Source organism: Caloenas nicobarica, chromosome 15 (genome assembly GCF_036013445.1).
Source record: "Caloenas nicobarica isolate bCalNic1 chromosome 15, bCalNic1.hap1, whole genome shotgun sequence".
NCBI lineage: Eukaryota > Metazoa > Chordata > Aves > Columbiformes > Columbidae > Caloenas > Caloenas nicobarica.
Window position 1 is genome coordinate 2,688,431 of NC_088259.1, and position 142,894 is coordinate 2,831,324.

At 46.8% G+C, this 142,894-nt stretch overlaps 3 protein-coding genes across 7 annotated transcripts in view; 2 read left to right on the forward strand and 1 right to left on the reverse strand.

Annotated features, from left to right (window-relative positions):
- The first annotated feature begins 17,810 nt into the window (after positions 1-17,810).
- NDRG3 (NDRG family member 3) lies at positions 17,811-80,629 on the forward strand. Of its 2 annotated transcripts, none has more exons than XM_065645482.1 (16): positions 17,811-17,889; positions 45,462-45,564; positions 49,280-49,315; positions 67,540-67,645; positions 68,337-68,457; positions 69,019-69,081; positions 69,412-69,472; positions 71,046-71,132; positions 71,676-71,732; positions 72,873-72,976; positions 73,371-73,436; positions 74,730-74,781; positions 75,970-76,017; positions 76,639-76,674; positions 76,767-76,818; positions 79,126-80,629. In XM_065645482.1, exons 2-16 carry the CDS (start codon positions 45,508-45,510, stop codon positions 79,302-79,304), a joined length of 1,125 nt encoding a protein of 374 aa, XP_065501554.1. In that variant the 5' UTR covers positions 17,811-17,889; positions 45,462-45,507; the 3' UTR covers positions 79,305-80,629. The 2 variants fall into 2 exon arrangements, with proteins under 2 accessions (XP_065501554.1, XP_065501555.1); XM_065645483.1 differs by having other exon boundaries at positions 68,373-68,457.
- A 4,323-nt stretch (positions 80,630-84,952) lies between these two features.
- Positions 84,953-87,638, forward strand: SLA2 (Src like adaptor 2). The gene is made up of 7 exons (XM_065645486.1): positions 84,953-85,040; positions 85,155-85,254; positions 85,377-85,463; positions 85,770-85,873; positions 86,522-86,671; positions 86,835-86,961; positions 87,062-87,638. The coding sequence occupies exons 1-7, from the start codon at positions 84,953-84,955 to the stop codon at positions 87,204-87,206; spliced, it is 801 nt and encodes a 266-aa protein (XP_065501558.1). The 3' UTR covers positions 87,207-87,638.
- Positions 87,639-92,063: 4,425 nt separating this feature from the next.
- PHF20 (PHD finger protein 20) overlaps positions 92,064-142,894 on the reverse strand; it is a 68,885-nt gene continuing 18,054 nt past the window's right edge. For 2 of the 4 annotated variants that reach the window (XM_065645457.1, XM_065645458.1), the window contains exons 7-20: positions 139,536-139,923; positions 139,014-139,121; positions 138,051-138,227; positions 137,213-137,386; positions 126,656-126,934; positions 117,097-117,270; positions 113,687-113,785; positions 111,695-111,856; positions 109,642-109,811; positions 104,368-104,467; positions 100,859-101,054; positions 97,501-97,900; positions 95,900-96,083; positions 92,064-94,367 (exon numbers count right to left, since the gene is read on the reverse strand). In XM_065645457.1, coding sequence (XP_065501529.1) covers positions 94,225-94,367; positions 95,900-96,083; positions 97,501-97,900; positions 100,859-101,054; positions 104,368-104,467; positions 109,642-109,811; positions 111,695-111,856; positions 113,687-113,785; positions 117,097-117,270; positions 126,656-126,934; positions 137,213-137,386; positions 138,051-138,227; positions 139,014-139,121; positions 139,536-139,923 — 2,754 coding nt within the window. In that variant the 3' untranslated portion in view covers positions 92,064-94,224. The remainder of the gene's footprint in view (positions 94,368-95,899; positions 96,084-97,500; positions 97,901-100,858; positions 101,055-104,367; positions 104,468-109,641; positions 109,812-111,694; positions 111,857-113,686; positions 113,786-117,096; positions 117,271-126,655; positions 126,935-137,212; positions 137,387-138,050; positions 138,228-139,013; positions 139,122-139,535; positions 139,924-142,894) is intronic. The other 2 variants (XM_065645459.1, XM_065645460.1) reach the window with 2 other exon arrangements.

Genomic DNA, 142,894 nt, shown 5'->3' on the forward strand with positions numbered 1-142,894 from the left:
TCTTCAGTCAACAAAGAAGTTTTGTCCCTGTGGCCACAAGTGCTCCAGGGATTTCTGCACACAGCCACAAAACCACCAAGAAACAAATGTGCAGTGGCCCAAGGCTGCTTGAACGCTCAGTGTCTCAAAGCTCTCAGGAATGATTTTGGTCTCCTTCGGCTTCTTAGACCCACATACACGAGCACCAGATCAACACTGGAAACAGCCATGAAAGGAAACATTAACGCTGCCCAGGGAAGAGGGAAGGTGAGGAAAACTGGAAAAGAGACACAAAAAAGCTCATAATGACTCTGCACAGTAGCCCAAGAGGATAACAGTGACTCCATCAGGGGAAAGACCTGACTTTGAGAGAGGCTGATTAATCCCCCCCCAGAATGAAATTTAGGACTAAGTTAATGTTCCTCCTGAACAGTTAGACCAGTTGGATTCTGGGGAGATAATGGTCAGTGAATGTCGGGTAAAGGAGCAGAGTTGGCAAGTGCATCGATTGAGCCAGTGACCTTTTATAAAATCTGAAGAACAAGAGTCATTGCTCAAGGAGGGTGGGGGAAGCCTCCGAGCAACCCTGCAATACAAATGTCAAGTAGCCAACTCGGAAAGCACAGCCCAAGAGAGACCTGAGCGGGACGGTGAAGGCAAAGGTACTTTCTGAAACTTCTAGCGACTCAGCTCAAGAGTCACAGGACGGCCAACTCGGACGTTCTAACAGGTTTTACATCAGTGTGTTGGCAGTTGCACATCCCCCTCTCAGAACTAGGGCCTTCAATGAGGCGGCTAATGGCTCTCTTTGTGGAGACCCAGAGTCAGTGGACATGGTTGTTGTCAGCAGAGGAAGGGCCAAGAGTGCCCACAGCCCAGAGAAGCTGAGAAGCTTCTGGAATGCCCGCAGCCAGATCTGAACAGACTATAAATGGGGTTCCCGCTGGAGACCCCCTTTGTGTGGTCTTCTTGGAGCTGCGGGTCTGCCATGCTGCCGGAGTCCCTCTCCTTAGACGGAGAAGACATCTAAGGTAACCTCCCGAGATGGGGAGCGCCTCACCTCCGTGTGTGGGTGAGTGATAAATTACTGAATATATGCTTTAATAAGTCCTTGCCTGGTAGGCGAGTCTAAATTCCTTGTCTGGGACAGACGAGTGTAAAGTCCTTGCCTAGCAGGCAAGCGTAACTCTTGGCCACAATAGGCTGGTGTTTCTCTCTTATGAGCAAAATGGGGCAGAGAGGGCCCTGGTTTTGTTTTCTTGTGAGTGTGTGTATGCACGCTGTGGATCCTCATTATTCTTATTTCACTACACCCCAAATAATCTCCTAATCTAATATCCGAACCTGTATCTTATGTTATTGGAGTGCTAACTAATTGTATAAACCCTGTTTCTAATTGGTTTATTTGTGGTACTTTTCTGGCCAGAATAAAGTTTGTTCTGGACCTTGTTGTCCGCCTAAACTTGTTTTGGGGTGCCTCCATGACAATCAGAAAGGTGGTACAAAAACTAAACAGCCAGTAGCAGTTACCGCAGACAGTACCCAACATGGATCTCTATTCCCCAGGCTGGGCTGTTGCCTTCCTCAAGCATTTGGAAACCACGTTTACAGGGATGTGGTCCCAGCTCTGCACTCACCTCAGTTATATCCTTTATCAGCTTTTGCAGGGAAAGGTTCTCCTCTTTGGCACTTTTACTCCACGAAGCTTCATGTTCTGTCTCTAACCGACTGGCTTCCTGAGAACAGAAGGAGGAAAGGGTGGGCAGGGAAGAGCTGCTCCCCTCTGCAGCTTTCCCATCCTCAGCGGCACTACCGTGCCCAGAAGCCTCAGCCCTCGTGACTCCAGTAGATTCCTTCCCACATCTATTCCATTTCTTCCTCGCTACAACTAAGAAGAGAACGACCAACAGCTTGTTTTCATAGACTGCTAGGAAGCTGTCAGTGCCAAGAACTTTGGCCCCAGGCACAACAGCCTTGGTGCAACCCCCTGAGGAAGACACCGGAGTTGTCTGCAGCTCCCCTGCCGCTGCTGCACCTGGACTGACTCCACCTGTGCCAAACACACAAGGAACATTCTGGCAATGTCCCTGCTGTTCCCCTACAGTTGGCATCTCTACCACTCCTTCTGCGGAGGAAACCACACCTCTGTGTGCTACGGCTGGGGAGCAGACACTGGGCTGTCTCCCAGATCAAGGGAAAACATACCAGAATCTCCACAGTGTCGTCAGGTGTTTCCATGGGCTTCTCCTTCTCCTCGTTCTGCTTCTGGGACCGCACAAGCAAGGCCGAGAGCTCCATCACCCTGAGAAGAGAAGGTCCACGTGCCACTCCAAAAGGACAGCACACCATCGCCTGGGAAAGAGCTAAGCAGCTCCCAGAAGCACAGCAGAGAAAGTTCAACCCAGAAAATACAGCAAAGGCAGCGTCCAGCTCTACAGGCTAATGAGCTTGAGGGTGCAAAATGGCACTTCTTGCCCCAAAGGTCTTCTGCACTCAGTCTTGCAGGGAACCGTCACACCAACTATTTACTTCCCAGCTGGGGAATTTTTTTGCTGAAGCAGGGAAGGAGGGAAGGAGGGAAGGAGGGATGGAAGGAAGGAAGGAAGGAAGGAAGGAAGGAAGGAAGGAAGGAAGGAAGGAAGGAAGGAAGGAAGGAAGGAAGGAAGGAAACCCTCGCTCCTCGTGGACGGGCCCGCCGGGCTGCGGTGCTGCTCTGGCAGCGCTTTGCTCCAGCGAGTCCTGCGCAGGGACCGGTAACGGCCCCGGAGAACGTTGCGGGCGGCACGCGCTGCCGGGGGAGCCTGGGAGAGAAGGAGCCGAGGAGACGGTCCCGAGAGCAGAGTGTGGGCTGTGGGGACACTGGGGCAGGGAGGGGGGACCGCAGGGACAGCACAAAAGCTCCGTGGCCCAGGGGAGCCGACCGAGCAGCCGGAGCTTTCTGCTAAAGCTCAGCCTTGAGCCCGGGACTGGCCCTGCCGCAGGAGTTCCAGCCTGGGGCGGAAACCAAACGCACACGGGTGGCATTTGGGAACCTTTTCCTCTCTGTTTTGCAGCATGAACGGGGCAGACTGCAAGCAGCTAGAGAAGAGCCTGGATGGGAGAGAAAACTGCCAATTCACAGCACCACGTACTCTCTGAACTAAACTTCAGGACCTCATGAAGAAATACAAGAACCAAACAAGACACACGGGGCTCAGTCCCCTTGGCCAGACTAGTCTGTTGCACGAATTCACTTATTCACCCCTCGGGTCAGGAGCTTTCCTAACTTAGAACCCCTGACACTTAATTCGTGCACTCACAAGGGTGGCACCCGCGGGCACACGCAGGGCCGTGGGGGTACCCAGAGGCAGCAAAGGGCTCAGGCTGGGCACCCAAAGGCACACGGAGGGCTCTGGTCCACACCAAAGGGCAAACGGAGTGTCCTAGGAAGCACAAGAAGAGAAACGGAGGCCCTCGGGAGCCACCGAAAGGCTGTTTGGTGGCCCCTCGGTTGCCTCAAAAAGCCCATCCCTGGGGGACATGGAAAGGCAAACAGAGACGGCTTGAGGAGACGAGAGGAGGAGTCCCCTGGGAAAGATGAAAAGCCGAAGGCCGGTCCCTTGGCGGGACAGCGAAAGGCCCAGCGAGGGCCCTGGGTGGGAAACCAAAGGGTCCTCAGGAGACTTGGGGGGCCGAGAGAATAAATGCCCAGAACAAGGTGCAGCCTTCAACAGCACCAACATGTGGGACTGTCCTAAGGCACAAGCACGGCTTTACAGAGCTGGACCTGCCCCTCCAACAGCCTGGCCGCAAAGCTTTCTAAACAAGGCAAAAGCCTGGGCTGCTTTTCTCTTCCCCACTTAAGATTCCCTGTAGAACTGGGTCTTAGCCTGAGCGAGGCTGTAGGAGGGAGGAAGAGGCAGGAAAACATTGCAGGGAAAATGCCCAGACACAGCAGGACCTGGCATGAATCACTGCAGGCGCGAGCAAGGCCTTGGAAACAAGTCTTTATTGTCTGCGTGGGGGAACTGCCCGGGGGCTCTGTGGCCGTGAAGCCGCACAGCTCCTCAGCACATTGTCCACAAGGCTCCGAGCTGCCACCCTCTTCAACGCCTTGGGCTCCACGGGCTCCTCGTGGACAAGCCTGAGATGCGCTGGGCTGCACCTCCCTCCTGCCTGGGGAGGGGGCTTGGGACCCGCTGGAGGCCTGGGCTGGAAAGGAACCTGCCGGCCCGTGAAGGGGAGGCTGCCTGCAGTGCTCCCTGCCCGGGGCATGCGCAGAGTTTCCCACTTGGGCACTGCAGACCTCGCTGTGGCTCTGGAGGTGCCATCCCGGGGCTTCTGGAGGCCGCCTGTTGGCCGGCGAGCGTCTTGCCCAGCGCTTCGCTCAGCGCCTCGGGGGAGAGGCGGGAGGACAATCCGTGAGCTCTTCTTGAATTTTCCTGCTTCCTCCGAAGGTGGGACTGGTGGTGGGAGGCAGAGAGGTGGCAAGAGCTTCCTTGAGTGAAGCTTCTCTGATGTTTGCTCAGACTTCGTTTCTTGCTCTAACTTCTTCTTCGCGGTTTCCAGAACTTCAAAGACAACGGTTCTGGCGTACTCAATCAGTTCTGCATCCAGCTGCTGAACTCTGGAGATGGCTTTTTGGATGCTCTCCTCGGCAAGCTCATGACACGCTAGTGAGACATCTGCAGTGTTTTGCAGTGGTGGCAACTTGACTGTCTTGCTCGCCTCTGGGATGTGCTGTTCTGATGCTCTGGGTGATCCTTGTCCTTCTGTCACACCCTGAAGCTTCAGAACCTCAAAAAACTGACAGCAAAAGTCCTGTTCAAACTGAGCAGCTACAAAGGATGACAAGGTGGAGCTAACACTTTTAACAGCCTTTGTGGCCGTTTGGTCCAGAGCAGACTGCAAAGATGCTGTATCAGAAGCTGACAGTTCTGCCTCCCTCCATCTCTCTTCTCCAGATTTGCCCGCTTGGGCGGCTCCTCCGGTGATGAGCTCCGACGGCTTCTGCCTCGGTGCCGGCCCTGGCTCAGCTCCACCAGACGTGCTGGGTCCCACGTGCTCCTCAATGCTCTCCAACACGATGTCCAAGATCTCTTGAGCCACCCGTCTGATTTCGTCCTGGCGATGTGCAGGAGAAGCGCCCAAAGGCTCTGCCCCTCTGGCACTGGCAAACAACTGCCCGCTGACCTCAGGCGGAGCCCTCCTTAAGACGTGGACGGACTGATCCAGTGCCTTCACCCGCTCCAGCACCTCCTGGATCACAGTCTCAGCCTTTTCTTCAAGCTCCTTGTCTTCTGCCAAGATAGCCCGCAGCAGCGAAGCCTGTCTGCTGGGAGGCGTTTCTTCTCTGGCATCCCCGGGAGACTAAAATGAGGAGCAGTTAGTAAGGGAATATCTTCCTTCCCCTCAGTTTGCCTCCCTGTTCCTCCCCACAAGAGCCCTGCCCAGACGAGTCCCTGGCACTGGAGTTGGAAACCTCTGGTTTCTCTGTAGGTCCCCTGGCACACGGAGGTTTCTGGCCGCTGATGGTGCCCAGAGGACAGGCCCCAGGGCACAGCGGGCCCCAGGGGCTGGGACTTGCAGAGTCTTTCAACCAGAAGCGAATCCAGTGGCCCCTGCATCCACCCGGCTCCTACTCACCGGCCTCCCTCCCAGAGCGGACTGTTCAGAGCCGCTCGGGGTGTCTGTCTGTCTCCTCTTGCCTGGCTGCTGCTGCTGCAGTCGGCACGCGCCTTGCTGGAGGAGGCATAGCTCTTTTTCAAGAGCCTCCAGCCTTTCAACCCGCTTCTCAATCACCCTGAGATGCCTGTCAAGGGAAAGGAAGGCAGCTGAGAAGGGGCTGCTCTGTCCATCTCGCCCAGGCCATTTTCTGCTCAGCTGCTCCCGTTGTTCTGCTCTGGGTGCTTTGCTCCAGTGGTCCCCGCAGCAGCTTCCAGCCGCCTGCGCGAGGCTGCAAACACAGACTGCGCCAACGTGCTGGCAGCGACACCGGCTCCTTCCACCGCTGGCCTTGGTTTGTTTCCTGGAACATGAGGCTCCAGCACTTCTGCCAGGGAGCACAGGCCCCTTCTAGAGCAAGTGCCACTTGGCCTTTTTGTTACCTCTGCCTCCTCTTCCTCTCTCCACCTGGCAAACTCTTGCTCTGCTCCTGCAGCAGCCACTCTCGCAGGCAAGAAGTGTCGATCACCCCCGTCAGTTTGGGAGCGTCCTCTAATTTGGCCAGGTGTTCCCGAAGCTTCTCCTGCAAGGTGACAGCAGGTGTGTCCCGCTGTGGCCTGGACAAGCGCTCACGGCCCTGCGTGCTGAGGCGTCCCGCGGGCCCAGGACAGGGCTCTGCTCCAGCCCCGCGACGAGGGCAGAAGGGAAGGGCTTCCCTCGGGACTGCGTGTCTGTGAACACCCCGCTTCGCTGACCTGCTCTCGGATGAACGCTTTCTCGGCCTCCAGCTTGCGTGTGGCCAGGTACTGCCTGTACTCGTTGAACTCCTTCAGCGAGCAAACCACCTGTGGAGAGACGAGGCCGCCAGGCCTCGCACCGGCTGCCTCCTCAACACTCAGGCAGCGCGAGGCAGCCTGAGAAGAGCAGGAGTGGGAATGGCCAGGGGGACGCTGGTGCTTCTGCTCCTGGGGAAACCAGCCCCACAGCCCCGTGCCCTCCGACAGCAACAGGCGGCTGAGCAAGCGCCCGGGGAGCACGCCTGATGAGGGCTGTTTTGACCAGCCCAACATCCAAACCTACATTGCTGTCACTGGCAATGAAACCCTCTCTCTTCAGCCTCCGCAGGTTGTCCTTGCGTTGGTGGTAGGCCTGCAGATGCGGGTCATGCAGGCTGTTGTACTCGGTGCTCAGCAGGCGGCAGAGGGGATCCCCAAGGTCAAACAAGCAGGAAGGCCGGTGAAGCTGTGAGAGATGTTCCAGAGTATGAACGGGGCAGGAGAGAGCAACAGCAAAGAGGTGAAAAGCTGGACTTGTGAAAAGGCAGTCTGAAGACCAACACTCTTCTCCATCCTTCCGAAGGCACAGAGGTCACCACAGCCACACTGCAGGGCCGGGCTGGGCTGGGTTGGGGGACAGAAGACAAACCCCACCACCAAAGCAGGCATCTTAGGCCACTGGGAAGAACTGCAGACCTTGCCACAACAGCAATGAAACTTCAGAGTGACAAGTTCAAGCCCCGCAGTTCAAATGCAGCAAATGAACAACGCACTGCACACAGTCTGCTCAGGGTTAGGCTGGCCCAAGGGCTGTCTCAACTAATGCTGCCTCCAGGAAGCCTCTGCCTTGGGAAAAACGCACCACAGGCTGCAGGAGGAGGACACTGTGTGCATTCCCTGAGCTTCAAGAGAAGCCCCAGCTTTTCCCAATAGGCCAAAAAGGCAAGCAGGAGAAGGCTGGACTCTCCCTCCAGAGCGCCCCAGAGCCTGGCTCAACATGGCAGGATGAGCCGAAGGGCACGTTGCCCCAGCACCCAAACATGCTGCCACTGGCTGCAGGCAGAGCCCAGCCGTACACCTGCGCAGTGCCAGAAACCAGTCCAGAAAACAGACAAGTCCTCCTTTTTGCCTCCGCACTGGGGAGCCAGAAGCTTCACTCAACTCCCCAGCCCTGGCGAACTGAGGGGCTGCAGCTCCTACTGTAGAGCAGGTGGCCACGAGGACTTCTCGGGATGACGGGGACCCCATAAAAGAGGAGAGCCCTCCTACCCCTTTCTTCTGCCTTTACCTTTTCCCCCAGCTTTCCCCTGCTGAACACGGGCTTGGAGCCGGGTGTCACGGGGATCTTGACTCCAAGGGTGAGGTCCAGCAGCTCAGGGTCCATTAGGCGAGTAGCTCCTTCTCCCAGGTGCTGTCTTCTGTGCCCGAGCTAGGAAGACACAGACCCTCAGGCACAGCTCAATGAACCTGCCCAGCGGCTGCAAGAAAGGGCACGTCCCAATGCCCCCAAGCAGCCCCGCCATGTCCCAGGCTCCCCAGCTGAGCCCTCTCCATCGCCCCGCTGCTCACCTCTGGCCTGTTTGCCAGTGCACTCAGCACCGCGTCTGCCTTTGGGACAGCAGCGGTGAGACTGCGCTGCACAGCTCCTGCACTCAGCATCGCGTCTGCCTTTGGGACAGCAGCAGTGAGACGGCGCTGCACAGCTCCTGCACTCAGCACTGTGTCTGCCTTTGGGACAGCAGCAGTGAGACGGTGCTGCACAGCTCCTGCACTCAGCACCGCGTCTGCCTTTGGGACAGCAGCAGTGAGACGGCGCTGCACAGCTCCTGCACTCAGCACCGCGTCTGTCTTTGAGACAGCAGCAGTGAGATGGCGCTGCACAGCTCCTGCACTCAACACCGCGTCTGCCTTTGGGACAGCAGCAGTGAGACTGCGCTGCACAGCTCCTGCACTCAGCACCGCGTCTGCCTTTGGGACAGCAGCGGTGAGACTGCACTGCACAGCTCCTGCACTCAGCACCGCGTCTGCCTTTGGGACAGCAGCAGTCACACTGTGCTCCACGGCTCCTCCAAGAGCTCTCCTAGAGCTGCGGTCCTCCGCTGGCTCCTGTCGCTCCAGAGGCACCCGGCAGCAGATTTATAGAGCACTCGGCATTGTGGCATCATGGCGTTGCCACGTTGTCACAACACTGCGTTGCCATGCTGCTGTACCGTTGTATGGCTGTGTTGCTGTTGCCGTCCCACCACCCGGCTGCTCTGCACTGGCCCGTGTGTCAGCTCGGCCACACTGACTGATTTTTGATTGCCCCCTCTCAACTTGCATTGGTTTCTGTTTTTCAGTTTTGGTCTATCGTTTGGTATCGCTTGCAAATTAAAGCTCATTTATGCTAATTATTTCCTTGCAGTCACTTTGAGGAGCCTCCCTCCAATGGAGACAGACTGATCCAGCGCCTTCCCCTGCTCCAGCACTTCCCGAGCATGGTCTCTGGCATCTCTGAGCTCCTGCTCTCCTGCCAGCACAGCCCGCAGCAGCGCAGGCTGTCTGCTGCTGGGCGCTGCTCCTCTGGCAGCTGCAGGGACTGACATGAGGAGTGAATGTGTTCTTTCACCTCCGTTTGCTTTCCTCTTGCTCCTCACAAGACCCTGCCCCAGCAAGTCCCTGCCGGTGCAGACTGGAAAACCCCGGTCTGTCCGTAGCACACGCAGGTCTCCGGTCGCCCGCGGCCAGGACACAAGTGCTGCGCGCCCTGCTCAGAATCAGGCCGGTTGTTGTGGGAGCAAAAGGCGCTGCAGCCCCTGGTCCTCAATGTGTTCAAAGCAACGTGTGTCCCTCGGTGCCCTCTGCCAGGCGCAGCATGGCCGGGCATTGCAGGAGACATCGACAGCCCTTGGTTGGCACCTTCCTGTCCCAGCTCAGGCTGGGAATGCTGATTGATTTGGGGTTGCCCACCTGCCACCCCTCTTGCATTGGTTTCTGTCACTTAGTTTTGGTTGCAAATTAACATTGGTTTAAACTTACTATTTGTTTGGAGTTGTTTTGCGGTGCCTCCATGACAGCTCCCCATGAGGGGCAGGGACCCAGGCATCTAGCGCCCCACATCCTGCCCCACAGCAGTGCTGAGCACCCAGGGATCTGCCCCGCCACTTCTCAGCTCCCTGCCCCCCAGTGCTGCAGGGGACCCAGGTGTCCGGCCCCCGTGTGCCCCACAGCCCCCTAAGTTGCTGGTGAGGTGTGGCTGAAAATGGGGTTTTTCAGATCTGTGAAGCCCTTAACGGCTCTTAGGAGGGGCTGAAGGGGTCCCCATTTCACACAAAGCCCGCCCCCCACCACCACAGGTCCTGGGGAAAGGAAATGATCCTTTTTCTTGTGCCACCTGGCCGTTGTCTGCCATCCCAAGCAAATGCCTTTGGGACAGGAGGAATCTGAAAGTCCACAGCGGACTGCCTGTCCCGAAACCGCCCGGACGCGGCGGGAGGGGAGCTGCTCTTCTACACACCCTCCCCTGCGCTCGGGGAACCCGCTCGGATGGAACCATTTTTATCAGCCTGACAATGTCCAAACCTACATTGCCGAGAAGACAAACCCCACCACCAAAATAGGCATCTTAGGCCACCGGGAAGAACTACAGACCTTGCCACAACAGCAATGACCCTTCAGAGTGACAAATTTGAGCCCAGTGGTTCAAAGGCAGCAAATGGACAACGCACTGCACACAGTCTGCTCAGGGTTAGGCCGGCCCAAGGGCTGTCTCAACTAACTCTGCCTCCAGGCAGCCTCTGCCTTGGGAAAAACGCACCGCAGGCTGCAGGAGGCACCGCGTTGTTCTATCGTCGCGTTTCCACGCTGCCGCCCGGGGCCGCCTGGAGCCCGTCTGGTCACGCGTGGCCACCCGCTCTGGCTGACCCTGCTCTGAGCAGGGGCCTCCACTGGCGCCGCCCTGCTGCCCCTGCTCCCTCCTGGGCCTGTTGTTCCCAGCGCTGGCCGTGCCATGGCCGGGCTGGAGCTGCTGCTGCACGGGCTGTGGGAGACAATTTCTGGACCCTTTTTAGACCGTTTCTCTGTCATGGGCAAAGCAGCCTCTGCTCAGGGAATTGCCCTGACATGGCCCCCAGGCCCAAACCACCAGTGGTGCCCCCCCGTGCCTCCCCCAGCTTTCACCTGCAGAGGACAGGCTGGGAGGCCACGGCAGCCGGTCTTGAGGGGAAAAGAGGAGAAAAGGAGCTCCCAGGGCAGAGAGAAACGCAGAGCCTGGCACCCAGGGCACACGGAGCACCATGCTGGGTACCCACAGGCAGCTGTACAGAAATTCATTTCACTAGAGCTCCATGTTCAGAAAAAGAGACAGAGGAGTCAAACCAAAAGAAAAACTTTACTCAAATAAAGGGAAGAGTCCACTGGGCATATCCCTGTGGGGTCTCTTCCAAAACGCGGGGGACGCAGCCCCCACTTACCCCAGTTCCCCAGCCCTAGCTCCCGGCCGCAACGATCCCTCCTCCTTTCCCCATGGGCTGAGGTACTCGGAGGGTACAACCTTTCCGATCCGCCTGCTCCCCATCTCCCCACCCAGCCCGCGGCAGCTGCCCGGTTCAACCGCACTGCCCTCATTGCAGCATCAGGCTGTTGCAGCCCGTGTTTGTAAAGACCCGGGACAGCTGCTCCTGTCCCAGGCAAAGGGCTCTGCTGGGCACCCAAAGGCGCACGCAGGCTCGGGGCTGCACCCAGCGACACACACAGGGCCCCAGGAGAGGCTGAGCTGGGCTCATTCGTGCGAGCGCTCCAGAAACTTCTCTCAACGGAGGCGTTTCATTGGTCAAGGGCCCTGTCTGTCCAGCAAGGGCGGGTACATGACCATAGTGGTCTCTTGGGCCAGAAGCTTCTGGTGCTTTGGGGCCGGGGGGAAGCGAATCTGCCCCCTTGGCAAGGGAGAAACAGCAGAGAGGTCGCTCAACAGCTGCTGCCCACAAGCAGCAGCCCCGGGATTTCCCAGCTCCCTCAACACTTGGCTTTGTTGTCACACTGAGAGGCAGGAAAAGTGCTTCTTGGCATTAACTAAGGTCTCTCTGAGATGGCCGCCTCCACTGCTTCTCCTGGCTTTAAGCTTTCCATTTCTGTCCACAGGTTCGGGTCTCCCTCTTCAACTCTGATGGTGCCCACAGTGACTGTCTTGCCTCCCCGTCGTGCTGGCTGATCACTGCATCACCACCTTTCTCTAGCACTGTCCTGAGCCCTCACCAACTGAACTCTGGAGCACCTGAGGCTGGAAAGGGACCTTTGGAGCTCACCCGGAACAACCCCCCAATATAATGAATTTGCCATGTAGACCACCAGGTTTTACGTTGGTTGATACGCAGGGCTGGCGCTTTAGCAGGGTGATTTGTCTGTCATCTCAGTCTCCGTTGAGGGCATTTTGTGAGAGCATCTCCACAAGTTTTCCTGCCCAGGGGCCAGCCCTTGCTCTGGGCAGCACAATGCAGTGCTTCTGTACCTGTGTGACCTAATCTTTGATGTAGCCATTCTCCCAAACAATACCATGCAAGATTTTTAAAGTTCCCTATTGTTATTTTGCTCATTTTAGTCGACTCATCTCCCTTGTGGTTCCAATTTGTTGTCAGTCTTTGTCTTTACCTTGAAGTGAAGCAGCTTGTTTTCATTAAACAGCCTTTCGCTTAGCTGCAGAAGTGGTGGAGTTTTTTACTTCGGGGGAAACCCTGTAAGACCCTAAAGACCACAGTGGCGGGGGTATAAGGCACTCTGTGCTATCCTCTTTCTGCTTCACATGTTCCCTCCAGTTAAGGATATTTTAATTGATTCCTCCCAGAGCTGGAGCACCTTTCTGCCGAGGGTCATACCAAGTACCTGCACCAGGGCAGCGAGCACAAGTCCAGGGCAGGTGGTAGAGGCCACCACCATGCTCGCTACAGAGTGGTGGGCCCCATTGTGGCACTTACATGACCTGCTATATATATATTTGTATATACAAACCTATCCCTACATGTGCAACGCTGTACAAATATGTATGAATATATTATATGGATACAGAAGTACTTTTATTTTTTTACATTTGCAAAACATAAATATATATAAAAGTGTATCCATGAGAAGATTGTTTAATAAGAGGTGAACTTAATAGTTAAAGCTTAAATGCAAACAGAAAGAAATGAAACAAGGAGAAGAGGCAAGCCTAGGGACCACAGTTGGCAGGTCTGCTGGGCAGTCCCGACCCTGTGGGGAGCAAACAATCCGCACACGGCTGGGGCTCGGGCCCAGGCCTGTGGGGTGACCTGTCATGGTTGAGACAGACAAGTGGCGGTGACCCACAGCACCCACCCCACCCCAGCCGTGCAAAGGAGAGACCAAGCCTGTCTCAAGCCAGCTGGGCGACTGGCCACTGCTACTGGGGCAGCTTTTGGTGTCTGTGCTGTGCAAAACACAGGCACATGGCCCACAGAAATGGAAAGCCAGAACTAAACGCCACATTCCAAGGAGCACGTGTGTGGGGACAATAACTCCAAAGGGATTCTGGGGAAAGACCACGTGTGCTAGGAGAAAAGAGAGCTGGGCCAGGGCACTAGAAACAGAAAGCTGGAGTCAGTGTGAGGTGGGGATTCTCTTGGCCCATAGCTGTCAGTTCAGCTTGAAACCACTTGTAATCACAGCTCTGCAGGACCACTTTGTGCTAGCTGTGTTTGTCCCGTCCTTTGAGGATTTTATGGTCTGCTTTCAAAACACAAGCCTGGCTGACTAGGTAGAAGACAGGGGCACTCAGCAGACTCACCCACTCATGGAACCACAGCTCTCCAAGAAAGGACAATGTCAGAGAAAGGCCATTGGCATTCAAAGAACGAAAACAAAAGGCTTGTTTTAAATTTAAGGCCTTCTTGCATGCTAGAGAATGTCATCCATCCGCTAATTGGGCTATTAACTCTGGTCTGCTAAATACATTCTCTGAGAAGCCCTGTTGTGGTTTATCTTGCAGACAGTGGTAACTGGGATGCGATATTATTACACTTAAACTGAACTGAGAATGGAGAAGTAATGATGCCATTTTCAACTCTTTCTCCAAAAATCTCCTTGTAAAATTCATGGCCCATTTTCAAATCTCATCTGAGATGGTTTGGTCTGGAGTCACTGGTTTCTCCCCACCCAGCGAGCTGCAGGCAGAGGGCATCGCCCTGTGCACCCCGACTAAACCGCTCGTGCTTCTCCCCAGCAGCACGGCCAGGACACCCTGGGGTGCTGCCACCCATGGCCCTGGCGAGGCGGGTGCTGAGCAGAGCTGGCGGGAGCAGCAGCGTGGCCGGGGGGGGACACAGGGCTCAGCTCTGTCTGCTGGGACCCGACTGGACCCCTGCTCTCACTCGCTGGCACCTCCGGCCTCTCTGCCACACCACTGAAGCACTTTCCCCTCTAGAAAATCATCATGACTCACCCCTATTTTACCATATTTTTTCCGTATTTCTATCAGTTACATTCTTTGGTATAGCTTCCATACATTTACCTGATAGAGACACTAAACTTGATCAATGGTCTGTAGTTCCCCAAATAAATTTAAAAAGTGGAATCATATTTGCCATGTCCCATTCCTCTTATATCCAGGACATTTCGTTTTATGGTTTCGTAAGCAGGTAGATGACTAATTTCTTGTTTAGTCTACAACACAGAAGCGAGTATGATCTAGTGCTAGCGATTTCTTCTTATGAGCAATTTATCCTGAATTTTCTTCTACTTACTTCAGTTTGAAACAGATTTTCTGGCTGACTCATTCCCAGTAAAGAAAAATCTCATTCAGGGAATAGCCTGAAGCTGTTCTGTTGTAAAAACCAATGCAAAGGCTTCAGCTGGCTTCTCAAAAACCTTTCCAGTTTTCCCTTGGTGTGAACCTCCGTGCATTTAGACAGTGAACAGAGATGGGGGTCATCTTGACCTTGGGCCTCACAGAGAAGTTTGTCACCACACAGTTTGTCACCACCAGCTACTCCTCCCAGGGTCTGCCTCTGCCCCTGCTACTGCTGGCACCCGGCTGGGCAGAATGCCTGGGAGCATCATCCCACCCCTCCTGGGAGCATCATCACCCCACTTGGGGGTCCTGGGGGACAGCAGGGTGACCATGAGCCAGCACTGGGCCCTTGTGGCCAGGAAGGCCAGTGGTACCTGGGGGGGATTAGAAGGGGGGTGGTCAGTAGGTCAGAGAGGTTCTCCTGCCCCTCTACTCTGCCCTGGTGAGACCTCATCTGGAATATTGTGTCCAGTTCTGGGCCCCTCAGCTCCAGCAGGACAGGGAACTGCTGGAGAGAGTCCAGCGCAGCCATGAAGATGCTGAAGGGAGTGGAGCATCTCCCGTGTGAGGAAAGGCTGAGGAGCTGGGGCTCTGGAGCTGGAGAAGAGGAGACTGAGGGGTGACCTCATTCATGGGGATCAATATGGAAAGGAGGAGTGTCAGGAGGATGGAGCCAGGCTCTTCTGGGTGACAACCAGTGATAGGACAAGGGGTAATGGGTACAAACTAGAACATAAGAGGTTCCACTTAAATTTGTGAAGAAACTTCTTCTCAGTGAGGGTAACAGAACACTGGCCCAGGCTGCCCAGGGAGGTTGTGGAGTCTCCTTCTCTGCAGACGTTCCAACCCGCCTGGACACCTTCCTGTGTAACCTCATCTGGGTGTTCCTGCTCCGGCGGGGGGATTGCACTGGATGATCTTTCGAGGTTCCTTCCCATCCCTGGCATTCTGTGATTCTGTGATCATCCCACCCAGCCTGGGAGCATCATCACCCCACCCTGCGTGCCCAGAAAGCCACCGCTGCTCACAGCTGCCAGTGCCAGCGCCAGTTCCAGCCTGGGAAGCACCAGGATGGCTGCTGCCTGGCTGGGTTAGACATGGGGTCTGTCACGCAGGTGTCCTGTAGACAAGCAAGTGTTGTGCTGGGACCGAGTGGCACTAGTGTTTGAGCTTCAGGAGCTCAAATACAGGCTCTGTTTTATAAGCATTTAATCAGTTCCTTATTACACTGCACCATGCATTTTCTTACAGGCTTTTCTTCTATCGCTCATGTTTAAATTCACTGATTATTTTACACACATCGAGCATATTTCCAGTCCAAAGCTCCAGCCCAAACTACTCAGGCTCCAGGACCACACATTCAGTTAATTAACTATCCATATTACATCAGTTCACTATATATCATACATATGATATGTAAGTAATATATCATTTATATATCATATATGACATTCCTATAATCATAACCATTGATTTATGTACCTATACATATATACGTATAGCTTTATTCTGGATTTTTTGGCTACTTCCTCAGCCTGCTCTTCTGCATCGAGACAACATCCCAGGTGTCTTGGGAAGATTTTCTTCCATCCTTCATTGTAGCCCTAGTGGTATTGTCCTACTTCGAGATTTTTCAGAAGCTTTCTTATGGGAGAGATGGTCCCTGCACCCCTGAATTTCAGTCTATAGCCCTGGCAAAACCAGGTAATGGTGCACCATAAATACTGGGTGTGTTGGGAGGGTTGTGCCGATCTTGGCGGCCAAAATGGAGCGTTGCTGGCCTCCAGGCTTGAGCGAGTGTGTAACAGTGCCTGATGTGGTGCTGAGCTGCATCTGACTCTCAGGAAGCAGACTTGACTTGGTGTTCAGCACTGTGACCCACAATGAGGTGGATCACCCAGATCTGCAAGATGATCTCCAAAGACCTGAGCCTCAGGACTGTGTCCACTCCAGCACCAGGAGCCTAAGAGACAACCAATGTACTCCACGTTGCTCTCAACACCTGGAAGCATCATGTAGCTAACAAGGCCAAAGAGTTGTATTTGTCCGCCTGCTTACAGGGTGCAATTTACTTAAAAGGTCTCCCTGTGTGTTCCTTGTGTTGCCCCACTGGATCTTGGTGGCAGGAGGTCAGACTGCAGCTGCCTGCAACTGCGTGAGTGGAGGTTTCCCACATACTGTCCCAGGTCTGCCTCCCCTCCTTCGTCGCTATTCATTAACAGCCTTTAATTATTTAAGAACAGAGTTAGAAGCGGAGTGTAGGACCATTAGGTGGCACCAGAAACCAGAGTATGGACTAAGTTTGGGCAATACCTTGTTTCTAGAGGTTTGGGATAGTGCCCACCCAGGGTAAAGTGAGAAGTGCTGGGGGTGTCACACTGTCCTGGGAAGCAAGAGTTTCCACTTGGAGAGGCTCCTGATGAGGGGGGAAAAGGCCGCAGGAGGCAGAGGATGGCACAGGCAGTCCAGAGGGTGCTGCGTGGGGTTTGCTGTGCGTTTTGTGGGCCCCTCAGTTCAAGCAGGACAGGGAACTGCTGGAGAGAGTCCAGCGCAGCCACGAAGATGCTGAAGGGAGTGGAGCATCTCCCGTGTGAGGAAAGGCTGAGGAGCTGGGGCTCTTGAGCTGGAGAAGAGGAGACTGAGGGGTGACTCATTCATGGGGATCAATATGGAAAGGGGGAGTGTCAGGAGGATGGAGCCAGGCTCTTCTCGGTGACAACCAGTGATAGGACAAGGGGCAATGGGTGCAAACTGGAACACAGGAGGTTCCACTTAGATATGAGAAGAAACTTCTTCATGTTGAGGGTGCCAGAGCCTGGCCCAGGCTGCCCAGGGAGGTTGTGGAGTCTCCTTCTCTGCAGACATTCCAACCCACCTGGACACCTTCTGTGTAACCTCATCTGGGTGTTCCTGCTCCGGCGGGGGGATTGCACTGGATGAGCTTTCGAGGTCCCTTCCAACCCCTGACATGCAGTCACTCTGTGGTTCTGTATGGCTGCCCGCATGGCCACGGAGTCAGGCAGTGGCGACAGAGACACAGGTATAACCTTGACCTTGGGGAGGGCTCCCCCAGCATTCACACTTGCACATTGCCAGAACCTCAAGCGGGCAAAAAAAAAAGCACATTTGTCTGGCCTGTTGAGAATTTAACTTGCGGAGGGGGGGAGAAAAAACCCCAACCAACCAACACCACAAAACCAACAACAACAAAACCACACGAGAGGTGTTTCAGGCTCCAAGGACAGTGCCAGCACGTTGTGTGAGCCGCACTTCGCCAGTCTCTGGGCCCGGTGAGCCCGGTCTCAGCGCCCCGGGTGGCGTTACTGCCCCGAGCTCGCTATGGCTGGGCGTGTGGTCGGGGCTTTGCTGCCAGCGCGTTCGCTCCCGCTCGGAGCTTTCCAGTGATCGCTGTCAGAGCGAGAGGGGAGAGAGGGCGCAGGGCAGAGCTGTGCCCGCACGCGTTTCGCGCCAGAGCCGTGCGGAGCCCGCCCCGCTGAGGGTGCTGCAGGCGGCAGGGCCAGGGCCGGCCCAGCCCTCCGGACGGGACGCGGTGCCACAAGAACAACCCCCAAGATGGCGCTCGCCCCGCCATCTTGTTTGTAGTCCCGACCCCAGAGCGGCCCGTGCGCAGGCGCGGTCCCGCGGCGCGGCGCGCACGCGCAGGGTGCCGCACATGCCGCGGCGGCCGGAGCTGCTGAGGTACCTGCGGTCCAGGTGAGCCCCGCCGCGGCCCGCGGGCACCCACGGACACCCTTGGGCGCCCCCGGGCCGGCCCCGCGCGTCCTCCGCGGCCACCGGGCGCCGCCGCGGCGGCACCGAGGCGCTCGGCTGCCGTTCGGCGGCAGGTGCCACACGGCGGCTCTGCGGGAGTCCGTGCGGCGGCCGCGCCCGCGGGCACCGTCTGTCCCGCCGAGCGCAGCGCCCCGCGGCCGCTGCCGCCGCTCCCGGGGGCGGTTGCCCCGCGGGGTTCCCGGCGCGGGGGCCGCTCCCGGGCGGGTCCCGCCGAGGCGGTCGCTGCCCAGAGGACGGGACCGTTCCCTCGGGGCTGGGTGAGGGAAATAATCCCTCGTCATGCCGGGCTGCGCTGGGGAAAAACAGAAATGCCGCGAAACTGCCCGTGGGTTTATTGCAGAGATGGTGTTTTTCATGTATATAAGGGACCGGAGGGCTCTGGGCTTTCTGCTCGATTGTAGCTTTTCTTTCTGGTATTCAGATCTCGGAATTCTCAGTTGTATTCTTTACTTTGGACAAGGAAAATTATGTTTTTCTTTAATTTGGTACAGTCTTGTTACTATGTGGGTGGGAAAGGAATAGCTTGTAAAAATTTCTTTTTTTTTTTTACTTGCATCATCACTTTAGGTCAGCACCTGCTGCTTTTTTGTATTTCATGTAAGTCACAAGGAGTAATTCAAAACACTGTAGCAAAGTCAGATGCTTTTACTGTCTTAAAAATGATCATTATGAAGTGTGTCGCAGAAACGCGGCGTTCCAGGAGAAGTGCCGGGCTGTGGTGGCTCCCGGGAAGGGCCAGGGCTGGCTCCGCGCTCGGCCTGGGGCCGCGGCGCTGCCGGGGGGGCCTGGGGTCGCAGCCCCTGTTTGGTTCCTCTCAAGGCCAAAGAATCTGGAACCGGTGTGTGATCAGGTTGTGACACGGTGAGGTCACAGCATGTGGGTCGCGGTCAAAGTTTGTAGCAGAACTGGGGCGGCTCGGCCAGGCCTGTGTTTGCTCCAATCCAGTGGGAGTGGAGCGTCTCCCGTGTGAGGAAAGGCTGAGGAGCTGGGGCTCTGGAGCTGGAGAAGAGGAGACTGAGGGGTGACCTCATTCATGGGGATCAATATGGAAAGGGGCAGTGTCAGGAGGATGGAGCCAGGCTCTTCTCGGTGACAACCGATGACAGGACAAGGGGCAATGGGTATAAACAGGAACACAGGAGGTTCCACTTAAATATGAGAAGAAACTTCTTCATGGTGAGGGTGCCAGAGCCTGGCCCAGGCTGCCCAGGGAGGTTGTGGAGTCTCCTTCTCTGCAGACATTCCAACCCGCCTGGACACCTTCTGTGTAACCTCATCTGGGTGTTCCTGCTCCGGCGGGGGGATTGCACTGGATGAGCTTTCGAGGTCCCTTCCAATCCCTGACATTCTGGGATTATCTGTTCGCTCTGCAGAATAGGAAAGGTCTGACAAGTGTCAGGCTGTTGCATCTGGGAAACCCAGAAGAGTTTCTGTGCTTGAATACTGGGGTGATGAGAAGATGGGAGTTACAAATAGAGAAGAATCCCCTTGTGCTTCCTGTGTCAGGCATGCTTGTGAGTCTCCCATGTTCAGGCAGGAGGACTTGGGGGCTTGTTACTTTAGCTTCTGCCTTTCCTTTTCTGTAGAAACAGGAGGACAACAGTCTTCCAAATCCTGGAGTGTGTCAAACCGTGTTTAGCACCGGTGTATCAGTCTGTGGTGAAAAGTAAAAAGGTAACCTAAATTCTAAGAGCTGAGTTTAAAATCAGTGTGGAGCTTCTCTAGCACAATGATTTTCTTGGACTAGGGGAGCGGAGCTTCCCGACCGTGTGTCTCACTGAACTGGGAACAGACTCCTGAAGAAAGGTAGTCACTAGGGTTCACGTGGATTATTGGCCAGTGGATGGGGATTGTGGAGAGGGCTCAGGACTGGCAAAGACTGTTCCAATTTCATTTATTTGTTTGGGATTTTGAAACATGGTTTATGTGGCACATGAGGCACTGAAATTTGTCTTGAGTGCAGAAACTTAGTGTGGACTATACTTGGCTTGTATCGAGATGTTTGCAAATGTAAAAGCTGGAAATGTTCTAAAATGAAAATTATACAACTGCTGGAAGCAGCATTATTGGAGGCTGTAGTTGTATTCCTAGCTACTCATTTTGTATCCAAGGTTAAAAACTAATTGAAATTAACAAACCTGTTTAATTTGCGTTTTCATAATCTCAGATCACCTTCAGAAATCTTTGTCATGGTTTAACCAGTACAGTCCTCCAGTGCTTCTGTTTGCAGCTCATAGTTCACATTGGTCATACATGACAGGATCTTAAGTGTTTTTCATTGGAAAACATAAGTGTAGTGGTACATTTAGATTTCAGAGGCTTTATTACATACAACATATATTTTGGTTCCTTAAAGATATATTAGGAAATTTTCTTAAAAATGCTTCTAGGACAATTTTCTTAAACATTACTGTGTTGCGTGCTCAAGGTAGATGTTAGAGCAAAGTAGTAACATATAGGTACGGTATGTTTTGTAAGAAGCTCAAAAAAATGTGGTCATAATATAGTCTAAGCACATAAATTAAAAAAAAAAAATAGGAGAAAGCAAGTCAGCTTTAAATTTTTGGGGGGCTTGGGTTTTCATGTGTAACAGAATAGGGATTTTAATTTTTAATTATTTAATTATCATTCTCACAAACAATAGCTCAGCTGAATTACCACCACTGCTGCTTCCTGGAAAAAGGTAAAGCCAAACGCACAGTGAGTTCTATTTCTGTAGCATAACCCTCCATTATTGGGGTTTATCTTGGGCTCATCGTCTGTCAGCTGGGTCTGGGATACAAATAAACGTGTCTCTGCTGTGCACGACTCTTAAGCTCCATGTTGGACAGTTGCACAGTACTGGTTAAGACTATTTGTGTCCGTAATTATTACAGCCTGGCTTAATCCACAATAGCTAAAGGAGAACAGAGGAGCGTTTTGCTGCTGTTTCTCTGTGCAGTGTTGAAGAAAGTGTTCCTGATATTTGTCTTGCTGCATCTCAGTGGTCTCATTTTAAAGTAAATGTGGTTTGGGGGGAATAATAAAATTCTGTATTGCTTTTCTCAGGGAATTTTCAGTATTCTGACCAGATTAGGTCAGCTATTAAGCAGAGCAGTTGTAATTTGGTCCTGACGTGGGATGGACTGGGTGATTGTGCCTTCTACTGTGCAAATCGGAGTTGATGAGAAATTTTAATAATCTCGCTTGGTCTTCTGTTCTCATAAATTCTGAATTGTAAATGGGACTTGCTAGATATTTAATAGTATATTCTTACTGATCATTCACCTTTTTGTGTCTGGTCATATCCTCTTGGCTTCTGTGACTATGTAGTACAATTTAATGTAGTAATCAAATTGATGCCATGGGAAGGAATAGCTTTGTTTTCATTTGGCTGTCGTTCTCACCAGACTTGGATGCATTTCTGTATTTACAACGGGTTTTAGTTTGCTGAAGGGGTGTTCCTTACTTTATATAGTATAGATATAGTAGAGGTTATAAATGCGATGTTTAATTTTAAAGTAACCTTTACTATTCAGTCGTGTATAAACCAGACTGTCTTTATAATTACCAGATGGATTAAAAATGTGAAACTGGCCCTTTTTTTTTCCCACTAGAGCTGGAATTGTAGCTTTTTGCTCTGTGTTTGAACAGAGGATATAGGCAATATGCTGATTCTTTTTTGTCTGTATTCTGTGATGAAGCTGTGTATTACATCTTAGATTGATCTGGCTGGCATGCAAAAGGGCTCATCCTATTCTTGCCCTGTTTTCTACCATCTCTAGCATTAACTGGGCATTCTCCTGACCAGTTCAGTTTGCTAAATAAGCAGGGCACTAATCCAGCCCCTCTGTGTCCCCATCTCCCCAGACAGTCGGCGTTTGCCAGGTGAGCAAGTTGCGTGAGTTCGAAGAAGGGCTGAGGAGTACTGGAGACAGAATTGATTTTTGTGGTGTAAGAACAGCCATAAAATCGGGTGGAACCATCTAGTCTGCTGTTCTTTCCTGACAGTGACCAAAAAGAGAGGAGCCTAAGGTCAGGGCAAATTATATAAACCTTTATCTGATCGCCTTCTTGTCTCTCCTCAGCTGTAGGATGTCAAGAGGTAGATGTTATTTGCTTTTATTTTGTTCACGGTTAGTGTATTTTTCTTCTATGAACTTGCCCGTGTCTCCAGTCCATTTAAATGTAGAGCACTGACACATCCCAGGGGAGACCTTCCAGAGCACAAAATAATGTTGTAGGTGCTGACTACCTCTGCTTGTTTTCTTTTGAACTTGACAGCTGCTAGCTTCATTTTATGTCTCGTAGCTTTTGTATTGTTCAGAAACAATGAACAACTGATCCCTGTTTACCTTCTCCATGCAACGATGATTTTATAGGCTTCTGTGATATGCCACTGCAGTAATCTCTGTTTCCAGGCAGAAGAACCCTAGCCTAATTGATTATTCCTCATTATTCATCTTTTCAAATCTTCTTTCCTTTTAAAAAATATTTTTCCCTTCCATTATGTCCTCTTGAAATGAAGGAACAGGTGCTGCATCCAGGATTTAAGCTGCAGACATTCTGAAGCTTTATATGGTTGTTTAATTACTAATCATTTCCTGACTTTATGTTTTTCTTTCTATGTTGAATGGCTGTGAGCTGGTGCTTTTATCAGTCTGTCATGACTCCAGCAAGACTTTCTGAATATTAATGATGAGTTTGGAGCACATCACACTATATGTGAAATTAGGATCGTTTTTCTTCAAACTGCTGCTTTATTTGCTCTGAATTTCATCTGTTATTTTATTTCCCGATGATTCAGTCTCACAAAGTTTTTCTGCGGGTCTTCAGTCAGCCCTTCTTGTTACTGTCAGAAGAGCCTATATACTCGGGAGGCTTTCACTCCTCGCCCGTTTGCCCAGGTTGTTTGTGAGCACAGCGGATAGCAGAGCACTGCAAAAGGCTCCTGGCCGTCTCCCTCCCTCTGTCATCAGTTTTCAGCTGGTTATTAGTCCAGGTGAGGGCTTTCCCATTTATCCTTCAGCTGCAGAGCCGCCAAAGTTCATAGAATCGTTTCAGTTGGCAGAGACTCTCAGGATCATCGAGTCCAACCATAACCTAATCGAACTCTAGCACTAAACTATGTCCCTGAGAACCTCATCTAAACACCTTTTAAACCTCTCCAGGGATGGTGACTCCACCACTGCCCTGGGCAGCCTGTTCCAGCAGCCCTTTCCGGGAAGAATTTTTTCCTGTGTCCAACCTCAACCTCCCCTGGTGCAACTTGAGGCTGTTTCCTCTTGTCCTATCACTTGCTGCTTGGGAGCAGTTGGGAGCCCCTGAGCGTTCTGGTGTTGGTGTCCCCGCTGTACCCGTGGATGTCCCCGCTGTCCTCACAGCCCTGTCCTGTGCCCCTTCAGCGCTGCTGCTGCACAGGGACTCCAGGCTGCAAACAGACCTGCCTGGAAACGAGCCCAACAAATTACAAATTAACGCTGATTTAGCGTCGCTGCACTCCTGGTACACCAACGTGTGGATGTCCTCAGCACCAGTTCAGTGAGATCAGTCTGTATTTCTGTGCTTGCTGGTTGAAATTGTGACATTCCAGGCTGAGCTGTAGTGCAGACAGAGGCCATGTGTCTGTGCACAGCCCTGCGCTTCTTACTGCAAACTGGCATCAAAATTTGATCCTGTAGTTAGATTAGTATCACTTGGTGTGTGAACTGCACCCAGGTACTAATTCGATTGATTTTGTGCCTGCTTCTTGGATGTTTTCACTGTACGGAGGCAGAAGAACAATCTGACTGTGGGTTAATATCTGGAATTACCTAAACAAGGTGAATAAGGAGGAGTTTTTTAGTGCATTTATGTAAATTAATAGCAATCTAGTAATACTTTTTATCCTATATGTGGACTTTAATTTATTAGGAACAATTGCATCATAAATATTTTAAAAACATGTAACTGGAAATTCACAAATTTTGCTATGGATGCCCTGTAGCATTTTGTAAATGCTGTAGTTATTTGGGATTTAGGTACGTTTAAATTTCCTAAATACAAAGAATATAGGTCTTTAATGAAATTTCTGTTCACAAAATAGGCTTTTCAAGTGTGTTCTTGAAAATTCGTATCCAGATTCACCAGTTCTGTTGTCATACATAATAACAATTTTCTGCAGAGAGGTTTTTTGGGTTGTCTTTGTGTGGAGTGCTGAAGTTTGATGCTTCTGTTTTTAACAGTTTCTTTTGGCTGTGGTAGATCTGAAATGTATTGCTTAGCCAATAAGGTCTGTTTTTTTCAGTTTGTGTAGGCGTTTCTACCTTTGCATAAGCAAAAAGAAAAACTTGATTTACATAAATATATGGCTATATGACTTGGATTCATGTATTTCCTTGCAGAAAAGGAGGGCTCGTATGTGGCTTTGTGCTTTATTTTCCAGATGGTATAAGATGGGGGCTTGGGGAGTGGTTTAATCTGCTTTTCTGTGCTGCCAGTTCAGGTCCTGCATGGTTTGGCTCTGCCATGGCTGGAGAATTAACATGACAGTGTTCGGACTGTCAAGCAAGCACACGCTCATCAGTTGATAAAGAAGCATTTTTAACCGTTGTATGATACTCTACCTTTCCTATTTTGTTCATGTAGTTCCTTCTGACATGGTTTTCATCAAAGAAATAGCCCTTGTTACAAATTCAACGTCTTTTTCTCTTCAGCTTGGATGAAAAGGTTACCCAATATATTTCTTACAGTCCTCAGGAAAGCCGGGGAAGATTTTTTTTTCTCGTCTTACAGTGCAGTTGAGCTTTATCCATGGGCTGACAGAAAGGCACAGAGCTTAGTGAAGATCTGCACATGGGTAGCTCAGCCATAGAATGAAATTACACTTTCATGACGTTTTTAAGAAAAATAGTTAATTGGAAACATTCATTATTGGAAAAAAAAAAGTCAGTAGGAGAGCTTGTATGCCCTAAATGTTTTTGGTTGCTTCTAGCAGTAAATGGATGGAACACCCAGTAGGTATTGCATCCAATCAAATAATTTGCCAGATCCCCTGGCAGCGAGTGGCCTCTCAGTTCTGTCCCCACCAAGGTGAGCGCGGTTGTGCTGCTCTGGAGAAAACCTGGGAGCTGCAGCAGGGATATCGCTTCAGAAGGATGTGTGTTATTCTTCAGCATTTTAAACACTATAATACCTATTTAAATTAAATGCTGTAGCTGCTGCTATGGTGTTGGAAGAAACGAATGGGAGGAGGAGTTGTTCAGAAGGTTGTCCATGAAGATGTTTCCTTGCTGAGACCTTGAGCTCGCCTGTGTCAGTCTGTGAGTGCTGGGTCCTCATCTTGTCTCTCTGGCTACAGCTGCCACATTTGTCACTTTGTGGTGTTTGGTACCATACTCATTCCTACTGCTGTGTCATATCATTGAATGATTATGACCGAGGAGCCAGCATAGAGTAATCTAGGACTGTCAGCTGCAATATTTCAGTTACTGGTCTGTCATCGTGAAGATTTCAACACAAAGTTCTAAATTGCAAAAAGGGCTGGAATTTTCCAGCAGGATTGAATGGAAAAGCGGAGGAGGGTTGTGGCTCTGTACAAAAGAGTTAATGAAGAAGTTCCAGTTGTCTCTGCCTCCAAGAAAAAATTCAAGCAATTTGGGGTTTTGGAGGGCTGTGGTTTTTTTTTTTTGTTTTTTTTTTTTTTTTCCAGTGGCATATTAAAAAAAATAGTAGTAGTAGCGAGGCCTCCATCTGCAGGGAGGAATAGAGATCTAGTCTGTGTGCTGCAGTGACTCATTGTACCCCAGCCTGGGAACGTGGCAGTATGTGGGTTCTTCCTGTAAGAGAGTGAAGGTTTGAAAAATTCTTTTGACCACACTGAGCAGAACCAGTGTGCCAGCTGGGCCACACCAAGGTGTTCGGCACCTTTTGGACACTCAATTTGCACATTTGTAACTGGTTTTAAATGGTCTTGGAGCTCATGGCTGCTCTGCTCCTGGATGAGGTCATGGGGCAAGTTGACTGTGATTCCAGGGGATCACGAAGTTTTTCTAAACTTGGACTAAAATGCCACAAACAACCCAGTTCAAGTGCTGCTCCCAGTGGGGCTTCAGGAAACACCCAGTGCTTGCGTGATCTCTCTTGCTCACAAAAGCGTCTCTCTGATCTCTTCAGCAGCATTCCAAATCTTAGAAAATATAAACCGTTGGCATTTCTCCTGGTTTCTACACCCAAAAGGGCTACTTATGTGCAATTGCTGATTGTGATGCTTGCAGCTGGAGAACACTCCTTAAAAAGGGAGCTAATGGGGCTTAAAGCCAGGTCGATTTTGTTGTCCTTTAGCTCAGGTTATTCATTGTATTTGAATATATGCTTGTCTGGATGTATCACACGTGGTATGAGGATATGTGTCCAGACTGCTTTGTGCCAGTAGTTGCTGATTTTTCTGTGGACATGTGATTCCTGCTCAGAGGTGTTACTGACTCGTCTGCAGCCTCCCTGTCAGACAGCCACTGTTCCAGGTTTCCACCCCAAACCTGCAGGGAAGTCAGAGGCCTTTGCTGACCTCTGATTTCTTTGGGCAGTATCTGGTTCTTCTGAACTTCTGTGGTGGCATGCTGGAGAGTGGAGGTGGTGATGTGAGGATAAGGAGCACCATTCCCCCCCAAAATGTCTTACCTTCTGAAATAACTATACTTTGGCTGGTGAATGCAATTTTTTAATTATTTTTTAAATTATTTTTAGTGAAGGTGACCTGACTGGGTATGGATGCACGCAGGCTTTCTGGCCCCTCTCCAGCCTGAGACATTGATGGAGACATCTTGCTCCCTTCTTACTAAATGTTTTTTGCTGGGTTTGGTTTGGTTTTGGGGTTTTTTTCATTTCATGCACACTGAATATGAATCGATACATTTTGTGTGATGTGTACTCCCATGTAGTCTTCATGAATTCATTGCAGATGCACAGCAGTGTTGGCAATGACTCTCCCATTTTGGGTAGCCTGGCAGGTGCCGTTCCAGAGGATTACTGGCTTCACAGCTCCTGTATCCAGGTGTTTCAGCCCTTTGCCTTCGCGAGGCCACAGCTCCGGCACTGACTGACCGGTCACTGGAGCAGTGAGACCATCAGGCTCTTCTGACAGTCATTCCACTTACACTGGGAGAAATGGCTTTTATTGTTATGCCTGGTAGTGATTGCCTAAAAGAAGCGTTTTCAAGGGTAATTTTAGGCCACTGTAATTATATGTATGCTGCTAAGCTCACCAGTATAAAAATGTCTTTAAAACAATTTGCAGAGGTCACTAGTTGGTTACTCAGTAGGGGGGTCCTGTGCCTGTTCCACATGAATGCGTTCCATTTTCGGTGGTGCTCTTAGGTGTTAGGGAATGATGTTTCCTCACCAGTCACAGTTTTTCTTGGCAATGCAGCGACCCTTAAAGACTTCTTAGAAATCTGTCATCCTGGTGGCGTTTTTTTATTAGCTGTGACATCCCAAAGGGAGAAGAACTCCTGGTGGTGCCGAAGGGTGAGTGTGTGTGGGGCTGTGAGGTGGAGCAGAAGGTGCCTGTGAAGGGACGGGGCTCTGGGTGCTCGTGTTGCGCGTGGCCAAGCTGCAAACAGCATCCTCGGCTTCCCATCCTGGGAAGCTGCTTTGGTTTGGAAAAAAACTAAATTTTTTTTTTTTCCTCGTTAAAAAAAGGTGTTTTATTGAGGTTGCAAAACAAGCACAGGAGAGCTGTCAAACACCAGCTTTTAAAATTGTATTGCTCAGGATATCACAGACAGATGAAGAAGGCCTTCACTGAGCGTTAGATTTTTTTTTTTTTTTTTTTTTTTTTTTTTTTTTTTAGGTCAGTAGTAGAAGAATAGTGGAGGTTTTTCCTTTGGCTTTTCACAAGATAATTACTGCTTTTTCCACTCCTCCCCGACTTTAATTGCTTATTCTTCTTCAATAAAGACAGCAATTTCTTAACAATGAAAACAACAAGACAGCCAGAGGAGCTTGTGGTCTCTTAAAAAAAAAAGAAAATATATATAGTTAATTGTGTGCTAAAGTAACCTTTGAAGAAATTAATAGTAGAATAGGAATATGAATTAAAAACTTTACATTAAGACAGGAGAAATACCGTCAGTACTTCATTTTTATAAAATAAGAACTGTTTAGGCAGAAATTTTACTCAGCCTGTTATGGAGGTCACCAGAATATAAATCTCTGTACTTGCTGTGATTGGTAGGTAATAATCATTGGGGGGAAAAGGATTGAAATGGCTTGAAACATATGCACCAGAAAGCTTAATTTGTGACCTAGGCATTAATGCCTGAACTGAGAAGTGTTGTAATGTAGGTATCTTGCTTTCCGTAGTTTGAGTTCTTTGATGTGATGTATTAATGTTTTCTCAGATCAAATGTCAAATGCCTTCAAACATCATTCTGCGCTGTGGATTGATTGTAAACACGACACTTCTGCTGCTATTTTTACCATGTCTCTGTGTTGAAATGAACCGGTTATGTGGGCGCCATCATCAGTCACCTTGTTGGCCCAAAAATGATTTAACTGAGTATAGTCTTACTGTTGTCAAAACTTTCAATAAGGAAAAGCTCATAGAGTTTAAATCCTGATCTCAAAACATTTCCTTCAGTGAAGTCTGAAATATTTTTATCCTATCCTAAATCACTAGACTCCTCAAATTTTCTTTTGCATTTTTAAGAGAACCCCAGCTTTCCCAGCAGCAGTGACTACCAATTGCTTCTCATCATCTGGGCCCTCAGCTTTCGCGACCGGCACTCACCTGTCCGTAAATCAAGGGACTTGTTCTGTGCCCCTGGCCTCTGCATCCCTGCAGCACATCGAACACCCGTGTGAATGAAGGGCTGGCGAAAGCTGGCTGGGGAGCGGGGGTAGGAAACCATCACCTTTCCAATAGAATAGGCCCAGGCAAGATCTCTCAGCAAAGCAGATTTTATTAACAATTTTGCAAGACCAGGTGTTCTACCTAAAGGTAGGCACATTGAATACGACAAAAAGCCCCTGCTTATATCCCCGACCAGTCCTCGCCACAAATTCCCTCCCCTGTTCCCCGTTGGTTGGTACTGCAGGGTCTACAGACCACCCGCTGCTGCCTCAGTTTACCTGTCTCATTCATCTAACAACCCCTTTCTCCTTATCGATTTATTTAAGATATGGATTCCTGGCTCTTTGGCTACACTTCCCCCTGGATTAACTTTTTTAAATCCAGGAATCAGTTTGCATTCTGGGGTTAGTTCGGAGAGACTTTGTTTTACATTAAGGATTCGTAGTCTGATGCCTCTCAGTCATTCTGCCCTGCTGGGGTCAGGTGTCAGGTCCTCAATTTTGTACCAACAACATTCCTTCATTAATGGCTCCTTACCTGGGGGGCTGTGGGGAATGGGGTGTTGTGGGGGGCTGTGGGGAATGGGGGCTGTGCTCCCCAGGCTGAGTGGGGGCTCAGGTGCCTCCGGGTCCCCAAGTGCAGCGGGAGGGGGGATCTCTTTCTCTTATCTGGCCAAACAGACGAGGACTGCAGTGATTTCTGTGCAGCAATTTTACTGGCACACCTGTACACTCATTGTTTTTAAGCAGTCACATCTCCAAAATGCCAGCTGCTGCCTCTTCCTCTGAGCACCTGCAGTAACACAGTTTGGTGATCATCGTCACCACTGGCCTCACAAGGAGCTTGGCTGCGCAATGCTGTGCTGTCTGTCTCGTGCAATGGCTGGATGAAGAGCAACACCTTTTATTACTGGTGACTGGGTGATAAAAGATAGAAAACAGCTTTCAATCTGTCTGTAGGGCAGCGGTGGTGAGGGGACATTCTCTGTTTCAGTCCAGTCTGGCTGCAAAGTCACGGCAGGGCAGGTGGCCATGGAGCTCTTACCTCTTTCCCTGTTTCTGCCCTGATTGCAGCTTCATTTGAAGAAAAACCGAAACATTTATAAACTCGACCTGAGGTAAATATTTAACAGGAGGAGTGTATCAGATGCCAGAGTATCAGGCTGCAATGCAAAGTGTTGGTTGCTTCATTAAACGGAAAGTTACTCAGTGCTGACTCAGAAGATCCCAAGAGAAATGGCATCGCTCAGTCGCAGCGTGCATGGCTTGGTGAAGGAATTATAGAGAGGGACATTCGTTATCCTGTGCCAGGCAGCGGGGTCAGACAGATGAATGAAACCCATCTCTTCTGACTTTACTATGTTGAATAATATCAACATAAATAGCATTACCTGAAGGGTCCAAGAAAACCAAGAGTACAGCCTAAAAAGATTAGGATGAACTACTGAAAATAAATCAGATTAACATGTTGTTTTGAAAAGAAATGAATGCCTGAGCCTGTAATGATTCCTCGTGCATCCTTCTTGTGATGGACGCTCTTGAACAAGCGGAGGAGCACAGGACTTCCCTGCTGCAGTGGCTGGACACTTTTCTCTGCAGCTACCCAGCACTAACCTAGTGTAGCTCATACACTAATGCAGAAAGGTACATAGAAGGGCTAATTAAAAAAAAATTGAGGTCAACTTGAGGTCAAGTGGGTAGTATATGAGCAGCTTAGATTTAAAATGATGTAATTAAAAATTGTTTTTAACAAAATCCCAAATTGTGGGATTGGTGGGGGAAGCAGGGCATTGCATAGAAGGTTTTTGTGAAGGTATGTGGCAGTACTGAATGCACATTTCTAAAAAGGAACTCTCATATATGTCCCTGAGGAAGCGTGAAAAATGGTCCTACAGAGCAGTAAAACTTAGACATAATCTACACTGGAGCTCATTATCAGCATAATTATTCTGGCAAATTATTTGAGTATAAGAGAACTAGGAAACAGAGAGAAAGGTGACAAGAGAGTGCAAAGGTGTGGAATGAGAAGAAGAGGAAACATTAAACAGTTTGGGACTTTGCACCTTCGAAAGGAGCCACTTGGAGGTGAAAAAGAAAGTAATGAAGCTTTATGAAAGCATGACTGGCACAGATGTTGAGTAAAGAAAAACCAGGAGGAAGATTTATTTTATACAGTGTTTTCACAGTGTTAGCCATTGCCAGAGAATGATCTGGAGGCCAAAAGCACAGAGAAGTCAAAGTTACAAAAATAGATGGACGAAAGGTGACAATGTTTGTTTGTTGATTAAAAATAATAAATTTATGCTAGTAAATAGAAGAATTAGCTTTGAGGAAACATGGAAAAATCCTATGGCACTGAGTGATGAAATAGCATTTTAAATTCAGTGTAGTGAAGTAATGCACCTGGAGAAGAGCCCCCACTGTATGGATGGGGATGTGCTCTGCATGGGCTTTCCAGTCAGAGATGAAACTTGGGGGTTATAATGGGCAGTTCTAGCAAAATATTATCTGAGTGTTTGGAAATGCAAACTGAAGGTTTGATGCTTGTGGAAAAATAATAGTGATCGAAGCAGGAAACATGCTGCAGTGTAAACCCGTAGTGCATCCATGTGCGAATGCCGCATGAGAATTGGTCTCGTCGCTCTTACAGACCCAGCGAAACTGGGAGAGATCCTGAAAAGGTTGACAAGAATGATCAAAGGTGTGAAATGAAGTCCTTGTGAAGAATGATAAACAGATCAAAACTCTGCAGTCTCAAAAAGATCTCTTTGAAGAGGATATGATGGGAGCGTATGAGGCCTTAGCAGCATGGAGTGTATATGATCCCATTATTCACCGTCTCTTCTGATGAAAGGGCTAAGACCACCAAATGAAAGTAGCAGGTGTCAGGATCGAAACTAAGTGAGATATTTATAAAGCGGGAGCAGGACCCCCTCCTTTCTCTTTGGCACTGAGGTTTTAATCTGTTGGAACAATTCCCTGGATTTAGGCTGATTTATTCTGCAGTTAACACTTCATCAGAACACTGTCACAGGGCTTTGAAAGCTTAGCTCTAGAGCTCTGCTCATAAGAGAAATCCTTCTGAATGTTGGAGTAAGGACATGAAGCCTGGCAGGCCGAAACAGCCCCTCTGGTCATTTTTCATTGGGCAAAATCAGTGCAACTCCTCAACGAAGTGTTTTGGTGGAATTACCTGGTAAAGGGACATACAGCTGGTACAGATCGCAACATACAGCTGAGCCTTGTGGCTGGTATTTTGGGATTGTTATTGGAGTAGTAAAACTTCTGTGACAGCAAGAGCTAATGTACCCTCTTGGTCTGACAGTGAGTTGGGGTGGTGGCACATTCTTACAGGTGGAGTAGGTAGGTCCAGCTTCAGCTACCACAGAAATAATAGAACAATAAAATCCCAGCCAGTGGCACTAGTGTTATTTTGGGATTGCTCCACAGGATTTAGAAAAGCACAGAGTGAAGGAGAGGGGTTTGGATTCACAGAAACTGGACATGGTTCCAATGTGCAAGTGCTACGTGTGTGGTTTGTTACCTGTGGTTTGTTGTGTTCACATATGCATTGCTAAAATTAATTTCTTGCCATTTTACGCCATTTCAGAGCACCTTGCTAAACATTACTTAATTGTAAAGAGAGTTATCACGTAACTCACAGACTGCTCTGGTGAACTGTGCTTTGCGTTTCAGTTTAACGTCTGTTCCTGGCCTGGAGAAGGGCTTCTGGTCACAAAAGCTTGTCGTTATTTCCAGCTAGTTCAATAAAAGATACCACTCAATCTGCAAATCTTTGAGCTATGTGGAGGTTGAAGGAGTAGGGAGAGGAGCGATGGGCTCTGTCGGTGTTGCCCGCTAACGCTCCACGGGACCCGCTGTCCGTGTGCCGAGCCGGAGCAGCCACGGGGACCGAGCTGCCCAGGGGCCGTGCCCAAGGGGGAATGCTGGTGCGGTGGGTTATCACTGTTTTACTTGTAAAGTATTATCCGGAGTAATTGCATTACTGGGGTTTAACAGAGAACGAATTGTGTTGTGCTCTGTGGGTGCTCTTAGAGCTCCCCATCAGTCAGCTAAAACTCATTAGCTTAAATTGCTGTGGAGGAGGCTCAAAAGAGAATCTGCATTTTGTTTCCATGATGGTGGCTTAAACTAATATGATATTCTTTGCAGTTGGGTTTGGCACCTGTTAGTATTACAGTTCACCTGACAGTATTACAGTTCACCTGACTAATACTGTCTTAATGACATCTTAAGGTATGACTACCCTTCTTCAGAACATTTCAAATCTCTTTTGAGGGTTTATTTAGAATTCATGGCTGTGATGTTGCAGTACTGGACATGGGGTAGGTAAACATATCTGCCATTTCCCAAAAGGATAAGGCAATGAAGCTTGGAGAGGGAGGGGAAAAAAAAGTAATATTGGAGTGAATAATCAATCCAGAACTAACTAGGGCACTCATTCCATTTCTGAGATTACTGCATCAGCAGTGTCTTTAAACAAAATTCTGCTTAAGGGTTAATATGTGAGAAATCTGCATGTAACGTTGCAGGAAGGAAATACTAAAACCAGGCAAAGGCATTTGATGATTTCTCTCAGCTGGCTTTAGAGAAGGCGTTATCAGCCTTGCCTTGGGTCAGGGCTGGTGTCCTGACACTCGCTGGCTGCGAAGGGCCTTGTGTTGGGAACGTCCTTCTCTGGACAACACTCCCTGACTTCTGGGAAGTTGTGGCTGCTCAGAACTGTTGGAAAGAGTCTTTGATTTAGCTTCAAGTCAGGGAAGGAGAGAGGCACGAAACTGGATGCCATGGGTAAGGCTGCCTTACCAGTTTTTCTGCAGCACAAAGCCTGAGAATAAATAACCTTGTGTGTTCGGAAAGAACAACAGCATTTCAGTGCACTGGAGAAGAAGCCTCTACAGGACCTGAGAGAGGCTGACGCTCGTCTGAAGTGTGTGTGATGTATGAGCAGAGAGGAGGTGTCACTGGGTGCTGTTCTTTTGCTGTTGCCTTGGTGTTCACTCTTGAGCTGTATCAGACCAGATCTTGCATTACACAGATCCTGTGCAGTTCTTCATGTGTTCTTATTCCAGAAAGTATTGGACATTTTTCAGGGGCGGGGATCAATTTAATATTAAACGTGTTATTTTGACATATTAACATCTGCCCTGAAAAATCTACCAGGAGATTAATTTCTGCTCCATCTACACCTTTAATGCGAAGTATCTGACTTGATTCCTTATTTATTATTAAACAGGTTTAGAAAGGGAATTTTTAAATAGGGCTGATGTGTGGCTGTAACAATCACTACTTTTGAATTTTCGTTTTTCTTTTTATTCTGGTCTGTGATATTTTCAGGTTAAAAATCGCATTGTTTACGCATCAGTCTTCCACTTGCAGCAAGGGAAATTCCCACTGGATAAAACGAAACCCTTTTTGTGATGAGAATGGTGTACAATGCTGGAATCTGCATCCTTGGAGATTTTCAAATCTGTAAGGCCCTGAGCAACTGGATCCATCTTTGAAATTACTCCTGCCTGGAGTGGAAGGTTGTGCTAAATGACCCCCAGAGATCCGTTTCAGCCTGTGTTGTTCTGCGATTGCATTCAGGTCCCGTAAACAGAAACCTTGGAATGTTTCTGCCATGCCATCTTCACCTGCAGAAAAGGCTGTGAACAGACTTCTGAGAAACTTTCTCTTAGTACTTCTTACTTGAGGAATTAATTTTAGACTTGGTGTAGTCAGCTTTATCCTTCACTGTCACCTTGGTGTGGTATGTCCTCCTCATCTCTCGCTGGTTTCTAGGGAATGAAATCAGGAATTAATCTGTTGTAACCAAGGCTTTCTAAACGTGGAGGAGTTAAATGTGACATCTGTGTGATGGTTCAGCTTCATTCAGAACTAGAGTATTGAAACTAAATCACTTGTGTTGAGATCTTCAGCTGCTTCTGAAACTAAAGTCTTTGTGTTTCAACATCTTCAGGGCTTTGTTTACAATAACTACACCTCCTAGTCGGTGTGTCTGTGGTACCATGGATTTCCACTCTACGATGCGTGATGTGAAGCTCTTTTAAGCTTGTGAATGTTTTTCCGTATCCCAAGTATATGAAACCAAATTTCACTTTATAGGAATCACCTTACTTAAAATATTTAGTTTCCATTTCTTAATGGAAGACTAAATGGAAACTAAACTCCTAGTTGGTCTACACGATGGACTTTGGTTTAGAGAAGTTTGGGTGAGGAAGAAAAGAAAATATGACTTTTACCTGAGAGAGATTGCGGCGAAAACATGCAGATTCAACCTACCTTTGTAAAACCTGTTATTTTCTTGGTATAAGTTGTTTACCTACTCCAGTTCGCTCACTAGGTAGCTTCAGCTTCTAACTTTGACCACACAAATTCTAACATCAATCAGAGTGGAGATGAATGAGGAAAGGGAGCAGAAGAAGGGTGGAGAGAACCCTCAACTGATATCCAAACTCTCCTCAACTGATACCCAAACCTGTATTTTATGTTGTTGGAGTGCTAACTAATTGTATAAACCCTGTTTCTGGTTGGTTTATTGGCTGCACTTGTCCGGCCAGAATAAAGTGTGTTTTGGAACTTGTCTGCCTAAAACTGACTTTGAGGTGCCTCTGTGACACGCTCTGTAGCTGATGTCCCGCTTGTGACACGTATGAGTAACATGGTTCGCAGGTAAACAAGTAGGACAAACTATCAGTTTGAGCATCCTCTGCCAAGAGACCATTTGAATTCTTTCTTTCTTTTTGTTTCCTCTTTGCATTTGGTTTGCTGTGGTTTATGGGGTTTCCTGTTTCGCTCATCTGGATGAAGTTCCCACTTCTTTTCGATCCCAGCCATTTCCAGGACAGCCTCCTTAAGCTTCCTACTGAGTCCTGCAGGGCTGGTATATAAGGTGGCTCTGTCTCTGTGCTTGCATAGCGGTCACCTGGGCTTCCCATACGGCATTTTTAGCAGTCTCGTGTCCTTCTTTTTGTTGCTTTTTCTATTTGATAAGTTGCCTTTTTTTTAAATATCATTCCTTTTCTTGAAATAGAGTGTCTATGAGCCAGATTTGGTGGCTTTCTGTCACACTACAGCATTCACCCTAATTGGCTTGTGTTTTCTATTGAAAAGCAGATCTTCAACTAGTATCCTTCAAAGAATCATTCCAGTGTAACCTATTCTACAGGATGATGCTTCCTAGAGGCAGAACTGTAATGGGCTGTTTTTCGGTTTGCTTCTGAGAAGCATGTCCCTGGGGCCCTGGTGTGCCCAGTGTCACCTGAGGAAGGGCCAGGGTCTGACTCAAGCACGTCCCGGTGCAGCCCGTGGAGCTGACGTCTGAGCGGGGCAGAGGTGCCGTGCAGGGAGCTCACAGCCTTGGGCACACCGAGCAGTCTCTTGATTCACTGCTGAAGCAGTTGGCGATTTCCATCCTTTCTCTGTTGTGTTCATGCAGGAGTTTACAAACTGCTCCTGTAACTCATAAGGGAGGGTGCTCACGAGGGCTGGAATAAGACGTGGGCAGTTCCTGCATGCCATCTCTGCTTCCACCCTCTCTGAAATAAGACATTGTTACCCGTTTTATGAAAAGGCTTCTATCTGTTTCAGAAACTTATAACACGAATGCCCATGCTGATGTGTTAATGATCATGTTAATTTATAGCCCTGGTTACTTGTATCCAGGGAGCACCATGAAGACGGTAGTGAGTTAACTACTTTATTTGTATATTTGCCTACGTTCTATGTTGTAAGTGATCCACAACTCACACTGCAGGATTTGGATCTCACTCCAGAGCTCGTTGCATGAACCGGTCCTGATGTTCTTGTGATTGTCTGATAGGCTCGTTCAGTTCACTAGAACAGCAGAAAGCTGGCCTGGCAAAAAGCATTAAATCTGCTCACGTTGCAGCCAAGCATGCCAGACACTGCCTAAGGCAGGGCCTGGGCCGTGGCTGCGGGGCTGTGGAGGAGCAGAGAGCTGGAGGGGCTGATGTTCCTTTTCAGGGGCTGCGAGGTGAAACCTGAGAGCCTCTGTGTCCTGAAATAACACCCTACAACAAGGCAACTCAGATTAGCAAACTGGGTTCTGTCTTACATTCTATATACGCTTTATCTCAATTGATTAGATTTGGTGTATCTTGAAGCTAAGTGCAGGCCCCTGCAAATCATCTGTCGGTGTTGTGAGCACATGCTGTATCCTCTCAACTGAAGAGCTAACGCTACCCAAAAAAACCTGATTTCTTACAATCACATCTCAAAGCAAGGTCTTTATACCTGACCGATTTAGAAAAAAGGTGGTACACAAGGAGCTGGAAGAGCCTTTTCATCAGTCAGTTCACTGATCCCAGTGAAAACTAGTCCTGGAAAAACCAACGGAGGAGGCAGTGAGCAGATCTGACTCGCGGCGTTACTTCATAAGCATTGACCTGCTGCAAGGGCAGGAGAGGAGGGAATTTCTGGCTGGCACAGAGAGGGAGGACAGGAACATCCCTTTTGGCAGCAACCCACAATTATATTAAATGAATAATGAAATCACATCCTGAATTGATTCTGAGTGGCTCTATATCCGTTGCTGGTTTTAACTGTGTTAATTTGAGTTGCCTCTCCTGCGTTGGCCAGCTGCCTGAGAAGGGGAATGAAACTCAGCCTGATACACACCAGGGTGTTTTCTGCTTGGAGGGCAGTTCCCAGGCTGGAAAGGATGACAGGGACAGCAGAAGAGCAGTTGGGATGGCTGTGCGGTAATGACACTGACACTTGGGCAGAGGTTGTCCTTCAGATGATGCAGGATGGGCAATAAGCCAAACTGAGAGAGCTTGTTCTGGGAAGCTCCCAGGACCAGTGCTAAGTGGGTAAGGGAAAGATGCATTTAATTAATGAGGAAGAAGGGAGGAAAAGCATATAATAAAAATATAATTTTAGCAATATATGTATTTTCTTAAAATTTACATCAGTCAGGTGAATGCAGCTTTTGCAAGCAGTCTGCAGTTAGTGCAGGTTAAAATAACGAAACTGCATCCCGAGAGTTAAATGTCTTCTGTGTACATCTGTATTTTAATATTCACTAGACATAATTATTTAATACCAAACAATATGTATTTGCTGTGATAAAACTTAAAATGTTTCTTCCCTGTCTTGTGGATAACTTGGATTTGCTGCCATTGAAATGTTTGATCAACTTTTGCATGCAAGTATACTATTTTCTGATAGCCAAAATCCATTTATTCAAGTTTGAATGAAGTAAGAAGAAAAGTTTGGTTTTGCTCTGCAAAGATGTTGGTAGAAGCGATTTACATGTATATCCATATACAGCACAATGAAAAGGTTTCAGTTACCTGAATGAGCTGATACCAGAATCCGTTGTGTTGTCTTAGCTACTGAGGAGCAGAATATATTAGTTCTCCCTGAGCTTTGCACACGTCTGCGATGGTTTCTGGACCCACATTAAGCTGGGTTTATCCAGGCTGCACTACTTACACTGCACATGCCAAGAGATTGTGACCAAAACTACTTGGTGCGATTCCGTCGCTGCTGGATATGTTATTACATCAGGTTGGGTTGTACAATTTATGTGTATGAGTGAATACAGGAAGTTTAAGGTAGCTTTAGTTTTAAAAGAAAGGTGACTCTGCAAACTTTCCGTGTGCATTTGGTCTGAATGTTTTTCTTCCAGCGCAATAGCACTTCACACAAATGAGTTTAAAAAGATCAATCACAATTGCATTACAAAATATGAAAACTGAGGTCTGACTTAAGTGTTGCTTTATCTACACCATAACTTACATAGTCAATCCTCCCACCCAGCAAGAGGGCTCAGCTGGGTATAAGGGTTATATTAGTGCAATTTAATGTGTGGTAGCCAGGGAAAATGCAACTTTTACAATAATATAAATAAAATGCAAAATCAGCGTTAAATTTCAGTAAATTGAAATGTGCTGCATGATAATAAAAATCATTGTTAAAATCCCATTTAAATAAATTCCAATCTGTCTTGCTCTGATACACCTAATTTTGCTCAATAGGATACATATTCACATCCGATTAATTTTTTTCACTTAAAATGGAAAAACACCCCGTCAATTAGTAGGAAGCATAGTTGAAACAAAGCAGAAACAAGCTGGAAAATAAAGCTGCAGGGGGGACTGAAGGATCTGGTGGAAAGCAGTCAGATTTAATTATAAGCTGCTTAAGAGGAAGTTTCTGCCAAAGAGGCCGGTTTCCCGCATGCCCCGCACCGGGTCGGGGTGTGATGGACTCCGGAGATCAACTGTGGTGCTGCTGCTGCAAGGGTGAGAGCCCGAGGGTCTTCTCATGGGCCGGAGAGGGGGGATGTTGTGGGGAGCGTCACAGAAGCACCCCAAAAATCCATTTAGGCAGGCGATAAACTCCAAACAGGCTTTATTCTAACCAGAACTGTGTAGCGGAGAACCAACCAGAAGCGCAGTTTATCCAGAATTATTCAGCGCTCTGGTGACATTGTAAAACACAGATTGCGACACCAGTTAGGAATTCACACAGCTGATTCAGACTCAAGGGATCCCAAAACTCCAGAATGATGATTTGAAATGCGTATCTTCCCACTCATGCCAAGTGAGGGCTCTGAAGAGTACCCAGAAGATCACTTACCAGGTTGACAAGGTGTCTCGGGGCTTGAGGAGGTTTCCTCGGGTGGTGTCCTGGTCTAAGGAGGAGAGTCTTGAACTGCAGACCCACTGCTCCAGGAGACCGACTCAAAGGGGGTCTCCTGTGGGGTCTGTTTATACCCTAGTTGAATCTAAGCTGGCAGTCATTATGATAGTGCTCCAGAAACTTAACCAAGGCGTTTAATTGTCAAGGGCCCTGTTGACCAAGCGCCATGAGCATGACTATGCTGGTCCATCAGCCTAGAAGTTTCTGGTGTTTTTGGTGGGGAGGGGAGGAAGGTGCATCTGCCATGGGGCGAAGCTGCGGTGGACACAGTGTTGGTGGACAGTGCTGATCAAGAGCTCCGAATGTTTCGGTTGGGGCAAATGGCCAAGTGAAGCCTTTAAAAGCCCTCACCCATGCCTGAGTGTGACGTCCTGAACTGCAGGGCGGGTGGAAGCAGGTGGCTCACTAGAAGGGAAGGCGTCTTGGAACAGATCTGTTTGAACGTGTCCTTCACCAGAAAGCTGGTAAAAATGGGTCTGTGTTTTGGTTTGAGCTGTGTGAGCCGGTGACGCTGGATAATGCAGGTGTTGCCTTTGAGTGGTGCCACTGGGCAAGAAAGGGAATGGAAAAATCATGTGAATAACATGACTGATAATAAGAGCCACTGCTTATTTCATTTGCAGTGGGAAGAACAGCTTATTAAAAGAATGGCTGCAAAACTGTTTGAAAGAGAAACCATGACCAGAAAAGGCTCTTCTGGAGACAATAATTTGCATCGTTTTCACACGAGAAATTTCTCATTCCAGTTTATATTCTGAGTACCCCTACTCTAAAACTTCTTGGACTGTACTTTACAAGGCAGCTCAGCATGGTTCAGTGTTTTCGTGGGCACTGATCCAGGTAACCCAAAACCATTTGAAGACTTTTACATTTTTCTTGCATTATTGCTTAATCAGCCCTGTAGCTGATGGCCATTAATTGCCATGGTGACTGAGGATGGTGTCCTGCCAGCTGAGCTCAGTTACACACATGGCAGCATGACACTCCTTGTAATTACAACTGGACTCCTTCAAAATTAATGCAAAGCTGGGCACAGATCCTTTCCTTACAAAACCATTGTTAAATGTAGGTCTTGTTTAAACTCCTTAGAAAGTATATTTAGCAGCTGGCATTTCTGTGCCGGGTATAGCCCAGATTTAAAGGAGGTAAAACAGGCTGCCTTACGAAGCTGCTGTCGCAGGGGCTGGCGCTTTGCTGGTTAAGTGGAACGTAATTCCTCTCTGCAGGCTCACAGTTTGTCTTCGAGGTGGAACACCGTGTGGCGCGTTCCCAAAAATATATGAGCTGGAACACAAAGCGAGTTACCTAGGAAAATATTTTGCAAGTGAATTTGGACCTTTTGCCTGTTTTGCTGGAAGTTCACCATGTCAGCCAGCGTTTCCGCATCGAAAACAAAGGAGCCTGTGGTGGTGGTTCGGAAGCACATAAAGGACTGAGGAGCAACGCGACAGGAATGTCTCAAAAGGCCATAAATGAAACTTATTTTACTTAAGATGTATATGCCAAGACTGCGGTCTGCCCAACCAGCCTGAGGAGCCTTGTCAGGCAGCTCGTGTCCTGGTGTGTGTGAGAGACGTAAAGGACGCACGGGACGCTGGGATCCCCTCACGTGGAGTGGAAAAAGCTGTCGTGAAACGCTGCACGACACACTGCTGAATAAATACCTGAGGACCGCGGGTAGTGTGCTTTGGTTCTTGCCCTGACTACAAACTCTGGGTTTGCTCCCGTCTTCCTTTGCACTCCCCAGAGCAGCATTTTTTCTTTCCGTCTCATAGGAAGCGGGTGGCTGTGTCAGGGGCAGTTCTGGGAAACCTGCCCCAGGTTGTGGTGGCTGTCAGGACGGTCAGCCCCCGCAGAGGAGGCTTCTTCAGCCGGGGAGTGTGTATTTAGGTACATTTAGTGCCATGTTTTGTAGCATAGCTTGGTAACTGTCATGTAATTTTGCCTCAATGTGGTTAACATACAAAGCAGGAGAATAACGGGCTGTAGAGTCAGCGAATTAGAAGCTGTAGTCGAGATGAATGAACAAGAACTTTGAGCCTCTGAATACAACATTATGCTGCACTGAGCTCCTAAATGGCATGGAGAGATTGCACCTCTGTAATAAAACAATATTCAAGGAGGTGCCCAGAGAGCTGGATCTTTATTCCAGCTCTCGCAGCTTGTAACCCGGGGGGGAGCGGTTCTGCTGGAGCTTCGCCGCCTGGAAACCAGAGCTGAGGGCCCCCGGGCGGTGGTTCCGCTGCTGGCTCCAAGCGTGCGGGTCTGGAGCACTCCTGCTCTGCACTTACTGTAACACAACTTCTTTTTTTGTATATTGAAACGGTGTAAATTTGAGAGCACCCTTATCTTGGAGTAAGGATGACAGCACATTTCGGATCTTATTTATAGGTAGGTGGTTTCCTTCTGAGGCTCACCTGCCTTGGATTTTTGCAGCCTTCTGTGTCCTACCCTGATTTCTAGTGTCTGTGCTAAGGATTCACCAAATGTGCTTCCTCGATTCTTGTCTTGTTGGGAAGCCTTTGGAAAGGGATGGATGGTTTAAATTGAGGTATTTGAGTGTATTTATAGTCTTATATAGATGGAGGCAAGATGAATACTTGCAAAGCAGGTGGTACTGGGACATTTATAGAAAAAATGTATGGTTTGTACACAGATCATTCCAGGCAAACCTTTTGCTTTGCCTGTAGCCTGTCTTCTGCAGAGCTTTGCTGTGTCCTATGAATATTTATGCTGCTTTGTTGTGGTATTTTAAACTTGCTTTCAGCTTATGAAATGACATGTTTGTTTCTTTAAATAACAGGAGGAGTGGAGGGAGAGAATTTTTTGTTTCCTGGGCAGACATGTCTGCAGATCTTTCACAAGGAGTCTAACATGGCTGGAGCAGGTGACGGCCCAGCTCACCAATAACTTGCCTCTGCATTTGGAGATGTGCTTTACCAGGTCTCTCTGCTACAAAGCATTCTCTTTTGAGCAATTTTGGGGGCCTTTTTTCAGACAGATGTGCCCCTTTGCCACATATCAAACCAAGAACCATGTGGCTGTTAGCATAGGGTGCTCTGGTAAAGCTGTCGTGAATAATTACATAGAGTGAGTCAGATCTCGTGCTGTAGTGACTATTTACCCAGAGTTGGTCCAGGATAATCACGTTCAGCTTGCTAAGACCTTGGGAAGAGAAAAGTGTGTCCATCTGCCTGTGGAATATCATCTGAATGGATTGAAATGAAGTCCTGAGGCTGTGACAGCCGTTTTCTGGAGAATTCACAGTGGGTGGGTTGGGAAGAGCTGATTCAGCAATCTGAAAAGAACCACTTGCAACTGGTGATGGGGACCCCCTGTACCTTTTCCTTCAAAAAGCTGTGAGTTTCTATGAGAGCAGAAAAAACTCAGATTAGCTGGATGAGCAGATGAGAATCAAAAGGTTTAGGAAAGAAATCCACCATCTGGCCGTTTGTGGCTATGCAGTTTTAATCTTTCTGTCTGATATTGCTCTTGGTTCAGCAGTTTGCAGTGGTTCCTGGCTCAGCTCAGCATTCGGTCCCCTCTTCGGAGGTGTAACATAGCAGGTTGTTACCTGAGCCCCTAGAGACCTCCCTTCCCCTTGAAACAGTATTTGGAGCAATAGTGGACCAGGAGGGTAAGCACTGGATTAATTTCAGAGTGACCTTGTTTATTTTGTGCACTGTAGTTGCATCTAGAGACCAACTATAAAATCGAGGTTGATAAGATAAAAGCATTTGATAATCCTTGCTCTGAACACCTACTTAGTTTTTTATTGTTCTCATATAACAAATGATTAACAAAGTAGTACATGGGATTTCTCTTTGTATAGTTCAGGGAAAACGGGGAGGAATATCTGCAAAGCTTTAGCAAAAATATCTTTGAGCAACTGAACACAGGAGTTGGTGCTCTGAGTTGTTCTTTGCTCGGTGAAAGCTCAGCAGAGAGGGATTATTAGATGCCCTGCTGCACTGTAGAGTCCGGTTTAGGCAAAAAAGCAAAATGTGAGCCTAAGACTCATGAACCACAAAACAAGCGTAACTTAATGTATAAAAACCCACTGAGAAAGGTGGCTGATGTGTGCACAGCTTTTTAATCCGTTTGGGTAGAGCGGACAATTTCTTGGTCTCCTGGGTGACCCCAAGAATGAGCATCACGTTCCCGGCCGCCGGCAGCTCCAGTGGTGTCTTCTCAAAGGAGCCTCAGAGGGAAGCAGCTCTCCTGATAAGCAGGTGGTGGTTCTCATACTGTGCCACCTGCTGCAGATAAGCTTTGTGGGGCCTGTTTGAAATTCTTTTGTTGTCTGTGACCTTGTGGGATGCTCTTTTGGACAGGACCTAATAGCTGTTGAGCTCTTAATCTGTCTTAGTGTATACAGAAGTTGTAATTCCTTAGTAGAAAATATTTTTGGGTCTCCATAATGCCTCATCAGAACTGCAGTAACTAGCTCTTCCTCTGGGGCTTACAGTGCATTATATCATGGCTTTTACTGCTCTTCTGAATAAATATTCATCCTGGGGTAAAGGGAACGTTACCTGAAAATTAACTGGTTTCTTGGAACTCTAACAACTGATGTGTTTTACAGTAAAAAAATCTGGAAAAGAAGAGTAATTTCAAGTTTCCCAAAGCAAAGGAGCTAAGAGAGAGGAGTTGCTATGGCTGATTTTCAAAGGGAAAAGGCATTATGGTTTGTTTTGTGCCAGACTTCAGGCACACCAGTGTGTCCTGGCACAAAGCGGGATGACGGGAATGTGCAGCTTTCACAGTATTTGGGGTGAGGGGTCGCCCTCCTTCCCGGGGCAGCATGTTTGTGTGGAATTAAGGTGGCTGGAGAAGCACAGCTGCAGTATTCGTTTTCCACTGGTTTTTTTTTCCGTGGTTAGCAGCAATGTATTATCTTGGAGAAAGAATTTGATTTGTGTCAGTATTTGAGAGTCTTTTTCTAGCACACTCGGCTAATGCCCAGGAACCCACCACATGCCTATTCCTGTCCCTACGTGTATCCATGACTTCTTTTATTTCACCTATAGTAATACATATAGCTTTCCTGAACAACCAGATAATCTGCACCATCAGGCATGACCATCTCCTGTTGCCAGAGCCCTCTTCATATTGCTGGAACTACCTGCTCCAGTTAGCCTGTCTAGAAACACAGGTAGAGCCTCTAGAATAAAAATAAAATCCCTGGTAAACTGCCATATTTTTCCACCATCCTCATTGTTGTATTTATACTGGAAGATTTCTCTCTGACTCTGCGGCAGCAGTGATTTCCCATAGACGTATGGCAACCTCACATACTGTTGATGACATTTTTTTCTTTCCTTTGATGACTCTGCACCACTCGACGCAGAATGATTGTTTGTGCTGCACAGCCGACAGTGCTGCCCTGCACATGTTCCACCGGAACAGCACTGTCTGGGGGGCATTCTTACACACCCCACCTCGTAGAACAAGGGCTGCCTTGGGTTCTGAGCTATCTCACATTCTGCCAACTTGCGCCTCTGTCTCCCGTGTGCAAACGCGGTGCTGGCCGCACGTCTCCCGGGTTCCAGGCACAGCCTGGTTTCAGTGGCTGGCTGCTGCGATGGAGCCGTGTCAGGCACTGGGATGTCAGTGTTCCCGCATATTGAACAGCTTTTCACTCTGCTGATCCAGTCATTTCCCATTCATTTCCAAGCACACTGTGGCTGCAGGACCAGCAATGCCTGGAAGTGGATCCAGACTTTCTCAGTAGAAAGGCCTGAGCGTTCAGGGCCAGCTCTCCATGGGCAGGGCAGTGTGCAGGGTGAGGAGCGACAGAACCGGCATGCTCAGTGCAAGTGGCTCTTTGCCTTCTGTAGTTACAGGCGCTTTGTGTTGCACCCAGAACCAGCTGCTTTCAGATTTTCAGGCTTCAGCTTGAGCATATACAAGCCCAACAGAAGATCTTAAAGCTTTCTGTGGCTAGCATCTCTTGTAATACTGTTTCTAACAATGTGTCTTTATTTCAGAATCACCCATTTGCTCTGAGGATTAACTGGCTCCACTTACAGCACCATGGATGAACTGCAGGATGTTCAGCTGACGGAAATCAAACCACTCCTGAATGATAAGGTAATGCTGGCTGCTCCTTCGCTCTCAGGTGTACTTGGGTTGACTTTGTGTCTGGCAAGGAGCCCTGATTGCCAGAATCTGTTTACAGTGTGAAGTACCTTAAGTACTGAAAACCAGTAAATGCTTCCCCACTCTGATAATCCACCAGCACATACTCTTCCAAAGTCTCAGGGAAAGACAGACTGCCACAGTTGAGGTAAGCTTGGGGTCCCGGCCAAACAATATGTCATTCCTGTACTGAGGATTTTCAAAGGCAGGACAGAATTTGGAAAGGTGATACCATTCTTGACCTGGCAGAGCTGTAGAACCTCTAATAAGCTCCTGCTTGTTAGGGGAACTTTGGATTGTATCCCATTTTCTTTTCTTTTACTTTTTTGTTTTCAATTACCCTTTCATGTTTTGACCCCCAGAACAACCCTGTCTCCCTAGATTTAGTAATGAAGAGCCATTTCCATTTAATATTTGCAGAGCCTAGCTAGAGCAGTCCAGATTTACGTAATACTGAAACATTGGAAAACCATTGTATTGCAGCAGCTGTTTAACGATCTCATCATCTTCTGTAGGCTGGAGAGGAGCCGTCTGGGCTTTAGGAAAGCCCTCGCCTCACTGGGTTCTGCCACAAACTGTTGCTCTGAGTGCCTGAGTCATTATGGGCCATCCCAACAAGATCTAGAATCTTACATCTGCAGATTGTGATGATGAGCTTCCCAGACTTCACAGCCCCGCGTGGTGGTTTGCGCAGCAGTTCCCAGGGCTTTGCTGTTGAACGGCTGACATCAAGAACTAGTTTGTGCTGCCAAAGGCAGGATAGTTTGTCCACTCGCTGTGTGCTTGCAGAAGTCTGTGCTGTCTAGTGCAGACTCCCACCCAAAATGGGTGAAATCTCTGAAATTCTGTGATGTTTTCGTCTGTGCTGCTTAGTTTTTGCTCATTTCTTTAGTGTGCTAACACACCTGTTTAGTATCTGTGAAGTCTAAAAATTCAGCTGAAATCTGCAGTCCAGCTGCCTATTCTTAGTCTAGTGCTGACTACTAGACTTCTACCATAGCTTAAACCTAATTTTTTTAAATATTTCCAGGGAGGGCGAATCCTGGAAGAACAAAATCAGTGTACACCAGCAAATAAAAATACTGAAAGGCCTTGAAAACAGTTATGGTTTCAAAATGAGAGATAAAAGTATACAGAAGACAGGCTTCCGAAATGCAGTGTCCTAGCTCTTCCTTATGATTCTCCTAGGGAAGAGACGTGTGCCGGGGCTCTCCTTTTTCTGCTTTAACAAAGAAGTGCCTCAGGGAGCTACCATATCTGAGGTCTGGCCCTTATTAATGCTTTCAGGCTTGAAATAATACACATGTGATTTTTAGACAGAGTTTATGGAGCATATGGATATGGTGCCGTAACAAGCTGTTCTGTGCAGTGTATTAGAGCGCAAAAAGTATTGAGCTGGCACTTCACTGAGGTTTTTACTGACCAACCCACTTTAGATGCAGCAGTTTGAGCCAGCTTGGATTAATGGCCAGAAATAGTACAGTAAACCTCTTAAGGTGCTAATGGGTGAGTACTCATGAACTCTTCAGATACAAAGGCTGCTATAAGGAGAAAAGGAGCTCTGGTGTCTTAATATTCTAAAATGAGTGGAATTGCCAGGGAAATGGAAAAGGGTCATATCTTGTTTACCTGTCTGAACTGTAGGAAATGCCACTGGAGACTACTGACTCCTGGCTTTGTTTTGTCTCAAATCTAAGTCATCCAACAATTACAAGGCTGACTTTTAAAGAATACAAACATTCTTATGTTTGCGTGTAATTTAAGACTAATAGGAAGCGCAGGGAAGTAAAATACATTAGATTATATATGTTCATCTTATTCAGGCTCACTAAAATGCAGTAACTTTATGCTGGGAAAGAAAATCAAATATTTCCATTTACTTGAAAGAGAGAGAAAAGAGAATACTGCCAGTAACCTCATCAGAAAACTTATCCCAGTGGCACTTTATTATTCTGTCTGGTCCATATTCTGGCACCTTTGACTTGTATTAATACAGCCTCAGTGAATAGTTACTGGAATGCACCGGCTCAGTGCAGGTGGAACGCACAGCCCTTAGGGTGCCTTGGGTCTTTCCAGGTAGCTCTTTGCCTTTGAGATGCGGCCACCATACCTTCAGAAGCCTGAAAAACTTGCCTTAATCTGAAACTTTCTCAAGTTAAGACAATGAACAGATTGTTTAAAGTCAGATTTCAGTGTGTTAAAATCAAGTATCCCAGAGTCGGGACATGTCAGCATTAATGCTACACCCTGCCAACAAGCAACATGCAGACTTTCATTCTCTGCTTTGTGTCGTTTCCTCCCCTCTCCCCGCTCAGGGAATCTTGCTCTTTTCTCAGTACAAATTCAGATCAGCCTTTTCTTAGGCATGCGCCATCCAAGTCCAGTGTTGGATACAGAAGTTTCTCATTTTTTTCATAGGCTTTGTTATAGTCCTTAATTGCTGTGGCACTGGGTGACTGAACTGACCTTCTTTACGACCTGGTAGATGGGAAGGCTCTACTGTCTGCATTTAACAGAGCAGGGAAGAGGCACAGACAGCATTGTCAGAAATCTCATCTAGCTTCAGGATCTCGCACTGAAAAAAGAGGAGGCTGCTTTTTATTTTCTTTTCCCCCATCCTGAGAGTTTGGTGCTTTGTGCCACGTCATGTTCAAAACATTGACACAGTTCAGTACCTAACACTGGGGGGATCCCTAAAACAGATTTGCAGGTATCTTGACTTAAATGTCTCAGACTGAAGAACTGGAGGTAAAACCTGTTTTCTTGCTAATGTGGCAAATTTTTTGAGAGAGGAAGATGGCCGTTTGCTTGCACAGGGATAGGAGTTAGGGTGCTCAGCCAGAAGAAACATTTGGGGTGTTTCTGTTGTGCATATGTGGTCATAGTTGCAATTTTAGCACTAAGGTGCTATGCCTAGAACACAGAGGCTGGAATGCTGTCTCAAATGATTTGCTTACAGCCTTTTGCAGCGTTTGACAGCACTGAGTAGTGTAACCTTCTCTTTGGTCAGAGTCTTACAAAGCACATGGGCATACAGACGTTACTGCAGCCCTTCAAACCTGCAGCACACCGAGCGTGGGCTGTACCGACTGTGCTCGCCTGTGTGCGTGGTGTCACCACTGTGAATTGCTGAGCCCCGTTCCCGTGCGCTCTGGTTTCAGCAGCTCGCAGGTCACTGCGTTCACTGTGGAACGACATCGTGCACAGGGCAGTTACTGCAGAGTAGCTGACTGCATAGCTTGTTTTCTTGAGCTCCTTACATGAGATCCTAGTGGCAGTCAAGAGTTTTGCATTCAAATTGGTAGTGAGCACCAGGATGAGACAAAACCCAACCTCATAGCCAGCCTGACTTTGCTCATGGTCCTTCCTGTTGCATCTGTCGCTGCTCGAGTGCTCTCGACTCTTGGCTGTGTCGACAGATACTCTCTTTAGCTGACAGCCTTGGGACAGCCCCCAGCAACCTTGCTCTGTAGTAACGGACAGAATTTGCGTGGAGTTTTCTTGTATGGGTCTCACATTTCCCTGCTGTCCTGACTGCGGTCAGGCTAGACTGTGCTGAAGCAGTGGTCTCTGAGGGCAACTTTAATGATGTTTTTGGGGGTGTTTGGGGGTGTTCTGGGGTACTGTGCTGAACTCTTTTTCTTTTTTTTCTGTTTTTTCTTAACAGAATGCAGCTCGCAACTTCCAGGACTTCGACTGTCAGGTAAGACACATGCAGGAGACAAGGATCTGTGGGCAGGTTCCCCATGGCCCATCAGTAATGCTGAGAGAGAGAGATGAAAAAGCTCTGTATCTTACTTTTAGCTGCTGTTAAGGTTTAATCAGTAGGAACCTGAATATGCCCAGTTGGCAGAAATGGCCCTTCAGCTTTTTGTGTGGAACACAGCATTTTGAGCTCTGAGGTGCAGATCTGGACTGCGCTGCTGAGGCTCCGTGACATCCTGCAGGATGGCTGCTCTCCTGAAAAGCAGTTTCTTGGAAACATGCAATATGCTGGAGAACTGCAGCTCTGTCGCATCCCATCTGGTGCACTGACTGGGGAAGGAGGAGCTCGCATGTTGAGAGGAGATGGAAGTCACCAAGCTGCCCCAGATACAGCACCCCAGCTTTGCCAGGCCTGGGTCGTGACAGAGCCACGGTCATTTTCAGGGAGGTTATTCACACGACAGAGTTATGCGGAGGTGAGCGTGATCGCTCTGGGTGCTATAGGAACAATCCTTTTAGAGGAGCAGGTGCACCACGAGCATCCAAGACAGAGGACACACTCTTTGTTAGGCAGAGCGCAACTCTGACATTACGTGATGTGTTTTGCAGAGCACAGGCTGTTTCCCAGCCCGGATTACCTTGCTGACTTCCCAGTCAGCATGTCGATATGCAGCCAGCGGCTTTTCTTTCTCTTCAGCTGTAGGAGGTTGCCGTGTCTGTGGCATTTTGCGTCGTGCAGGACAGGTTCTCGCTGCTGTATTACAGCAGTGGTGTGGATAAGGGGTAGCTGTCCACATCTCATGATAGCTTTTAATAAAAGTCTGTTGATGTAGGTGATTCCAGAAAACCTTCTGCAAACCTGTGCAGAACGGGAATGTAATAAATACAGTCCTAAGAAGACAGTTTGTAGTTTTTCCATCTCTTGATATCAGACACTGAAAGTACACCCTATCTGAGCAGGCACGTCACTATACTGCTTTAGCCTGATGCATGGTGAGTTTTAGTGTTACCTTAAAGCCTGTAAGTATAAAAATTACTAATCTTAGCACATTATAACTTCAGTGTCTAGTCTTAGAAGCAGCAACAGTGTTAGGCAATGATTTTTCTGTTTAAATAAAGGTAGATAATGGGTTTAAAACACTTCCTGTCCTGTCTCCATCTGTCTTTCTGCATCTTCTCCATCTCTACTGGAGGTACAGTGTGCTCCCATGTCGGAAGGGTAGTGGGTAAAAGCAGGTGCAGTGATTTTGAGTAAGAGCATTAGGTAGTAAAGGCTCTGCCTACTGAGGCCTGTCTGCTATGATTGGAAAGAACATAAATACAGTGCCAGGCTCTTCTCGGTGACAACCAATGATAAGACAAGGGACAGTGGGTATAAACTGGAACACCCATTTAAATTTGAGAAGAAACTTCTTCATGGTGAGGGTGCCAGAGCCTGGCCCAGGCTGCCCAGGGAGGTTGTGGAGTCTCCTTCTCTGCAGACATTCCAACCCGCCTGGACGCCTTCCTGTGTAACCTCATCTGGGTGTTCCTGCTCCGGGCGGGATTGGACTGGATGAGCTTTTGAGGTCCCTTCCAATCCCTGACATTCTGGGATTCTGTGAGCACATTGGCCTTCACTGCAAATTCTCTCCTGACCCAGCAGGGCTCTGGGGTTGCCCGAGCCCTGCCCATGTGTGAGCAGCGTGGTCTGGGGAGCCAGAGCAGAGTGGGGAGGTGAAGGAGTCCTGTACCAGAGCTGTGCATCACTGCCGCCTTTGCACTCTATGCTTTCCCTCAACAAGCAAAGCCTCTTTGTGCCCTTCATTAAAATCGCCCCAAATCTGAAGCTGTGTCAGACGCAAAGAAACATGGTGCTGCAGCCACCGACTCGTGTGTGCTCGGCATGTCCCGGTGCCGCTGGTATCTCAGCTCCCTGCCCGCCCCAGGGCCGAGCTGTGGGAAGAGCAGCCGGGCGGGCAGGGGCTCTGGGCAGTGCTGGACGTGCTTGTTGCTCCTCTGTGCTTTGATTTAGATCAGCAGTGAGCTGGTGGCCATGGCAACAGTTGGGCAGGAGACAAGATGTTCCTTCTGGGAAGCCCTCTTGGTAATTCATTTAGAATATTTTTTTTAGCAAGAAGTTAACACAGTGTCTAATGAGACTGTAAATGTTGTCCCAGCCTCACCTTCCTCTGTGTCTCTCCCTACAAGCTGTGGTTTCCGGGCACACCTGGCTTGGCCTTCTGCCTGGAAGGTACCCCCAAGGACTGGATTAAACCTTCACTTGAAATCCGTCAGAGAGAACAGATGGTGCATTGGGTCCTTGGATTTTCTGCCTTAGTTGCTAATACCAGGAACAGTACTTAAACTTGGAGGTTGAGCTCTTGTGTTGTCCTGTGAAAAATTACTGCTGCTTTTCAATCTGGCAAAGCAAGTCCGGCTGCCACATTCAGGCCCCTGCAAAATGGGTGTGACTTTACTTAGCGGTGTTCGAGAAGGGGAAATTCCAAGTGAAGAAATTTGCTTTCAGAGGAAGGGAGATCCTGTTGTGTAACGAGAGACTTAAAAGCACTTGGGCTGAGCTGGGGGTTTGATTTGTCCAGAGTTTCCCAGGGAGGAAGAGCCTTGGGGAGGATCGCGATTTTATAAGAACAGGCACAAACTGACCACAAATTCGTGGAGGCTGATAACTGGAAGATGGTTTCCAGTTACAGTGCAGTAAAGTTCTTGATCAACTCCCAATAGCAGTAACATCTGCAAGGGACTTGGTGGGTTTTAAGGCAAAATTTAGGGGGGTTGTGGGATGGATTATATTATCTTACATGGTGTAGAGTTTGCAGTGTGAGAGCAAGGCGTCAGCAATGCAAGACCTGCATGTCAGACCTTTCTATTTTTGTAATAGTCCCAGAAAAGCGGTGTTAAATGAAGATAAAGCTGTGGCTTTGCACAGGGCTGACCACATCCTGGCTGTGTTTGCAAGGCTGCAGCCAGCCGGGAGGGACGGCGTGCAACCCCGGTCACAGTGCAGTCCAGTTTGAGCTCCCACTACAAGACACTGGTATACTGGAGTGAGCCCTGTATTATTTCAGCATGTGTGCCCTCGGCCATGAGGTAATGTGCTGTAACTCCATCCCAGCTCCTCCCAGGGCTGACTGGTGGCCCTGCAGAGCTCTGCTTGCACAGCCGCAGCAGTAACAGCCGCCCTCGGCGTTGGTTCATCCTGTGGTGCCTCCAGACCCCTTCGGGCTGGAAGCTGGAGTTCCAGAATATTTTCTGCAGTCGATCCATGCTTGTGACTGGGAGAAGCATTGCGTTTATCCCAGCTCCCAAGCATGTCGGTAGCACTGTCAGTGGCTCTGCGAGTTGTGCAGTGCCACACATACAGGTTAGGCACACTGTTTTCTGTAAAGCTTTGGCACGTATTACTTTTCAAGGTAACGTGTATATTTAAGGTCTGTAACATCTTTCCTTTGGAGAAAATGGGTGATGCTGTTGTGAATTTCTGTTAGTGTCCTGGTGTGTTTGGTTTTAGTTTTGAATAACTTGCCAGGATCAGATCTGGGCAAGGCTAACAGCACAAGCATCCTCCTTCTGAAAGCTGTTACTCTGGGTTAATGTGGTGTGAAGAAGCTTTTAGCTTTTCTGATACAGCTGACTTCCAGATACAGGTGCTCTGGTTTTCTTAAACTGTTCATCTACAAGCAACCGCAGTTAACCCTGATGAATAACAGATTGCCTGGGCATCAGTTAAAATAACCCTCACAAAATCTGATAACTGTTTGCAATGGAGATAGAGAGGAGAGCTAGCATGGTGGCTTAGGGGTCTTTACCAATATGAATCTAGGTCGTTCTCAGAAATAAAATGTATTAACCTAAATCCGAGGCCTACATTTTGCTTGAAAGCTATACGAACCCTAATGAAATCTAGGCTTGGCTTCTTCTAATGTTCGCGGGCAGATGGTGGATTAAATGGTCGGGGTTGCTGATGGACGGATGGCGTGACCTGCACAGTTAATAGAGCTGTGCTCAGGCTTTTGTTGTTATCTGCAGACCCTCTTCAGCTGCTTTGAGAAGGAGGTGTTCTGTGTTAGCCTAAATCTCTCCCCTTTGTCCAGGTGATTTGCTTTAAATAGCAATGAAGAAATATGCTGATACACTTGTAAAGCTATCCGAATAAATCTGCGCTGTGTCTGGGTCTGACATAAGTGCACATCTGGCCTGTAGGCAGTACCTCCCTCTGCTGTCTCCCCACACTGATTCAATTTTGGAGTTCTTGCACAGGTGCATTAATTTGAAGCTTTTTAATCTGCATTTTTAAAAGTTTTCTTATCCTTGTGCAATCTCTTTGCCTTATTTTTGCTTGCTGTGCAATGGGAGATGCTCTTCTGCTATTGAGAGGTTATTGAAATGTCCCATCATGTGCATTTGCTGATGTCACAGACATTGAATCGAAACTTCATTTTTTAATGAAGTCGTCGAAGCCAACTTGTGATTGCTACACCATGGCATGGAATACAAGATGTTTTAAAGCATCTTCTGTTTATTGTAATAAAATAAAATGAAATGTTAGCACTTTGAGGAAAGGTTTTCTTTCTCTGTGTGAATAACAAGGGAGCTGTTGTCCCCAGCATTGAAACATTTCATCTAGGATATTGAGGACCACTGTTCTTCTGATTTGCACAATGAGTTATTTTGTTCTCTTGTTCAAAGTGCTGGAGTCAGATTAATTACAACACAGAACATGGTTTGATCTAGAAAACAGGTTTTTTTAATGCCTGCTAAATTAGGAGCTGCCTCTAATCTTATTAAAACTAGTGTCACCACTAAAGTACTGGTTTTGACTTCTGCTGACTTCACAACAACAAATACTGTAAAGCTAAAAATGATTAAAATGGGATTGTATTTTGGAACTTTTTTTCATTATTCTTATGTCTTGAGAAGCTCTTGCTCTGATTCTTCCCATCACTGCATTTCCATCTAAAAATTCTGTTTTCTGTAAAACAGCAGTGTTGAGTTTGGGAAAGCTTTTGCTAGCTGGACTTGGACTGAAACATGATTTTTATTCTTAAATGTATGAGCACAATCCTTCCATGTGGTTTACTTAAACATTACTTTTGCTTTCTGTACGCTTGTGACAACAGTGTGCTAACGAGGCTGATTATGCAGATGTGGTATTTGAAGTTCCTGTGCTATTTTTGTTCTTGTCAGTGAGTTCTTACAGCAAAGCAGATGTATGCGCTTTAGGTTGAGAAGGGGATTTGCCTCCTTCCTGCCTTCAGAAAAATGAATGGTGCCTTTCCGCTAACCGTGACCGATCTGTTTCCATCTGTTGTACAACAGCTATTAGTGGTATTTCAGGGCAGCTAATGAGTAATTGCAATACTAGTTATAACTCAATGCAGTTCGACTCAGCTCTGGTTCCCAGGGACACTGACGGTTTGGAGACACAGAACATGACCTTGCTTTCTCTTCTTCAGGAGATTTTACTATGTTCATCTTCAGCACGATACCAAAATGTAGCTGGGCAGATCCTGTCAGCAGGTGGACTGGCATGGCTGGAAACGTGGCCCCTTTACAGGTTGCCTTTAGGGGTTAAGACCATCTGGGGTCTAGCAGTTGCACCAAATATTTTTAGTCTTGCCTGTATATTGGCACATCCAAGTGTTCCTTGTGTAGGCCTCAGGTTTCCAAGGCTGTGTGTCTGCAGGCTGTGGCACCTTGAGCGCACTGCCCAGGGGATGGAACAGCACTGGAGGCATCAACCCGCTCTGTTTGCAGCCCGTGGGAATGACGGCAGCCTTGATACTCTGCTGACTCAAAACCGTGGTGCAGAGCGCTGGAAAACCACAACCCTCTGCCAGAGTGGGGCAGATGAGAGCTGGTCTGCAAGTGGTTTAATTCACTCAAACTGTTACGGATCCAGGCAGGTCCAGTTTCCTGCATTAGCTGGGGAAGGGGGGATTTACCCTCAGAGCAGGAGTAAGAAGCACCACGTATTCCTAAATCTGTGCTGGGTGCCTTGCTCATGACATTGGATACCTGACCAGAGCACACTAAAGTTGCGGCTTCAGCTGCTGCTTGTAACACATGGGCAGGGCAGGAGGTGGAGAAGTGCATCTTGCTCCGTTCCTCCCCGTGAGGTGTGACCCTGGCAGAGGCTGCCCAGAGCAGCTCTGGATCCCCATCCCTGCAGTGTCCAGGGCCGGGCTGGATGGGGCTCTGAGCAACCTGGGCTGCTGGAAGGTGTCCTTGCCCATGGAGGAGGGTGGAACTAGGTGAGCTTTGCTGTTCCTTCCAACCCAAACCTTTCCATGATTCTGTGATCTCCAACACGTAGGTGTTGTCATTAATTGCTTATCAGTCTCAATACTGTGTGGTTGTAGAAGTTCATGATCTCTAGTCTGGGAGCACAGACCCAAGCTGTCAGCTGTACTCCTGTTGTAGGTCACTTCAGTTCGTTTGGCTGCAGAGCCAGTGTCTGTTCTCTGGCAGAACCTGCGTTTGGAGGTGACTTGCCATTTCTCTGGCTGAAACGGAGCATTAGGAAGGGTTACAGATATGCATGAGGTCTGTCCTTCAGCATTGTGTGCCTTTGGAACAGGAACACACAAATGCTTGTTTGTACATACAATAGGTTGGGGAAAGCCCAGCAGCACCTCTGTCTCCTGATGCTTTTGTGTTCGTGTAACCAGATTACGTATCTCCTGCTGCTGCTCTTGATTTTCACCCAGCATTTCTCTAATTTAAGACCTAATCCAATTACACAACATACTAGAAACCATTGCCTGCTTGCATAGATCATATTGTGTTTTCTATTAATAAATCCTGCTCTGTACGGGAATGAATAATTTAGTTCAAGATGTTGCTTTAAACCTGATTTAGTCTTGCTTCCCACGCAGCCGTCTCCTTCAGCTCTACTATTTCCAAAATAATTTTGCACAGAGAGGAGGTACTAAGCACTTACCTACCAACTGCATTAAGGCTGGTGGTACTGTCATGGTAAGAGTTACCAGCTGGTAATGTTTTACAGTCTTACAATATTTTTTTTCTTAACTTATAGGCATAGTTTGTGGTGGTGTTTTAGATACGCGTAGAAATTTGAGGGCAGCTGTCGCGTAGAGCAAGACATTGGAATCTCTGCTTTAATCTCTCTGTGGTTAGGAGCTGTGATATGGTGCCCGATGAGCATGCGACAGTTGTTTTCTACCCTTGCCAAGACTGGCAAAAATGACTTAAAGTAAATAATAGCTGTAAGTACAGTATCACTGAAAAAGGGCAAGACCTCACCTGACTAATCTGTGTCTCGTCCACCTCACAGCAAAGCACCGGTGGCAATTTTCTGTGCCTTAGGTGAACTAGGACCTGGGTGTCCTTAAGCTGAAAGGTTTTTGGGGATGTTTCTAGCCATCTACTAGTACAGACATTCGACAAGCTTGAGCAGAATGTGAGCAACAGACACCTTCCTACTATGTGCTCTGCCAGTTTTGAATATTTAAAAAAAAAATAAATGGAAGGGATTTTGCAGATGTGTTCTTTATTGTTGGTCTCCAAATTAAATAAATTCTCACTTTTTCTAGGGAATTAATTTTGGACTTTGAGCAGCTTCACATCAGGAGTAAAACTCATCTGGTCATGCCAAAAAAGAAGCTTAATGAATTAGTCATGAAAAGCACCAGTAATATGAATTCACATCTGTAATCATTCCTACTCTGAAACAAATGGTTTACTTCAGACTTTAATAACTTTTAAAACTGAAGCGCTGGATCGCACTCTGAGCTGGAGCTGAGGGAACACGGCTGGATCTGGGATGCTGCAGTCCAGCACCAGGTACCCATTTACTGCTTCGGAGGCTCTGGAGCTGAAGGCATTAGCACCTCTGGAGCTGGATGCTCATTCCTTCACTCAGAAATGTTTTTTCTTGCATGGGCAATTTTCTGTGTCACCTGTCAGTGGCACTGTCCTCGCTTCCCGTTTCCCTTCCTGGCCAAAGGCAGAGGGTGGCAGTCAGAGATGAGTCTCCAGTTTGAACGTTTGGCCACCTGGACCCACTTCTTCCCATGATCAGTCCCACGGTAAATGTAGACTTTGGCAGTCGTGTTTGTGTTTTCCTCCACAGTTTAAGAATCATTCAAAGATGTTAAGGCCAAAGAGGATAATGTCTCAGTCTCGTGTGCTGCAAATCCCCACAAGGAATACCTCCCGGCAGTTCCTGCTTGAGGTTAATCTCAAATGTTTAAAAGTTGTTGTTAGGTTGTGTCTTGTCACGTTCCACCATTTATGGTTCATACCCATTCCCTTTTCTAAAGTGTAGGGCTCTTTGACTAAGAGCAGTGGTTCTCAGGAGCTGGGATCATAAAGTGTTTAGGAATAACCACGGGGCTTTCAGAGATGGTTGGTAGCACTGGTGGCCTTTCTCTGGCTACTGCCTGTTCTTCTGCCCAACCTCTACCTGGCAGTGTATCTTACAGGATAGCTAAGGCAGGTTGGTGCTGCTGCCCCTGTATGCTCAACTTCCACCTGAATGAGAGATCCCGTGGCCACAGGGTCGGTTGCTTTGGTTTCCCAATGTAGTGGGATACAAACCCAGCCCTGCGCTCCCACTGCCGGGTTTCCAGAGACCATCAGCTCACTGGACATGGCAGAGGGACGAGAGAAGCACTCTTTTTGATAGCACTTCGTTGTCAACTCAGCCAATCTGTGAGAAGCTGCACCCAAAATTTCAGTTTTCTTTCTGCCAGTGGTTATTGTATTCTTGTCAGAGATCACAGAAGAGAGTTGAGGTCCGTCGTGGAGAACAGTGACAGTGGTCACCAATACCTGGATACAGTGCACAGGAAGAAGAGGGTGGATGCAGGTGGTGATTGAGGATGCAGGATGTTAAAGGAAGCTTGTTGATCTGGTTTGGCTCTAACCAATGTCACTGAATAACTTGGGTTCCCCTTAGACTGAAATCTCAGGCCTAAATAAGAAATGCAGGTTTTGTCTGTAATCCTGTGAGTGCCCAAGATGGTGATCAGAGAAGCCACAAGGCTGGACAGCAGGACAAGGGTAGGAAGCTTTAGCTGCGCTGTGTCAGACAGATGTGGCTGTGGGACACGACACCAATACTCGATTTTAGCCACGAACTTCTACGGAGCAACAGGTTAGGGAGCCCCAGGGAAGAGAAACCATCATCGGTGTGATTCTGAGAAGGGCAGAGAAATGTGTTCAAAACAGTGTCTTCAGAGAGCTGCTCCAGATCAACATTCTCAGTAAAAAACAAAACAAAACCAACCACAACTTCGTTGGTTTTGCACTCAGAATTCAAAACAAGAACTGCACAGAAATGGAGCTTATTGAAAATAAGCTAAGCAGAGAGCAAATGCCCACCATCTATCACAGCGGACATGAGAAATGGTGCAGGGAAGCCAGCATGACTAAACAGAAGGGCATGGAGGCTATTGCAAGCAAAAAAGCATTTTTCAAAAAGCTGGAGAAAATGGGAAAGGTTATAAACCCTAGCAGATTAAATATACGAACAGAACAAAGCAGGCAAAAGAGATGACTTGCAAAGGGGAAAAAAAAACCCAGTCATGTTTCAGACCTATCAGAATTGGAAACACGTGAGAGAGTTTGGAGAGTGCTACTGACTGCTCAGACTCTGAAAGGAGGACTCAGGGAAGATGTCGCCATAGCAGAAAAACTAAATTTGTTTTTTGCTACACGCAGGCTTGCCACAGAGCAGCTCACAGAGCTTACCCTGCTGGAATGTTCTTTGTGAGGAGTCAGCAGAGACCTTGCCTTAAACCGCAATGCCTATTGCAGGGGCTGTAAAAAAGATAAAATATATACTTTTATAGCAAGTTGCTGAGACTGGATTTATCAACCCAGGAGCTTTAAATGAGTTTAAGGATGAAATAGTTGAGTTGTAAGGTTATCCTCCTCTGTCGAAGCTGCCGTGGTGCCCAAGGACTTCAGTGCTTCCCCTGTAAGACAATTTTAAAAACCGATCCCAGAGGAGTTCTGGGAATTTGCTGACCTGCTGTACCAGACAGACTGATAGAACTAGCAAGGAGTATAGTGGATGAATTGCACAGATTAATACTGGGAAAGGTTCAACGTGTTTTCTGTAAAGGGAAGGAGTCCTGCTCTGCAGAACTATTCAAATTCTTTGAAGGAGTCAGTAACCATATAAAAAAAGTCAATTCAGTCGATGCAGCCTACTTGGATTTCTAAAAGACAAGACCTCTTACCAAAAGGGCCCTAAGACATATGTCTTAAGGAACTTAGGTGGCTATGCAGTCGGAGGGGAGGTCCTTTCATGGATGAAATATTGATTAAAAAAGGAAAAAAAAAAAAGCATTATTTTCACTGTTGTTTGAGATCACTAGAGGAGCACCTTAGAGATCTGTGTTGGGACCTGTGCTGCTTAAATTTACTATTAAATTATCTGAAAAAAGTGATGGACAGTGCGATGGCAAACTTTTATCTGCCTTTGGGTGAACATAAGGTGTGATGCACTGTGGTGAGTAAAACCATCCTATGGTGGAATATAAAAGGGCGGGCTCAGGACTGATGATAAATAACCCAGAAGCACAAGACCTTAACATTGCGAGAGATGAGTGAAAATGTCAACTCACAGCTCATGGCTTTCAACAACACAAATCAATTCTTTTTTATCAGGAACAGGGAACAAAGCAACCTCATTGTGCTACCGTGTAAATCCACAGCACACCCACGTGTGTTTGATGTGCTGCCAGCCCCCTCGTCTCAGAAAGGACGGAGCACGATGGGGCAGTTTTGGAGAACAACAGTATGGTCGAGAAAAAGCTGCTGTACCAGGACCGGCCAGATCAGAGCACATCGGCCAAGCAAGGGCATGTGAAGGGGAATCGCAACAAGCTCTTAGGTCATCACTGCTGTGGGCTATGGAAGTGGGATCAGTTGTTCTCCATCTTCCAAACCAAGGACTGGGGGATCTCGTGCAGAACCAGCAGATACATGGTGGGGAGCGAAGTGGTTCTTCACCCCGCACGTTAAGCTTTGGCTTTTCTGGTCACAGGGTGAGGCAGATGCCGAAGGAGGAGGTAGCAGGGGGTGACTGCCCAGTTCTCAGAACAGAGTCCAAGTGAAGACCACACCTCCCATTCAGGAATTCTCTGTTGACCTACAGATTGTTGGGGGCTGGGAAGATTAAGGGCAACTATTACAAGATGCAGGTGTTTGAGGAACTATCACCACGTGCTTGCTCTATGTTATTTTTCCACAAGCACACACTTTGGAAGTCAGACTAGGAGGCTAGCTGGACCTTTGGTCTGACCAACTACGGCTGGTCTCCATGCCTCCTCATCCTCCTCCATCACTGCTCTTCTCATCCATGTTCTGAGGGAACTGCTGGTTTTTGAAGTGATAGTTCCCAGCTTATTTGAGCTAATCGATAGCAGCTGCCTGCCCAGGACTCAGCCCCTGCTCTGTCCCACAGCAGCACGTGTCTGCGTCACGAGCTCGGTGCCCACGGCCAGCGAGGGTGCCTCTGCTCCCAAGTCCCCATTTACAGCAGATTGTCTGCAGCTGCTGTTTTGTTTTTACCTACTGTACAAATAAGGGCAGAAGATAAAATCTCTTCAGAGAAACCTCTGATAAAGTTTCCAGTCCCAAAGTGAAAATTAAAGTTGATCAAGCTTTTCAAAACACAACTGCAGATGATCATCTTCTGTTGTGTTCATCTCCCTCATTTTGCAGAATGCCCAGTTTTTTAAATCTGGCTGTCTCCTGGCCACATCTTTCCCACCTGCCTTCTCCTGTCACCACTTCCCTGCACTACGGACCAGGTCAGTGTTCAGACATAGCTGGGGCTGGACACCTGCAAGGTGACAATCCCTGAATCTCCGTTCAAGCTGCACTGCTGCAACATGTCAAAGCTGGCCCAGGCAGAGACTGGGAACAAAGCGTGCTCGTGTCTGAGAAGATCACAAGTATCTGATACTTTCCAACACTACATTTTTACATGAGCAATGGGCAAATACCAGGAGAGAATATGCAGAATTGCAGGTGGGTAGTGGTTACGGAGGCAGTGTGGCACAGGCATCTCACTGGGTGGCCAGCAGAGAAGGCATATCTGCAAGAAGGATGTGAAGAAAGCACGTTTGGCAAGAGCAGAGGGTGCAGCCTGCAGAGCTGCTTTTCTCTCACAAGGTACCCCGGTACCCATTGCACATGGGTTATTCTGTTCCATGTCTGGAAGAGTCATAAACCAGTGATGATGTAATGAAGTATTAACTTTTTTTTGCCAATTCAAGGTAGCAGTTGTATCTTGTAAATGTAGAGACTGTTGTTGCCATCTTAAGTATGTGTCCTGGTTTTGTTTAAAACAAACCAGTTCTCTTTCAGTGAGTTTTCCTTTCAGTTCTTCTAAATAACTAAACTTTTCTGAATTGGGCTGCATGTTTTTCAGACACTGTTGGCTCCAGAGCTGGTAATGGTAGCAATGGTATGCAGAAGACCCCCAGGTTTAGACTTATCGCTATGGCAGCCAAGGTTACTGATAAATTTTGCATATCCCATAAGTGAGAGGGGTGTATTTGCAAGAAGGGGTGGACAGAACAGGTGACTAAAACTGACCGAGTATTCCATCCCATACACGTCATACACCCTATAAAAGTGGGAGATCACAAGGGCCTCGCTCTCTTCAACCATGGCCGGCATCTGAAGAGGACCCTGCCAGTTCTGCCTGTAATCCCAGGCCTAGTTCCAGACCCTGCATCCCTGAATCCAGTTCCGGTTTGCTGCGGAGTCCAGCCCAGGACTTCTGGGCACCTGCCCTGCAGCCAATGGAAATTCAACATTGGTTTTGTATATTCTGTATTATTTTCACTATTTATTAGTAGCATTAGTGAAGCGTTTTTAACTTTCCAGTTTGTAAGTCTCTCTCCCTTTTCCTCCTGTTACCCTTCCTTAGGGAGGAGGGCAGGGGAGTAACAGAGAGCATCTGCCACAGTTTATTGCCGCCCTGCAGTAACCGGTGACAGCGTGGTACCTCAGTGCTGCCTTCAGCGTCTGCCTCGTGCTGTCCTTTGGCTTTGGTATGTGGGAGAGAGCTGTTCTGGAGAAAAGCAGGTGACAGGGAAGTCGTGTGTGCTGTAATTGTGTGATGTCTGAAAATGTTTTTGTCCTTTGCAATCATAGGTCAAGATAAAAGCCCTAAAGCTACAGGGCAAAGTTGCAGAGAAAGTAAAGTTCACTGGAAAAATTGACTTAGAACCTGTGGGGAAGCTAGGGGTAAAACGCAGTCTCATCTCTCTAGGTAATCTTGACAAGGAGATCTGCATCATCTTGCAATGTGTAGCTGAAAAAGTGAATGTAGAAATATTTATGTCTAATGTAGTGTCTGATACTTGCTTTGTAGAGCTTGGAAAAAGCCTTAAAAAAGTAAAAGGCTTTAACCAGAGGAAGCAGAGGAAAGAAGCTGCCTCCCAAGAGGAGGATTTCCACTTTGCCTGGGAACTAGCAAGATAAAAAAGAAATAACCTCAAGCACTCCCAGTCTAAGGCTTTGCCAGTGTACAAGGGCAGAGTAAGAAATCTGCAGATTTAGCATCTTAAATTTTTTAAAGTGCTGCTCACTGAGATTTGTTAAAGATGGGATTTCTCAAGTTGCTTCCATCTTCAGTGTATGTTCCCTGTGTTTGAATCACTAATGCAGCTGAAGGAGTAGCAAGGTGAGTACCCTTCAGATTGGGCTGGTGCCCAGTGCTGACATAAACAACCATCTTACTGACAAACTATCTCATTTCCCCAAATCACAGTTTACAAAATCTGCAAAGTCAAAGTAAGAAGGAGAGCAAGGATTGATTTTTAGCTCCAGGAAACTTGTTTCCTTCCCTACTAGAGAGCTAAGACCCAAGCTCAACTTCAGAAAATAAAAATGCAGGGTGTTGCAATATGAAGCATGTTGAGGTGCTTGAACAACAGCTCTGGAAAGAGGTGGCTGTTGCTCTTTCTAGTACCTTGTCCAGTATTCTGCCTAGTGGAAGCATGTGTGACCTTACCAGTAAATTTGAATGTAAATCTGGAAGAGACACTGTAATGCTGACTTTTTAAAAATCATTAGCTCATTTATTGATTTCTGTGCTTTTTTCGCTGTTGGCTCAGTTTGGGTTTTGTGGTTTTTTGATAGTTGACCTTTTGCTGATGCTTATAAAACCTTCCCTGGTCCTCTGGAGATGCAGCTTCACGAGCTGTGACTCAGTTTAACCGGAGTCATGCTCAGGGCAGGGTTATTTCTTCTTCCACCCGGTGCGCTCCCCTCGGGCTCTGAGCCAGAACCAGCATTTGCCAGACCTCTCTGTGAGCTCCTTAACTCACTGACCTGGCAGAAATCTCACCAAGTAAGATTAAGAAAAAAAAAACAACACCACAATAAAAGGCAGCTGGATAGTTTCCTGCCAGGTCAGTGAATTAAAGCTGCTTATGGAAGAGACCCAACAACTGCCAGAGCTGGCAGAGAGACCTGCTTCTCATGCCGTTCAGCCGCTCGGTTTGCTCGGACGCGGAGGGACGCGCAGCCGGGCGTTGCAAGCTCTGGCGCTCGCTGGGCCCTTCCGTGAGTTTGCTGCGTGTCACCGTTTCAGCCACGTGCGCTGCCACTCATCACCTCGGCCTCATCCAAAAGTTGCCACTTTTGTTAAAGGACTCGTTAACACCTGCAGACTTGGAGAGCACTAAAATGGGAGCCACTGCTGTGGCTGCACAATGTGTCCAGCTGGAGTATGAACCATGACTGTGCCCAGCTCAGCAAAGCAGCCCAGAGAGCCGGGGCAGAGCCCGGTGGTTTTCAGAGGCTCGGGAGAGGAGGCTGTGCCCTCGGCTGCCCTGTGCACCCTGCTGTGAGGGACGGCAGTGCTGCTGTGCACCCCATGCTGCTGCCTGCACCCAGCACTGCTGCCTGCACCCCATGCTGCTGCCTGCACCCCATGCTGCTGCCCACACCCAGCACTGCTGCCTACACCCCGTGCTGCTGCCCGCACCCTGTGCTGCTGCCCGCACCCCATGCTGCTGCCTGCACCCCGTGCTGCTGCCTGCACCCTGTGCTGCTGCCCGCACCCAGCACTGCTGCGCACACTCCGTGCTGCTGCCCGCACCCCATGCTGCTGCCTGCACCCTGTGCTGCTGCCCGCACCCCGTGCTGCTGCCCGCACCTCGTGCTGCTGCCTGCACCCTGTGCTGCTGCCCGCACCCCATGCTGCTGCCCGCACCCCATGCTGCTGCCCGCACCCCGTGCTGCTGCCCACACCCAGCACTGCTGCCCACACCCCATGCTGCTGCCCGCACCCAGCACTGCTGCCTGCACCCTGTGCTGCTGCCTGCACCCCGTGCTGCTGCCCGCACCCCATGCTGCTGCCGGCACCTAGCACTGCTGCCCACACCCCGTGCTGCTGCCTGCACCCCATGCTGCTGCCCACACCCAGCACTGCTGCCTGCACCCCGTGCTGCTGCCTGCACCCCATGCTGCTGCCCGCACCCCATGCTGCTGCCGCACCCAGCACTGCTGCCCACACCCCGTGCTGCTGCCTGCACCCCATGCTGCTGCCCGCACCCAGCACTGCTGCCTGCACCCCGTGCTGCTGCCTGCACCCCGTGCTGCTGCCCGCACCCCATGCTGCTGCCGCACCCAGCACTGCTGCCCACACCCCGTGCTGCTGCCTGCACCCCATGCTGCTGCCCACACCCCGTGCTGCTGCCTGCACCCCATGCTGCTGCCCGCACCCAGCACTGCTGCCTGCACCCTGTGCTGCTGCCTGCACCCCATGCTGCTGCCCGCACCCAGCACTGCTGCCTGCACCCCGTGCTGCTGCCCGCAGCCCATGCTGCTGCCGGCACCCAGCACTGCTGCCCACACCCCGTGCTGCTGCCTGCACCCCATGCTGCTGCCCACACCCAGCACTGCTGCCTGCACCCCGTGCTGCTGCCTGCACCCCGTGCTGCTGCCCGCACCCCATGCTGCTGCCGCACCCAGCACTGCTGCCCACACCCCGTGCTGCTGCCTGCACCCTATGCTGCTGCCCGCACCCAGCACTGCTGCCCACACCCCGTGCTGCTGCCCGCACCCCGTGCTGCTGCCCGCACCCAGCACTGCTGCCCGCACCCAGCACTGCTGCCCGCACTCAGCACTGCTGCCCACACCCCATGCTGCTGCCCGCATGCAGCACTGCTGCCTGCACCCCGTGCTGCTGCCCGCACCCCATGCTGCTGCCCGCACTCAGCACTGCTGCCTGCACCCCGTGCTGCTGCCTGCACCCAGCCTCACCTGACACACAGACGGGTCCTTTCCTACCTGTGCAGGGTGCCTGGGCCCACAGCCCCTCCTGAGGAGAAGGGAGCCAGGAGACCACCAGGTGATAGAGCCTCACCTGCCGTGTTCTCTCGCCTGCCTCCCAGGTCTCTGCTGCTTTGCGGGTGCTCCAGCTTCTCACATGCACAATGCAACAGCTGCGAGCAAGTAAAACCCAGCTCCTTTCCGAGGACAAGGGCAAAGTCAGAGATGCCGTTTTATCCTTCAAAGCCAAGCTGGAGAAGGCTTCAGGCCACTTCAGGTGACTTGGCCGTGGCAGTTTGCTCCCGTTGCCACATTTCTGGGGGAAGCTGAGAGGCTTTGAGGGCCCTGAAAAGAAGTACAGCTGGAGGGAGGAGGATCTTTCACTGCAAGAACTAAATCAGTCTGGCCCACATCCAGCCTTTGGGAGTGCCCAGAAAGGAGATGCAAGGTGAATTTCTGATGTGCTACAAGCCAGGTACTTTCACCTGCCTGAATTTGGTCTAATCACTTTCAGGTTATTGGAAATTACTGGGTTTTTTGTTTAAAAAAACCCCACATACTTTGAGTAAACTAGTAAAAAATAGTTTTGAGGTTGTAATGTTCTGTCTTCAGGCTGAACCATGAGGGTACTCCCTAAGCAGGTACTTAATATCAAGAAAATAGTTGGTGCTTTTTACACTGTAAGTCAGAGCATGTCTTTGTTTTCTGTAGGTGAGAGAAAGGACTTATAGATGATTTTGTGCACCCAGCCTGACTGCCATATCCGCACCGTTTCCAAAGTCCGTAGTTATCCCAGATCAGTCTTTGTCTGAATGTGTTCGCAGCTCTTTTGATGAAACTCAGACAGCTTTGTGGGCACTTCTGTGTTCATGATTGTGAGCTTGTGGCTTCTGTTTCGGTACTGGAGAGGTACCCAGAGGCCTCATGGCACAGTGCAAAAAGGCCTCAATATTTGGCTTGGGAAAAGGAATGTAGTTTTGCAGGCAAATAATCACGAAACAGGTCACGAAGCAGCTCCACTGATACCCAGCTGGCAGCCAGGATAACCTCCCATGTCTGTGCCAGCTGCTGGAGGAGCTAAGGGTGTTTTACTGTCACATTACCACACCTAGCAGCAGGGAACAAAGGCGTTTGGTTAAGGCACAGAGCTCAGCCATCCCTGGGGTGACGGGTCAGCGGATGTTAATGCGGCAGCATGGTCAAGATCTGATGGGCTCTTGGCCAAATGGCGAAGGTGGGGCTGCAGTAGACAGGCAGCCTGGAACAACAGGTGCATGTGGATCTGTATCTTTCATTTTTAATGCTGTAGAAAGGAAAAGCTGCCACCAGCTCCCCTGTGGATGGGCACAAGCTGCCAGGCAACCAGTGCCTGGATCTGTGGAGCCTGGGTCTCTGCTGTCCCAGCCACCTGCCTGCCCTGTTGCCATGCTGTTTCCAAAATGCTCTGGTCCGTGGTCCACAGGGGCTGGAGCTGCTGCCGGCCTCTTGGACGTTGCTGTGTCCCCTCACACCAGCTGGCGCGCAGACAGGACGTTCCCAGAACGCTGAAAAGAGAGCTGTGGGCTGGAGGAGAGGGATGCCAGCGGGGAAGCGAGGGCTCGGCTGTGGGACTGGAGCTACATTTGTGGTGCCATGAGCCCCTAGAGACACATGGACACGACACCTGGCTTCTGCTGCGGTGAAGCAATGTTACTAAAGGCCATTGAAATGAGATCTTGATCACAGGAAGACTCAGCCCCAAACCCTTCACACATCTGTACAAAAGCAACTTGCTTTTGGCAGTGGTTGGAAAGGGAGATTTGACCGGGTCGCAGGTTTCAAGAGCCACTGAGCCACCAGCTGTGGATAGGAGAGCAATGCTAGAGCATGGGGGAGGCCCTTGCTGCTGGCCCTCAGTTAGGGTTCCCTGTAGCACACGTAACACTGAAGCTGCTTCTTCTCTCTCTGCAGGAACATGACATTGAGACAGCTTTTGGAGTGGTCCATGTCACCATGCGGGGCACACCCAAGGGGAAGAGACCTGTCATCCTCACATACCATGATATTGGCCTCAACCGTAAGCCCTTGCACTCCCAGGACCCTGAAAAAGTGGTTGTTCATGGTGTTTGCTTTTGAGTGTGGGGACCAGTGGGACTGGCCTGGAGCTGAGTTGGGATAGGTCATTCAGGGTAAAAAGACAAAGGTATGCAGGAGAGAGAGCATGCAGCACAGCCTTGTCCATTCCAACAGCTCTTGAAAGGTAGGGCCAAAGCAGAAAGGTGGAAATACGTCCAGCCACCAGCCACTAGTGCTCTAACTGATTTGTTGCACTGTGTGACAGAGCTGCCATGAGGCATCCATTCCTTGGATGCTGGGCAGGTGAGCAAGTCCCTTCTGCGAGGCTGCAGAAGCAGTGTAATGTTTTTGGGCTCAGTTGCTCTTCCCACATCTTCCCAGCCAACATGTGCTGGTATGTTCACACGGGTGCTCCTCAGTGTGCAGTGTGAGTACCCGAGTGCTGTAAGGCCCTGTTTTCCTGGGCATGCCTGCTGGGCTGTCATGTGTCTGTGTGCCCCTGTCACGGTGGTTACGTTGCTGGGACTCGCCACTGCGTTGCAGCTGGGGGCACAGCAGCATGTGTCACCCAGCATCTGCTGCCCCGCAGACTCAGCCGTGGGGCTGGGCTCAGGCAGGTGTTTCTCATGGTGTTTGGAGGGTGGATTGCAATAAAACTTCAGGAAATGTCTCATTTCTTCTTGTTGTTGTAGACAAATCCTGTTTTAATGCATTCTTTAACTTTGAAGACATGCAAGAGATCACTCAGCATTTTGCTGTGTGCCACGTGGATGCACCAGGCCAGCAGGAAGGAGCTCCCCCTTTCCCGTCTGGGTAAGAGCTCTGCAGACACCCTTCTTCTTCCAGGTGCGGTCTGGACTGGGGAAGCACCCTGTTTAAGCCATGCTGAGTATAGTGGGAGGTAGGTTTCAGGAGCGGAAGAAACAGGAAGAAGAGGAGGTTTCCCGAAGGGCATTCAGGGCACTCTTCTCTTACTGAGGCATGGGTAAAGCCCGCACTAGTGCTGAGTGTTAGTACCAACTTTCTGACTTGAGCATGGGCCCAGCACACTCCAGTCTAGCTGGCGTTCGTTGCTCCATCTGTCCATCCTCCCACACAAGTCTGGCTGCCCAAAACACTACAGCTCTATGTTAGTTTTGCTCTGAGGGATGGGATCCATGCAGTTGGCTGGAATATACAGTATCATTGCAAAATATTCACCTGTGTGTATGCCTGTCAGATGTTCTTTGTCTCTCTTTGTCGCTCCTGAGTGAGCAGCTATCGTGATTGTATTGCTGGCTTGGGTTAAACCACAACACTTGGGTAGAACCGGATGGTAACCTCTGTCGAGCTCTATTTGGAGGTGCTTTGATTTCAGTCTCTCTTGGTTTTCAGGTACCAGTATCCCAGTATGGATGAACTGGCTGAAATGCTGCCCGCTGTTCTGACACACCTGAAGTAAGTCTCTGAAAGGAAACGGGGTGAGCCAGGGGGATACAGCCATTCCAGCACCTACCTCTGTCCCTGCTTGCAGCATCTGATGTGCTCACTGAGTTGTCCCAAGAGGCCTGAGCGTCTCCTAACCTGTGTAACTCTGTCTGGTTCTTACGCTGGGAGCATTGTCTGCCACATGAGACAATTTATGACTGCTGCATCATTGCTGGATCATTTTGAAAATGAGCCATAAGTGAGCAGCTGGATGCAGAGAGGGGAAAGACTTTGCCTCTAGGGATGCTTCAGCTGTGAGCTTAAGTTAGCCTTACTGATTGCGGAATGCCTATATTTCAGCCTGAAAAGCTTCATTGGGATTGGACTGGGAGCTGGCGCTTACATCCTCAGCAAGTGTGCAGTAAGTATCTCGTCATTTCCTCGTGATTGATAGGAGCTGTGCTCTTCCACTGATCAAACAGACCATTTGTGGGGCATGGGCAAAGTAGCAGTAATTACAGTTAGGCCTGCAGGGAGCCATGCGAGAGCTTCTTCGCATCCAGATGGTTAAATTGGAGCAGCCAAGGTTACTCTGAAGCTATGCCAGACGTGGAAAGATTGTCATGTGATGTCTTTGAGCCCATCCCGGCTGCTAGGAATATCCAGCCTTGTGTCTTCACAAAGACTGGATGCATTACTGTTTCCAGTGTTTGTGACAGTGTTGGTGATGTGCCGTAAACCAACGCTGATGAGGAATGTACTTTTTCACTGGAACGAGCTAGATTTTGCACTCCACCATTTGACAAGAGAATGCTAACTTTATCTTGATACTTGCTTCTCCATTTTTCTCTAGTGGAGTGTTTATAAGCATGTGAAATCAGTGGACATAGTTTAGCACCCCAAGAATTTGCCTTAGTCTCTCTGAGATAGTGTTAAAAAAAAAATCAGAAATGTGACATTCTCAGTAAAGTCTGCTTCAGGTTGTTGAGTGCAAAGTTGCTGATGATTTAGGCCATTGTTGCTTCTTAAAGCCACTTCAGCATGCAGCTTCCTCTCCTACAAAAAGTTCTCTGCTTCCCATTTCCTCCAGTCAGTGTTGAGCCTGGGCCAGTGTGAGGCACTTGGGGTTTGCTCTGTTCCTTGCCTTTTGTATCCTATGTAGTTTTCTGTCTTGCTAAAGAGAAGATCATGCAAATAAGCCTTTGTCCTCAGCTCAGTGAAGTGCCAGAAGCCCTTGCCATGCTACCTGGACTGGAGACAGTCTCCTGCTGAGGCCAGAGCTGTTTCCTTCAGCTTCACCAGTGCTAATCTGTACAACAGAACAGAAGAGCTGACGTAACATTTCAGCCTTGGAGTGAGCCTAGAGCTCAGAGTTCTCTGGTTGTGTTAGATTGCTGGGTTTCTGTTTGCAAGCAGTTCTCAAAGTATTTTGTACCTGTGCTCCCCACACGCCCCCCAGAGTAAACTGCAGGGCGCTGGGGGTGCCAGGCTGGAGCAGTGGCTGGGGTGTCTGCAGGGTGGGGGATTCAGGGGAGGCCATTTGACAAATCTTGCCTTTTGCTGCTAGGAGATGGCCTCTTCCTTGAGGAGTAGCTAGAGATGCTCTCCAGGCACAAGAGTTTGTCCAGGTCCTTCTCAGAGGTGCCAGACTGGAGCAGAGAGTCGCTGCTCACAGCCCTGTGATACACAGGAGCCTGAGCAGGACCTGCGGCTGCTCCAGATACCTGGGTCACCAGAACACGCTGCTGAGACCTACTCCAGCTGCGGGCCAGCCCCTCAGTGCCAACAGCTGAATTGAGCCAGGTCTGGCTGGGACCAGCTTTGGGCCAGGCTCTGAAAAGGCCACTGGCTGCCCAGCACAGAAGGAGCTCCCCACTTAGTCATCATTTTACTCCGTCTTCCTTTGCAAGAAGCTTTCCAGCTGCTGCGCCTGCTGTTGACCAACATGTCAGCTGAATCATCCTTCTGAGTGTGTCTGTGCTCTCTCCCCACAGCTCAGCCACCCCAACCTGGTGGAGGGACTCGTTCTTATTAATGTTGATCCATGTGCAAAGGGCTGGATTGACTGGGCAGCATCCAAGGTGAGATTCGTTCCCCTGCACATCTCCTCTCCACAGTGCTTAATGAATAGTGTGTAGAGTAAGAAGAAAAAGGACAGAGTACAGGAATTTGTCAGTTTATGGCAAAAAATGGAAGATCTCCTTTCTGTCCCTGCTGCATTCTCAGTCTGGGTGTAGTACAGCCTCTGTGGGAGGAGCAGGGCTGTGGGTCATCACCTGTGAATGAGAAATCCTGGTAACCTGCTTGGAGATGAGTGGCTGTTGAGCACTCAGCTTTCCTCTGATTTAGTACTTGTGCTTGCAGGCTTCATTTGGCTGAGGTTGAATGGATCTTTTAATTATTCCGTTATTCAGGGTTCCAAGTTTCTGGAGAGCTGTGTGTTGTGTGTGCACAGGCTTCTTTGGAGCCTTGCACACCCTTCCCAAGCTTCAGGCATTTGTTTCTGACATCACTTGAATGTTGTAGTTGTAATTTTCTTTACTCTGAGGAGCTGCTTTGAAATCTGCGATGAAACTGCATTTTTCAGTTACTCTCCCTCCTCCTCATTCATGGTCACTCTTCAGTTTTCAGGTTGGACAACCAACATAGTGGATATTGTCTTGGCGCATCACTTCGGCCACGTAAGTACCCTGCAGGTGTTAATGTTGCCCGTGCAACTGCACATGGAGCTGTAACTTGTGTATGTACCTGCTCTGAAATAGCTCTGCTCCATCAAATAAGGGTTGCCACAGTCAGCCCTATCTTCTGTGTGCGTCAAGCTTGCATCAGGGCTTTGCACTCTGCGGGTAGCTTGCGTGTCCTCGCACTTGTCCCGTCTCCAGACATGTTAGGGCAGCAGCATCCCACGCAGTAGTGCTAGAGCGCCTGTCTTTGCGGTGCCCTTGTGACTGTCTGCAGAAACAAGGGGCAGGCAGTTCTCTGTAGCCAGTGCGGAAGCATTCGGGATGTGGGTAGAGCAGGGATCAGCCGGGAGTTGACAGTGGGATATTGTGTGTGTCCATATGCTGACCTGCTGCATTCTGCCCTTTGTCTCACCTCCAGTTTCAGCAGAGGCAAACCAGCCCCTCCTAAAAACTCTGGGTGCACCAATGCTTTCTGTTCAGGATTTGCTGGCTCACAACCAGCAGGTTCACTGGGCAGCTGAGGGGAACCGTGCCTCATGCACACTCCACCTGACCCACAGCAGCACTGGAAGGAGTCGCGGAGCTTCTTCCTGCTTATAACACATGCTGTTGTCTCCCCACTTTCAGGCCCTTTCATTATATGAGTGCTTCCTTGCTTTCCCTTTTCTCTCTGTCTATCTCTGGCTCTCATTGGAATGCAGTTTCTTTGCAGAGCTGGATGTTGGGATTGAATTTTCCTTTGGTCCCAGTCTTGGGGCTTACCTGTAAAGCTTTGCTTCTTTAACAGAAGTGGAAGACCTTCCTAAAACAGTGATTTGTATCTCTATAAGCATTACTGAGGCTCAGAAGCTAACTTACCCCATCTCAAGATACCTTTGTATTCCTGCAGCAGCATGTGCACTGCTATTTGTGAAAGTGTAGTCACATTACTGAAGTATGGCGTGTTAATGGTTATGTCCCAGAGACACTGCATGTAGCCTTGGTACTAATGCAGTCTGGAGTCACTGCCCTCTCTGTTATTATTCACAGAGGCATTACGTGTATGGAGCCAGTTTAATGCTTCAGTATTTATATGAGTATCATTACCTGTGAAAAAGATTATGTTCCCTGTCTTTCAATTCTTCTGCTTTTCTACAGGAGGAACTGCAGGCAAATCTAGATTTGATCCAAACGTACAGGCTTCATATCGCACAGGACATTAACCAAGATAACCTTCAGCTGTTCCTCACCTCATACAACAGGTACAGGATACCTTTTGGCTTGCTGGATTGCTCCGATAGCTTCCCTGCTCTGTAGATTTGTTTCCATTTGTATTATTCTGTTGGATATTATGTCATATAAACCTTTGTCCTAAGCCTAGTCTTCAGCCATTATCCTGAGCCAAGCTCAGCCCTCATGCCTGGATGACCTTTTCACACCCCGGTGACCATCTCTCCAGGCACACAGAACCTTGCCATGAGAGCATGGATCCTGTTTGCTGGTGGCTGCTGGGGCTCCTGCTCCTGGCATGACACTGGGAGCAATAATGTGTTACCTGGGTGCTGGAGCCAGCACTCCTGCTTGGATTTTGTATGCTCCCACGATAACCACTTTCGTCTGCTGATCTGATGGAGAATTGTTCTGGTTTGTCTTCAGTCGTAGAGACCTGGAGATTGAGAGACCAGTTCTTGGCATCAATGAAAATACTGCAAAAACACTCAAGTAAGTTGCCCTGAATCAGTCTGTCTCAGTTACTGTGCAGTCCCTTCAGCAAAAAAGCTGTTACTGCTTCTCAGCAAGAACCCCACAAACCTAAGTGCTGGGAATCCTGTTCAGACAGGCTGTGGTACAGCGCTGTCAGCTGGAATGGGGCAGAAGTGTCTGGAAGCCCTTGCATTAACAGCACACTGAGATTCTCCAGAAGGCAGGATCAGAGGAATAAGTTTATCCACCCAGCAGTCACTGTACTTGCTTTGTACTGTTAGTTTGGTTGTTTTGCATGAAGAATTAGGGAGGCGAGTTTTTGCTGCCACTGACTGCCTTCGCCCACCTTGCCAAAAGTAGTTACCTGCAGAGTTCTCCCAGAGATGGCAGCGGGTTCTGAATGCAGAGTGCAGTGGGGTTTTCCCACCTTGGCAGTGACTCATCTGGGAGGGGATCGTCTGTGCAGAGCGCAGCTGAGGAGGAACAGACACTGGAGAACTAGTGATAGTCAGCTCAGGGGAAGTGTAAGTGAATTTTCAGATTCCAAACAAGAAAGCAAAAAGGGAAAATTATCTCCAACATGTAGGGCACATGAAGACTGTGAATTGCACTGCTAAGGCAGGATGCCTGGGCTGGGCTAGAGACTGCTGCCCAGGCTCTGCTCTTCACTCCTCGGAAATTGTACGGGCTTCTGCTCCTGCCAGTCCCAGGGATGTTTGAGGCATCCGCAGCCACACACTCAACATCTTGGCTAACCTACAAGAGGTGGATTTCCCTGCTTGGCCTCCAAGCAAAGCCATTGGAGCTGTTCTCTGTCATGCAGGCACTGCAAGCCACAGAGTCTGTCCAAGTGACTCATAGGCATCTACAGGCTCTTAAAATATTCTCTGTGGAAGGGTAGATCTCTGTACCAGTAAACTTGCATGTAGATCCCGCCTCCTTAGAGGTGGTACTCTGCTGGCTCTGAGGTGTGTGGCTCACAGCCTCTCCGCTCTAATTTTTGTCATCTAGTTCCCACACAAAAGTGAGGCCTCTAGCCACCCTGTTTTTACCTTGATCTGTTAATGAATGGTGTAAATTCACAGCCATCCTGTCAATGACCTGCTGTGTATGTTTTACACATTGAATGTTATTTGTTCTTGTAGAATTACAATACGTATAAAAATTTAGTGCAAAAAACCACCCTGTTATGGTAGCAGGCAGGGATTTTGTTGTTAACCATTCATGAGGCTGTTGCTTCTCAGAGCTCAACCTTCCCAGAAACCCCTCAGATGCCCTGTGAGTGACGTCTCTGTTTTGGGTTTTGACCAGGTGCCCTGTCTTGCTAGTGGTTGGTGACAATTCGCCTGCCGTGGAAGCAGTGGTACGTATACATGAACTCTTTCATGACATTAGCCCCACAAGTCACATAGCAAACCTGCCTCACCCACAGGCTCTCACCTTGCCCAGAACTAGTCACAGAAAGCGGGTCTTTGTCCCAAGCTCTTTTCTAGTCCTGCAGCTAGTGAGACCTGTCAGCCACCAGTGAGAGAGCTGAGGCTCCAGAGGCTTTACAGCCTCGCAGGGCAGCTCTGAGATGAGGATGGCAGGATCTGAATGTGGGTCCTTGTGCCCAAGCATCTTGCTTGACAAGTGACGCAGAAGACCCCTTTCAGGAACTTGAGCACTGCCAGGCTGCTGCCTGGAGTTTGGTTCAAATCATGAATTACTCTTCTCTTGCCATTGTACTGAGGCTACCCTGGGTTTAAAAATAAGCAGTGTGACTCCAGTTCCTGTGGTGGGTAGTCCCAAACAGCTCTGCAGAAGCACTGCATCATAGGGAAGGCAACACTTTGAAACATCTCCTTCCTGTTGTTCTCTGCGGACACCTGCAACCCACTTCCCTCCTGCAGTTCTAAAAGGCGCACGGCACAGCACAGTGTGGTTGTGGTGGATGTTGCTCCTCCACTTCAGCCAGTGATTGTGGGGAGACCAGGGGTTTGTGAACAAAAGCAGCTGCCTTAAGAAACCGTGGAAGGATGTAGGAGTCTCCTAAAGCAGTAGCCTGGACCTAGGAGCTGTGTCTGGAGAACGGTCATGGACTGTTGCCTTTCATCAGTCTGTTTGGTCTGGAAGTCTGAGACATTCTCTGAGTTTTGACTTTGCTAGGATACTATCCCTGAGGCTTCTCATTGCTTCCCAGCCACAGCTGGGGATGGGATGGGGCCTTCTGGATCTTGGCTTGCCTGTCTGGCTGCCCAGCTTCCCAGGTTTCATGATGCATCCCCAAAACCAGGGGATGATTTCCCTTGAAGTCACAGCTGCATCTCAGAACAGTGACATTTGTCATGACAAGGTCCTGTGGGATGGGAACACCTGCCTTTCCTCCATGCATCTTTCATTCACTGTTCTCTTCCTACATGCTCTCTGCTTTCTCGCTCAGCCCTTGGCCCCGGAGAAGCTCCCATCACTGAAGACAGCCACCGCCTCTGGTGCAGCTGCCTTGCATTTTGCATCTGACCCTTCAAGTTTTCTGTGTGTATCACATCCCTCTTTCCTCCTTTTATTTTAGGTTGAATGCAATTCACGTCTTGACCCAACCAAAACTACACTTCTGAAGGTGAGTGCCACTCTAGAATCATTCCAGCCTGCTCAAAGACATTAATTTTGCTAATGCCAGCTCCACTTAGGTTTTTGCATTCCATATGTTTAGCTTTAAGAATTTTTGGATAGTCATTCAGGGCTGTGTTCTCTCCTGTGTGGAACCAGACTTGGGAGAGATTTACTCCTGATTTATGGCCACTTCAACCAGCAGGGAAGACCTGCTGAGAGTTAGCAGAGGTGTTCTGCCTCCAGCCTGCTCTCTGCCAGCAACAGCATCACTTTTTTTAGCTTTATACCAGTCCTTCCCACCCTCACCCCTGGCTCCACAGTGTGTCAGACAGCTACTGTAGAGACGTGCAATGTGACAGGTTTGGGAAGAGTGGCGAGAGGAGGTGGGATGGATGGTGGGGGGTGACTCCTGGGCTTCTAGAGTGTGGCCTGAGATGACTTGGTAATGTGGCCTCCAAGTTTCTGGGTTCCTTCAGCAACAGGCTCCCAGAAGACTTCTCTCCAGGCTTTGCTTTGGCTTTAGAGACAGCCTGGTGGGGTGGGCAGTGCTGGTGTGGCTCTGCGGTTGTGCTGGGGTTGTCCCGGGGTGGGAAGGACGGCTCACCCTGCCCTGTGTCTCCCGTTGCAGATGGCCGACTGCGGGGGCCTGCCCCAGGTGGTCCAGGTGAGAAACGCTTCCCGACTCTCCCGCACCGCTTGGGCTGCACAGAGCCCCATACTCCGCTCACACTAAAGCCGCCCTTTCTGTTTCCACAGCCCGGCAAACTGACCGAAGCCTTCAAGTACTTCGTGCAGGGAATGGGCTACAGTAAGTGGCAAACAGAGTTTTCTGGTTTGGAACGGGGTTGTTGTGAAGGGAACTCAGCCTGTCTGGTCCATCTGAGCCCACTGGCATCTGTGTCCCCACCCATGAGTTAGTGCGGTTGGCAGGAGATCCATCCATGCTGGAAAATGAACCTGTGTGCTAACAAGCCTTAGCAAGCCAATGTTGTTCCCTGATGTGTTTGATCCACGCTGCAGCTGGCGTGGTAACCCCTTTTTGGTTGCTGGTGTTGGTAAAACCTTGTAAGTGTGTCTTTGTGCCAATCCAGAAAAGTGCGCTCCCAAGAATGGTACATCTTCTGCAGTGTTCTGTGCATACCTTCAGCCTCACAGTTGTGGTGGGTACAGGAGAGCTCTTTCCTTTCTCCTCAGACGTACTGGTTTCTTTCAGACTCTCACCAGGGGTAAGCAGTATCTCAGAACGGCAGAACAGAGCTAAGTAACTTCTGAGGCATGCGGGGAGCCCAGAGGGAGCCGTGTTTGATCCAGTGCCTGCCCTGCCCTATGGCTTCCTCCGTGTGCTTGGAGGCAGAAGACGTTGTCTCCTGAGTGTGTCAGGCTGACAGCAGTTCTGCTCACTGCCCTCGGGAGAGCGGGGGCTGCAGGAGAAGGGCTTCGCAGTGCACTGAAGCAGCTCGGACTCCCTTGCAGGCACCTTGGCACAGCTCTGTCTTGCCTGCCAGGAGCCAGGGCTGGGAGTTCCCTTCCATGGATGTTGCACCTTCAAAAGCTGGAGTTACGGGGGAGAGGTCGGTTCATATGGCTGTTTAACCACTAAGCATGGCCACCGTGCCAGCTGTGATGCTCCCAATGCTCTCTACATGGCCAGAAGTTCTGTGCCAGCTCATGGGCATCAGAGCTCAGAAGCAGCTGTCCTTAGAGCTGTGTGTGGCTGACGTGACAATGGTGTCCTCCAAGGCTGGCCAGAAGGGCCTGCTCCTGCCCAGGAGGGTGCCACGCAAGAAGGCTCCCTCGGCTCACAGCCTGAGAGCACTTCAATGCTCGCGTCTTATGTGTTCTGGTGTTTGGAGAGTCAGCAAGTGCTGCCCATCAGAGCAAGGACATCAGCAGCACTTTGGGGCTCAAATCTCTTGCAAATAGGATCCGCAGCACTGGGGGTCATTTTCTACTTCCAGAATTAGTAGCTAGTCCCGAATGGTTTTCCCAACTTTGGAGGACAAGACTGTGTTGACATTGCTGAGCTTGGCCAGTGAGGCCTCCTTGAGGACAGGGGAGAAGCAAATCAGCAGATTGCCATTTCTGGAACTGCACAAGCCAGTTCCTCACAGTTCTGTGCCCTCTGCACACTGGCTAAACCAGCTGGACCTGGCTGTGCTGACGCTGCGGGCGGCAGGCAATGCTTTGCAGGAGGCCTGTAGCAGAAATCCGATGCTGTCAGCCCAAGGAAAGACACGAATTTCTGTTCTGTATCTGGAGGTACAGAGTATACCCCCGTTGTGGTGTGTACAGGGGGGAGGTAGGGTCACCGGGTGTGTTGCAATTTCCAGCTAAAGGCATCAAAGAGATCTGGCCCTGATGGATTTTTGAGTCAGCTTGGCATCTCTGAGCTGCTCATTAGCAGCTGTTTTCACAACTCCTGGGAGCTTTCAGCGCAGTGCGTGAGCTGGGAGTGGAAGGGAAGGTAGCTGGGGATCCCAGGAGCAGCGCGGCTGCTGGTCACACACCGCGACTAATTGGCTCTTTCCTGTATTCATCCCTTCCCCTGTCTCGTGTTGTCTCCAGTCCCTTACATGCAGCTCAGCCACCTAAGCACTGAGTCAGGTACCTTCAACTGCGCATCCACCTCGGCCCAAGCCCGTGCTCTGAGTTGAATGATTCTTCGGGTGCATTGCTGTGTCTCGGCATGTCCTGCTGGCCTGCTGTGGGCTGAGCTGATCCATTGTACACCGTGTACGCTATGGTTTTTCACCTTTCATTTGTATTTTGTTGATTGTTGCATGACTTCAGCTCTGTGGTTTTCTAGAGCGACGAGACTGACTTTCAAAAGGTCATCTGTACAGCAGCTGCCTTGGTTTGCACAGACTCTAGCCGTGACTGCACTTGCAAATGATCAGTTACACTTCTGGCATTTGCTCACCTTGGACCTTTTGAAATTGGGCCTTAAGCATCTTGCTTTAGACGTGCAAAGATTTAATTTGGCAGTGAAGAGTGAGTTTTCTTCCTGAGGGTATAGCTCTTTTTGTGCTTACCTGGTGACACATACCTGAGTGACTGTGACACTTGCTCTAGGAACTTCCTCCATTTCTAAGTCCCTGCTTGTTCTCTCTTGCAGTGCCAGCAGCCAGCATGACCAGGCTGATCCGCTCCCGTACTCACTCCTCCTCTAGCGTGGGCTCTGGCGACAGCGTCCGCAGCCGCTCTCACACCAGCAACCATGGTGATGGAAGTGCTGGAACCCCAGAAGGAATTGACCTCCAGGATGCACCTCAAACCATGGAAGTGTCCTGTTAGGCAGGAGCCCGTCTTCTGGATTCAGACAACTCCACTTGCCCCCACTGAACCCACTCAGAATTTAGCATTTCATCCGACATGGCATTAACTGTTCTCTCTAACTTGTGCATGCCCATCTGAGCTGCCACCCCCTTGGTAGTCTGTACTTGGCATTACTTTGGTTCTTTCTGTATGCCCTTGGCATCGGAGCCTCTTTAAAACTTGTTAACATTCCGCAGTCTTAGTAAGTCCTGTTACTGTACATGTTGATACCATCTCCTGTCTGTGCTGTATATCAATCCAGATGACAGCCATTGTCTCCCCTGTTCATTTAAATATAATTTCTGTGGCTTTGTGAGGTTTAGAACTGCTTTCTAGTTGTGCTTCTGCTAAAGGACCCTTGTGGTGCAGTTGGAATGGCATCTGTGGGCTGTGGGAAAGCAAGACCGTGATGATGTGAGCGCCAGGCGCTGGCGCGGGCGATGCTCTTCGGCAGAGCTGTGCCTGGAGCACAGAACCCACCAGAAGGTCTTTGTGTTCCCAGGACTCTCGGCACGCCAGGCAGCCATGGGGAAAACAAACGGTCAGAAATACTGTCTTGGTCTCATCTCTGTATGTGTGTTAAGGAGCAGATTTCTTACCTGAACCTCCTGAAAGGGCAGTAAACTTAACCGGTAAACTTACAGTAGCCGAGGTGCACTATTAACCGAGTACAAGGGATTAAACTCAGCAGCCCTGGCTTCCAGCCCACCTCTCTGACCCTCTCCTCTAGAAGGGCCAGATGCAGTTCACACCTGGTCACTGTTCTACCCTGGCACAGGTGAGTCTGTGACATGGAGCAGGTTGTGGAACGGGCAGCAGTGCCCCTCGCCAGGTGGACACCCCGAAATCTCCTGCACTGCCAGCGCTGCTCCCCACTGCTGCCACCCGGGCAGGGGACTGCACAGGGGGCTGACCGAGGCTCGGGAAATGAATGTAAATCATGGCCAGCAGATGCAGATTGGGAGTGTGGTCAGCAGTTGTGAGCAGTGAACTGTGCAGGTACTATTTAATGTCTTTGTGGAATTCACAATTCTGCTGCCTTTTTACATCTGGCCGGGTCACAGAGGGCAGGAGGCAGATGCCTGCTGCGTGCCAGGGTCTCGCTGTTAATGGGAGAAAAGGGATGAGTGGTCAGGCTGCCACAGGTCTCGATAGATGAGCAAAACATCTTTTCTTAACTGTTGAGCCGTCCTGACTCACTGGGAGCCAGCTCCTCCAAGGGTCACACTCATGTTCTGCTCCATTTCAGGTAGGGAATGGGACTGGGAGGCTCTGCCTGAGGGGGACTTTGTACCAGTTATTAAATAAAGCTATAACTGAGTTTCATTGTTACCCTGTGTGCTCGTGGCGTTTCTCTTTGCATGACCCAGCAGACCTGCCTGTTTTGTCAGTTTTCATGTCTCTACTGTGAGAGGCAAACTTCCCGGGGCAGGGCGGCCCTGGCCCCGCATCCCCTGGCAGGGGCCGTCTGAAGGCGCTGGGGCGCTGGCTTTGCGAAAACGCAAGAAGAAACTTTCAGCTTTGCCAGAGTAGACACTAAACAACAGGTTTGCTGCCAAACAGGTATGCCACCAAGAATTGCCTCCAAATAAAGGTGAGCACTAGGAGCAGCCTTCCCCGGTGAACAGGGCTCTGCAGTGGCGTGTTTTACATGTTGTGCTGGTTAGACTGAAAATGGGTTAATTTTCTTCATGCAGTTAGAAACCTTTCTTTTCCATAGCTAGCACGCTCATTATTTGGACTTAGTTTGAGAACAAGCAGATAACAGCCCAGCACAGAGTTAATGTTTTGAATTGCTCTGGTCTGAGAGCCAAGGACACCCTGAGCTCTGCCCACAGGTGCGAGGCAGCGAGGAAGGGGACGGATGGACAGAGCTGGACTGACACCCAGACTGAGCAATGAGAGTGTTCCAGCCCGTTGGCATCATGCTCCATATATACGGAGAGTCGGGATCTTCCGCACTCTTTCTCTCGCGTTGTCCTTCCTTCTTTTTGTTGGAGCCGGGGAAGTTCTGTTCAGGATGTTTAGTTTGGCCTTTTGCCGTTTTGCAGAGACCTCGGGGCCTTTCTGCTTTTTTTCCTCTTTTCTCTCTTCGGGATCAGCTGTTCGGGACCAGGTGCTGCTTCCTGGGACCGGCTGCTCGGTGCGGATGGAGTTTGTGAGGAATTGCCTTGAGTATCTTTTATTTCTATGTTATATATATATTTACTAGTAGTGTATTAGTATTTTGTTATTTATTAAACTGTTTATCTCAATCCATTTCTCCCTTCAATTCTCTCCCCTATTGGGGGTCTGAGTGAGTGGCTATCGTGGTTGTATTGCCAGCTCGGGTTAACCCACGACTCTCCTGTAACACAAAGCTGACCTGCGAACGCTGCGGGAAGGCGGTTGCGGTGCCGGGCAGAGGGCGGCAGGGCCGGCAGCGCGGGGGCTGGTGGCACGTCCCCCCCTGCGCTGCAGCTGGAGCAGCAGCCGCTCATCGGACACGACCCTTCCCTCAGCTTCTGCTTTTCAGATCCAGCTTTTGCTCTCGCGTTTCAGATGACTGTCACCTTAACTTTCACAGAAAGCAAGCGGGGCCTGAACAGGGGTCAGGCTGTTGGTCCCAGGTTAGTCCCGGTCTTGCTGTCGTGCCCGCTCCTGCAGCCTCCTGCTTTGACTCTCTGAAGAGCTTTGGGGAGGTTGATGCAGGAACTGAGACAGAGTGTTCTCATGAATCATAAACGGAATGAAATGGGAAAGACTGGCCAGTTGTATTAATCAGCAAGTAGTGAAGTGACAAAGTGATTAAACGAACAAAAAAAAAATGTAAGTTTGAGTCCATAGAAGACAGGAGACGATCAAAGAAACCAGGCCACCTGGTACCACACGAAGGTTGTTGCTGCTAAATGCAAGTGCTGGACACAGCAACAGGCGCATTAGTTGATGTACGTGCAGAACTGTGATTTAATGCCAGCCAGCTACGCTGAGAAACGATTCTTCCTTAAGTTCTGTTATGAAAACACAGAAACAGACCAAAAGAAAGGCAAATGCAATGTTAAAATCATAACAAAATGAGTTAGAGGAAACAAGCCCAGAGCAGGGGTTGGTGCTGTTCAAGCTGATGTGTGGCAGGAGAGCTCAGAGCTACCAGCTGCCTTTGGACAAGGAACCCAGGAGAGTAAAGACATGAGACTTTTAGCAATTTGGAAGCGGGGGGGTGATTATGAAGAGAGTTTTGTTGTCATGGTGTTTCATAGGCAAGATTTGCACTGAGGGTTGTAATATATTTTACTACCCCAAGGGTAACTGGAAGAAGTAAACTTATTTTCACATAAGCAAGTGCTTTTCCTGGTAAATATACAAAAAAAATCAAAGCTAAATGCAAGTTGAGAAATGATTTTAATAAGGACAAAATATTTCTTTGGTTGGCAAGAGCAATGCCAGCCAAATCCAGGAGCAGAGCTGGAGCTCAGGACGGGTTTCCCGGGGTGGGGCAGCTCCTGTGGCCACAGAAACCCCCGGTTGTGCTTTTGCCAGCCCTGTGAGCCACCTTCCCACCCACGTGTTAAGATCAAGCCCCTTTGCCCAGCCCCACTGTCCACGTTCGGGAGGGGGTGCCTGGCAGCCCCGTTTTATTCCCCGGCACCAACCAAGAAGGTGCTGGGCAGCCCAGAGCTGGGCTCAGGGGAGCTGGGCTGCGCTTGGGACAGGTCAGGGCACAGCAAGGGTTGTCCCCACATCCCCGGGGACACCAGCGGGGATTCACCACCAGTTCCACAAGCAAATGAATCCTTTCCCAAAAGCAATGAGCTCCCTGCAAGGCAGCGGTGTCCGAGCTCAGCGCAGGCTCGGGGGGGGCCCTGAACCCCAACAGCTGCACAGCAGGCGGCTACTTTTGTAAAAGCTTTTTTTTCTTTGTGCATTTCACACCGTCATGGTGGTTTACGATTGACCAGAAACTTTCAAGGGCACAGCATAAATAGGTGCAGGATGTTCAGCCACAGCAGCGGGGCCGGGGCAGGAGGGGACACAGCAGGAAGGGGGCACAGAGCGGTGAACCCCAGCACAGTGTGGCCGGACACAGGACGGCAGCACAGAAGCTGCCCAGAGCAAATCCCAAGGACATTCCTCAATGTGGGGAGGGGTTAGGGTGCATCAGAGGGCCCTGACCTCATGTGGGGTGGTGCTGGCTGAGCCAAAGGGTGTTTGCTTTGAAAAATATGCACACACATTTCGGGAAAAGTTCCTGTGCTGGAGCAGCTGCTGCTGGCACCTGGCTGGATGGAAGTTGGTGCTGGATGGGGATTGGGATGAGAAAGGGGTGTAGGCATGGGGACGGAGCTGAGGGTGAGGATGGGACAGAGATGAAGCTGGGGCCACAGCTGGGCCTGGCAGTGCTGGCTGGGGAGCAGCGTTGTGCCGAGGGCACGTGGCAGCGCAGCACCCACCGCGGCACAGCCGGCACTGCACACCGGCCCCGGGGCAGCGCGTCCCTGGTGCTGTGGGGGCAGCTGATCCCTGCCCAGGAGGCACCCAGGGACCACCGTGGTTTGTCCTGGCTGGGGTTGGCACTTACAGCCTCACCCTCCCAGTCCCGGGGGCAGCTCTGCTCCCACTCTCATGTGCTGCCCATCCCTCCCTCTTACCTCCCCAAATCCCATGCAATGACCACAGTGCCTTGAGCACCCTCAGGGATTATCGTAGCCTTTGTGCCCCGTACCAAGATCCCCAGCTGAGCAACCTGTTGGCTGAGTGAAAAAGAGAAAACCCTGCTCTGGTGCGCACACGTCACAGGAAACTGCGGCAGCCCGCAGCTCCGGCACCTCGCACCCCTCACTGGCAGCGCTGCCGGGAGCAGCCTGAAAACACCCGGCAAAGGTGAACCAAGCGGGTATTGCAAGGACAGGGGTTGCCCTGCACAAGGGAGACCCGCCACACCAGAGGGACCCCCTGCAACCTGGGTGCCCTGAGGCCCCACCGCACTGGAGCAGCACCCAGCTGTTGTCTGCCCAGCCCTGATGGCTCCTGCACAATGGTGACAGCGGCGAGAGGCAGGTGAGCGGGGTTCATGTCCCGCTGAGGGCAGCGGCGAGTCTGGGGGCAGGGACGGGCTCAGCAAAGGGCACGTCTGGGTTACACACATCTTGTGCTGCACCTCTCCCTGGCTGAGGAACCGCAACAGGCGGAGGGCTGTCCCCATAGTCCCTGAGCTCCCCATGGGAACCGGCGGCTTGGGGTGTTGGGACAAGGAGATCCACGGCCCGGGGACACTGGGCTGGGCTGGCAGCACTCAGAGGGTGAGCATGGCCTGGTGCTGGCCTCCATGGGGCTGTGGATGCCCCATCCTGGGGAGGGTCCCCAGCTCACCCCAGCTGTGGCCACAAGTCCCCCAGATGCCCTCTGAGGTTGGGAGGAGGGCGGGGATGGTTGTTTCCTCAAAGAGCCCCCCGGGGGGCTGCCCACCAGCCTCAGCCCAGAGCTCTGCCCCAGCCTTTCTTTGCCATGCAACCCACGGGCCCGCGGCCCCACACGGCCATGCTGCAGGGCCGGTGCTTCCACAGAGTCCCCGGTGCTGCTGGCACCCGGCCTGAGCCTCCCCTTCCCTCCCAGCCAGCGGCGGCCGGGGCAAGTGCTGAACGCGCGGGATGGGGAGCCTGCCCAGCCGGGAGAAGCCGCTCAGCATCCCGCCGGCGGCTGCTGACACCATGGAGCCCCCACTGCCTGCGCAGGCAGGTAGGAGTGTGGCAGCTGCCAGCTTGTCCAGCATCCCCCAGCGTGCCCAGTTCTCCCACCCCAGCAGGGGCTGGTGGTGCTGGGGGAGCCCTGAGCCCCCTCACCTCCCCACAGCCCCCAGCGGCTTCCCGGCCCTGGCCCTCTGTGACTTCCCCTGCGGTGCTGGGGCAGCCGCCGTCCTGAGGATGGGGGAGCAGCTCCGTGTCCTCTCCGAGTAAGTCCCCACGCTGAGCACTCCTGACCAGCGTGCGGCCTGTGGGGCCACGTCTGGGGGGGTCTCGCCCCTGCACCCAGCAGCCTCGGTCCCTCAGGATGGCTCATCCCCCTTCCCCGCAGGGATGGGGAGTGGTGGCTGGTGGCGTCCGAGGTGTCCGGCAGGGAGTGCCACATCCCCAGCAGCTGTGTGGCCAAGGTCAGGCACAGGTAAATGCTGGGAAGGGTCCACCGCAGGGTGGGCCACAGGGGACAGGGCCCCACCGCAGGCAGCCTGGCCGACACCAAGGCCATACCCCGGCCACCACACCGGGACATCCTGCCCCGTTTTTGCCTGTGGGCTGTGGAGCAGCGCTGGGGCTCAGGAGGCAGCGTGGCCTGCCGGGGTGTCTCAGGACACGCACACATGCGCTGCTGCACCCCGAGCTGTCCCCTCTGCCCTGGCCGGGGCAGGCCAGGCCCTGGGTGTCCCTGCACAGCCGGGAGAGGCTGTGCCAGCACCCGCGGTCTGTGCAGGTGGCTGTACGAGGGCGTCAGCCGGCAGAAGGCGGAGGAGCTGCTGCTCCGGCCAGGCAACCACAGTGGATCCTTCCTGATACGGGAGAGCCAGACCAGGCGAGGTGAGAGCCCCACGTCCTGTACCCCCTCCCAGCCATCTGGGGCCCCCATGGGGCTGATCCTCCATCGCTTGCACCTGGTGGCAACAGCCCCACACGGCGGTTTCCTGGCTCTGCTGCTCCCTGCTTCTTGCTGAGCCTCTGTCGCAGGGCCTCAAAAGGAAAAACCACCAGCAGGCTTCCTGCGGCTCTTGGTTGAGCAGATAAGGCTCAGCCTGTGAAATGAAACAGGGCCCCCATCACGACAAGGTGCCGAGGGGACCCCGCAAGGAGATCCTGCCGGGTGCCCCAGTGAAGGCGGCCGATGCGCGGGCACGGTGCCGCACGGCCCCGCGGCTGCCTGGGCACCAAGGGGGCTGGGGATGTCCCCTCCCTGCACAGCACCCAGAAGTGGAGACTCGGGCACAGAGCCACAGCACTTGATGCTCAGGGCACGTGGGACATGGCAGGCAGCTGCCTGAAGTCACCCCATGTCCCAGCACTGCCCCCTGCCCTGGTTTGGAGGTGCTCATGGTGTGGGGCTGGCACAGGGATGCAGATCCATGGGAAGAAGGGGCTGCCAGGCACTCCCGTGGGGTAATAAACTCCCCGATGTGGGAGCGCGGGGCAGTGGGGCTGGGTGGGTGCCCACGGCAGCCCGTGCCCCTTCAGGCTGCTACTCGCTGTCGGTGCGGCGCAGCGAGCGCGGGGCCTGGGACGCGGTGACACACTACCGCATCCACCGCCTGGACAACGGCTGGCTCTACATCTCGCCCCGGCTCACCTTCCCCAGCCTGCACGACCTGGTGGATCACTACTCCGGTAATGTCCCGACAGCCCCCCCGGCAGCCCCAGTCTGGGGGGATCCCCTGCGCCCTGCAGGGATGGGGAAGGAAAGGTGGCAGATGGTCCCACACCTGCCTGGGTGCCCTCAGGGTTGGGGTGCAGGTGGGGGCACCTACTGATGCTGCTGCTCCCTGCCCAGAGTTTGGAGAGGGGCTTTGCTGCTCCCTCGGCGAGCCCTGCTCCACGGAAGGGCCGAGGGTGGCCCCGGTCCCGGCCATGTCAGCTGTGGTGAAGAAGCCATCACTCAACTGGGACCAGATTGACAGGTGGGGACAGGCAGGGAAGGGGATGGGGCTCCTGTCACCGCCCCACCAGGCACTCGGGGTCTGGGGCTGCCGACCCACCGCCCCGCCTGCCCTCGCACAGCTCCCTCCTGTTCTCGGAGGCCCCACCAGATGAGGACTCTCCCATCAGCCTGGGCCTGCGGGAAGCCATCAGCTCCTACGTCCTCCTGACAGAGACGGCCACCCCCGAGCAGGGCCCTGCAGGGAAGGGGGCCAAGAGCAGCTAGGCGGGGTGACAAAACCCGTTACAGCGTTCGCCTGTTCCAGCCACCATCGCCCATCGATGCGGTGAGAGCCACGTGCCTGGGGCATTGGCCTGGACACGGGACAGCTGAGACCAAGCGGGGAGACGGGCAGGCACTGATGCTGGAGGAAGGGGCTGCCAGAGGGTCCATCCGCCCCCAGGCCAGGTGTTTTGGGATGTGACATCTCAGCACCTCAAGCATCGCACGGTGCCCAACAGGAGGAGAAGGCAGAGGCTGCACAGGGAGCCCTGCCCGCCCACGGGCTGCAATGGGGCTGCGCTGCATCCACGCCCCCATGGCAGCGGGAAAACAGAGGCAAACACACAGTGAGCCAAAACCCGGCGCAGGTGGGAGAGCAGCCTGACCCTGTCAGACCCCTCAGCTACATGCACAGAGTTTTTTGGGGTGGGGGGTCTGTGCAGGACAGGGCCTGTGAGCAGGAGCCACGGGCCCTCGTGCTCTCACCCACCCATAACTCACCCCTCTGCATGTTGGGACCTGCAGAGCAGCAGCTGGGAAAAAACAGCCTCCTACTGCACCCAAACCAGCTGATTTTAAGAACTTTTAACACGTGGATTGTACTGGGTTTACAGTCCATAAAACAGGATCCTGTTGGACATGCAACAATAGCCATTTATAATATCTTAATTAAAGGGTATCTCATTCACGATTCAGGCTTTGTGAATAAATCATGAACTACCAGGTGCCACACAGGGCAGGTTTCCACCCACGGCAGCCGGGGGGGGATCTTGCTCCTGCTGTCACCAGCTCTGCCCAACCCGGGGTGACGCAAGGGCCATGGGTCAGGGCTTGTCCTCGGCCAGCTCGCCCAGGGCAAACGAACGAGCCCTGGAGGTTTAAAAATGTTCAACATCACAACTGCTGTTCTAGGAGCAAGGTGGGAAGAAATGTGTCCATGCCAGGACTGGGTGATCCAAAAAGGCAGAATGCAAACACTCATGTCTGAATCCAACCTATGCGACACCTCTGGGCTAGAGGGGCCTTCGGATCAGAAAAAATGCCTCAGAACGGCAGCACACCTGAGCCTTCGCTTTCAACAGCCCCTTAACAACAAAGTTCAGCCTGGGGAAAAGCGCCAGAAGCTTCTCTGTGGTGAGAACTGGTGCAGAAGCAATTTCGCTGCTTGGCGACGTCCCTTCCGTCCTCTGCGCCGGGGCCGGTGCAGCAGCACCCCCCGAGCTGCCGGTTTCCTGCCCCTGACATGCTTCAATCTCCTCTGCATTTTCATGTCTGACAAAGTCGCTCTTGCCAGCCCACCGTCGCTTTCTCATTTCCTTCCACACAGCAGCCCAGAGCTTTACACACCCCCTCAGCCGGTGGCCTCCAGCCCAGGTGTCCTCAGCACAGGACACAGGTTGGGTTTGTCCCTCAGCAGCTGAGCTGTCACTCCTGGGGCCCCCAGGGCAGCTCAGAAGGTTTTGGTTCCTTTATTTTTGCCATGAACCCCCACTGTGTGAACAAAGGCCAGCTCTCGGGCCCCTCCTCCACCTCCACTCTGGATCCAGGCTGTTCGATACTCTTAGACGATAGTGATGGTTCTACCTGAGCCTGGAGGCAGCAGCCGCCGTCACAAAACTGCTCCTGATACATGTATCCTAGTGACTGATAAGATGCAGAACACCTGGTTGGAAAATCCATTTGCATCCTTCCCCAACCCTTCCAAACCCCTTCCCTCCTCCTTCCCAGCCCCACGAGCTCCTACTTCTGGGCCCACTTGTTCTGGGAACTATTGTGACAGGTCCCTAGAATAGGGGACGGAGCTGTTGGGGGGTCCCAGGGTGCCCAGCCCTGGGTGCTGCCATCCCCGCTCCCCACCTCCCACCATCAAATGCTGCCGCCCCAGCTGACACCAGAGGCACAAAGCCAGGTTTTTAACAGCTGGAAGATGCAGAGCAGCTCCCAACAGTCCCAGCAGCAGCTCCCAACTGTCCCAGGCAGGGAGGGCAGAGCCAGGGGCTGCTGCCCCAGGCAGTGCAGGACAAGGATGCTGAATGCGGTGAAAGGGCAGAACAAGCCCCGAGGGGCCCCAGGGCAGCACAGGACCTGCCAGCTGCCTCAGCCACACAAGGGTGGGCGGCCATGGAGACCCCTCAGGGACAGGAGCTGCCACCCGTGCTCACCAGAGCTGCTCCGAGCACCCAGGACGCTGCTTGAACGCTCTCTGCTGTGTCGGGGCACGCAGAGCTGTGGCTACTTGGGACACACCAGCCAGGCTGTGGCCAGCACTGACCTCCTCTGAGAGCTTTGTCACCAACTTCTTCTGAAGTGACAAGTACTTGGTGACATCCAGACACACAACCTCGCTGTACAAGCCCATGCTCTGCCCCCTCACCCACCTGAAACCAAACCGTTTGAGCATCTCTTTCACAAGAGATGACAAGATCCCAAGCGCTTGCTGGAACCAAAGGGACTTGTGAAGGTAGCCAAAGGATCTCCAGTAGCTTTGGACCTCTAGTGGGAGGACACAGCCAGTTCTGGAGCCCAGATCCAGCACGGCACCCAGCAGAGCAGTGCTCAAATGGACACAGGAAGGTACGGACACCCACCACTGCCTCCGCTCCTCCTCCTGAGCCCAGTGCACCCAGCAGCCCTAACGGGTGGTAACCGGGCTTGCACATCTCACAGACTTGGCGAGGAGTGTTGACCAAGACTCCATGGCATCACTCAGCCCCTACTGACCAAACACCTCGATGGCACCAGCAGAAACACCCTGCAGGCACAATGTGATACATTCCAGCTTTTTTGTTGTTTTGTTCGCAGTTTTGCTGTGTGTCTATGTTCTAATAGGAAAAAACCCTGGTATTTTCTATTTTAAATTTTAAATACTTGCCTATTTGAACATGGACTTCCTTTGGTTAGCTGGGGCAAGTATTAACCAGACAAGAGCCATATGTAATTTTTTCCTTTCGCAAGTACTGAAGGATTAGTATGAAGATATGAAATACTCTTCTAAACAACTGCAACAGCTTGAGGAGTTCAACATCATCGGAAAAACACAGACCCATGTCAGCCACAAACACTTCAGCCATCAGATGGAACGCCAGCTGCAGCAGGATGATCCTCCGGCAAACCGAGGAATGAGATCCGCGGTCTGGATGATGATCAACAGGAGAACATGTAATTAGAAGAGGTTTTTTTGTCAAATAACAATAAGAATATTAAAATGATTGTCAGATTTCTTAGGCTGAGGAACTTCAAGGTGAAGCTACCCACATGAAGGCAGATGACGGAGCAACTGCCTCCTGATGGGAGAGTCTGTCCTTGCAGGACTCTGAAGATCAAGCAGGTAACACAGGGAGCCTGGACAAGCCCTAATCAGAGGGCACATGTTCCCAGAAACGTGGTGAGCCACAGCACCCATTTCAGTAAGTTCTCTCAAGTTCAGATCACATCTTCAAAACCTGATGTTGGCATTTAGGTGACCCGCAAAACCTGACTGAACCATGGAATGCGCACGCCTGGCTCTGCCAGCAGCAGCAGAAGTTTCTCCAGGCTTCACAAGCCAGGCTCTGGCACAGCAATGCACCCTCTGCCCTCAAAATCCAGGGGTTTTACTGCAATCTTGTTTTGAGAACAACATTAGGAGGGCAATTTGTTAGGACAAGGGAATTAACTTGTTTTTCTCCTACTGGGCAAACCGAGAGGGGAATCCCAGAATGTCAGGGATGGGAAAGGACCTCGCAAGCTCATCCAGTGCAATCCCCCCGCCGGAGCAGGAACACCCAGATGAGGTTACACAGGAAGGTGTCCAGGCGGGTTGGAATGTCTGCAGAGAAGGAGACTCCACAACCTCCCTGGGCAGCCTGGGCCAGGCTCTGGCACCCTCACCATGAAGAAGTTTCTTCTCATATTTAAGTGGAACCTCCTGTGTTCCAGTGTGTACCCATTGCCCCTTGTCCTATCACTGGTTGTCACCGAGAAGAGCCTGGCTCCATCCTCCTGACACTCCCCCTTTCCATATTGATCACCATGAATGAGGAAGAGATGGAACCAGAAGCACACCTGAAGCACACGGACGCCTGTCCCACCCTCGGGCACACCCTGTGCCGGGCAGTTTCCTTCCAGCTCCTCCCCATCCCGTGCCTGCGCGTTTCCTCTGTATGGATTGCTCAAACACGTTGAGAGCTCCTTCCCCTGCATGGATGCTGCAGCCGCACTCCCTCCCGCAGCCCACACGCAGATCTGCGCCCAGCTCCGCGCTGCCCGGACCACAGCGGCTCTCGGGAGAGCGTCCCTGCGCAGCACCCATGGGTGGGTCTCTCCCAAACCCACCTGGAATTCAACTGCTGCTCCACGGGAAAAACACATTTCCACCTGAAAACTGTACAGAAATGATGTCTTTTTCTCCCTGCTGACAGCCCCTGTCCCAGCCACAGCTCTCGCCCGTCTCAGACGCTCTGGTGCTCCCAGAGCAGCTCAGCGCTCATGGCTCCTCCGACTCCAGCGCTCGGCGGATGCACCAGCAGCTCCTCACCCATCAGTACTGCAAGGGGCCAGCGGCAGCCCCGGCACTTTATTTGTTGAAATAGGAACAGAAATTAGTGTCAGATTACATACACTAGGTCCTAACAGATTACACATATAGGGTCTGGGAATAAAATGTACAAGCTCCTCACTAAAACAATATTCCAAACACAAACCAAAACATATGAGACAGGTCTAGAAAACAATTTCTATACTTTAGGAGCAGTCAAGACCTCTATTCCTGTCAAACTACTGTACCTGCATTTCAATACCATGTAAAGAAAAAAAATCCAAAAATATTTTATTGAACAATCATTAATTGAAACAAAGACTTTACTAAGACTTAACCAACAAAAACCTATTTATTTATTCCAAACACCAAGATACAGAAGTTTTCAAGTTTTGCAAATATTGCTCCAAAGCAAAATTCTATATACAGCACCCTCAGGTCTAATAGTGCATAAACAAAGACAAATATACTTATGTATCCACAGTGCAATGTTTGCTCATTTCATCAAGGCTCCATGTTGCATTCACTTACCAGTGATTTAAAGAAATTAAAAAGTGACCTGCCAGACCCAACAGTTGGTCCAGACTATGAAATAACAATGTGGAAACTTGCAAAAACAGGGACAAAAATGAATCCAGGTAGAGCACAACAAAGAAACTTTCCTGAATATGAGAAATTCTAGTCTATTTTAAATAAATATTTTCAGTCTTCATCTGCAGGGGCTTCCCTAGCTCTGTTAAAGGAAAACAAGTGTCCAGGATTTGCCATTCGAATCAGAACCACCTTTTATTCCAAATCTTAAGGGGAGTTCAGGGTCATCAGTGGGGATGAGACGCGGTACAAGCATTGCTCTCACCTTCAGAAAGCAAAATGATTCTTAAATATCACGGAAGCTTTATTTCAATTGTGTTACAGAAAAATCTTTATTTTTCTGCTGTACATATGTTGTATTCACTATATACCAACTAGTACTATAGAACTGGGAGACAAATTATCCCTGAAATGAGTCTTGGCAGAAAAGCCTTAGTTACTACCTAGAGCAGCCAAATTATTTTGTTTTCTGAAGGAAAGAAAATATTTACTGTGTAGATACCGTTAACTCCTACAATAGTATTGGGTACTTCAAATTTAGATTATTCTTTGCAGTACAAACATTACAGATTCATATCCAAAATTAATAACTTGTACAGTTATGGGCCTTTCAATTACAACTGCGCTTAAATTTTACCCTTTGGTGGTACCATCACACACAATAAAATCAAGGTAACAAATCCAGCTTTCTAAGGACACCCTCTCACTGCCAAACCAGCTCACCATCTTCCACAGGAACTCAAGTCAGCAACATTTGGGAAGGAAAACTAAAGTCACAGCCCTTATTTACGGAGCTGTGATCTGCAGCTGAAAGACTTTTAACCTCTCAAATAACTTACAATACACCAACGTTTCAAAAGGGAACTGTATAACGTTGAATTGAACATAAGCAGCATTTTCACAAAGTAATACAAACCAGAAAATTAAAACTTAAGGTATAAAAAGGGACTTTGTGAACATACATTGTTTAATACAATAACCCACTCACTGTCTGCGAGGACAGTACCTCATGCATAGATCTCGAGGCTTTATTTACACAAATATAAAATAAACTGATTCCCAAAACCACACATTCATAGCGATAAGTCTTTACAATGAACATGTTCAGAGTATCGAAAAGAGTCTACGTTTCAAATGAGAACTGGAATGGCAATTATTAACAAAAGGGTAGAAAACGAGGCAGCGTCCACGGCAGCCCCTGCTGAAGCCGGGAGGCTCCACGCGCAGAACAACCGTCACCACTCCCAGTACCAACAGCATAAATATGGAAACCATCGTGTGTTCTGAAAATAAGTGCAATCCACCTGTCACCTTCTGCTACATCATTTAACGCAATACAAGTGGGGTTTAGGCCACTGTTACTTGCAAACCTCCACGTAACAGTTTATAGTTAAGAGCTGGACATTCATACTTACTAAGTCTGAAAACTGTTATAACATTTCCTAATGATTAAATACTGTGTGCTATTATGCATAAACCAGAAGGAATAAAACATGACACAAGCCACTTAACCTATGCAAAGTTATTTACAACCTCTGTCAACTAAACATTTTTGGCTCTTAGAACTCGGTTCTTCAGTGGCACAATTTTTAGTCAATTTAATTATGAAAAATCTACCGTTTCAATGAGCAACTTGGAAGGAGTGAAAATTTAAGAACAATTTATCAGCCAACACGCAACCTCTGAAGACAACAGTATGAGCTCTTCCATGTTGTTTAAATTGCCTAATAAACCCAAAATTATGAGATAAAATAACCTTTTTGCTGTTCACTTTGAACAGCACTTCTTCACAAATCCCTGAAGTCACTCTGCACCACATGCAACCAGCATGCTCAGGTCATTTACATATACGGAGCTGTTCACATCAGATGCTCCAACTTCGCACTCAGACACAGTCTCCAACAAGTTCTAGTCTCACGTTGAGCAGCAAAGCGCAATCTGTTGCACTTTGCCCAGGTCCGTTATGAGCTGCTTTATACAATGTTTGAGTTGTGGGAGTCGAGCTAGTGGTTCTGGTGGCTCCAGCTCTCCCGTATAATCCAGCCAACTCTCCAAAACTGCAAAGAAAAAACCAAACTGTCACCTTAAGTCACAAAAGAGGAATTCTTTAAAACTTCTGTGAATCTTGAGAGCGCGGTGGGCAATATTTTTAACATGAAATCAGACAACCAGAGTCCTCACACCAATCTTTGCAGAACAAAAGCAGTTGCTCCTAGAAGCAAGCAGAGAAGGAAACCACAGGACTAGATATTTGTGTGCTAAACTTCCTCCAACCTGTACCAATTGCAGAGCAAGGACACTGCGGTACAGGAAGCTTATACCATCAGAATTCCTTTGAGATCAGCATTAGATGCAACTACACAGTGTTTTCATTGAATATCCTAAAAGGATAGGACTATGCTAGGGAAAGAAGTTTGTCGTCAATACAGAACGCAGCTGGCCAAGACAGAAAGAACTGGGTAAGAGGAGATGGGAGGAAACCCAAAAGCACAAACAGCAGACAGAGAAACTGAATTCCTGCTCTAAAGCTCCTCAGCAGGAAACAAGAACCAGACACGTCCTACTGACCAAAGCCAATGCAATACACCCATGAGGAAGGTGGTCACAGCAAATTACGAGTTCAGGGGACGGGACAGTATCACAGAGGGAGACTGAAACCTTGGAGACAATACATCTGCCAAGAGAAACAGCACTGGCCACCACCACTAACTACATCAACAGACTAGTTTAACCTACGGGCAGCATCTGCTGAAGAACCAGTGGAATTACCAGCTATTGACACGTCCAGCCTTGAAATAAGAACATTCCTGCTCAGAGCAGCCATGCTCAGAGCAGCCCTCCAGCAGATACAAAAAGCCTGACTTCTGTGAATTAGAGCTGCTTCACTTCTGAAACAGGCATTATCATTACAGTCCAGATTGATCTTCTTAACCTGAAGCACTCCCTCGGTTGCTCAACTTGTCAGTACCTTACAGAACTACCGAGGACTCTCACTTTGGCAAAAACTCTCACCCTCCCCTGCGAGAACAGCTGCTGCTGTAACTACTGACCAATGGTCAGAATTAAAGATATTAAGAAAAACAACTATCCTGGATTGTTTAATGTAACACATAAAGGATTTAGAAGTTTTCCATTACTAGGAAAACAAATTTCAAGAGACATTTAAGCAAAGAATTTGAGAGACAGGAAAAGACAAGAGCCTTGTGCAGCAAAGAACAGGCTGGAACCGCCAGCAAGGCCCTGAAGAACCAGGGAGCTCAGATACACAGCAGAGCTATGGAAAACTGCCAACATCTGAAAGCAGAGACATGGAAGATATTCCACTACATCTTCTGATACAAGTATTTAGAGGTGAACTAACTAGAACTTTTTCTGAACAATTCCGCTCATTTTTAACTTGATCTTTGGTTTAAAATCCACCCCCCCAACACGAGCAGCTTGTCTATTTGCCTTTACTAAATGCAGTAAATGTGACAAAGCAACACTCATCTTTTTGTAAGTCTGCAGAAGTAAAATTCAAGTTAACATGTTTTGAACAGGTAGTTAAATAAAATACAGTTAGTTTTTGAAACAGGAAAGTGTTACCTACCATCTAGCTCCTTCTCAATGAAATCCATTCTATGTATGACTTCATCTTGCAGAGATTCCACGTGAGCTAAAAGATTAAGCTGCCACTGCAGCTGCGAGTTCACAACTCCTTCTTTGTCTTTTTCCAGCAATTTCATTTCAATAGCTTCCTCTGGGGAGACTTTCTTAGAGACAGGCTCTTTTACCTACCAGAAATACAGACATTAATATTAGTTACAGTGAAACAGAATTGGTGAGCCAGACTGCCTGGATAATTGTTACCCAAGCTAATTGCTCGACTAATCTTAGGGTAATGGAGGATAGAGACACACAGAAATCATCCACAAATACTAAGGCAGTTTGGGCAAGATAATCTAAATAGGGACATGCTTTTATAGGTATTTTTCCAAGACCTATTTCTCTGCACTTCACAAGCACCTGCTTTTCACAAGATAACACACACGCATTGCTGAGCTCCCTGCCAGCTCCCCGTTGTCATCTGTGCATCCTGGGGAACACTGAAGCCATTCTTAACACGACAATAATCAAGTAAAGAACAAACAATTTTGCAGTGAGAAGGGATTTTTCCTGAAGGAATCTAATCTCTATTCTACTAAAGCTTTCATCGAAGTATCTAGAAACACACATTACCACCACTTACGAAACCTGACTACGCTGTCAGCAGCGTTGCTTGTACTCCCCTACTTATTTCATCATTCTGCTGAAATCTGACAGGATTTAGAAAAAGGTTCCTAAAAGGCTGAAGAAGTGAAATATACGCCTTTCTGGGAAACATAAAGCAATCTCAATTGATGTGATGGAGAAGTTAAAAAGAACCAAAATTACAGCTTACATATGCACAAAATAAAAGCTAAACAACCTTCTAATCTAAAAAAGGGAGGCTGGTGTTTCCCAGAGGCTTTTTCACATTTGTCAGGCCACATTTCATATGACTTGGCACTAACTAATCAAAGCAAAAATTTTGCGTTGGGGTGTAGAAAGGCCTCTCATAGACCTGACAGAGCTGAAAACAAGAAGAACCTAGAGTTGAAAACAAGAACCTTAGAGTTGAAAAGATAAAACTGGACTGCTCCAATGGCAAGAAGATACAGGACTATCCAATGGTGATCATTCTCAAAAACCAGTTCAGCCTACAACTTCCCCCCGCCCCCATGAAATGCTGCCTGAAAAACTTTGAATCAATTTAGTTAATGTAAATATTAAAATAAACATGGGAACAAACTGGAAATAACTGAAAGCTGGAACACCAGTGTATTTGGTGGTATCACACATGCATGCCCTGTTTACTCTCTATCCCATTGCTCGTGTTTGTTTTTACATTGAACACACACAAAAGTAACAAGTACTGAACTGCCAGTGGACTGTAATGTGTGTTCCACAGACTGCTGATGATCTAAGGCACCAAAGTCCTCTTCAACCTAGATTTTTTTTTAAAAATTATTTGAAATGGAGGAGTCAATCATGTCGATCATTTTAATTCACATTGGCAACTTAAATTTAACAGTACAGGAAAAAACTAAACACTGTTAAAAAGGGCTGAGTTTTGCACTTCACCAGGCAAACGCGTTCTCTGTGCAGAGAGGTTTATTTCAATACAAATACCTTAGAGTAATTGTGTTTGGATTCGTTTTCCGTCTTGCAGATTTCTCGGTCCAGATTCCAGCCGAATCTCTCTGACAGGGCATCGTCCCCGTTCTCCCTTATTCTGTTCACTCCATCATCCATGGCCGAACCTCTTGTTTCCACAACCAGTCTCTGCTCTATGGCGGGGTAATAGGCACGAGGCTTCTGGTAACAGTGCTCGCTCGTAATGTATGATTCCTCCACAGAGGGAATGGTCGAGGGTTTCTCAACTGTCCCATTCCAAGTTCTATAACTCGCCGTCTCCTCTTTGCAACAGTTTTCCTCAATGTGAATGATGTGTTTTGTGTGCACGTTTTCATCCACTGCAATGTGCTTCCACGGATGGCACCAGAGCTTTAGGTCAGGATGGTCTCGATTTCTGTTCAAACATTAAAAAAGTGAAACATCCACCAAATGTAAACTTCAAAGTGACTAAGCAAACTAGCTTACTAGGTAAAGAAATCAAGTAAGAATATTTGAACTACTACATGCTTTAGTCATCATAATTAGTAAAAAATACCCAAATATTCTGAAATAATATAATTTCACTGACCTCAACTGTGTATCTTCCTACAATGTTTTGTAAGGTTCACTATTTTCATTTCTATAACATAGTATATAAGTCAAGTGTTGGCATTAAGAATAAAACTGAAGAATAAGCTTCAAATAGTTATATACAACTTTTCACCAATGTTGCCCTTGAAGGAGCATTTTGCTTCAGTATTTGCAATTTTTAATGACAAACTCATTTTTACTGGGATATTTTAGTAGCATTTTGAACAGGTAAGCCAAGTATACTGAAGCTAAACTAAGATTTTAAAGATTTTGAACACCAGTAAAACAAAAAGACCCCCTAACTACTCAGCATCAAACTTTAGCCTGTAGCTCCCCTAAAGAAACTTTAAAATTCAATCCATTGATCTTTTACAACCTTCTAATAAAAACCATAACTGGGGACTTTGGCATGGGGGTGTAGAACTTTCCTTTAAAACATTAACTTCTGTTTCAAGCCCAAGCTGCTGAGCGAACTCTGCTGCTTGGCACACCAACATGGCACAGTCACCTGCTTCTTATAGAAATTCTTATTGTTATTTGTTTTCAAATTGACTACTGCATTATTTATTCCAGCAGCAGGAACAACTACAGGTATCAGCTTCTTCGATATAACTAATAAACAAAAATTTAGAGTGAGCGTTGTAACTGATACTGTTCTTCTGCATGTATCGGGCAATAAAACAGCAGTAAAAAGGAGAGCAAAGCAGAACCGTGTGCTGCTGCTGTGCAAGGCGCAGGCAGCTGGGCTGTTGCAGGAACGCAGCACCAGGAAACCCTGCCCTGCAGCTGCAGACAGGGGCTCTGCCCCAAAACCATCTCTGGGCTTCCTGGCAAACAGTGGCACGTGGAATTACTCCATTTGGCTGATCTGGCTTTTCCAGCTCTTAGCCAAACCACTCAACAAAACAGGAGCATTTTACTTTAAAAGTAACGGCCTCCTGATCTGTTCTACACCAGCTCGGGTTTCCTTGGTGTCTGTCGGAGGAACCACAGGCAGGACAAGCGCCCAGGACCTGCTCAAGCACCTCCAGGGACCTCCAGGCCACAGGGAGCAGCCCTGAGGACACGCCGAGGGAACTCACAGCCACCTGTGCACCTACCAGAGCTTTCTGTTCCACTTCCACAGATGTTCTACACCCAAAGGCACTATCCTGCTCAGCAAAGAGCAAGGGATGAGTTTACAACAGATAGAAAATTGAAAGATGGTGCAGAAGCCACATAAGGATGAAAATTAGAATGCAACCTTTTAAAGTACTGCACTCTGCAGGCTGGCTATCCCTGTCATTGCGTCGAAGCTGTCAGGCTGCCCAGGGGGGTTGTGGAGTCTCCTTCTCTGCAGACATTCCAACCCGCCTGGACACCTTCCTGTGTAACCTCATCTGGGTGTCCCTGCTCCGGCAGGGGTTTGGACTGGATGAGCTTTCGAGGTCCTTTCCAATCCCTGACATTCTGGGATTCTGTGATGCTTTGTCACCTCCTTGCAATACTGAGCAACACTCTCCTAATAATTTCAGGCAGCTGTGAAATCCTCTCCCCTCCCCTAGAAGGCAGATCTGCATCAACAATATAATCTTTCTTCTAATTCAGTGATTTTCAAAATTCTTTCTGATCTATGTAATGATAAAGAAAACAGAGGCTATAGCTTTTAACAAGATGGTCCTATCAGGACCACACCTCATCTTTTATTTAAATCAGGTTATCACATCAACTTCAGGATGGCAGAGAAAAGGAACAAAAGTCTGTAATGGGCATCCCAGACTGGTCCAGTGCTCCACACCTCAGTGCTTGCTACACAAACCTCAACTTACTCTACAACTGGGAAGTCACAAGCTCAAGCCTTGCTATTTAAGAAAAGCCCTAAGAAGTGGTCTAAAAATATTTATGTTCGACCCTCTCTAAAGAGGAAAGAGATTACTTACAGGTCTGACTAAAGGATACCACAATGCAAAAGCAAAACCTTATGTTAAAATTGCTACTCTTTTGCTTTTAAGCATTATTCCACTGTCTAAGCATTTCAGGTACTGCCAGTGGCCCTACTGCATCATCACATACTAAATTTAAGGGAAAAAGTTCTAAAGAACACCAGAAACACTAAAAGCTTTGCTTTCCAAATAGCTGCTGCTGTGCAATTTATCACCTAAGAAATTATAACAATTGAACTCAGTCAATTTAGAACCGCTGGATTTGAGTTAGAAAAGGATTTTTTTCAGTCATCAGAATCCAGGGATGACTTTAAATTGGAAAGGATGGAGAAAATTTGATTTCTACAGTGATTACAGAATGTTATTTTTTCATATACATCTGTAATAATCTTTGCATAGAAATGAATTGCTACAGGTTGCTGAAGGTGCAACTGCTCTTCCAGTACCACAGAGCAACACATTATGTTGAACAAAAAGATGTGATTTCTGCTGGAACTGCTATGATTTAGAACCACTGGAATAGAGAAGGCAAGTGTTATAAGAATGCTGCCAGAAGTTATATGCCCATTCTCTTCTTGCTACTTCAATCTATTTAGGTGCTTTAGGAGAAGCTGTTATTAGTTTTCTCTTTCCTTCATACTTTCCCAACCCTTCTTTACACAGTCAATTGACACTCCTCAACACACTTACATAGTTTTTAGACAGCCAAGTCCTTTTCCAAGATCATGTTAGCAATTCAAACTCTATTGTGATATATCCACAAAGCAGCACAAAAATACGCCTGAATTTCTGGTTTTCTCTACTATTTGAAATTTAATTCCCGTGGAGAACATGCCAACTGATACTGAAATACTGCTTACTGCAATATGCTCATCTTCAGCTGCAGCCCGTGCAGAACTTCGATCACCCTCTGCACATCGCCAAGAAGCTGGTGAGTGGCCACAATCTTCTTGGCGTTCTGGTGGGAATAGTTGTCTTCCACAAACGCTAAGCCATGCATGTGACCGTTACTTAACCACTCCTTCTCATACCAGTACTTTAAGCTGGACCTCTGACCTAAAGCAACAGTAATGAGCGTGTTAAAATGAAGCATTAACTATGGCATGTTAACATTACCGGTAGTAATTTGGATTATCTCAAAGTTTTGCAATGGCTTACTTATCAACAGTACCAGTAAAGATCCTGTAAGAGCAGACAAAACCCTGAAGACATGAACTTGGGAAGGCAAAAACCTCTGCCCAGCTGCAAAAGCATCCAGACCCTAAATCCCATCGCGGTACATCCACAACAGGTAATTGCCGCTGATGCACAGAGCAAAGTGTATTTTTAGCAGGGTATCACACTGTCTAGTAACTATGGCTATAACTAAAGTTACAGTTTGGATCCAGCTCTCTGCAGATAAAAAAAAATGCAGTGAAAGGCAGTGAACTTCCCTCCTCCAGTGGTCTTGTTTTTAAGAATCGTACATGTATTAGTACAGTCATTCAGCAGTATATTTTAAAGGAATCAATGAGGAGGTTCTGGTGGAGAAATTGCCCAAGTCAGGCTATTAATAATGCTCATTCTAGTTTAAGAGGCTGGAATATGAACAACAGCTGAAATGAAATTATGTGAAATGTTATAAATGCATTGGTAAAGGTAACTTAAGAAGCCAAGCAAAACGTTTTTTAGCAGGAAAGAACGGAACTTGAGACGCCTGCTAAACTGCAAAAAACACCAAAAAATCCAAGCCAAAAACCCAACAAAAGTCCCCACACACCCTTTAAAATGCATTGTTACAACAGATGGTCTGAGAAGCCAGCTCAGCACCCTGAGAACCAGCACCTCATTCACTGGCCTACATACAGCCCAGTCAGCAAACCCACAAAATCAGAGGGAATATTGGAGCACAGACTCAGAACGATATTCACGAAAACGTCTCCAATGTAAGCAGGTTAATATCAACTAGAAGCTTCAGCAGTTAAGGAAAAGCTAAAAAGAATAATAATAATAACAATAATAATGATAGTTACTAGGCAGCAGAGCAAGAACAAGGGATTGCAGCACATGCAGATGAAGTAGCATCGCTACCCATGCTATTAACTTTGGTACAACAAAGCAAAACCCTTTGCAAGCCACACGGAGAAATAAGCAGAAGTTGGCCACAGGTATTTATGGTTTTGGATGGTAACTATGGAATGGCAGCAAAATGGTTTTATATCATGCCCTGTATGAACATCTGTAGACACAAAGGGCACTTTCAAACTCCAATTCAGTACTAACACTGTGTCTCGGTCAAGGGGTAAAAGCAAAGGAGTGCACTTGTGAGCACACTCAGGCACGGCGCTGTAGAGGACAGTACTCAATGTTTTGGGACAAGACCTCCAAAAACTCTCAAATAGAAACCAGCACAGGGCAGAACGGATTTTCAAAGCTATTCTCAAGTGTTGGGCAGATGTGTTGTATCAAGCAAGAGATGTGCTGGGCACGGCCAGAACCACTTTGGAGACGCTCCTGACACACTGTGTTAACCCCTGCGCCTTCACTTGTGTGTTAGAAAAGCTGTGACGAAGTGTAGTTCAGTCTGCAAAATAAAATCATGAATTTTAGAACTCCGTGGTCATCTTAACACCACCGAGATTACCCAGCTGAAGCCCATTGCTTCCTTGGCAAAAAAATGCTCTTTCTAGGTGTAGAAGCTTAAGAGAAGACAAGGTCCAGCGATGAGTGCTCCCTATGGCTTGCATGAATCTGTCACATCATAAGTATCTTGATAATGTTAACGAACCTCTTAAAAATCCCACTTGACTCAGAAAAGAACTGTCTGAAATGACAGCTGGTGCAGTTTTTAGGCATAATTACAGTAAACTTGCTTTTATTTCCAACAATACAAATGGTGCTCCTGAATAAACCAGTCACGCCCAGTTTTAAAAGCAACTTCTTTGCAGATTACCAGTCGATTTAGCTCATTGCAGGCCGACAGCTGAGCCACTGCAATTGAGAAGCCACTTTTGCAGTCAGAAAGTTGGATATGTGTTCCTTTTCCAAGACAGAGGTAAAAATTAAGCCCAAATAAAAAAATTAAGTTTGGGGATCTTCAAAGCAGTAATTAATGAAAGTGACTGAACTAGTGAAGCAAATGAAGTGTTAGTCGTAATCAGTTTTTACGAGAAAGCATTCTGCTAAAGTTTCATACTAAATACAAATAGTACAAGTGCGGTGGCACAACTTCGTTTGCATGTGCATGTTAGATTTAAAGTTAACTTAGATTAACACGAATCAAAGCAAAACATCTTGAAAACAGAGGGTTAAAATCCTGGATGAAAGATACTGAAAAAAAAAAACAAACCAAAAACCCAAAACAAAACCAAATCAACAACAAAAACCAAAACAATAAAAAACACAAACAACAAAAAAAACCCAAAACAAAAACACACAACAAAACCCCCAAACTTAAATAAAAGTTAAACTATTTTATTACTTAGATAACTGAATATAAGAACAGGCTCTCTTCCTTGCTATAAGTACAATCAACATCAGTATAAAAACTACAGAAGCCAATGAGTTAAGCTACCAAAGGCTTGGTAGTTTTATACAGCCAAAAATAAAAAAGCAGAGATCAAAATCCAAATATGCATACTAACCAAAAATGTCTTGTGATGAGGCAGAGATTTTCTGACTATTTATGAACATGGGCTCGAGCCTGAACCTCATCTGTTTCCACACTCAGCCAGGCTTTAGAATTCATAGAGTAGGAACTCAGAAGAGATCCACATAAGTGTAATTTTACTTGCTGCATAAGATGGACTAAGACATTTTGAAATACATAGTTAGGAGTAGAGAACACGCTGCTTAATCAACCAAGATAATTTATATTTGTATTTATATATATATATATGGATTGCAAGGGCCTTTCTGTAATAAGGACTAACACATCCCAGCTGGAGAAGCAGCGAGCCTCTTGCTGACTCATTTTAAAGAATCTATAAGCCTGGTGGTGTTGGAGAAAAGCCACAGCCCTCGAGATGAGCCCATGGGGAGTCTTTGCTTACGGTTCTCAAGTGCTTCTACATTTATTTTCCATAGCCAGACAGTACAATCCCTACTACTGGGAAATATGTGACAGATGATCATCACAGTTAAAAACATTCATTTCCATTCCTGTCCAGCTGTAGTTCCACAGTATTGACTCATGTAAATTCACATAAATTAAACTTTCTGTATCTACAACTGAACTCAATTAACTATAATGACAGATACAGCTAGGGGAGCAAAAAAAGTAGTTTAATCTTCGAGAGAGAGAGACAGATATATATATATATATACACACACACACACTAATAAAGTTACTACATACATAAGAAGGCTCTGTAACCTTAGATTTCTGTACCTGGAGGATCTTGGCAAATATAGCAGGTATATTTCTCAGGTACATTATCTTCCAGTAAACCCATACAGACTCCATGCTGCCAGCACAGACACTCTTCACACTGTTCAAAGTCAAGAAGTGCACATCAGCAGAAATGAAGCCTACAGGAGCTCAATAAGGTCACCTCAATTAAGAGACACATCATCTACATATTTTAAGACAAAAAGGTGCATTAATACCCACCCCCCTCTTCCAGCTACAAGCAAACACATTAAAGAATCAGACAACAATAAAATCTGAACCCCTCCCACACATTTTTCACATGGATTTCTGGAGAATGACAATTATGAAGTGGAAACAGAGACGCTGAAAGGTACAAAAACGTTCCCTTTGGAGATGAAAATCTTTCACAAGATTCAAGCACACGCAATCAGGACAGAAAACAGCAGGCAATCAAGCTTTCTTTAGCAAAATACATCAAGTTTTCTGAACAAAAAGGTTTCCCCCTCAAACAGTAAATCATATTCAAGTATAAAATCCAAAGGATATTTATGTCACATAGGACTAACCAATATTATGCTTTATTGATACTTTGCATCTATTAATATTTCTAAAGTAGCTCTACTAATACAAAACTGGAGTGCAGATGCAGTTGTACTGGCTTTTAAAACTTCTGACATCACTCCAAGTGTGAGCAATCATATCAGCAAAGATCGAATAGAATTTGGCCCTACTTTTTTAGTGCAGCTACGCTATTTGAAATGCAACCACTGTACCCGAAGTCATACAGCTTTAGAGCAGGAAAAACTATATCCAGGTGTTCTGTTTCAGTCACTGCCCACGCTTTAACAAGCTTTAGCCTAAAGACCACTGAAACATAGGACAAACCCCCACATAATAATGTGAAGTCAATTTTGACTTGAAACTGATATCAGTTCAGAATTACCGTTTCCACAAGCAGTGAGACAACAGATCATGACCTTTGGTTCTCAAGCACAAGCCAAAAGCTTAATGCAGAAATCTCATCAATATTGGCAAAGGTTTTCAAAATGAGCTGCACAAAACCACGAACTCCAGTGAGCTCAGATGCTGCTCTTCACTGACCTACAAAGATGCCAACTTGCTGAGCATCTCATCTGTGCTCAACATCACTGAAAACGCTTTTATCAATGCTCTGATCTGCTGCCTTTCCTCAAGATAGGAGAGACAGAAAGGGACCGCCAGTTTTTGAATTTGTAATAAATTAGTGGTCCAGGTGTGGAGGAAATCGAAGCACTGGGAACAGAGAATGTAAAAGGTGAGAGAGAAACAGGTTTCTGAAAGATGGGATTAACAATGTTTTGCCTTACAAAATGGGTAAACGGTCCTACAGCAATAAGCAGATGTTTTTTAAAAAGGCTGAGACCATTCTCCTTTCACAAAGACCATGAGTAGGAGCCAGAAAAAGGTGTCCTAAAAGGAAGAAAATGGGTTAAGAAAAACAGACTGCGTCCTAAAAATAAAAAGGGAGCTCCTGGAGCTATTAATAGTTCCACTTGCATGCTGTAAATCACACCATATGGCACAGGGATTCTTCCAGGCAAATTTGCCCAGAGCTCTAATGAAGCATCCCAACTTTATTTTACTCTACTGATACCCCATCAGGGCACAGGTTCTTCCTTTTATCTGCAGGTTCTTTTATCTGCAGATATTTAAATCCAAGTTCAAGTGCAAAACAAATAACCAAACTCAATGGACACGTATTTAAAGCAGCTTTTCGTTTACCAGAACAAAAATATCCCAAGTCCCTTTATATCCATCACCTCCAAGGTGACCGAATCCAGCCCCAGAATTCTCTGTGTCACACTCAAATTCACCAATGTTTAGGTATAAAAAGCACAAGGAAGGGACAAAGACACTTTGGCTGGACTTCTCTGGGCCCGACCCTCGGAAGGGAGGATGTGCCTCCACAACTAACACATGGCAACACTGAACTACGGCTTTACACAGGCTCCAAAATGAAATCCAGTCATCTCCCCTCCTTGCAAAGCTACAGACACCAGAATGAAACAGCACTGGCCAATGATATATTCTTTTTAATACAGTTTTAACTTCCGGTGAGGCAGGTACTTTAAATGCAAAACCATATTTCTGCATCCCAGTATAATGAATGGTAACTTTTAATACACAAATTGCTTGAGACAATTGATTTAAAGCAAGTTCAAGACAAAGCAAGAGGTTTTTGCAAAATCTCTAAGCTGAAATTTCTTGGGTGTTTTATTATTGAAGATCTAAATGGAACAAACTCTTGGTTTAACTGTGTAAGAGTTTCATTAAGCCTTAATGGTCCCCAGACTTTCAGAAAAAAAAAAGGTTCTGACTCTTCTTTTTTTTTTTTTTCCTTTTTTTTTGGTAAAGTAACATTTTCCCCTCATTATTTCTAAATTGGGCACATTCATGGAAATGAGTGCAGCTCAAAGAGACAATAAGGCACCGTACGCGTATCCCAGGAGCAATGACCCCCAGTCACACGCATGGAGAAACCGCCCTGGAAACTGATTCTGGCACCAAGTCAGGGCAGGTGCTCAAACAAACACCCCAAGTGTCCGCGTGTTTCAGTCCGATCACTGCAGAGGAAAAGCAGGGGCAGAATGAACACCGTGATGGAGACAACGGCAAAGAATAACAATATTCTTCTAAAAGCCATACACTGTGCAAAATTACGTGTCTTCAGGAAGAGAGGGCAAGTCTAAATGCAAGTTCTTTAGAGCAGACACTTCTAAATTTGAGTTTCCAAGGGTCAAACTGGAGTAGGAAACAGGGAAGAAATTTTTCCTTCTTATAAAGTTATGACAACTACACAGGATTCTCACTCTATAAAGTCAAAGGGAAGTGTCAATCTCAGCCCTACACCTCTGAAAAGCTGAAAATAGATTCCCCTTGTCATCATTCCATAATTGTATAACATGGCATCTTTGCTCTGCATTAATGCCCTGTACTGCGAGAGTGAACTTAGGAATTTCTACATCAACGACACAAAATCAGACTGTTCAAAACATTTTCCCAGAAACTACAGGCTGACAAAAAGGTGTGAGGAACACAGCATTTGGTACCCTAAGCAAACCATCTGCCTAACCTACTCCCCACAATATCCTTATCGGCTCCTTGCTCCAACCCCTGTAATGAACTCAGGTCCTCACCACGCTGTCCATCTGCATCTCTTTTCCACAGAGAATAACCTGCTGTCCTACACAATTCTTTTATAACACAGCTGAAGTGTTTAAAACTTTGCAGTACACTCATAAACACCCCAAACTTGTTCAACCTAGAAAACCGACCTCAGAAGCAGCCTACAAACCCCTACATGAGAGCTCTGCATAGCCCATGTCCTCCTAGACACTCAGGGGCCATTTATGTCATTTTGACCACTGTCCATCACCACATCCTGTCCCACTAATGCACAAGGTGCCTTTTGTCCTGCGTTTTGAGGACCCAACACTAACACAAAAGTGTCTGTCAGCACTAAGAGAAAAACCGTCATACCTTCCAGAGCAACTCTTCACCAAAGAGTATGGCAGGCCAAAAAAACACTACTCAGTTGAGTCAGCTGTTAAGCTCAACTGTTGAAGACATGAAAAAAAAAAAGAAAAAATAAAAATCAAATTCTGCTACATTAACTAGCTGTATTAAAAATTTCTAAAATTATGCTGTTCAGAGCAAAAAAGGTGTTTCTATAGCCCTCCTGCAGAAGCCAAGAATTCTTCACCCTACAATTTAAACAGTGCACCTCCTCTGCTCCTTAACAGCTTTCTGCCTCCATTCAAGCAATAAAGTCCACCAAAAAAGTCCCGAACAGCAAAAAGGCAGCACAGTTCACAGAACATGCCAGCAACTATCCCAGCAAAGGGTCCTACAAAGCAGGATTCAAACCTCACAAAAAATAGCAACAGAATGCTGGGGAAAGTGAATTGAAAAGCTGCAGATGGGGCTGAGATTCATGCGCCAGAAAAATATTTCTGAAGTCAGTGTCATGCCATATCCTTTCACCAATAAAACAACCTTCTCAAAAGAACACAACAATTACCTCAGAATTTGCAATGAGCACAGCTGCCCAGCTATGCTGCTCCCACTGTGAACAGAGGTCCCACAACAAGCAAAGTTATCTAGGTAGGGTGGGAGTCCCCTAAAAAAAACAAAAAACCAACAAAAAACACCACCCCACACAACAAAAAACCACACACACCACAACCAAAAAACATCCCCACAAAAACCCCCAAACACACAAAACCCCACTGCTCAATTCTTCAGAAGGGCAACTATGAAAAGCTCATGATCCAGGTTCAAGAGCATCACAAACTTAAGCCCTTACACATGATTCTTCTAGGACTTACCTAAGAATTCCCAAAGGGGACCGTGCCTCTCATGTAATCAGCAGTGGCAAAATGAACTAGAGCTAAAAATGCTGAAGAATTTTCTAATTTCATATTTGAAATTAATAGGAGCCGCGTGGAATGGGTCAGAACAGCTCTGTGGGGAATGGTTTCTTGATAATTTCCAAGTGTCTCAAAAAGCAAAAGTAAACAGGCAGGGCAGTTCTAAAGAGGCTTTTATCACCAGTTCTAAGCAGAAGAGATAATATACACTGATCTGGCTGGAAACAGTCTTCTGTAAAGCTGTTTTAAAAAGCATATGTATATGGAGAATGGGCAGATGGCTTTACACAGATCAGGAACTCTGAATTTAAAAACCACAGAAGCAGCTGCAGAATGGACAAACACAGCCCTGCTTCAAAACAAAAGACTCAAGTCATGATTTGTTTTGTTCATCCTGTCTCAAGGATTGTAGAATACGTTTACGTCAAGCTCCTTGCGAGGGCAGAGCAGTGGAAGGGCACCACCATCTCACGGCGGCACTCGGAACATGCTCAGGATTAGTGGGAAGCAAAAAAGCCAGAGAAAAAAAGCCACTGATTTTAAACACATATTTTCTAAACCTAGGAAGTGTTCTAATTTTTAGAAAAATGCAAATCCACTAGTGACAAGCCAACCGTATAGAATTGTTCCTCTTCCCCTACTTTCTGTCAATTAAAAAAGACAAATGGAAGATTTTTCACAAACTGTCTCAGAAAGCAAAGTTTTCTACCTGTCATAGCAGCTACTCACCCTGACAGGTTATCTTAAAAAGTTTTATGATTTCAGAGGACAACAATAATTTATTTCATGTACAGAATACATCTGTGCATATTTCTACAACAGCTTTTCCACTGACACTTTCCACTGCGTTCCCCAAAATGTGCATTCACCCTCCACTTCGTACCTGAATCATGAAGTCATTTTCTTCTTTTACTTCACAAATACACCGAACAATCTCAAAATCACTTTCTTCGACTTCTTCGTCAGGGTTGGTGGTGACATCAACGTCCTGACTGCCATCGTCATCACTCCAGAGCAAGCTGTCCAGAGATGACTCACTCAGGGTGTCATCCTCTGTACAAAAAGCAGGCAGACAAAATCCTGAGTAATTACAAAAAGGTCAAATAACTCTCAAGACTTCATCCCGAGTACGCAGACACACATTTCTAAAAGCATGAGTTCACCATGTAATTTAAGGAACACCACAACATTACTTACATTATCTAGTAACCTTCAGTAAACAGTGAGTTCATTGAAGGTTACTACATAATGAAGTTTTATATTCTCATTATTAGCTCCTTCAAAATACTCCACCTTAACAGCTTCTGCCATTACAATTGTACTCTCAACATACAGCGCCTCAAATCAAAGGCACAAAGTCCCTTTAGACAAGTATGATAAGCAAAACCAGATTTATAAATTCAAATAGTATTCATAATAGTTTTTGCAACTTGTATAAAATAGCAACTTAGTACTTTAAGCGCAGAGCTCCAAGAAAGAGCCTCACCAAGTAACGTCTGTTACAGAAGCATTCAGAGTCCAACATTGAACTGAATCCTGCTTCAGAAATTACTGTTTTCAGGGAGACTCCTGTTGAGGACACTGCCCAAGCTATTCTTTAAGAATGCTCCCACGCTACTTGAAGCATTAACACATCTCTATGGATTGAGTAAAACCGCCAGGAGAATCTGTATGGAACAACACGCTAAACTGAGATGCTCACCTCAGTAATATTCATGCAATGCCTACACCTTCCTTGGGGACAGAATGGAGGGGCAGAGGGAAAAGATAAGGATTTTAATTAATTTTAATTATTTGGGAAATACACTAAGGAGCTGGAGGAAACCAGAAGGTAAAAATTTTAGTTACTCAACTAGATTGTGGTCTCCCACCTATATTGGGTAGAACTATTTCGATGACTTAGTCCTTGAAACGAGACTGTAGAAATAGAACCAGCCTGTGGTAGAAACTAGATCTTTTGCAGAAACAGCTGTTCTCAAATTTAAGGGGCTGAGAACCCAATGCATTGTTAATTTTCATGTTTAAAAGTTTTATTCCAGCCCTGAGATACACCACTTTCCTGACGTACTCTGAAAGCACCAGGTTAAGCGCGCTGCACATTCATTTCACACAGTTTTACTATTCCTTACACCACATCTTATTTATATACAGCACTGCTTTTAAGTGTTAGTACAAGTTCTGCAGATGCAAAAAGCAGCAAAGCAATTGCGAAAAGGATTAAATAAACCAATTTCCAATACTTTGCACCTCTTTCAATGTTTATGTACAATAAGGAATTTAAGGTTCCTGCACATCAAGCTGTCACGCATTTCCCATTGTCTTCAAATATCTGAGCTTTAAGAATACTAGAAAGAACAAAATATCTGTCTTCCTTTTTATTTTATGGGCTTTTGAGAGTAAATAGCAAGATGGACCAAGATATTAAACATTACGAAAGTTTATAAAGTACTATGAAAACACTAAGAAGTACTCAAGAGCTTCTCATCATTATGAAGCTCAGAAAGTCATTACAACCATGTATCATACTCTTGTCTATAAAACTACACACAACCACAAACAGAAATCTCTCCAACAGAGCACACATACTGTATAAAACTTGCACAGCATCTATTTTTAACTCTGAATAGGTTATTACTTTAAGTAAAGCTTTCAAATTAATGTAGTCTAAATATTATTATTATAGAGCTAATAAGGTGCTGCAAAAAGGTGCAAAATGAGTTTGCATTCTGAAATAAGGACAACAGTCTTAAAGCTTCTGTGAAGGTAAAGCCAAAGCAAAAAGCAGCAATGTCAAGCTCTGGCAAATGAACTGGGTTCATCCTGCATACAAAAAGCCAAATTTACATCATGAGTCCTAGCTCCTGCATGCATTAGTCCAGCTCATGCGTTTATTGGTAATGAAAGACAGCACCAAACCACAGAGGGAGTCATCTTACCATTTGGTTTTGATTTTCCTCTGTGCTGTGCAGAGTCAGAGCAGTGCAACAGCGTGCTTGGGTGGGCAGATGATTTATTTGAAGAAACACATTTTGTGACAATCGATTTTTCAGGCGAAAGCTCCTGCGAAACATCTGTGTTTTCTTCACTACCAGAGTATTCTGTAAAATAGTGTTATTATTAGAAATGCGTGGTCAAGAATAGTCGACAGAAGAAAAACCAGCACCACGCACGCCCGTAGCAGGCATGTATAATTCACTGAGACGGTTTCCACATCAATATACCAGGACTCTGGGACTTCACTATGCTGCTGAAAGATCTACAAGCTTTCTAGAGGCAAGAAAGTTATTGTGTGAACCAGAAAAACCTTATGCAGCTCAGTCATCCTTCCCTGCTGACATGAGAAAGGCTGAACTGACTGGTTACTTAAAGCTAACTATTCTTTCAGGGTGCACAGGTTTATAAGCACTTTTGCATTCCAGGCACCTCCACACAGCACTGTCAGCTGGGATCTGTCCCTCACATCCCGCTGTTATTCACATGGGCCACACACATCCCCTGACCTCACAAAGAGGACAGAAAACATCCCTCCTGGTATTTTCCTAGTGTATGCACAGAACAGGAGGCATGGGTGGAAAATCAAACCCTCAACTAGGAACGTGTGGAGAAAACACCTCGACCAGTTGCTCTGTGAAGTTCCCATCTGTCTGTCCTGGGCTGTGGGTAACCCAGGCTGGGTGCAGTGAGGAGCAGCACCCTCCGGGCAGATATCTGGAGGAAACCTGCAGAGTTCCTGAAGAACCAGAAGGGCAACATCGAAAAAAAGGCAAGCAACGTTTTAAAACCCAAAGGCAGATGGACAAGCAGTTTGTGGGTACTACTCATGCAACTATTGCATAAGTTTACAAATTATATTTTGCATATTATCATTATACTTGAGGGCACCATTCAGTCAGAAACTCACTAAAATTATTTGTTTCAGTACAATTCTGAGTCAGTCTGCCAGCCTTCCTTCCCCTCTCCTCTCACGACAGCTTGCCCTATTTCTTCATGGCAGCACACAAACAGATAAGGTATTTTCTCCCATCTCAGAAACTTCTCCATAAGCAGCTCTAGTTTGACAAGGTATGCACGCCAGGTTGAATGCGCTGCATTCATGATCCCAGACATCCAGTGGCAGAGGAAGCCGCCAGGCTCGATCTGCAAACATTTCATTAGAGAAATCTTTCAGAATCAATTGTGATTTTCAGAAGTGGAGAATCCAATCACCAATTACACCTGGGCCTACACATGAAGTTCAAAGTGTGAAGTGACCCAAGGAAAGCATTCCCAAGCCTCTTTAGATGGAATCAACGGAGGAGACACGTTCCTACTACAACCCCATTAATGCAGGTGGAACAACATGAGACACAACATAAGTATGACGCACAGCATGACTGTAGACTTTAAATCAGGCTTTTACTTCATCTCACCAGGAGAGGAGAGATTTATCCTTCAGGGAAAAAAAAATTAGGATGTGACAGGTTTAACAGGGCTCATTGTCACAGACTCTGAAAGCCCATACTAAGCGAAGATGTAAAAATGACAAGGTTAACGGCAGACAAAGAGGACCCAGCAACATTTCCAAACTCATCAGTCACACAGGAGCCCCAAAACTCACTCATAACGTAGAAGATCTAGTACATGGGGTATCTGGTAACAAATCCAGGGCATTTGCACCCTCTTTAACTGGATAAAAACTTGTATACAAGTGCACTTGCCAATGAAAAGCCAGACAAAGCCTGACATCGATTTCAGAGTCAGATTTATTCTGTGCCACTACAAACACTATTGTAATACGCCATGCAGCATTAATGATTAATAAAATCGGAATAACAGATTAATGAAGAGGAGTCTTATCTGCAATGTCTGCTCTAAGAGTGTGGATCTGGGTAATAGGCAAAACAAAATGATGCAGGTGTTTTCCTCTACAGAAGAAGAAAGAGCTTTACCAGGCTTAGTTCTCTTTTTCTTTTTTTTCTTTTTCTTTGACTTGGACCTTCCACAGTCTTTGGATTTTCTTTCTTTGTTCTTCTCATGTTCTTTGACACCTGAAATTAGACAACATTCCAACTCATTTTTTAAGATATATACACACCTATTCTACTCATTTTTCTTAAAGACTTCCACGGTTTCTTTGGACAAACAGGGCCAGTTCACTGCAAAGAACAAGAAAACTTACTTGCAATAATTCCCAGCTTTCATAATTGGAATGGTGTGTTTACATTCTAATTTGATTGTCCCACAAAGTTACAACAGCATGTTAGAGAAATCACCAGTGTCCATTTACTACTTATGTGCCTCAGAGATTATTAAAAAAGAAAACACTGGGGGATTTGTTATATCCATTTTCTAAATTACTATGGCTGAACATTTCAGTAGCATTGTGACAGAAGTCTGACAAGAACAAAACCGCAATCCCTCCACTCTACAGTTCCTCAGTCAAATATTTTCTTGTCATTGAAAATGGAGTAACGACTGATTCAGCTGGCTTTAACTGCTGTTCTCTCACCATCTGTTCTCCATCCTATTTTCATAGGAATTAAAAAAACAAAACAAAAAAACCAACAACACTAAACCACCATAATTTAAGTGCTATCTTTCAATTGAGTCCATCTTCACAGCATATTTCCAGAGCACTTGCCATGAAGTGTAACCCCGCCGCAAGGTAATGTGCACAACCCCTTGTTTTCCATATCCTAGCACTGGTTCACAGCTCGTGTCTTTAAGATTCAGGTCCCTGCAGCAGAATTTCTAGATGTGTATACAGTTCCCGAAGTGAATTATTCTGACTCAGCTGGGAATAAAGGTGCAACCATAAAATCTATTCCAGAAGGATGCCTTGCATCTGAAAAGGGCTCTGCTCTCAGAGTGCTTAGCTGATTAAACCACTTACAACTCCATTTAGAAACCTAGTTCAATTTCCGATGACTGATACCAGAATAAGCACTGAAATGCACTTCATTCTGTAAGAAATCTTCTCCTACACAAAACATTTAAGAATCCTACCTGGTCATGAAGCGAACCAGCAATACCAGTGTGTCATGTTAACCTCTTTCCTACATGCCAACAGTAAACTCCCCAGTTCACAACTAAGGCTACAGATTCATGGTACAAACAGCTCGCTGAGGAACTGGAAATTGCAGTCCCGTTGTACCAGCTCATCAGCTCCTCCTCGTGGGAGACCTGAGCTCTGTATCTCCCCATCCTCTGAGTCCTTGAACATCTCCTGCTACTTTGGCACTCGTGTCCCCTTTTGGCACGGCATTAGCGATGGCAGCTGGAATCCCATTACCCACCTAGAGCGACGGCAGCCTGTGTACCCGGGATGTGTCCTGCCGAGGGAACGTGCCTGGCAGCACAAAACACAAACTTCAGCCCCCCTCGTTACCATTTACTGAGGAGGGTAAAAGACAAACAAACAAAAAAAAAAACCCCACCACGACAACCAAAAAAACCTACCACAACACCAAAACCAGAAAGGAAAGAGGGGTTCAGATTTCAGTCTCAGCACAAGAGCTTCCAACTTCCTTTCTACTTTCCTTTGTCCTCAGCTCCTGGTCCTGCCATGCTCAGCATCCTTTGGCACCGTTTCCCGATCCCTGCTCATACACAGGCATGCAAGTAAGTTCTCCTGTTTTATTCCCCCATAAGAGCAAAGAGAGAATAACTGAGGTCAACATAGGTAGGAAAATTTGGCACCTTTTCACTTGGGAACTAAAATTTGCATGATCAGCTCATTTGATTTGATTTAAAATAACCAGGAGCGCAGAGTATGCTACTTCGGTCACTACCAACATATCCATAAGGAACATTACAAAAAATTGTCACTTTCTTCCACACTTCTTCCCCTTGAGCTTGTCAGTATGTCTTTTAAAAATCTGAAAAAATCCAAGTATTTGTAAATTTCTGTGTACAGCCAACTTAACTGCACACCACAGTTAATGCTAGATCTTTTTTCCTAAAAAAAAAAAAAAATCATTCTGCAAAGAATGAGTATTATAAAAGAGGCCTTCCAAAAACCCTGAAGTATCTTTTTGTCTCAAGTTGTTTCTTGTAAGCACTCTGAAGTCTAATGAATTCTGACTGAAAAAAGACCAGCTAAGAAGACTACCCAGGTTAGGAGCATCCTCACAGATTCCTATGATCAAAGATAAACTGCCTTATGTAATAATCCTAAAAATTCATCACACAAGCACTACATATTTAAAAAGGCTTTTTTTGGCAAAAACATAAAAAGCCCTCTCGATTTCTTTGAATGGCAGAGAGACTGACCCGGACCAGGAGCTCACTCAGACCCTTCCTACAGGGGAGGCAGCAAAGGATGCCCGAGAATAAAGACACATGCCAAGTACTGACTGATGACTGCGAGCTACAGAACAACACAGTGACCAGCAAAGGGACCTTCCAGAGCATCTCCAGAACAGAGATCACCTGGCACAGACACAACAGTCCAAGTGCAGATTTGTTTTGTTTGAGTTTTCCTCATTATTGTAACTCAAATTCGCACTATGTATCTGAAGGAAAGTGGTGATGTAGTAAATCTGGATGTAGTAAATGTAATATGTAGTAAATCTGGGATGCAGTAGTAGTAAATGATGTAGTAGATGTATTAAGTCCAGAAGTATGTTGGAAGTTATTTATACATTATTTAGGTATATATAAAAATATTTAAATATATATAATTTATATATATGTGGATATGTACATACACCGCCCCCCCCGCCCCACGTCTGCCTGTTACCCACCTATACTGAAGTAGATTCCAGGGTTTACACTACACCACTGAACAGTCCAAGTTGTGAAATCAAGTTGTTCAGAGATGTCCAGTAGCACAGAAATGTTGACTACCAGTAGTCAAATTCTATTAAAAAAAACAACTACAGGAGAACAAACTAGGTTGTCTTCCCCCCCCTCCCCGCTTTTTTTTTTCCTTTATTAAGTTTGAGTATCTCAATAAGTTCAGGATTGCTTAAAATATTTAATGCTTTGGACAACCAAGAGTTGAGCAGAATTAAGACGTGTATCAAACAAGCAAAAAATAAGCAAGAATTTTTTCATGTCTTTAAATACCTTAGTACCTTCTACATCTTAAAAATATTACACAGCGACTGGGAAGATCAAACCCCAATGTGTTTCGCAAGAACACTTATAAAATTCCCTATATCGAGTCTTTGTTTGAAGCTACTGCAAAGAAACAATGCAAAAAAAAAACCCCACCACTTACATTTTATCCTGTACATTCAGAAAAAATGAAACTCTCCAAAAAGAGGGTATACAGTTAGCAGCTCCTTACAATGCTTAGAACTTTTCCAAGACTTTTCCAAGTTTAACTTTTTCGTGTTAAACCAAAAAGGCGTACCATTTTCAACTTTTTCTTGAGGCTTCCGCAGCGATCTCGCTATGTGGTTCTTGGTCTGTTCTCTAACAGAATGTCGGTGACTATTTAATGCACTTACAGGAGTTGAAGTTCTTCTCTTTTCTATTTTTTCATCTCTATATGGGGTACTCCTTAGGGCTATGTGTAGAGGAGCATCTAAAAAGAGAATAAAGATGAAGTCCAAGCTTTAAATACTTTCCAAACGTGAGCCCACTTCAGCAGCAGCAGCTCTGGCAGCCCAGGTGGAGCGTTTCCGATCAGCCACTCCGCTCACAATCCCAGCAACCTGACCATGGAGAAGCTCATTTAAAGGCTAAAACCTGTAATGCTTTTGTTGGTTTGTTTTTCCCAAAAAGAAACAGTAGATGCAAATGCATTCCGCAAAGCTCTGTTCTTCCAGAAATACCACGGCTTTGAGGAAAGACAGAAAGAGAAACAGTTCAGTTTGGCAAAGATACAGGTCAGGTAATTTTTATTATTAGTTTCTTTAAGAGAAAAGGGGCCCTGTTGATTTAATTAGAAGACCCACAGCCTGTTCTCTAAGTGTGCTTTGCAATGAGGCATGTAGAAGCAGCATAAAGAAGCTCCGCACATCTAAGGATGGGCATTTTTAAATACACACCACTGAACCAACAGTGTTTCAACTGAGAGCGAGATGCAAGAATTCAGGATCACTACCTAAAATTCACAAAAATCAAGAGATACAGACATGGCTTCACCTGAGATTCCATTTACTATTTAACTCAAGTCAAATAGTTCTCATCTTCCTACCTACTGCTAGCACCTACTGAATGACTCCTGGATGTGGTGAAAGAGAAGCGAAGCTGATAAAATCTGCGGCTGCTCGACAGCCAGGCTGAGCGAGACGAGTACATTGGCATTTTGGAATATGACATCAAGTGCCTCAGACAAGGACACCCAGTAGCCAAGGTGACAGCTTGCTGATTTTCATCAAGAACATCTAATTCTATCATCATGAGCATCTCAAAAGTGCAGTGGATACAAAAGGCAACTTCCTTCTTGACAGACTTACATGTCAGCTGCATTTTCACTTGGATACCTCTAACTAAATAATTGTAAGCAGTACCTGAGAATGACGGAAAACAGAAGGAAAAGAGTCCAAGAGAGCTTGTCTATGAGAAGAAATTGGATGAAATACTCTGCCCTGACCAACACTTCAGGTTGAAGCTATAACAAGGCACATTAAGACATGTCAGTACAGAGCTTTCAGAATCCAGTAGGTCTCTTCAGTCAAAAGAAACTCCAAGATCCAGAAATCTGAAGGCCATGAGATGAATTTTTCCCTGGTCCTCTCGCTCTGGAAGTTGTATTAGAACTTGAGAGACAAAAGAAGGAGCTGTTTGTAACTATTTCTGTAACCAAATGGTCCCCTTCTACTCATGTGCCATAGGGCCTTAGAGCGGCCACAATAGAAGATAGAAACTAGACCAAACTCCAAATTTCCGCACAAGACTGTCTCAGGAAGGCACCTTCTGTCCAGTCAGGAAACTCACTGTTGCCTTTCCTCGGGTGCTTATTCACCTCAAGAGCTCCGAGACTTCTCCATGAAGAATTATCAAAACCGCATGATACTCCGTGCTAAGATACCACAGTATGCACAAGTATGAAAACCAGAAAATACTCCTTGATAAGATACTGCTGTATGTTTATGGCTTTCCATTTTCTACAGGACTAACCTCTCCTCTTGCAGGAACAAGTATAAAGAGTTTGTTTTAAATACAGGTCTATTTTTGTAGGACTTCTTGTTAAGAGAAGCTGCTCATCTGAGAACTTCCATGACTACTGGCTGAACAAGACATCCTCAGTTCAGACAGACAAAACTTTTTTCCATGGTACACAGCAGCTGAAAAATAAGATTAAGGTACTTCATAACCTGTTTGGGAACACCAGTGTTCTAACAAACCTCCTGAAATGCAAACTGTTCAAAGCAGAACAGGGTAAGAAGTCGTGTTAACGAGCCCTTCTTGAGCTTTCCTGATTGTCTACCATTCTGCATTAAGCTCCAAAAATATTTACAGAACACCAGCTCAGGGAACCCCAAAATTACAATAGAAAAAGCTGTACAAACCAGACAACCCTCATCACTTAGGCCTCCCAACTCCCCTTCTCTAAACAGTTCAACTCAATTTCATGGATCTGCATCTGCAGAACCCCGTGGCCACCTTGACCCCCCCAGTCTTTGGAAGAGGACAAAGCACCTGGATCTCCTGTGGGCCGAGCTCTGTGCACACAGACTCTTGATGGAACAAAACCCTATTGTGTGTCCACTAGGTTTTTTAGCTTTGCCAAGACTGAAATTTCAGATTTTTGTGAGGAATAAGTCATATCTTTTATGACACAGAAAGGTTAACACATTTCTGTAAGATTTTTCAGCCACCAGTAACACTACTCTGGTAGCACACACCAGCAGTATTTTTCTTCAGTAACTGACAAAAAATTAGCTATCAACGAATATGGTAAGTTTTGAAACACCTTTTGTTCCATTGATAGAAAAGTTTAGAGGGTCTATGAGATCTTGGAGCACTCAAATACATTTCAGGCACTGACACTAAATTTGAAAAGATTTACTTTTACTTACTTGAAAAGATTTTACTTTTGGGAAAGTAAATGTTAAAACTTGTGCCATGAAGATCCAAATTTGTAAGCCTTCCACATTTAGTGTCCTGTTTCCTCTCAAAAGAACATTTAAGTATAATTCAGACAAGTCAATTTACAAAATTACCCTCCAAACAACAAACGCTGTTACTTACCATAACGACCACAACCAATAATTTGTATTTAGGTATCTGACTTTAGAACTTGCGCGCTCCCCAAGTTCAGACTTCCCTCGTTAGCATCACCTGCACCGTGCGCTCTCACCTCCCAACCCGAGCCATCCTGCTCCTCCGCCTCCCCCCAGACCCTGGAGCTTCCCAGCTTCAGCTTCAGGAAAGGCCAACACAGAGCACACAATACACCGTATTCACACGGCCAACACCTCCTGCTTCTGTCAGTGCTATAACCAACTCCTCTGGCAAGTCCCTGGTCCCTGTAAGCACCCAAGGTGACTGCCAGGGAACACGAAAACCGCAGTGAGCAGCAGGACTGCGCTCAGAACCCCCTGGGCATCTCCTACAGCTGTCTACGCAGGGCCCATGACAACATCCTGAGGTGGGACACCGGGGGCACCTAAACGATGACTTCCAGACATTCCTGAGGATGCCCAACTCAAACAAAAATCAAAATAGGTACCAGTACCCTTTAATACCTCTATCATCCAGGATATCTTCCAAATTAAACAATTCTCTACAAATAGATTAAAAGCCCTCCTGATATTCAGGGCTGCGCTGATGTTGTTCACAGTGATGTTGAAATTAAACACCAGCAGATTAATTTCTAGCTCAGATGATGCTAAATACCATGAGTAGGAACAGGAGATGTGTCCATAAAAAACAAGATGAAAAGGCTTGCTGATTACCTGCCCTCAGCCTCCTTCCACAGAGCTCCTTCAGGCCTCTCTGCTCTGAGCCCGGGAGAACTATCCTCTTCCACAGCAAGAGCTGAGCCAGAAATCTTAGAAACAAATTGAGATCTAAAATACAAAAGCACCTCAACCATGCAGAAACCACAAGGACAGAGCCTTAAGAGAACTGAGCATGTCAAGACTCCGTGACATCATCATCTGTCCAAAGAAACGCAAAAGATGTTAGAGTTCAGCTAAGAAGATAATTCAGCCTTCAAAGGAAGCAAAGAGGCTCAGCTCCCAAGTGTTAGGAATTAGACAGTATTTACCATCCACAGCTGTGAGATCACTTGCTGAAAATATCCACTAATATTTTCAAGAACCGAAAGACCACATATCACCTTGGCTTACAGCTGAAGTATTTCACACAGCCTTCCTCCTCAAACTAAATGCCGATCGGCAATTCTGCAGAACACAGAGGGTGTTAATGTAGATCTTCACCTGCTCCAACGAGCAAGCCCGTGTTTGCAGGTCACCCATGGCCTAGCAGAGCCATCCACCAGCCAACGTCCAGAGGAACCAAGAACCCCCGAAGGATCACCCTGCAAACTGCTCAGCCACACGTTCACACGTGAACAGCTATCGGTTGACAAGCGGATGCTGTACGTGTTCAAGTTGCCAAAGCAAGTTTGCCAACCTGTTCCCTACACGTGCAGTTAGGATCTCACCAGTAACACAAGTGAAGACGAGACCCCTTTTTCTTTACATGTATTCCTGGCATTAAGACACTTGTGCATTAACAAGACGTTGTAACTATGAGTAGGCAGAATTTTCTAACAATGAGGTCACATACAAAAATTTACACCTACTTGACAACATGCATGTTTTTAATTGAAGTTCCTTCTATGGAGTCCTTGGAAGGGATAGATTTTCTAGTCTCTGAATTACAAATGACAGGTCCATTGCTTTCTTTTCTTCCCCATGGCAAGAACAGCAGAGCCAAGACTGGCAGCAACCTACCAGACTCAGGCTGCCGTCATACACCCAAGTACCAAAACTGCAGCCTAACGCTGCACAGCGTTTTTAAAAGTCTCACAACCAGGTTTAACTCCATTAGAGCAAGACTCCTCAGTGGAGCTGAGCTACATCCTGAGAGCGCAAGGGTATCGACTGATGCTATCCCTGCCAGTATGACAGGTGTGCTGAGGGCAATACCAATCTGTCAGCACTAAGTGGTCATTAAGAGCATTAAGAGCCACCTTAATGAAGGTTTTGATGGCATTTCCTTGCACACAGGTATCGACTCCCCTACTTGTTCATACCTAATGAGGTCAGAATTTCCTACCAAGTGCAGAGCCTCTCCAAGGTCTGAGGGAGAGCATCAGCTGTGCAGGCACTGAAGTCTGGCACGAGTTCGCTTTCAGATTTCAGAAAAACTGTTCGACACAAGGGCATGAAATAAATACTGTTAAACCTCCAGGATGAAAAGATCTTACCAAAACATGAAAGCCGCTAATTCAGAAAGACTCACCTGAGATGTTCAAATTACAAGCTGCAGGTACAAAGAATGAAACCAAGCTATCCCATACCTCATGCCCTTGGAGTGCTCTAGGTCAGGAAACCAAACTATTAAAAATAGCCTTTTACAGGCACTTCATCTTAAAGAACATGGACAGAGAGACACATATGAAAAGAAGAAACTGGCACCTTCAGAGTAAGTTGTTTGTTTGTAGGGCACAAGTCACAGTATGGGATGACATACTTGTGCTCGTTTAACTGAATGAGAGTTAATTTTGTTCATGCAGTTGGAAACTTCTCTTTCTGGTAGCTAGCACAGTACTTTGTATTGGATTTGGTATGAGAATAATGTGAGAACACACTGAACAGGTAGGCTATGTTTTCAAGTTGGTATGAAAAGAATGTCAGAACTCACTGATGTTTTGGCTGTTGCCATGGAGATCAAGGACTTTTTCAACTGTCCAGCTTGCAGACACAAAAAGCAGCTGGGAAGGAGAATAACAGGACAGCACCCACACTGACATTCAGGCTGTTCAGTGAGATATTCCCTACCACTGGTGTCATGCTCCCAATATAGCTGGAGCTGGCTTTTCCGGCTCATTAGTTCCATTGGCAGTTCCAAGTTCTGTTCCATTTGGAGTTCCGATTGGCTTTTCCAGCTTGTTAGTTCGGCCTTTTGCAGTTAATGGGGCCTTCTTTGCCTTTTTGCCCTCCTGCTGGGATGGCCCGTTCAGGATCAGAACACACTCTGCACTGGGATTGGCTCTTTAGCACAAGATGCACTTGGTAACAGTCACCGCTTGGTGAGAGCAATTGCATTAAGTATCACTTGTATCTCTCTCTATATATATTTTGTTGTTGTTACCTTATTAAACTGTTTCTTATCTCAACCCATGAGGTTCTCTCGTCCCTTTCCACTCTCTCTCCATCCCACTCAGGGGGTTGGGGAGGGTGAGCGAGTGGCTATTTGTGGTCTTAGTTGCCAGCTGGGGTTGAACCACGACAATACTTCAACAGTAAGCTAAGTGACTGTGCAGAGAAAGAGAAGAGACCACAAAGAAAAAGCCTATTTATGGTAAATGGGTACGAACATGGCATGTGGTTCTACCTTATTACAGCAATCAACAAGTAACTAGCTGCCAAAAATTTTAACACTCTACACCACCATGCCACACTCAATTTGCAAATGATAAATTTGATAGAACATCTCAATTTCAACTGTCAAAAACTTAAACAACTCTTTCCTGCAAGACAGACTTTGAGGAGCCATCTGCACCCTAGGCTCAAAAAGCTTGTTTTAACCTTATGCATCCACACACATATTTGCAGGTCTCGATTCTCTTTAACAGAATGGCTGCAGGGGGCTCCATCATGCACCTGCTGAGGTGCAACACAACCCAGAGCTGCAGGCCAAAACATCTCCTGTATTCCACGGAGACATAAAATCAACTGCCTTATTCTCTATAATGACAGTTCTTTCAGTAAAGACCAAATAGGAGCAATACTCATGGAGGTGTTATAAGACTGGGCAGGGGGAAGAGTTGTTTCATCATAATCATCTTCTAATACTTCCTGATAAATTAAAGAGAAGAGCCATTGCCTGAATTCACTCAGTAGCCATTTAAGTCTGTGTCATTCTGTTCAGAGCAGTAAGACATATCTAAAACGCAAGATAGACAACGGTAGTTCCTTCCCCGCTGTTCAATGAAGAACCACTACAGAATTTAGAGATCTGTCAAATCTGCCACTGCAAAGGCAAGATCCTTCTTAGAGAAAAGGGAGAGACAGGACAGATCAGTTCCACATCAACCTTTCCAGCTCACTCAAGTTTTGATACCAATGCCAAGTGGCACAATTTACATTTCAGCTGTTGGCATTTCAGAGTCTCCAGTGTGAAGTATTTATACTTAAATTGTTCCTTCCTGCATCCCACAACATAGTAATTGAAGATCACTTACATCCACCTTCTGTTCTGTATCGGAATTCTAAACTTTAAGCACTACAAGGAAAAGGTTTTCCTGCTGTTCCGAATAACACGTAATTCCCTAGAACTTTGAGAACAATAAGTATTTTCACTTCAGATCTAGGCAACAGTCCACACCACCATTTAGCTATTTATTTATAATTTAACATGTAGCGGAAACCGTAAGGAGACCCAGAATGCCAAAATAAAACTTGTGAGATAAGGACTTAAGTGTGATAAAACTTCTAAACCAAGAGTATCTCCAAGCTTATGGCATAACAAGACTCATGATTTCTGAAGTCTTATCTGATAGAAAATGCCACCTTTTCTTAAGCACTAAAACCTAGCTAATATAGCAAAGTATAAGAAAAGGACATCTGTACCAAGAGCTAAAACTATTTAAATATATTCACTTGGAACAGAAGAACTATTTCTCATAAAAAGACTACAAAGATGAAAAGTAAACCCACCGCGCACCATAATTATGTATTCAAAAGTCTTCACTGTCACTAAGCAGTATATCCTGAAAAGCCTTTCAAAAATATGACATTGAAGTGTTCAGTAGACATGGATAAGGTCTTACTTGGCAGGCTGTCTTCCTATCCATGCCATCAAGAACAGAAGAGATGCTTGCAAAAAGAACAGATCACAAAATGCAACAAAATACTCAGAAACCACATTAGCTCTACTTTAGAATGTGTGTTACCCCTACGACAAAAGTTAGAAGAATTAAGAACACATTGAGTTACAAACCAAGTGGCATTTAATATCAGACATATGATATAACTGATATATAAGGACATTACTTTTCTTCATCGAGAAGAACGGTACTGTAGCTCCACAACAGCAGCCTTCAACAGTGAAGGTGACTTGAAAACTTCACAGTCCACCTTCCACCTCGATGTACCATTCAACAGCTGTCAGCACAACCAGAGGCAATTTGCAGGGATAAGCTATGAAGCACATCATGGAAATAATCCAGGTTAAAAGTATCCATTCACAAATGGGGAACGAAAGGGGTGGGAGCTTAAAATATGCAAATATGGTTACAACTCAACACCATAAAGAATTACCTGCCAGTGCAGCCAAGATGATGACATCAAACCAACAGTGTGCACTTGGGGGAAAGGAGAAATGAAAGGGTCAAGATCTTGAGTCACTAGTCAGTTCAAGACAATCACAGGTAAACAACTTCTCAAACCAAGATAACTATGCAGTTACAAAAAGCAGAATAGAAGTGTGTTTATGGAAAAGCACATAACACGCGAGCAGCCTGTGCTGACCCTGTGCAGTTGGTAGTAGCTGTTCTTCAGAAAGCACTTGTCTCAGTTCTGTTTCTCCAGGCAGTATTTCAGTTTTGTTTAAGCTGCATGCAAAGCATAATACACGCAAGTTGACACATCCCGAGGCATTTAAAGAAAAATCTTACTTAACCAACACTCACGCCTTTGCATTGAAGTTACAAAAGTATTTGGGTATACAAGTCCACATGCAGTAGCAGTGCGTTGTTACACTGATCTCGTTAGGGACAGGCAGTCGCAGCTCAAATGAAAAGAAGTTTGCTGGACACATTAGGAAAAGCAGACATGAAGCAAAGTAAGGCTGGATGTATTCTGCTGTAGTGAGCTGTAGCTCAGTGAACAACTTGCGAGACTCTGAAATTCTTAACTAAAGAGAATATTAATGAAAGATCAAATACAAAGACAAAAAAACCACCAGGGAATTCAGCAAAGAGAAAGCTTGATTTCATAAAACAGAAGACAAGAGATGGCAACTTTTACGGACCTGCAGTACAAAGAGAAGCCAGTCCACAAGAACAATGTTGGGATAAGTTATCAGACCACCACTGCAGTTCCCAGCTGCAGCCAGATTGCTGCTCTGATGTTAACGTGAGACACCAGGAAGAAAGAAAGTGCTTCAGAGAATGAGATGGTGAAGCAGAAGTTAATGCGATTCTGTAGACTGCAACGCAGCTATCACTTCAGAACTTACTTTTCCCTAACCATTAAGTTTGTATCCCTTTCCACTATCCATCAGTCGTGTGAGGATCTTTTTCATGTACGGCTGTAGCAATTGCATTTGTTAAACACTAGGACCTTTTTACAACCCAACCAGCAACGAGAACTGTAAATACTGCAGCCACTGGGAGTAGTAAGTCAGACCACGAAATGTAAAGACCAAGTAAGAAATAGGAGAAAACTGGAGTTTCTCAGATCGTTACCTTAACACAAAAAAAAGACAGAAATCTTTCAACAATACTATTTAGATATTTGTCAAGCTGTGGGATGGGGGGAACAGAAACAGAAACTCAGGGAATTGTAGTTTTGAAAAAAGAACAGAGTTTTAATACTCAAGTGAGTTATTACAAGGGAATAATAGAAGCTGTGTAGTCGGTTCATTACAGAACATGATCTATATTTCTAGATGAAGGAATTTCTTCAGTTTTATCTTCTTTAAAACAATGTTTAGACATACTATGCTGCTTCTCCACAAAGAAAAATGCTAAGATGGAGACCTAAAGAGGCTCCTTCAGCTCTTTGCTGCTTGTCCTGCTTGCTGCTGTTTAAAATAAAGGAAGAGATCAGCAACATACTTACACAATGACCCAGCTGTGGTCCGTCCTCTTTTTGACCTTTCTTGATTAGCTTTTTCAGAAGCCAAAGAAGCTCTGGTTTGAATATTTCTTTTTACAGGGTTCTGCTGTGATCCCGCAGCATTCTCCACTCCATGAAAGTATTTCATGTGATAATGCAATAACTTGGCTTTGCGGAAGGATTTTAAACAGTCCAAGAACTTGCATCTAAACTTGTGATCTTGATCAACAGTTGCAGCTTTTTTTGATGCAAGAAAATCTGTTCTCCTACAAGGTTTTGTTACTGTAAGAACAAAACAGATAAATTCCCCCATGCATTTGCTATATTTATCAAATGGTTTCCTAAGCTTAAAACAACAAAAAAGTTAAGAAATGGGCATGCATTCAAACATGTTATGCTATGAAATGCTAAAAATAAAATTTTAATGCTGTATCTGCCTTCAAGATCAAGGGAAGGGAAGATTAAGGGAAAACTCCTCCCTACTGTACTCTTAAAAATTGGTCGTCATGATGCGGGTGTTTTTATGAATGAGTTACTGTCAGAAAATGACATTTTGCTTCCATGAGTTCCTTGCTCAACAGCTAATACCACCACATACATGCTACAATAGATAAGAGAATGAATTACAGAGAAATCGTGTATTTTAGTCAGAACACTGAAGATTAAGTTCTATCAAGTATTTATTTAATTGTTTATAACTATTCTCATCTCTGGCGAAAGTGCTTTCCAAGGAAAACAGTTGTGTTTCTTTGCTTGTAACTATTTTGCTGCCTGCTTTCTGGATGCCTCGTCCCACCACCAAAGCCTGGTTATTTCCAAGTCCAAGGGAAGCAGTGTGTCAGAACTACATTGGACAAGTAAAATTGACATTTATTTCCATTTTCAAACAGCAATGAAAGGACAAAACTAGGCAAAAGGAAATTCCTTGTATCTATTAAAAAAATGTCCCCTATGAGCTACAGTTAATTACTTTCTCAAAAAAGCAAAACAGGAGACGTTTTCAGACTCAAATGGAAGAACATTTTAAGGCAGCTGTTTTACGGATCGCTGCTGTGCAACCCAGGCCTGTACCTAAACTTGACCTGCTAAATTCCTATTTCCTCTTCCAGCATTGCAGAAACTTTTAATTCATGTTTTTGCTAAGAAATACACAAAGGAAACATTTCGAACCAAGAGTAAATCTGTGACCAGTATCTATACCAAACACAACAGAGGAAAGGTAAAAACTTGGAAACACACACATATAAAAAGATCCAGGCAATTCTCCATCACCAACACACACAGAGCATCAAAAAATACCTCACGAAAAAGACGACAATGAAAAGGAGGTGTCATTTTTACAAAACAGCTTCGAAATACAATTCCTGCATTTGTTTTGCCAGTCCAAAAATATAATTTCCATATTTACAAGTATTGTCAAACTCGGCGGATTAAGAAAGAAGTGTTTAAAGCTACGACCCAGACCTAGCAACAGTGATGCGAAACTGAAGGTACGCAGCACATGAATGAAAATTAAGATATTATTTTAGAAGTAGCTGAAAACAAGAACCACAAAAAAAGACACAGAAACACTACAAACAAGCATCAGTGCAGAAAGAATAAGACTTTCCAGAACTGCACATCTGCAGGAAGGCACAGAATGGGAGTGTTAAAGGCAGTGTCAACATGACCTGGCTGCGAGAACACGGGACAGCTTGTTCAGACATTTTTAGCATGTAGCAACAAAAATGGTGTTACCGAGCTGCATACGTAAAGGTTATGTCACAGTGAACAAAAGCATCCTAGATAGCTGTATCTGCAGCATACTCAGTTTTTAAGTACCGTGTTATGACAAAGAAACAAAACTTGAAGTAATGGTACCATGGAGGTTGATGTGCAAGGAAGGATTAAGAAGTCATATGCACAGACTGGTTAAAAGAAAGAATATTCAGTTGATTTTCAGAAGAAAATAATTAAGTCTGAAGACATTGCTTTTGGGTGTTTTCACAAAGGTAATGAGAAGGAGAAAGACATTTTGCTGTAGCTGTATTGAGAACAACCTGACAGCGATGCTGCTTCAAGCAATTATTCTAATAAAATTACAACAAAGCCAGACGACTGGATCACACTGGTAGAATGACAAGGTTTGTCAATACCAAAACTGAAATATGCTGTACACCATCAAAAGTTGCACTCATAAAGACCAAAAATAATTTCAGGAGCAGTGAGTGAAATGGCTGGTGGGTTTAGTGAAAGCAAGTGCAGAAAGGTTCTCTTGACTATAAAGCTAAAAAACAGCATTCAGGACAATGAAAAGAGAACTTTTTATTTAATAACTAGCACAAAGGGAAAACTTAACTGCAGCAGAATGGGGTAACGGGGCATGAAGATTTAGCCAAAAACTATGACAAAGAAAACCATTGTACCATCACAGCTACCATGATGAGGCCCTGTATCCAAGCTCAGAACACTTTCCCTCCACCGAGTGGACAAATTCTGGAGAAGACACAGGGAACAGCTTTTAACTGGTCAGCTACAGGTTAAAGAGGAGCACAGGATCACGTCAGCTGAAGTGCAGAAACAAAGGTAACAAGACACTGGGTGAGGGGAAGCAAAGATGACAAAAAATTTCTGCAACTCACAAAAGGACTCTATCCAGAGTAACAAAAACACAGACAACCCCACACAGCTAGAAACAAAGCTTATATTATTAGCATCACCGCCACATCTGGGGGCATTTTCCTTCTTCACGAGCGCCACAGGCGGAGGCGCCGGCAGGTCCAGCGCCCGCGGGGCCTGCAGGGCTGCGCTCCGCCCGGCGCTGGGCCCGCCGCACCACGGCTCAGCGGGGAATTCCCATCCTTGCACATCGATGCAAGTTTTGCTCACAACACATGATGCTACAACTGGTTTCTACGGAGAGAAAAGTTTGCTGTATTCGCTTCGGATTTTCAGGTACTTACTCATTGCGGGTGTTTTCTCCAAGTACAGTTGACAGACTGTACTTCTTCCCTCCCACTTCTTCCATGTTTATGACCAAAATTAAAACTCCTCACCTGGCATTCAATTAGCCATTGCAATATTAAGCGCAGAGACTCAAGGTCAAACAACAGCATCTCCTTTAACTTTCACTACAGAGAAAACAACATCCCTTCAGCCTTCAAGTCAGCAATCTCACTGCGCTGCATCATCCAATGTTCAAGCTAAGACCCATTTAGCAGTAAGTTCACGGTAAAATGTCACCATGTGAAGCTGCTGAGCCCACAAGAGACTCCACTCCTCCTGCCAAACAATTGTTTGAACTGACTCCTCCTGGGACAGGAATGTTTGGCACAGCACAGTACCCTGACTGAAGGTCGGCCATGCTGAGGCATCTGTAACACACTGACAAGCTGTCCCAGCAACAACAATGCACAGAACACTGAACATTTTTCCCCAAATCCAGCTGGCCCTGCTGCAGTTTCTAGCCATTGGATCTTCACACGCAATTGCCCGTTAAACCAATGAGATTTTTCATCTCCATTTCCTGGTCTCCACAGAAATATTAAGCAGAGATTAAATTATTCCTTCGCCTGTTGCTAAACTAAACACATCTCTCCAGAATGTATGTTCTCTGGTGCTTCCAACTGTATTATTTTCAAGATTGTTTTGTTAAAATTACCTTTCTTGAACCACAGACAAATTCTATGTATCCCCAGGTAATTGCATAGGTGATTCTGGAAAGCGATGACAGAACTTCATCTCTCGCATTTCCACCTATTCACACAAATGTGAAGTTGACCTGTGGGGTCTAATGTTGCCAGTTCAGCACAGTCAGTCTCAAAATTCTAAGAAATATTTTAGAGCCAGCGCTTGCTTGGGAATACTTCTATTCTCACACTAGTCCACATTTTAAACACAGCCTTCTACTCAGGCCAGCTGACACATTTTACACAGTGCTTTGGATCACCTCACACCATTGCATTAGCTTCCTCATTAATTACCTGTTTCTTTGGTCTTATTTCTTCTGAAATCTTGTGGTGTTTTTCTTGAGCTCAAAGGTGTTCCTGTTCATCACCTGAGCACCCAAACTACGTTTCTTCCTTTATTTTCAAAAACCTCTGTCTTTCAGGATCTCAGTTGTGAAACAAAGAACATCCTGCCTAATTTTCAAACTCCTTTAGGTAAGGACAGAATCCAAGCATTTCCAGTGTGTCCAGAATCCACTCAACTATATAAAGTAGATGCTCAGTGTGGCAAATAGATACAGCATCAAAATCACAGATAATTACATGTTCACAAAGTTGTGATTTTTGAGCCTGAAACACTACTTGACTTTGCAAGTACTACTCAAGACAGTCTTTGATCCTCTACTCACCAGTTTCTCCCTGTGCTGGCACTAAATTTGTAACAAACCAAACAGGGAGGTCTATAGGTGAGGAAAAGCTGGTGAGTGTGCAGTGCAGCACTGTGCAAACCTCACTGGACCTTCAGGGGGCTGGCAGCTGGATGCATGGAAGGGCTTTACCAACTTTGAGGGGTAACAAACACCCTGTCCAGAGCCTGGTGTCCAGCTGGAAGAGACAAAGTGAGCGAGGCAGGATGGACTTCTTCATGTACTGTATTGTTAGGCTTAAAACGACAACTTTTACACTACCTTGAAGGAATCCAAGCCTACCTAGGGAAGCTGCAGGATACACAGTTGCTCTCTCAAACTGGATGCAACGATATTATGCTTCTCCTTAGCTGAAACTCAAAGTTAAAAGTGACAAAATTAGAAAAAAGCACATCGTGACTATAAGGCAAATGGAATTCCTGATGCACGTCTATGCAAATAAAAAAGTAATCTTAAGAGTTCTGGGAAATACAAGTACAAAGAGCATAGCAGATCTGTGCAAAGCAAAGGCAGCTCACCATTCAAGTCAAATCACTAAGAGGCCACATGAACAGCTGTAGAGTGCTTTTAAGCCTGTTTTCACATGTATACAACAGAGCTTTAACTAGTTGCAAATACTTGCCAACAGACTGTGACCCAGTTTTTTAGAAGACAACTTGATTTAGCTAAATCCTAGTCACCAATTCTGGTACCTAAACATCAGAGGAGCAAAAAACCAGCAGACTATGATTTTTATCCTCTAGTACACGTAATTCATCAGAATTTTACTGAAAATGTTAAAGGAGGGACTTAAGTTTTGGCAAGCAATGCCATATTGTTCTTTCAGAACGCATTACAGACATAAACATTTTAAAGTATAACAAGCATATAAACACTCCAAACTGTATGTGCTGTTACAAATCTCTGTAACTACTATAAATCTGAATAATCTACCAAAACCAGTGACTGGGAAAACACTTTAAAAGGAGCTTCTGTCCTTAAAAATTAAAATAAATTTAAAAAAAAAAGTTCTTCCCGTACATTGTGCAAGTTAAAACTAGTAATGCCAGGGTGCATCACTCATCCATGCAAAACAACACTAACACAACACACTGAAGAAAATTAAGGTTATTAATTTTTTCATGTTTTGTAATATTTTCCTACAAGAAGTCACCCAGTGACTAGAATTAAAGCCTACAAAGTTAATACTGTGTTCCAATACTTAGTCCAAGTCTGAGAAGTTACCTTTGACCTTCACTTCCATGCTTTATTTGGTGGGAATCTCGTATGCAAGAATGACCTGATTTTCCAGCTGCACCACCTACTCTGACAATGTACTGTTGCCCTTTCCAAACTCCAGATCTCTTTAACATACGTGGCAGTCTGAGAACATCACTGCTTGACGTACAGTTAGTAGTACTTGGAGAGATGTCTATCTGTCCCTGTGATAATTACCCACAAAATAAGTTCAGTTATTTCTAGGACACATCCCCGCCCCGAGCAGGAAGCCACTGGCGATTTTCTGAGGTATTTTTACCCCCACACCAAGGGGCCTTGTCAGCCCAGGCCTCGCCGCTCATCCGCACCCAAGCGCAGACACGATCCCACCGGGGAGGACAGGAGCACGTGCAGGAAAACATAAATCCACCTGAAACTATGCAAGATTTATCCATGATGGGGTCTATGGATTTTAAAACTCTTGTATCAAACCACTCTGTAATAGCATTTTTTACGTTAGTTAAGCATGGAAACGTAGGTTTTTGTACTTGGATTTCAGGTGGCAGTATTTGCTCAAAAAGACCCTGTGCAGTTCTTATTTCCCATACGAAGAGGTTTCCCCAATAAAACCACCTGCTTGCCACATCTGGATGTCCACCCAGGTGTATGTCTGGCATTTTTTACTGTTAAATGAGATAGTTTTAATTAAATGAAACAAAACCCATGCTCAGAAATGTGGATTTTCAGACACCACCATGGTGCTGAACTTCACGTCAAGAGTCAATACGAGCACATATTCCCAAATTCACTCTAATCCAGCTCACTCCAGTACCGACAGACGTGCCAGTGTCACAAGGGCACGAGCCACAGCAGAGGATTTGGGTAGAGAAGTGAACCCAGTCTCACCCACAGCTCGTATCCCACGGCTCAGGAGAGGACACGGCCCGCACATCGCGCCAGGGACTCACACACACACGTAGATGTCGCACATTCAGCTGGAATTCCTCCCGATTTAAGCCCAAATTACAAATACTCAGCAATACATACATGAGGAAGTCAGAGGGAAGTGGTAATAATGGCATAAGATACCCAAACAGATCACAGCTGATATCCTGCCCCATTTACCTGTCACCAAAATTATGCTCCCAATCGCTGAAAAGGCAGAATTGAGAAACACTACCTGAGAAACTTCAAATGTGCAAGTGAATTCCTCCCTCTGCTTCCTCCCTTACAAAACACAGCATCTCAGTCCAACGTGTATTTTTCAAGCTCGAGGGTATAAAACAAGGCAATTTTAAGTGGCATCTGTAGCCTCCAGCAGAATGTAAATACGCAAGTAGAAGAAAAAATCTGCTGGCATTTCAGTTTAACTTAAATCTGTCAATCATTTCCCTAAAGTTTTTCCACAAAAGGAGATTTCCCCATCAGCAACAAATACACAGGGAAGTTAACATTTTTACACAACCTGCCTATTTGTCCTTTCGTAGTCACTGTAAGTTGTTTGCTGTATTGCTGAGTACGTACCAGCTCTCACCACATCACAGCCCTGAACTCAGACCCCCAAACTTTTCTTTTTTTAAAAAGAAGCCTTCTCTGAATATGACCATACAGCTACAACAACATCCCAGTTCATGTACACCAATAAAAAATTAACACACCTCTGAATTCTTAGTTACTTGAAACTAAGACATGGTGGAACACCCTGACAGGCTTTGCATCCTAGATGAGGACTTCAGTTAGAAAACAGATGCCCTTACAGGAGGCATTTTTTAATAGTATTTGACCACTAACCCCAAAGCTTTGTGATTACATGTTATGGTATCAAGTTAAATCATCTCTATTTTTAAGAATATCCCGTGACTACCTTTGGATTATATTTACAAAGGCAATGACAGCAGATGCCTTCTCAATACTGCATTAACTGTTTGGAAGAGCATCTGTAATTATTAACACAGTTTTCCCATACTGTTAATACAGTGTGTTCTTTCAAAAAGCCAAGATTTACCGTTCTCCAAATTCTCAGGCCTTACCAAAGTTGTGGTTTGTCAATCTGTAGTTCAATGAGTACCCCCAAAAGATTACACAAAAGCCCCATCTTAAAAATGCTACACTTCAAACTGAAGATTTGCACGAATTTACAAAATAAAAGACTAAATGGCTGTCAGCTGAAAAGCACACTTTAAGAAATCCAAGATCACTGAAGTTAAAAAGCATTTGATCATACTGTTTTCCTACATAAAATATGTCCAAAAGGTGACTGTATCCACTGCAGCGGGAAGCTTTGCCACATCTGCTCTTCTATTAAATAGTCTGTTGGAGGCTGAAAAGTGAGTATTTTCAGACATACTAAAAATTCCTTCATTTTCAGAACTGCTACGACCTGCTATCTCTCAATGCAGCAGTGTCTAAGGTGCACATCCCGCGCACAGCACCTCAGAGCGGTTCAGCTCCCCGTGGGTGTTCGGAGCCGTGCCCGTCCCCACACCCTGTCCCACAGGCCACGACTGGAGTCACAACAGCCACCGCTCGTCCTGCTGGCCCGGAGCACAAGGTTCCAACAGGATCAAGAGGCACCGCTGCTTTTTAGCATTGCTTTGCACTCCCAGTGACGCAACTGTCTGCAGCCTGTTAAGAACTCCAGGGACATCTTCCTGAGATCCAATGAAGGAGGAAAAATTAATGCTCCTTCGCTGCTATAGCAGACAGCTCCTCCTGCCAGCCACAAAAGCTACTCCAGGGTGAAAATTTGCAAAAAGGACATGGCTGTTCATCTTAACAAAATTACATTCAATGATGCTCATTCAGTTTCAAGGGCACCGTGGATAAGAGGTACTTCCAGTTCCAAAGGAAAGAGGTACAAGCACAGCGCCAGCTGCCAGCACTGCTGGTGCTGCAGACTTCTCAGATGCTTCAGCTAACCCAGACGAATTATTATAGCAGTACCAGACAAGTGCTTGTGAGGAGCTTCACCAGTTGTCAGCACACGAACTCGAGGAAATCAGTGATATTACACTGCAATTACTCAGAGGAAGTAATCAACTTAAGCTTTAAAGCGTACATTAAACTGGTTCTACCTGCTACAAAAACGGGAAGAACAAAATTTGTAGCCACCGGATGGAGCAACACTTTTCACACCCTTCCTTTGCTTCAGATATTTGCAGGCAGGCTGTTAATAGCTCGTGTACTCAGAGCTAGTAAAGAGAATAATGGCGTTTCCTTGGTATCAGAGAGATTTATGTTCTCTTCAGGTACAACAACCAAACAGTGGTTTTCCCTTCATGAGCCAAAACAAGCTACAAACCATGAGTTAAAAAAAACCAGTTAAACCCAAAAGTACCTTACAGACTGAAAAGAACACAGCGGCCTGACCAGCAAAAAGAATCTGCAGCCACTCTGTATCCCCTGAACTCACTGCCAGGATGCAGGGAAGGAAAGGCACAGCCCTAACACACACCGAGAAGACTCTGGAGAGACTGTAGTTAGAACACAGGTGGATATATCACAGAATCACAGAACAGTTTGGGTTGAAGGGACCTTCCCAGCTCCCCCAGTGCCCCCCCTGCCATGAGCAGGGACATCTGCACCAGCTCAGGTTGCTCAGAGCCCCGTCCAGCCTGGCCTGGGATGTCTCCAGGGGTGGTTCAGCCACCACCTCTCTGGCCAACCTGGGCCAGGCTCTCACCACCCTCAGGGCCAACAATTTCTTCCTTATATCTACTCTAAATCTCCCCTCTTTTAACTTAAAACTGTCACCCCCTGTTCTGTCGCAACAGGCCCTGTAAAAATCTGTCCCCATCTTTCTTATAAGCCGCCTTTTAGTACGAAAGTCCACAATAAGGTCTCCCTGCAGCCTTCTCTTCTCCAGCTGAACACCCCAACTCTCTCAGCCTGTCCTCCCAGCAGAGCTGCTCCAGCCTCGGATCATTTCTGGGGCTCCTCTGGCCCCTCTCCAGCAGGTCCATGTGTGTCCTGTGCTGAGGATCCAGAGCTGGACACAGAACTAGATATATCATCAGCCTGGTTAGGAAGGAGAGCAACATCAAAAGACCTAATATTTAAATAGTAAAAGACAGTTTACACAAACCTGAGCAAAGGAAAAGAGGTAAATTCTTTCCTGCGCTGGAGGTGCACATCAGTGCCAATGGTAGAGGACATTTCATTGGTACATTGACACGGAGTGGGTGAAAGAGGACACGTGCAAGCAGGAGGGTAAAGTTGGAAGAACCAACAAACGGGGTGAAAGCCAGCATGTCCAGATTACTGTAGCAATGCTGAGCAGCTGGAAATCCCTCTGAAAGCTCTGTTCCACTTAATTTTAAGCTTGACAGAGCATAAACTAGGGAATTCGTAGTTCAAGTTTCCCCAGTTAACTGTAGATCCAAATATTACAGTTACAAGAAATAATCACAGGACAGCACTATGTTTCGGCATAGTCTACTATCTGTATAGGAAATTTTAAATACACTCCCTAGCTGAGAGAAAACGGAACATATACATTATTAAGTCAAACACTGAAATGTTTCAACTATTTCATAAATATGCACTAAAATTTCTAAATAGTCTAGGGCTTAAGTATAACAGAAGGCAAAACAGAAGGATATAGAAATGCACAATCAGGATGCCCAAACATCAATGCTACCACATACCTACAGCACAGAAATTACAGAAGAACTTGATCTTTTAAGGTGTTAGTCCAACTTAATTCAGAATTATAAATATTAAATTATAACCTGAAAACAAGCATTTGTTAATTTCACCATTCGCATGCTAAAAATATTACACCCAGTCATTTAAAAATTATGACTTCTGCTTTTTGGAAGATTACTCTCATTCTCCAAAGCATAAGATCAAAATCAAGACCATAAGGAATAAAAATAAATATTTCTCCCTGTGGTTAACATTGCAAGAACACACAATATTTGTTAGTGACACTTGTACCAGCATGAAACACCTGGCATCAACTGACTTAAGAAACGCATTAATATTAAATATGAAATAAAAATTTGAACCTGTAGCAGCAGAAGGCTCTTGAGTTCTGACGGTAACAGAGGAAGACTCGGTGTCTTCAACTTTTTCTTCCTGTAAACTGGCATCCGTACTGAGCGCTGTGCTGTGCGACGTGTTTCCAGGAGATGCTTGTTCACTGAAACTTTGGTCAGATTGAACGGGAATTTCTAACTGGACTAGAATGGAGGAAAAAGTTTTCATTGAGTAGAAAGCACACAAAAGTATATTCCAGTGCACTGATACGTGTGTTCACCACATTACCGTGGAGACAAACATCCATCCATGGTCAGACTCTTCGCTGCTATTAACACAAAATTAAGTTTTTACAACACGGCTACTTCTAGCAACCCTCTAAATTTAGAGCTGCTTAGAAATACACAGGCTGCTCTTTACAGCCTAAAATGAGACATGTCTCCTCAAACCATTATCAGAGCTTGCCCCGAAAGGGAAAGGCAGTGAAGCACAGGGCAGGAAAAAAGGAGCATTATCTCCACCCAGCCACAAGCATAACCTGCATCCTTAAAAAAAGAGGAAAACCACCACATTTCCTTTTAGTTATTTTACAACCTATGGAGTTCTCCTTTTGCAAGGCCAGTTATCCCTCTAATGGAAAAGCTCCCACCACTCAAGAGAAGCACTCAGGTTACTGATGGAATCAAAAGGCAATCAGGGCAGCAGAGATAGAAACTTGCCTTGAGTTTTCCCTGCACTGCTGATGAAATTGGGTTTTAACTGCAGATACAGAAACTGCAGGGTCTGCAAGCGCAAAATATAGTGCTTGCAACAGCTGAGCGACTGCCATGCCACCACAAACGCAGAGGGTATCAGCAGGCTGCTTACCCTGCTCAGATTCCTTTTGGTTAGAGACCGCATCTTTCAAAGGCTGAACTGCCGTTGAAGTTGTGACATGATCTGTATTTAAAATCTCATGGCCAATGCTAGATGAGAGTCTTGAAGATCGTCTCCTGATTTGGTCTCTTTCAGGGTTATCTGAAGAGTTCTTCAACTTTTCCGGAGCTGGAAGAGACAAATGTAACAGTACCAGGCAGTTACAGGATTACTAAATAGCTCACAAGCAAACTTTAAAGACCTCTCCTCCCAGTGACACTCTCAAGGTGTGTTTAAGGACTGAGGTTAACAGCAAAAGCTTAACAGCCCAGGTGATTAGAGCTCTCTGTAGAAGCTACAATCGTATTGACAGTTATAAACAAGCATAACAATAGAGTAAAGCCTGTCTTATAGGCCTCTCAACTTTTAATTTTAGTAACAGGCAGCCTTCTTCAGGTCTTCATCTCCTTTTCCATGATACTACTACAAAGAATATAATTTTCTTTCCTCATCAACACACCTGAGTTCTTCAATATCACTAGACAGTATAACAAGACGAAGTAGAAGCTATTAGAAAGCAGTGACATGTTTACCTAGTATTAATTTTTTTTTGCTAAGCAATGTCGTAGATCCTGCATCTAGTGACTGAAGAGCTACAACTAGAAAAAGGCTTTTATAACCTCCTACATATAGGGAGGCAATATAATCTCTGCCTCCCCTATACCCGTGAACATCAAGACTCAACAGCTTGCAGCTCCTTTATCCAAACCCAGCTTCCAAGAATTTGGAGGGAATTTCAGCATAATGATGCTACACATGAATGGCCAATTTAAGAAAAACAGGTGCTGCATTTCAGCCATTTCATGTATCACAGTTCAAGGTTAAATACTACAGACTTTTCCCCCCTTAATTTAACGTTCAAGAACTTCTATGTACAAACACAAATGAGAATTGAATAAAAAAAAAAATACTCACAGAAGTTTTTTTCAATCCTGGGACGTTTTGATGGAACTTCACCTCCTTTAGGTATTTTCCGACGTCTTAACTCCAAAGTTATGGGCTGCAGCGTCTGAGAACTTGGCTCTACATATTTAGGCAAAGAACAAAAATTTACTGTATATGAAGCTGTGAAACTCTTTAAAACATATTCCAAAGCCTCACAATTTAAAATACTGGACTTGCCTAAAGACAGTTTCACCTGGCTTTCCGAAGTCTACTTATTAGCATTTAATCCTACTGCAGACTTGTTTTGTAATGTTTGAAAACTACTTGCCTACATCTAATCTCTGACCAACCCACTGAAGCTCCAAACCTGACCAACAAGTACGCTCTCAGCTCTCCTAACCAAGCCTCAAAAAAGATGAGTTCAATTTTTTTTTTTTTTTCCAAAGTTTCTAGAGACTCAGGCTATGAAAGAGCAAGATACTTTCCATTCCTTTAGGTAAGTTTCGGTGGGTTCTGAAATATGGCCTAAAAATGGAGATTCAGGCTACGTACCTGTTGGAGGTGTTATCGGCGGTCTTCCACGTTTTCGTTTAGTTTCTTTTGCGTTTTCCTGTGGACTCTTTACACTGTCATTCTCGGGCTTCTTCTCAATTTGTGTATCTACTGAATATTCCATATCATTCTCTGATATATTCTCTTTATCTTCTTTTCCATTCTTAGATATATTCTTTTCCAAGATCTTGCCTTTTTCTGAGATAACTATCAATTTTCCTTCTTTATCAGGTTGCTTAACTCTTTTCTCAGTCTTCAATGTCTTTTCATCCTTGTCTTTCTTTGCATTACCTGTTGCTTTCCTCTGTTCTTTAAATTTCTCCTGCTTTTCAGGAGATGACGGAATTTCATTACCTCTTTCCTTAGGCTTAGCATTACCCTCAATACTCTAGAATAAAGAGAGTGACATATAAAAATTAACTTATTGCAATCTGAAAGTCCTCTCCTGCCTTTGTATTTAGCAAACTTGCATCCTTGTCCAATTCTTCAAAGGATAAAAGCATTTACTCTGTTGCGACTCACACTGCTCAAGGACCCATGCAGCTTCAACAGGACAGTGCAATAGATTCACTCTTTTCACAACTCAATACTGTAAAAGATGTACTGTTTCTTGGTTCTCATGTGTAGGTTAGGTCCATACTAGCTGGTGCTACTTAAAGCCTGCTTGGGACACAGAAGAAACATCGTCCTTTTCTGTGCCCTTGACTCCCAAACAGCTCAATCATGCGGATGCAGAAACTGTCATCCTTTCACAAAACTGTCTCATTCAAACCAGACCACTACTGAGCTCGTAGTTATCACTGCTACTGAAATGGGCTAATTAAAGAGTCATGTCAATCAACCGCAATCACTAACTTCATCAGGAACCATATGATGTTAAAACTTACACATCTAAATTTAAAACCAAAACTTTAAGCTTTGTCTTTCTGTAACCTGTGTTCAACATGAGGTCATGAAAATCCTTAATAGTCCCTGGCGCACAAGCCACTGATAAAAATATTCAAATGTAATCTCATTTCCCCAGAGTTCTTCTGTAAAAAACACAAAACCAGGACAAACATCCCTGTCAAAAGATCACTGCTACTCAATGTCCTTTCTGTTTTGTAGTCAGGTTTCATATTAACACCACCTGGGGAGGGAAAAACAGACTTCGGTTTTTTTTCCCCCCTTCCAATGATCCTGCTACAGGCAGTCCCAGATCCTCTCTGCTCCGATGAACAGAAACCTTCTAACTTTGCACCGGAATTCATAATTTATATTTGGTCATGTGTGAACACTACCTTTAGTCGAACTGACTTCCCTTCTACTGCGAAATAACCTGAAGCATTAAAGAGCAACCGCACTCCTTTCCAGCCAGAGTTCTGCAAGGAACAACACATTTAAACTCTGCACAAGGATTAGAGGACGAGAAAGGCTGAATACCTCGATACCTCTTTGGGGAAAGAAAGTGGAACAGCTGATTTGAGCTATACAAAATTCTGAGAATACACTTAAGACTTACTATCTCTTTGTACCACAGTACATCTTGCCTCTTCCCACTCCATCCTCCTATTTATATGTGGCTTACATGAACTGATACCTTTTAAGATTGCTATTTTCAGACCACAGTCCTAAGAAACTATCTTGATGCAATAAAATGGTGAATATGTCCAATCTGCTCCACTCTCTATGATATTATTTCACCCATATTTGGTACAGAAGCGATTAAAAAAAAAATCACTTTTTAAAAAGGTGAGATCAAATTGCTGTATATTTCATGAAAACAGCTAGGCAAACAGTGAGAAGGTCTTTCACCTTCATAGGTCTCTGAGCACCACTTTTACCAGACATTATAAAAATCCATCTTCTGCAAACTCCTTAAAAGCCACAGTTATAAGAGAAGTTTCAGTGGAAACTCAAACATTAGTAAAAAAAAAAACCCACACTTGAAAACCAACCCTCAGACATTAGGTCTCATCAGCTGTGCTGCTCATGGAACAATCTCATTTGATTCAAGTATGTGGGATTGGAACACACATGAATCATCTTAATCAACTTATTCTCAAGAAACTGAACCATAAATACAGTATGTCCAAATCACCTCTCAGTGTTACTGAGCTTTTAAAGCTGTGTGTCCTTGCAGAAGTACATTCACACTGTGTAGGTCGTTGGCATTTTACCATCACTGTTCAATACAGTATGTTACACCCTCTACATAGAGACAGAGCAACACTGTCATTAAAGACAACCAGCTTATGTTGCTCCCTTCAGAAACCGGGTAGTTTGGGGGCCTTTTTTTTTTTTTTTCCTTTACGGAATAGCTAAGATATTGTGTGTCTTCACTGCAGCGAAGGACTGGGGAGTTCTGGTCCACAACAGGGTGACCATGAGTCACCAATGTGCCCTTGTGGCCAAGAAGGCCAATGGTACCTGGGGTGCGTGAGGAAGAGTGTGACCAGCAGGTCAAGGGAGGTTGTTCCTCCCCTTCTGCTCTGCCCTGGTGAGGCCACATCTGGAGTTACTGTGTCCAGTTCTGGGCTCCCCAGTTTAAGAAGGACAAGGAATTACTGGAGGGAGTCCAGTGGAGGGCTATGAAGATGAGGGGCCTAGAGCACCTTTCTGAGGAGAGAGCTGGGGCTGTTCAGCTGGATAAGAGAAGCTGAGAGGGGATCTCATCAATGTTTATAAATATCTTCAGGGTGGGTGTCAGAGGATGGACCAGACTCTGTTCAGTGGTGCCCAATGATAGGACAAGGGGCAACGGGCACAGACTGGAACACAGAAGGTTCCATCTGAACATGAGGAGAAACTTCTTCTGAGGTGCCAGAGCCTGGACCAGGCTGCCCAGAGCGGGTGTGGAGTCTCCTTCTCTGGAGACATTCAAACCCGCATGGACCGACCTGTGTGATCTGCTCTGGTGACCCTGCGTTAGCAGGGGGGTTGGACTGGATGATCTCCAGAGGTCCCTTCCAACTCCAACCAGTCTGTGATTCATGGCCACAGCCTCTCCTACCCAGGAACAGGAACATGACACTTTTCCTTCCACTGCCAGCACATGGTTACATCAGTGCTGTACCTGAATTCACACCTCAAGTAACTCACATTCACAACTGAATATCGAGCTCTCCAGTGGCTCAGGTATTTGTTTAAACTTTACTTCTGATTGTATAAAGAGAGCTCACTAGGAAATTCTCCCTTTATGCTTTTTTATGCTAAAGAAGAGAACAAAATGTTCTAACATTACTTATCTCCTTGGTTAAGAGTTGTTAAATGGAGAGGAAAACCTAAAGTCCTTTCAAAACCTCCTCAAAGCTATGCAGAAACATGAAACTCCCCACAGGAGAGCCAAAATATTTTGTCCTTCTTATGCAGAATATTTC

Coding starts and splice junctions, on each gene's coding strand:
- NDRG3 (XM_065645482.1), top strand. CDS start 45,508: ATGGATGAACTGCAGGATGTTCAGCTGACGGAAATCAAACCACTCCTG. Junction 73,437..74,729: donor AATACTGCAAAAACACTCAA/GTAAGTTGCCCT, acceptor GGTTTTGACCAG/GTGCCCTGTCTTGCTAGTGG. Junction 76,018..76,638: donor CCAAAACTACACTTCTGAAG/GTGAGTGCCACT, acceptor CTCCCGTTGCAG/ATGGCCGACTGCGGGGGCCT.
- SLA2 (XM_065645486.1), top strand. CDS start 84,953: ATGGGGAGCCTGCCCAGCCGGGAGAAGCCGCTCAGCATCCCGCCGGCG. Junction 85,041..85,154: donor CCCACTGCCTGCGCAGGCAG/GTAGGAGTGTGG, acceptor ACCTCCCCACAG/CCCCCAGCGGCTTCCCGGCC. Junction 85,464..85,769: donor GTGGCCAAGGTCAGGCACAG/GTAAATGCTGGG, acceptor CGGTCTGTGCAG/GTGGCTGTACGAGGGCGTCA.